The following is a 118,673-nucleotide window of genomic DNA, read 5'->3' as shown; positions in this document are numbered from 1 at the left end:
ACCAAAATTGAGCTCTTTGGCATCAACTCGACTCGTCGTGTTTGGAGGAAGAGAAATGCTGACTATCACCCCAAGAACACCATCCCTACAGTCAAGCATGGAGGTGGAAACATCATGCTTTGAGGCTGTTTTTCTGCTAAGGGTACAGGACAACTTTACCACACTGAGGAGCAAAAGGACGGGGCCATGTACTGTCAAATCTTGGACGAGAACTTCAGCCAGAACACTGAAGATGGGTCATGGATGGGTCTTCCAGCATGACAGTGACCCCAAACATACCGCCAAGGCAACAAAGGAGTGGCTCAAGAAGCACATTAAGGTCCTGGAGTGGCCTAGCCAGTCTCCAGACCTTCATCCCATAGAAAATCTGTGGAGGGAGCGGAAACTTCGAGTTTCCAAGAGACAGCTAAGAAACCTTAATGATTTAGAGAGGATCTGTAAAGAGGAGTGAACCAAAATCCCTCCCGAGATGTGTGCAAACCTGGTGACCAGCTACAAGAAATGTCTGACCTCTGTGATTGCCAACAAGCGTTTCTGCACCAAGTACCAAGTCATGTTTTGCTTGGGGATTAAATACTTATTTGACTTACTAAAATGTAAATCTTTTTTTAACATTTGTATGCTGCTTTTTTCTGGATTTTTAAGTGGGAAAACTTACAAAATCAGCAGAGGATCAAATAATTATTTTCTCCACTGTATACATAAATAGACCAAAAAGATCCGCACTCATCCAAACAGCCCAAAAAGGCTTAACATTTATTGTACCTTCACTGTATACACACACACAGACACGCACAATATATATATATAATACATATATTGTGTGTGTGTGTGTGTGTGTGTGTGTGTGTGTGTTTAGGAGGTTGGGTGGTTTCTGATGACTATCAAAATAGCTGTTTTTGCATGTGTATATTATTTTTTGATTAGATGTTAATGACTACATTTAGAAAGTAAATGCATTTTGTTGTCTAACACATGTGGGACCATCCTAAACTACAAAAGTGCCAAAATGTAAACATTTATTAATTATATAAAGATGCTTAATAAAACATGGGTTATAAGTTACTCACTTTTACAGTGTTTTATACAGGGTTTGTCAAAACCATAAAAAAAATAATAATAATTTTTTTTGATAACAGAGTTCCTATATTTCTAAAAACCCTTTGGACTGTGACTGATTTGGGCACTTTGGACTTTAATTTAGATATCTTGAGTGCAACTGTTTCGTGCACATTAGATCAACAAAATATATTTAAAATAAATAAAAATAATAAACATTTTTGGGCACAAAAAAATGTTCCTTGTGTTATTTTAAACTCTCATTGATCTGACACAATCGAATCATCTGAAATGAGCGATTTTAATAATGGAATACAATCCTCGTGTGTATAATGCTTGTATAGTGATGCTGCTAAAACATTGTGGAACTGTCATTAGAGGGCGGTAGTGTGTAGCTTTTGTCACCACAGACCTTGAGCCAACTGTATTATAATTGAGAAAAACTGTTAATCAGTGTGAAAGACTGGAATTGCCAATGTTCTGAACTGTTGATGATTTTTAAATTGCTAGATGTGCTTATAAAGGCAGCTTCTGTGTGTGAACATTATAGAATAGTTATGTAAGAAAATTAAGTGCAAAATTGTCACTAGGTGGTACCCTTTCAAAACTACTAATATGTACACTTGGGTACAAATATGTAGCCTACTTTTAAAGTAGCCTTCTAATATGTATCTTTAGGGGTGAATAAGGTACAAATAAGTACTTTTTAGCTTTTGTACCAGTAACAGCTTTGTAACTTTATGTTGTTGTTTTTTTTTTTTCTGAGAGTGTAAGATCATTGACAATCTATTTGATAAAGATTACAGTTGTCTTGGTGGAAATGTACAGCTCTAGAACTAGCTTTAATGTAGCATCCCCTAACTAAACACTATAAAAAAAAAAATATAATAATAATAACAGTGACACATTCATAAGCACCACAGAAAAAAGGTATGAAATTTATGTCAAAGAGATTACACCTTTAACTTTCCTTCTTTTTTTCTGTGCCCTCCCGGGTCAAACCTGCTCTGGTATGTGAAACAAATAGTTGTAGGTGAAGCAAATTGATCTCAAACATGAATCTTGAAAGTGCACATAACTGAACACAGGAAAAGCTTTGTAGTAAATTGTGTGTGAAGAATTGTAGCTCTTCTTTGAAGGGACTGCCATAAATGTACTTTATTTAGCCCATGTTTTATAGGGATCACCTGGTAAATGTTAAAAGATTATTAACATTCTAAAATTATCTTTGAAAACAGAAACGCATTGTATTGACGAGATTCGGTTATCTTTCTTCCTTCCTTCATCCTTTCGAGTATTCAGTTATACATTCGTTTCTCTTCATATCCACATATGCTGCCATAATGCCACCACTGCATTTAGCCTCTGTATTTTGCCTGCAGGCACCATAAATGTAGAGAAGCGTCTGTTTCTTTGATTTTGTCACATTACTGCCTCATGAATAGCGACTCACTTGTGCAGGATTTCTTTCACTACAATAGCACGAGCATGCAGAGTAACACCAAAGTTCAACATGACAACAAAAGTCATAGCAATGGGAAAGAGACCGAGGAAACCTCGAATTTATGACAAATTTAAGTCACCGACAGCCTAAGTTCTGTTTAGAAGGAAGTTATCAGAGGAATGAGGAAAGGTTAGATGTTGATTCTTAATAATGGTCTTTATGCCTCGTGCTTTAAAGAATTAGGCATGTCATTTATTGTGCGATATGATGGCGTTATCTAAACTACAAAATTATTATTAGGCTACTGAAAACGGTCCATTATGAACAATTTGAGTTTCACTGCGTTCATTCATTCATCAAAACGATTGATTTTCTAAGATACATTATTCATTATGCATTATTAATATTTAGAGCAGGCGTTTGATTGACTCAGATTCGATTTGACTTTGGTCTTTCGTTATAGCAAGCTGTTTATTTAATTCATACAATTATTACAAAATGCTAAACATCTTGGTTGTTGTAAAAGATTGACTTTGCACCATTAAAACATGTTAATAACTCGTTATATACGCACATCACAGTTAAACGATTTGATTGGTCTTGTTTAAGGTTTAGGTTGGTATAATCTAATGTAACTTTTATTTAACTTGCAATTTATATCATTTAGTGTGCCATTTTAGTAGTTTTTAGGCTTTGTTACTTGTTTTCTTTACACGTGCTGGAAGTAAATAACAATCTTTGCAACTGGTAAAAGATTCACAAGCTAATGTGTTGCCGTGCTGGGAAATGATATACGAATTAAGCACACAACGTTAACACAATATTTCGCTTTATTTTGTAGAGTTGTTTCCAGTTTTGTCGCGTTGAAATTCTCTAGAAATGTAGGCTATTGAAAATCTTTAAAGCTAATGTCGTTGTCAGTTGGCATTGGTGCACTTGCAAAATAAATCAAATCAATGCAGCCTACACGAACTTTGAGTATCAGTCATGTGTAACTCTGTTGCAACATATCTGTCACATCCAAGTGACATATTATGAATGAAACGTCTGGTAAACAACACAGTTTTATATCCCACGTGACATCAATCTGGCAGAAACTTCAAGTAAACGAAATTCATTATGGTTGGTAACCTAGGACCTATGCGATCTTTATCAGTCTTTATGGAATTTGCCCCCACAATATAATGAAAATACCACTATGTTCGCTTGAAATCTGATATTAGATCTTATTTGTCTCTTGAATTAATTCAGTTAACGGAGCTTCATATGGTATATGCAATCAATGCAAGAAATAAATGACATAATATGCACTTAAAATGAACTTAAAGTGAACAAACAGTTCTCAGTTCCTCGGAACATGCATTATCTCAAAATGCCCGCTTGGTGGAAGCAGCCACGTGCAAGTCATTGCCTAGTGGGCATAATATACTTAAAACACCAACATCTTATAGCTGTCGGTCTCTTGATCTCGTTTTGAGCGTTACATATAGTTTGTAGTTTGCAGAATTGATAGGGAGAGCTGTTGATGCAACTGTCGATAAGTTAGATCTGTGATATGAGAGTCAAGCTTGTTTCCCAAAGCTCTCTCTCTCTTTCTCTCTCTGTCTATGTCTATCAGGCTCGTTTGACACGCTTAAATGCATAAAAATTGCTTATTGTGTTATAGACGCTCAGTAGGTTAATATTACTTAAGATCGGTGAAGAAAAACACATGCTTCGATATACATGAAACTGAAGCATAAGTCGTATATATATACAGTATATGGGCGAGGGAAATGCAATAACTGGTGAGTATAATTGTGTTCACATTGTACGTGCGGGGGTGTGTTATGTGCGTCAGCGGTTTAGAGGCGAAACTCTTCTCTGATTGGACACACCCTCCCCCTCTCCATTTTGTGAAAAACCGCATATTAGCTTCAAGTTGCTGGTCATAAAATATGTTTCTTTGTCGTTCGAAAACCGGACATCGAATATTCAATGTATCACCATCGAGAAGTTTAAAACAGTAGAGGAAGTGATGATATGAATCAGTCAGGTAGTTCAACAACAGCGTGTGCACTGAATGATGATCATTCCCTTCTTTCTTTCTTTTCTTGTTAATTGTTCTTGTCTTGTTTGGTCTTATTGTATGATTGTACGTCAAACATTTTTTAATCTAAGTCACTTTTCTTTCATTTGTTAAAACTTTATTTTTCAAAAAGGCTTGCATGATTAATATTGCAGTAGTATTTTTTGATGTTGCTGATTATTTGTTTTGTGCGTGCTTGTATTGTGCGTTTAAATTGCATACTTAAAATAATAAAATTTGCTTGTGTGTTGTGCTGTTAACTATTTAGTTTTTGTTGGAAATGTCTTCCTAAAAGCTTCAAATATGTTGTACACTTAACTTGTATACTATGTAGCCTATTTATAAGAGAAAGACACATCTTATTTACTCAAACTTTAGTGGCTTATTTTATTAGGAGATTAGATCATATTTCAGCTTGAGAAACTTTATTGGGAAACCTGAGAAACTTATTTTATTGGGAGAGGCTGGATTATATCAAATATAGGCTACTAATTATTTATCGCTGGAATTGTATGTAAAGTGATGAAACACTGCTTGTAATATAATTTATTTATTTGCACTCAGCATTTAAATCAAACATTTTGATAAACCCAAGTTGTTGTTTTTTGTTGGTTGCATCAACAGGTTTTAAAGAGACATCTGTTTTAAAAAGACATCTAGTTTAGATGTTTTTTTGAACTGGAAATATTTTTAGTTATGTGTTTATACATATTATAGAAATAAAAGAGATGAGAGTTTGAAACGGTTTGTTCAAAACTGTTTGGAAACACTAAATATACTGCTGGGTCTTCATTGTGGTTTACTGATTAGATTATTAAAGCTGGATTTACAGGATTGTACAAACACAGATTATATTGTGTTAATGCTAAGACAGCAGAGAGGGTCTCACATCATTTGTGTGGCATCATGGGAAATGACAGGGAACTGCCAATCATTCTCAACTTCCTCCAACAGGGCAGAAATAACATCACTCTTTGCCAGTATTTAAATAGTCCAAACATGCTTTTGAACAGATGCTGTGTGAGACAAATGTAACAAGTTGTCAAAATAAATAAAATGTTGCATAAAACTATTTGCATGGTTGCATGGGTTTATGCTGGAATTGTAATGTTCCTTGTTCCAAGGTATTTAAAGAGGAAAAAATAAAAAAATTTGAAAACTTTAAATCAGATTTGGTTCTGCTGTTATTTTTGTTCTTGCAAACGTATGCACATAACTGCTCAAACTAAGACTGAAATCAACGCGTTTGGATGACTTTTTTTATTTGTACATGCATGAAAATAACCAAAGTTACTCATTTTAAAAGGGATTAAATTCTCTGTTAACTGTTTAATTTAAAGAAGTTAAGCACTACTTAGATATTCAATATCTAAAAATGATCAGACACTTGTATTTTTATTTCAAAGTTTATTTCATGTAATTGTTCTTAGTCAGATTTAATTAATGATTAATTATCAAAATGATTTGTTTTCAGATTCAGTCAATTTATTACATTTAATTTAGAATTGATTAAAAACAATGAAAGGTTAATAAACATTGTAAAGATCTATCAGTTCCTTCCATGATGAGAATTACCTATAGATGCATGAAGATACAAAAGAAGCAAGAAAACAAATACGGAAGCATTCAAGGGAAACATAAGTAATGAAGTCTTTACCTCTTGCACTCTTAGACCTTCTGAAAAAGCCTTTAGGTGATCATGTGGGTTGCACAAATATGCATACTAATCTGCCTTTCTTGTGATGGAAAAAAAATCTATTTTGGGTTATATATAAAAAATGAAAAAGAAAAAAAAAACTTTTGGTCTAATTTTGTATAATAATACTCATACAATAAAAAGTAATTTACATGCAATAATGTTGTATTCCTGTCCCTAGAGTGCATTTCCACAATGACACAGAGTCTTGTTGTGGCTATAGGTTTTTATAGTTATGCAACATTTCTCAATTTCTTTCTATGTAAAGAGTCTGATTAAAAATGCATATCCACCAATTACATAAAAAATGATTAACTGTCTATGTTTCTTTCAGCTACGGTCTTCCATTTCCATGTTTAAGACTGACCTTGCCTCTGGTCTCCAATATGCAAATGTTGCTTTCCAAATATTAACTGTTTGAAAAGATCCTAAGAATTAAAGCACAAACTTGCCTTACAATTACATATGTAGGTAAGTCAATCAGACTACGCTGAACTATATGGGGCCAGACCAAAAATAACTTCAGCTTTGTTTATCAGGTTTAATTGTTACTTTGTGTCTTCCTGATTTTTTTCGTTACACCATTCATTATTTTCTCCAAAAAGTAACCTCAAGTTACTGAAATCAACTGAAAAGCATGTAGACTGTTGATAAACATTTTGTCACTATTCTTAGAGTCATTCTTGCTTCTTTTCAGAACTTCCTTCCCACCACACTTTGTTCCTCTGAGTAAGATCCAGAGAATAATTGCTAAATGCAACATGACGCAAAAGAAAACAAATCTAATTCTGCTGTTATCAATCAAATAATTATTTAGTGTAATAAGCATAACACTTTGTAAGGAATAGCAATAAACATTTTTCACTGATGCACCATCAAACTCCTAAATGCCTTGTTGTCCTGGATGAGCTCCATGCCTGTGGTCCCCCTCACCCAGAAAAGAGATGCCCTACCCCCACACCAGTTATTCCTCATCCCCCTCACAGTGTGTGGTCAGGTCACAATCTCAAATCTCAGAGTCCCTCTTAAGCTCACAGGGGGTTGTATTGACATGCCAATTCCTTCACAGGACCACAAAGTGCACCCCCTTGCAACAGTTACTGAGTGTAACAGGACTATGAAAAGAAATTAATATCTCATGCAACGCAAGAGATGACGACTTTCTGCGGTTTTGCACGTTTATTGTTGCTTTTAATAGAATATAGGCTACACATGCATTTGACCTAGTAACTAACTCTGTACAACCACTCACAAAAATAACAAAACAACAGTGTTTAGACAGAGGCCATCAGATCAGTGACCCCTTTAGTTCTTGGTAGATCTATACCCTGCATGTCAGCTGGTTGCAGCAGAGATGTGCATCTGAATCTATAAAAATTAATATACACCTAACAGAGTGAATCACCTGCGAATGGCCTTGAGGCTCGACAAAGAGCACACGTTTATGCATAGTGGTGAATGAACGTAAAAATAAGAAGTGCAATCCTCAATGCAGCCTTTATTTACATTGTAGTAGTAAGCCTCGGCGAGAGACCCTCGAGATGCGTACGTGCGTGAGGGAATAGCCTACTCTATATTTATCCAGACATTAAAAAGACAAGGTGATTAATCAGATGTGTTACACAATTCGGATATGCACACAACTACGCCTCTTTAGTCAACTCATCGTAATCATTCTTGAATGAAGACATTCTCGCGAAGTTGTGCTTCGTTACTGAAGGAGCCCGTCGTGTGTGATTTAAACACGAGGGAAGCTCAAGGAATCAATGAAACGGGATCTGTGCTTGTTTCATTAAGCACCTTGGTCAAAATACACTTCATTACGCATCACTGCGGACCATCGCTATGGAGTTCTTGCGAGATGTGAATCATTTCTCACTCTTGCTGTAATGGACTGGAAGCCATTTTCTCACAGAGAGCCGGTGTACTGCCGCCACGTGTACAATTTGAGAGCCACGTTAACAAAAGTAACCGCTTGAAATTCCCATCTGATTTGCGTTTAACTCATTTGAATGGGGATTTGAGGTCGGATTTTTCAGACCTGAGTATACCGCTGAAAAAATCCTCGCAATGAAACATATCATATACAGCGTGCGCACACAATAGGCAATGCAACAGTTGCTCACTTCCTGTTGGTAGGCGGTATCCCCTACACTAGGCCCTGCTTTCTCAACACCCCCCCCATTTTGAATCAGTTGTTGGACCTTCTCGTGTCTCGGTTTGGCGCGACATGGAGGTGAGCACGAGAACTTTGGAGATCTGTGGAAATCTGCCTCGCTGCTGGAGCTGACCTGTTAAAGTTAAACTGGATTCTGCGTTCCCCGCGCAGCCAAGTTCCCAAGAGCCGAATTAAAAAGGATACAGTGTTTCAATAAAACCATGCATTGAATATGTGTGTCACTGCTTAGTATTTACTCCACCTCAAAAATGTTTGCCATAAACTTTGGTTGTAAAACGACTCTTAATTAAATATTTTACTTCACCGCCCTAGTTGTGACCCACAGCTAACAATGTCATAAGGCTATTGGTTCGAAATACGCGTTTCGTGATCAACTTTAGCCACTTGCGTAAGGCAAGGATAAGGAAAAGCAGCCGAGCAACAATCGCAGAGGGGTTGCATTTACACGTAGAATCTCTTAACATTGAAAATGCTAATAAATGGCCTTTTGTCCTGTAAATTGTGTCTCGTTGGAATCCGAGAAACTCTTGCAAATGCAGAAACACAAGGTTAAAATAAAACAGGAAACGTGACGTTGAGCGCACAAGTAAAACTGGAGCATGTGTGGGCTAGTATGCATCTGTATGTCTGTGTGCATGGCAGAACATATACGGTGCAATGTACAGAAAATGTTCCTGTCTTTCCAAGCACAGCTTGAGAGAGAGAGAGAGAGAGCGCGCGCGCACGAGAGAGAGCGGAGGACCGGCCCCTTCTCTAGCTACTCTGAGACCACGTGGTTTCTTCTTTGCAAACAAAAAAAATTAGTAAATTCGACTCGGTTTTAGAGGCGGTGCCATCGCCAAGCGGTAGGATCTGTGTGACAGTGCAGGGTACAGTTTTAGGTTGAGGGGCAGCGAGAGGAAAGAATTTCTCCCGATCCCGCTATATAGGTACTCGCCACTATTCCATCGTAACAAACATCAGCTTAATTCAAACTGATATCATTTCTACACCGCGCTGGGAATTCGCGAAGGTTGCTACAGTGAAGAATATTTACCACTCGCCTGCAGGACTTAATCAGACTACAACGTTACTGTTAGTCGAACTTTCCCCTTTTTATTTTGGATTGTCTTGCAGTTTGGTTTTTTTTTTCCTCCCCGTTTTTAATTCCAACCGGCTGACATCTACATGATTTTGTAATCTGCGGGTGTCTTAGTCCCTTTTTCCAAAATTAAGAGCGTTTTGCCGAAAAGTTTTATTTTCATTTCTGTTTTTTTGGGGGGGGAGCGTTACAGTTTTTCACGATGAACAAGCTATATATTGGAAATCTCAATGAAAACGTGACCGCAGAGGACTTGGTTAAAACCTTTGAAGATTACAAGATCCCTTACTCTGGACAGTTTCTCATGAAAACTGGCTATGCGTTTGTTGATTGCCCAGACGACCAATGGGCAATGAAAGCGATTGAAACATTTTCTGGTGAGTAAATTGATTTTAATGGGCCTTTCTTTACCGGTTTGCCTCTTCGCCGGTTTTCTTTCGTAACTTACCCTGGTTAACCTCCCATAAGTGTTTTGCTTGTTAATAATTCAAATTCTACTGTAATCTCGGGTTAATTGTGAAAATGAATCAATGTTTCTACTTTTTGCCATTGAAGTCAGGGCAATGCAAGGCTCTATAGTGCAAAGGTGCCTGAGATCGTGAACTTTTAAGAGCTGAGGGGTTTGCAGACACTAAAAGCATTCATGCACGCATCAACCACGACTTTACTTTCTTTGCTCTGACAGGTTTAAAACGTGCAGTGTATTCCACTTTAGCAAATAACTATGCGTTTAGCCTACTGTAGGACGTGGTTCTCCTAAGCTCAGTCTTTAGGTTTAGTCCAGCCTACCCCGGCACAGCTATAGAATCAGGTCTCACCCCTCCCCCTTTTGGCTAATAGGCCAGTGGAGCTAAAATGAAACATGTTTCGTGAAGCCCCTATTGAGTTAACAGGCACAATGCTGAGGGATACCTTCTTGTCTTAAACACATCCGACCATGTAGCCTTCCCATATGCTGACTTAAACAATGCAGTTTCAATGCATCTGTCCCACTGACCACAAAATATGTCTCTCCTCGGTTCTCCACATATGTAGCATGTGACGTGTGCTCTATATAGCACGAAGGTCGCCATGCCGCTAAGGATCCAGTTAAAACTATCCACCACATGAAGTCACAGTCAACATTAATTCTTCTTCAGCTGTTCTTTTTATCGCTATTTGCCTTTTAGGTCTCAACTAGACACGAACAACAAATAATAGCCTACACATATGGATTCTGTCATACAGTTGAAGCAAATAGCCTGTGTAGCCCTGAGCAGTGAACCTTGAAAGCGTCCTAAGAATTATGTCTTTTTTTTTATTATTATTATTTTTTTTAGTATAGTTTAATTACTTTTTATGAACACCCACCCTTGCGAACCCAACACCTCAAAAGCTCGTTTAGGCTCGTTTAGTAAAAATACCGTTTCTCTTCACACAGGGAAATGCATATAGAAATATTTGAGGCACACATTTATTATGTTTTAGTTTTAAAGTTGGCTTGGATTATGAGGGCCATTTAAGTAAACTGTGGTCTCATTTTGTCAGTGGGGTAAAAAAAAAAAAAATAATAATTTTTAAAAAATAGAAAAAATAAATAATTTCTTTCCTTTTTCCAGGTAAAGTGGAACTTCACGGCAAACGAATTGAGGTCGAACATTCTGTCCCTAAGAAGCAGAGGTATTTGCTTTCTCTTGAATAGTTCGACAATTGTTTGCTTACTGTACTATATAAAAGATGAATGCATATATCTCGTGGCGGTGGTACAAATATGTGTAGCCTACTGTGTAAGCAGGATCTCGCTGTGTGCTTAAATTGCTGATCTGTTTGGTTGTAACAGTTAAGTAGTTGATACTTTTTAAGAGTCTAGCTCTCTGTATGAGCATATTCTTTGTTTCTCTTCACGTGACGGATGGTATAGTGCTTGGATGTTCAAAGTGGCATATGCTCGTAGCATTACACCACGTGCTGTTACATTCATAGTTACTACAGCGCTATATGGGAGTCGTCTCCACGTTAGCGTGCATATTTGTCAAACATGTAACAGTGCTGGTCTCCGTGTCATTTCAATCACTTGTTCCCTGTTGATTAGGCCTTGGCCTACTGCAAGGCCTAGGCCTCGGTGCTTGATTCGTTTAAACAATTCATGCAACACAGATTTAGTTTTCTAGCCCGCTGTGGTTTTAAAAGCTGCTATTACTTTGGAACACCATCGTTGTTCGTACTTTTGTGCGGATATTTAAAGGGTAGCCTTTGTAGGGAACGCTGCTTCAGGTCAGCGCTGGAGAAACAAAGCGTAGCCATATACATGGCTATGTTCCACAAACTGTACAGTTTGAAAGATTTGTTGTCTAAATGATCATTTATCCGTATTTCTGCCGATAGTTTTGAGTAAATGTGGATATGAGCGTGTAACTTTTGCGGTTTAAAATTGAAATGATCTTCAGAAATGTATTTATTTGTTCTGTGGAGTTTGCATGGCGCGCAGAAGACTGTTTATGTGGAACAAAAAGGTCTCCCTCTTCGTCCCCACCCAGCTCAACTCTCCTTCTTACCTCTTTACACCCTAAACGCATTTTTTTTCACAACCATTCGAGCTACACCTGTTAACCTGGTCTATAACTCGATGGTATATTGTTTTAAAACATTGCATCATGTGGAGAATCTATGTAGTAAAGATAGTGTGTGCTAAATAATACAAATAAATAATTTGCAGTAAATATTCTAAATTCTGCTGCTCATCTACGCTTCAATAATGCTGTGGTAGGTACAGCTGATACATTTACGTTGTTTTGATGGCCGCTTTCTAACCAGTTGAACCAGCGCTTTATCTGTGTTAGTCTGGTTTACGCGCTTTAGCCATAAATCTGTTTACTGCTGACAGACGTGTTGTGTGAATGTATGCTTTGCATATATAATATTACACTGCACATATGATATAGCTGTTTTTTTGTTGTTGTTGTTTTATATATTTGTGATGCAGAGGCTTAACGTGTCTCTAAATGTATAGCCTGATAAAGCGGATTTCTTATAAGATTATCACGAATTAATTTGTAACATATATACGTTTTTAATAGACCTCAATGGCACACGTTGTGATCAGTGTTGGGAGGCCAACGGTACACTGATAGTATGACACGTGGTCGCCATCAGTGTGAAGAGTAACCAACGTCAGCAATTGAGAAAATGGCGTACAATGTAGCCCTCTGTCGAAGCCTCCATTTGAAAGCACTGGGGCATTAACATGAATGGGTGCAAATGCATATTTACAAATTCATTTGATAGCGCCATATAAACAGTTTACTAATCCGTGAACTAATCCTTAATAGAATTGCCAGGTGAGGTATTTTAGCTAAAAATACGTTTTGCTCTTAAACACACATATTTTGCCATTTACGTTTATACTTAAGGGACTTTTTTCCCTGTCTGTGTGCATATGATAATTTTAGAATTCTCATAGTCTGCTCTGGTGAGACGCTGTGTGGTTCTTTTGAGTTGAAAATTCCAAGTGACCAGAACGCACGCGCACACACACACATACATACACACACAAAACACAACCAGAGTTGTGGAAAATGCATTAGAAATGTTAATTAGGGTGGAACTGTTACTCGTCGCCATTTTGATAAACGTCTTTGTGGGGCTGGCCTCTGAGGTGCGGGACTTTAAAAAGCAGTGTACACCCCCCAGGTCAGCGTATAGGTTGATTTGACCCTTTGTTGTGTTGTATGCGTATGTGCTGGTGGAATTGTGACTCTGTCCCATTCAGATAGATATATTTTTGCTTAATTTGTGCTTGATTCAGTTGCTTCAGGTTTCATGTGTTGCTTTGAAGTATTGTGAATGTAGGATGAAGAATGTAACTAGGTTTGGTTTGGGGTGGGGTGGAGGGGTCAGAGCTGCTTCTTTCCTATTGTGCACACCCCTTACGTTTGGTAACATTGGGTCTGTCTTAATATGCAATGCTCATAAGTAAAATTAGAAAGCCGTCTTATTGTTGAAAATAAACAAATAATTAAAACTTGTCAAAACATCAAGAGCATTTTTATTCAGTTGTTTAAAGTAATACGCATGTAAAGTAGTTGTTGGTAAAGCTGACGTTAAATGTGTGCAAAGAATACAGTGAAGACCATAGAGGGTGTAGTGAGTAAGCCATAATGTTTTGTGCATAGAGCTGTGTGGGCGGCTCCATGTCTCACGCCTTGACTTTCTCCCTGCTTTATGTAATGTTGCATTGGTGTGACGGGGCCATTTGCAATGGCTTGATGGGCCACTTTTGAAGTCCTTCGGTAGGAGAGATTTAGAGACAAGGGGAAGAGCCACACCTTTATGACAATACTGGGTGTTAAAAGTGTAACAATGGCCCTTCCCCCTTCTTCCAGATGCTACTCTGCGTGCTCCCTTCCCCTTGTAAGCACCTATCAAGGTCCAGAAAGCAACATGTTTTTTTTTGCTGCAACATTTTGTTTCTCTCTCTCTCTCTCTCAAACAAAAAAAAAAAGAATTTTAACAGTAGGGATGAATATTGACAAATTGTGGCAGAGGCTAATTCTTTGTGAAATGAATAATGCAGTAGAAAAGTAGTGCAAGAGGTCAATGTGGTGCAAGCCATCGGTATAGAATTGAATAGAAATATATATATTTTTAAAAATTTAAATTAGGAAGTACTTTGGGAAACGTGAACTGGAATGTATTTCCAAAATGGCAGTCTAAAGTAATGTAGCCGCTCATCTGACTGTATGTATGTATGTATTTGTGAGTGGTAGGGAAAAATTGTGTTACTGAAGTGAAAACTGACTTCAGGTTTATTGCTAAATAGTGAAGGGGAAGACCTGTTGAGGGTGTGTGTGTGTGTGTGTGTGTGTGTGTGTGTGTAGTAGTAGTTTCTCCCTGTTGAGCTGTGTTTCTCATGATATTCTGTATTGAGACCGTACGCTGTTGATATTTCTTTCAAGTGTTCAATTTTGTTGAAAGCTAGAGTTCGTCATTTACCATGGCCCGTGTTTGCTGTCAAATCCATAGTGATTAAAATAATAAATCAAAAATATAATTTTAAGGAGCAACAAAAAATGAATTGTCTGCTGTCTTGCGATTAGAGAGTGCCTGTTTCTAAATAGCCTGTTTTTTTAAAAATACAAAATAATACACCCAATAATCTAACAAATGCTTTGGTTGCTTTGACTGAAGGAAAACCCTACAGGCTTACAGCAGGGCTGAAATAACAGCAGTTTTGTACAATTAACTCCTAAGTAAAGATTTGTGCATTTAAAGTAGCTACGTCCCACCAGATCTTTGCAAAGTGGATTCAGAGAAAAAAAGGGGGGAAAAAGAAAGCTTCAGCTTTGAATCGAATCGCGGCGTTTCGCCGGGTAAATAAACGAGCGTGTTGCGATTGCATGCTCAGGCAGTCTGAAGCCACACTTGCCTGCTCTGTCCTCTCTCGTTCCCTCCCTCCTTTTCTCTCTGTCCTTTTCTCTCCATCTCCGCTTGTGATTGTAGTACTACAGAAGGCAGGGGGAGGGGTTTTTACGAAGAAGGAGGTGCGACCAATCGGGGGCCAGGAACACCTGTGTGCAGTTTCTCAGAAGCCGTTGACGGTGCTGCACGCGGGGCAACCTCGTTCTCATTCTTCCTCTCTCTTTCTCCCAGCAGCGTGCTTGCTTGAGTGCAGTTTTTTCCCTTTTCTGTTCCTGGCTTGCACTTTTGCTCTCTTCCTCTCTTTGTCCCTCTGTATTGCATAGGCTGTCTTTCCTTCTGCTGCGAGACATGCATTTTTGATTGATTCCCACATTTGCAGGATTGGAGAACGTGCAGGCAGTCTTGTCAGTTCGGTCATATGACGTGCTACTCGCAGGGCTTGCCTGAGCAGGAAGAGGGAGGAGAGGAGGAAAGAAGAGAGGAGATAAGAGGAGAAGAGGAGAGGAGGGGTGGGGATTGAGGAGGGAATGCACAGCAGCACTTCCTTGTGGGCTTCCCTTTTTCTGCTATTACCGAGAGCGATTCTCTCAAAACGACCGTTGTTTTGAACAGGGGAAATAGGAGGACGAGGGACAAAGGGAAGAATGCTCATAGCATGTAGACATGCTGAAAATGTGAAAGTTAAGTGTGCGTTGTGCCTTTAAGAGCACCCCTCCCATTTTAACCCCTTACCAATGTGTCCTCTTCTCTCCCCCTTTCCCTATTTTGAACCATCTGTGCTGTTTTTTTAAAGGATCGAAGTCCCTTTACCTCAGCTTTGGACTAGCATTCAGTACCACAAGCACGTTCACACCCTCAAGGGCTTTTACACAAAAAATGGGCTACAATACGTGATAAAAGTGAGTGTTTGTATGTTTATTAGAGAGATGTCTCCAAATAAACATTTTTGGTGTTCGTTGAGAGTTGGATCAATAGTGTTGGTAAGATCTAATTCTTGTTCTGGTCAAGGAAATGGTAATAATGGAGAATAAGAACATTCTTTCTCTCGTTGTCCATTGATAATATTTGTGACACGAGGCATCAGAAACCCTCTCTCAAAGATGAATATATTAACCGCAGAGGCTTGCTGTCACAAGGCAGCGTGAACAGGTGGATGGGACTTGGCTTGAAGTTCAAATCATTGGTTGGCCAAGTTGTTGTGGGACGGGTTTCAGGGTCTCGCCTGATTCAGATTTCTTCATTTTTTTTGCAGCATATCTAAAATGTAAAATTATTACATTTTGGCACTGATTTAGAACATTTACATATTTATTTAAACTGACTTCTGTTGTGGCAAATGAAATAAGTTCACGTTGTGTTGACTTTTCTCCAAAAAATGGTGCCATTCTCTGACAGGCTTGACGTCCTGGACGAGAATTACTTGTGAATTCCCAAGCGTAGATTTTTAACCTAACCTTGTTGTTTTCTTTTGAATGTTCAGATAGGATTGTGGGTATTTCTACAGAATGCAGTGTAGTGTGACAGTCTAGATATGCGTGTAGGTCTGTGTTTTTGTTTTTTAGTGTCTGTGTGTGGGAGGGGATGTGAGACTAGGGGTGTTTCCCAAGGGGGAAAAAAAGTTCATGGTGGTTTACCCCTCTGAAGTATGGGCCCCCTGTTTGCCCCATCCCCCCCCCCAGTGACTCTTTATTTCTCTGGTGAACAGGCCGTTCTGAAGGCGTCGCCATCATAAACACTGGTGAACGGGGGTGCCCCTTGAACCCAAAATTCTTTACATTTTTCTTTCTCCCTTTTTTTCCCCCAAATGGACCAATGAACATGTATCGAGTGCCTGGGTCATAGTATATATGATGTCGACCAAATGTTGACACAAGCGACTTGAACTGATTAATATTCATTCAAGTTCTCATTGCATATTTGAATGGCTGCTCTGCTTGTTTAGGAGTGAAATAAATGAGTGTGTTCCAAATTGGTTTTGTTGCACTGTAAATAATGAAGCTATTTTGCACATTGTTCTTCCGCAGGATGTGTGTGTTAAAATGCTGCTGGCTTAAATTCCTGCGCTATTTGTGCTCCTGATCCTGCTTGGACAAATCAAGCTCATGCACAACAAGCACAGCAATTGAAATGTTTATTATTCTACATATTGGCATTATTTTATATTTACCCTGTTATATATTTGAATGAATATTGTTAAAACTGAAATGAAGTTAATTAAAGATAACGGCTAGCTAGATGTTGGCTTGCATTTTTGTATTAGTGTTAGTTGAACAGCATGTTCAAGAAATGTCTTTCAAATCACATGCTTTTTGATTGCCGTCTCTCTTTAGTTACTCGTTCATACTTTGCCTTTGCAATTATATTACGGTATACAGGTCCCTCAAGTCAATACTTTTTTCCTGAGTATTTCCTGACTCGCACCTCATTTCTGTGGAATTGGGTTGGTTATAATAGAAGAAAACTGTCCAGAATCATAGGATGGTGAAAATTAGGCTTGTGACATTTTTATGTGGTTCATAATGATTTCTTGTGATGCCTGCTTGGTGTCATCTTCCAGCACCAAAAAAAAAAAAAAAAACTTTTCTACCATACAAGCTGCTATTAATAGCTGTACACTTTTAGTGAATTGATTGAGCATATAATTGTTCCTTGCACCTACAAATAATCAGAAACGAAATTAATATCCAATTAGGTTCGTACATTGCAACGTAACAGAAACGGAGAATTATTTAAAAGCTCTTTCTCTCTCTGTTACATTAATAATTTAAAAGGAGAAAAATCCCGGAAAATTTAAAAATGAGGATATGACTCAAGTCCTACAGAATCACATTACTGTTGTATTAATCATCACAAGAATGTTACACCACGTATTAGAACAGGGAAGATGTAGCTTATTTTCTCTTTAGTGACATCTCCCCTCTGTCTTTGTATGTATAAATAATGTATGCATGTATGTAATGTATGTTTTAGAGAGCTGTGTGCCAGCAAATTATTAATTGGATGCTGACCCGCTGTTGCTGGCTGTTCACACCGAATAAACAGAACATTTTGTAAGTGTAAAACTCTACTCTCGAAGTCAGAATTAAATTTAAATTCACTATCTATTTTGTAAGTGCATGTTATTAATCTTATGATTCATCCATGCATGTTTCATAAAAAAAAAAAAAAAAATTTTACCTGCAATTTTTTTAAATATTTTTTTTAATAAATTATCATAACTGGGTTTTCCGGTGAAATGTCATATTTACTTCTCTGGTGATGTTTCCAGACGTTTAATCTACTTACACCCTGCAGATGAGTTCAGCGCTTTTTTTACTTTCTGATAAATCATTCCATTGAATGTACGACATAGGGACGAAAACATTGATCAATACTTCAGTCACATCTCAACTTTAATGTTTGTTTGCATGAAGAATTAGTTTAGTTTTGGTTCTTATTTTGATTTGTTTGTAACGTTCAATCTGTTCCTTCATATTAGGGAGGCTCACATATTTCTTTAAGTTCTTTTAGCAGTATTACAGCTAGCATTTAACTCTCAATATAATTGAACAAAAACTGAAGTTTGCAGTTGCTTAACTGCTTAATTTTGTTGAAAATGCACCATAGGTGTAGAAGCATGAACGTACATGGCTTGTTCACGTCTTTACCCCTTTCTCCTTCGTGAGGCCATAGAGATCAGTCAACACTGTTCTTCTCTTTTTATGCTATTTTCTCTCTGTAGCCCTCTTCCTCCCCCTCCCTCTCTTCCTCCACATTGCAATTCCCTCCTTACCGAGTCCAAATCACTTAAAATGGAGCCTCTAGATCACATGGCGTCGTAACAGGAATGTGCTGGTATGGTCATGCTATCCCCCTTTACACACACACACACACACACATGCATTTTAAAAGCATAGAAAGGGGGGAGGGGCTGGCAACACCCCCTTCAGACATACATGGAGTCATACCTTCCTCTTGCAGTGTAGAGCGAAGGCCTTCTCAGAGCCGCCATGTGTGTATACATTACATACACATAAATATATTACTATCCATGATATTTTCAGAGTGCATGCAATTAGATGCGATGGCATTCAGAGCAACATTTCAGTGGACTTTATGCTCCTGATAATTTCTGTGCAATTAAACAGTGCATTCAGATATTGATATAACATGGTACAAAGGGTGTCGTGAAATAGAGCTGACCAGGAGAATTGATTTTGAAAAAATTGTAAAGTCTCCTGCAAAAAATGGTGTTTGCTTTGTCTTGTTTGTGGATGATTTGCTATGCTATTTCTATACAGCCAGGAGAGAGTTGTTTAAAAAAAAATAGCTGTTCAAGTTTCTAGATTTTTTTTTTTTTTAATTCAGTAGTATTAAGTATTTAGGAAAATAAATTATTCACATTTTGAATTTGTTACTTTGTGTAGCTTTACTCGTGAGGCTGTTCTGTGGACTATTTTTAACTTAATTTTTAACCCTTTTGGATTGCCCTCCAAAGAAACCACAGTCTAAGACAAACTGCAATTTCTAATCGTCGTTATTTTAAGTACATTGAAGAGAGGAGAGATAATGAAGACAGGTAAGAGGAGAGTGTTGTCTACTTTCAGAGTGAGGAGATTAAAAAAATAACATCAGGGCTTGACGTCACACTTTGGAAGGAAGAAGGTCTTTCTTGTGTAACAAAAGAAGAAACTGGCTTTGAAAGAAAAGTTTTAGTGGTTCAAGACACATTTGCTAGATTTACTTAAATTTCAGATGGATGACAAAGTGTTTGGAAAAATAAGGAACCAATTTATTAGATATTCAAGAAGTAATTTACTGAAAATTACTTTTTAGTGTAGAATATTGTTTTCAAACCTTATTTTTTCCATTTAAAATGGTAGTATTTGTTTTCAAACTTTGTTTGAAACATAACTACTAAGTAAAAATATTGAGAAATGTATTCAGTGAGAAATTTGGATTTTTAGCTTTTAGATATTTATATAAACTGCATTAAAAAAACACTGTACAACGACATTTCAGAGTCCTTCGTTTTTTGTCTGAAATTAATTTGTTTTAATGAATTTTATTTTGCTTAAATTTAATGTTTACTTGTTTGTTTTAATTTAAAACAATTGTGAAATGTGCTTAAAGGAAAAGCAAAACTTGTGAAGCCTTAAGTATACTTGCTGCATTTAAAGTTTTGTCTCTAACAATGCAATTAAATATGAGCAATAAATATTTTGTGAATGAAAATATTTAATTTGTTGGATGTTATGTTGTAAATTTTTTGATAATTCAAAGTTTTGAAAAAAAAAAAAAAACAACTTGTGGAAGGGTCAACAAAATTAACAATTTGTAATTAATAATCCAATAACTGCCTTAAAAGAAACATCCTGTTTGTCTAAATGTCCGAGTTTTTTTTCTTCTTCTTTTGTTTCTTTTAGTTAAAAAAAAAAAAAAAAAAAAGCCTGAGACTTTGAATCAAGTTAGGCTACTTTAAATTGCTAAAAATGTGAAAACAGTAGAAATCTCAGTGTGTAGTAATTGATAGTTATTTGTTTCTTCAGTTTTGTTAAGATAGAAAGTGGGAAATGTTTTTATTTATTTTAGACTATACATGCAAAGATTCAGTTTTAGCCAAACTAAATAAATAAATAATTAAATAAAAAAACCTGAAATTTAATTTGATGGCCTCATAAACTGCTAATGTTTCATTCATTTATATAATATCAAATGGAAACAAGGCAAACTACTTGAAATGTGACAGTGCTTATTTGACTTGAACTAGGCTATCCTTTTACGAAAATGATGATTTATTTGAGAGAAACTATGTAAACTATGCTTTATGCGGGTCGAAAATGAGCTGGCCTTGCGAAATATATATAAAACGTATGCACGAGATAATATCAGACTTTTCCCTGGCATGTTCATTCACATTTGCAGAGTTTAAGACACGTAGACTTGACTTCTCCAACGAGTCAGTTCTTAAAAAGTGACTTTTCCCAACAATCTTATGATATAGATTGCAACTGTAACTAGATGTGCTGCTTTGGGTATGAAAGAATAAATTATTTACATCCGTAGATGAGCTAATCATATTCATGATCAGTTCCGAATGGAACGAAATAATTTATTTGAAATTATTCCCGGGCTTTTATTGCGCGCTTTATTACCAGAACATGATGGAAACTATTCACGTGCTGATCTTTACGGCAGAACGCGGAAAATCCATAGGCTGCAAGCTGTGCTCTTCAAGAGGACAGCACTGGAAGCAGTGCGAAATCGTTATTAAACCGTGCTGAGTCAGGTGCACTGCATTGTGGCACATATAGCCTGGACGCTCGGTTCTGTACGAGACAGTTTCTGTTCCGTTCCACTCCCCCTATTTCCTCGTCAACGTGCAGCTCTCCTCCTTCTCTACCAACCCCCTCCGTTCCTCGGCGGTGGGCGGTACAGTGACTGTGCGCACCGCCTCTTTACGGCGCTGTAGTACTCTCGAGTAGCCCGGTGACTTTATGAATGAAGGCAGGTCTCCCCCTCACTGCCTGCGAGAAGCTGAAGCCACAGCGCGGCGTGCCGCGTGCGTAAAGGGGAGTGATCCAGAGAAGCGCGAGCGTTTGCGCCTGCTGCACTGCAGGCAGTCAGTCAGTCATCTAAAGGCAAATCCTCACATTATTTCGATGTGGCTCAAATAAAGGCGCTGGTAAATGGAGTTTCATGCGGAATACAGTAGCCTAGCTACTTTATTGCTGGATTAACTCGTTGATTCCTACGTAACAGCAGACACCAATGATAGTGTATAACAGCAATGCATTATAATGTAGTTTAAAAGGGGAGGATGAAATTAGAGTTAGAATCCATCAAATAAAATAGCAACCTTAGAGCTAGCCTATTCATGATTGCTTTTTGTAAGGTCATATGTAAGCTACAACTAACGCAATTTTCACACGCGCGTTCTTTTGTTTTACGCATTTTGCAATAGCAGCCTTACGACACACCACATTTCGCTCTGTGCTGACATGGATGCTTATTCGGCTCCTATATGTTACCTATAGTTTTCTAGCACATTCTGCGCCTGCTCATGTGACCGAGATTCATTGTGGTAATTGGGCGTTGTCAGTGGAAGATGGCTGAAAGCACGCTGGCCCACATGGTTGAGTTGTATCCAGGCCTATATGTTGCTCACTCTGAACAAGAATTTCCGGCTGGTTTTGTTGTGGAATGAGAACCAAATTGTAGGAGTTGGCTTCACGTAAACATCCTCGCGTGGGCCTACCTGTGCGCATGGGATATAATGGAAAAAAATCAAATAAAATAGAGTAGAACGAAGCTTAAACACACAACAAAAGACGCAGCCTAAATAATATGTGCGTTTTAGTGCCCATATTTATTGCGTGCTTCGTGATTCACTGTATATTTAAATAATTTGGTAACTTTTACAGATAAGGTTATTTATGTTTTTTTTTTGTCTTTGCTTGTTTTCTTTTCTTTCTTTTTTTAAAATGACTGTATTTTCATTTTATTATTTAAATCTAATGAAGCTAATTGTTAAATTGGGTATGATCTTTTTTTCTTTTTTAACGCGCTCTTCATGCAAAATGCCTAACTAGTAGATATCAACTGAAATAAAGCTGTTTAACTGTTGTAGTTTTGTCAGTCTTATTTGTCAGCATTATAATTGTGCAGAATTAATAAAAAAAAAAAAGATTTTTACTACTTTTAAAATGTAAACTAAATATGAGCAATTAGAATAAAAAGATGTAAGTGTGTTTTTTTTCTTCCGCCACTGCGAGTGTCAGTAAATGAAACTGCGCCAGACAGAGAAACTTAAAAAAAAAAAATCAATTAACACATGTGATTTATCTGATTAAATCGTGAGCATGTGCTTTTTTTTATCCAAAAGCAGCTCAAAGGTGATTTCGTGACTTTTGCAGCTGAACAAGTGTTTTGAAGTGCAACCTGCCATTTCATTTCTTCCTGAACACTTGGCTTTCATGAAATGGCGAGACATACGAGACGGGAGGAGTATTTGCATACATATTTATTAAAAACTCATAAGAATTTATATCGTTGATGAGCTTAGAAACTTGATTGACGCACAAAAGCCTTCGGGACACTTATTTACAGCCTTTTACGATGCTTGTTAGTTTATGCCTCGGTTAGTTAAGCGTCAGTCCTCCCAATTTATTCTTAAATCGTGTTATTGTTGTTTGTAAAGCAACTTTGCGTGTGAATGAATCGTAATGCAAATGTATTTGCTCGTTTTGAGCTCACTTTCTGTCTCTTCACTCAGTTTGTAGTCAGTCAAGCTGTCTGTCCCGTGTTCTGCTCCTGAGTCACAAAATGGAGGCGCACGAGCGCTTCCATCTTCTCCAAGCTGAGTAGGGCACAGCAGAGCGAAGCATGAACTTTGACCCAAACTATAAGGGCATATCGCCTTTGTAAACTAAATGGATCGCGGAGTTGTTACTCTCTACAGTTGTTTCTCACACACCACCCACCAAACCAACCCCACCCGAGGGGGAAATGCCTATACATATGGAATTTTTAGAAAGAGGCAAACGCGCCTTTTCTCTGTGTAGGCTATAGAAAGGCGACGCAATGTTTACGTGAATATCGTACAAGAAGAGAAGAGATTAGTTGCTACAATTATGTCAGTGTGTGTGCAACTAATGAAACATTTAGACAGTTCCTTGTGTTATTGCTGATGAATTATGATTCAGACAACGCCCCTTTTTCAACAAGCCTCTTTACTTGCCTGGGGGCATGTTCAGCAGAAAGTGATATTTGTTTTTGGAGCATTTTCAATTGTTTTTTGTAGTGCACCACAAATTTAATAAAGACTTTCATATTTGCTGTTTTATGTCCTGCAATCCCTTCCCCCTTTTTAACAGAGCCACCATACCTCAGCATAATCTGCGGCCTCTTTGAAAAGTTCAATTGTTTGCTAGTAACCCCAGTCCCCTGCCCTGCCCTACGGCTCTTTTTAAAGTCCCGGTCAAAGTGTTCCCCATCCACATTGGGGTCAAAGGTTGAGATGCAAAGTTGAGAACTACTTGCAGACAAAACTCTTTGTCGATAAGATGAAATCTCTCTCTGTCTTTCTCTCGCTCTCCATTCCCCATGGCTCTCTGTCTCAGTCAAATGGCCAAGGGAGAGAGAGAGAAAGAGAAGATGACGGATGAGAGGGAGGGGTGTTTCACATGATAATGTGCAGGAAAGGACCTCAGGTTCTCTTCGCTTCACCCCCACCGGCTGCCGTTTCAGAGGCCGTTTGCATTCCTCAGCTGAGCATGTCGCTCCCTGCACACTTTGACATGCTTAAAATGTTGCAGTCAAAGGCAGAGTGGTTTCCCTGTGCTGTTGGGCCCATGCAAGTCAATAACAATTTTAGTTCTAAACTCTAAAAAACATTTTGAAATAATTTGGAATTTACTTTCAGTGGTTTACTAGCCTAATGGTTCTAAACTTGGACTGTGTAGATTTAAAATCATTGCTAAGCGGTTTGGTATATCAAGATCACTGATAGAAAGAGAATGTGAAGATTAATTGTTGATCTTGTAATTCATGTATTTTTACTAGCATTAACTAGCATTCATATGCTTTTTTGTTTTTTTGACAGTGAGGGAATACTTTTCCTGATTAAACAATTTTTATTGCAGTTCTCTGTGAGAGAACTGAATTTAGGCAAAAATAATAAAAATGCTCCTATAGGCACTAGGCAAAAAAAAAAAAGCATAAACTGTGAATCTTCTGTTTTAATTAATTAGAGAAGCCTAAGCTTCGGACTAAACATTACAAAAGGATCATACTGTTTATCCGCAATCACAAAACGGTTTCTCTCTCTCGCTCTCTCTGTCTTTTTTAAATCAGTGTGTGATGTTACTTTATGTGAAGAATGACATAACTGCTTTGTATTACAAGCTACACCACAAGATTCTTTTTTGTTGTCTTTCTTACTTCATCCATCTTTTGGAATTCTTTGGTTTGATAATATTCGTTTTGATTTATTTTAATATATCTAATGTCAAAACATCTGGCTTATCTGATTCTGTGAAGGTTTGACCTTGCTCCTCTAATCTTTGTGTTTGTCAAATCCATTTTAGAAAGACACTTTCAGTCACTGGTCACTTTTGCATGGACTATGAAATATTTACTCAGATTTTTCTGCTTGCCAGTTGCATAAAAAATTTACTGTCACTGCTCTATAGCAACCTATGCGAAGCTACAGTTTGTCTCATGATGCAACTTCCTTTTCTCTTCTGTTACATTTGAATGCTTGAATGGCAGCAGATACATTTCTACTTCTTGGATAGCATAGCTTATATTTGTGTGTGTATGTATATGTGTGTGTATATATATATATATATATATATATATATTAGCCTGTGTGTGTGCGTGCGCGTACCTAATTATAAATAATATATATGAATTTATCTGTTTATAACAATGCACTTGTTGAATGCATCATTACACTTTTTTCCTGCAGTTGCTTATTGATATTCAGCTGCATTTCCTGGATTCATATTCTGCTAATAATTTCCTAATTTTAAAGACAAAAAAAGTTTTAGAAGACATTTTTATTCTTTATAAGCCGTTATTTAATTCAGAAAATACAAAAATGATTAGCAACTTAACTCTAAGCGCCCGAGACCCAAGTCCCAGATTTAACGGTTTAATACAGACAGTGTCCACTACTGCCATGCTATTGGCCAGCAGCACCAGTGTTCAACGGCAAGAGGCACCTTTTAGCGGCGGGAGATTTATTTTTATTGGTTTCATTGTTATACGACTGTATTGCTGGGGCCGGCAGTAAGCAGTATATTGCCCCTCACTCTCTTCTTCTGGTATGTTACGGGTTGCATCAGCATGTGTTGATTGCTAAGCTTGGGGAGTGACCTTTCACCTCTCAGAGGAATAGGGCAAGGGGAAAAAAGCGGAGCGGTGAGGGCAAGGGAAGGCCTATCAGGTAATGCAGAGCAGAAAGCTCCACAGGGAGGAGTGTAGAAAGAGGGAACAAGAAACAGTGAGAAGAAAGCAGGAAAAAGGGGGGATGGGACGTCTGTTATTTCTGGTGAAGTTGTCTCACCATCGCTGCTACTCTCTACACCACTTTGATTTATGGCTTAACCCTTGCTGTTCCATTCAGTGCCTGGAACCACCGCGTCTGGTCCCCCTGGCTGAGAGAGTATCTCCGACGGCACCCATAGCTTTCCACACGGCCACCAAGCTGAACTCCTTAACTTTGTTACCAGGACGTTTTCATTGACTTGAGGAACCTCCACGTCCATCTAGACCTTAAGCAGCTTACTCCGTCCCTCGGTGGACTCGCTGTTACGCAAAGAGCGGGAAAGGGAGGTGTGTGGAAGTTAGGATCCGCCCCTTCCCCTCCCACACTTACCCGCCATTTTCAGTGTTGGCTGCAGAGGCCTTGCTGTATACGAAGCTCCTCTAGCAGTTTACTGACTGAAGTTCTGTCTCATGTCGTTCCTCTGCCTAGCACTGTCACAGTGCGTCATGGTAAAAAAGGTGGTTTAGCTTTGTATCATTTTGGTTTGGGCTGTGTATACATTTTGCACTTTTGTGATTGACTTCGCTGGTGTGGAATATTATTTCTGGAGACTGATTTAAATTTGGATTTTTAGATGTGAGTTAATACAATAATTATATAGTGTAAAATAAGATTTGCTTATGAATGGCTTTTCAAAAAAGTAGATGGAAAAAGGATTGTTTATTCATCTCAATTTGTTTAGGAGTATTTTACTTTATTATGTGTGACTTTATTTATTTTATCAGTTTAATTAGCCTAGTAAAAATGACACTTCAGTGGGTTTTTTAAGCATTATGTCTAGCAAACTCTTCTTGGTGTGAAATATTTCTGCAGAGCTATAAATATAAACTTTGCTGTGCTGAGCAATCCCAGTCTGCTTCTCTTTTTTTCCTAGTTGATTTTTACTAAATAAATACTATGTACGTTTGTATAGGTCTAATTATTATTATTATTATTATTATTATTTTAAAGTAAATGGTTAAAACGTTTGATTCAAAAATGTGGTTTAGCTTATTTATTCATTTGCCTTCAGGAATGTTTACCTTGTTTACCAAACAAAAATGTAGCTAGGAATATGTCAAATCCAGCGCAGTGTGATTTTGTGAACCAACCTGGCTGTTTAGTAAATCATAGCTTATTTTATTTTTTAAAATGTATTATTAGTAGTAGTATTCAAACCAACAGTCTTTGTAGCCCAAATTATAGGTTTCGCCAGATTCTTGCTTTTATATTTAATACAATTCATTTTGGAGAAATTTTGAAAATAACTGGTTGAACTGACACCATTATCTGCATGAGCAAATGCATGATGAGTTACGCTTGGTTCATTTGTTGCCTCTCCTAAATGTTTTAGAAAGTATCTGGGATGCAGTTTGTTTCAGATCCCTCTAATACCCAAATGCGATTGAATTACTGTGCAAGAACAAGCTGATATTTTGCTACTTTAATATGTGAGCTAGGTTGATTTATTGGTCAACAATGTATATTATGTGTATCTTATCCTGCACTCGTTGTGTAGCTCCAAAAATGTCTATTTTGTAGTCTTGTAATTCAGGCATCCACAATCAGCTGCTTTGCAAAGAGGTCCACTCCAGCCCATACTATACATAAAGAGGTAAAGCAGTGAAAGTGTGTGTGTGTGTGTGTGTGTGTGTGTGTGTGTGAGTGTGTGAGGTGAATGAATGTATAAGTCATGGAGGAGGGGTTAAAGATGCAAGTGAATGCTCTTTTCTTGCTGGCATATTGTTTCTCCTCTTCTTCCCCTCTCTCTCTTTCTGCTTATCTGCCCTTCCCCCGTTTTTAAATCAACTTCACCTCTGATTGGCTGAGGTGGCAATGGCTCAAAGCAAGACAGGAAGTTGCTCGATGAGGGTTGTGACTTCTAAGGGGTGATTTTTTTGACTTCCTGTGTACTGGGTTTCCTGATGGACCTCTTGCACGGTGGGCCTTGAATGGTTAATTAGTGTTAGATCACTACATTTTGTAGTTTTACGTCCCATAATTAAATGCCACTTAGGACTTCGTTCTTGCCCTTTGACGTTGACCTAAATGTACACTAATGTAAACTACAAATCACATTAACCTTTTGATTTTATCTCCACTATTGTTCGTCAAACTATTGTAGCTCCCTGTATTTACTTCTTCAAACCGTCTTCAATGATTTCTTCATTTCTCCCAGCTCCTTTCTCCAACAAAGAAAAAGAACCCCCCACATACACAGTTGACAGAAAAGAATTCCCAGTGTCTAAAACTTTTAAGATGATGGCATGGTAAAACTTGTAGAACAGACACAGTTCACTTTTTTAATACAGTGTATCCGTTGAGACTAAATGGAGAGCGATGTTTTGGGAAGCACGTTTATTATCCTCGACAACACACATTTGTCTTCCAGATTTGTGTCTTTTCTTCTGTCTTGACAAGCCGACGCTCATCAGAAGTGGTTTGGTGGATTTTAGCACGTTTGTACAGACTTAGGTTGGCATGCACCTGTGTAGTGCTGACGGTGTAGGAATCTGCCTGTGTGTTTAATGTCAGTATGACACATTTGTACCCTGCACTGTGGGGTTGTTTGTTTGAATGCTTAGATTGTGAGTGCGTGTTGTGTACGAGCATAGGAGTAGCATTTTAGCTTATTGCTCGATAATTTCTGTAATCCTTTTAAAGACATTTTAGATGCCACTGTCAATTCTTAGATTTGAGTTAATACTTAATAATTATTAATTTTCTTGTTTTATCGCAAACTAGCATGTAAGATAGTCAGCGGGCAACATCCTTGAGTTTAGTGTTGTTTAGTTTTTGATATGCCAGTGTTTGTGAATATAAGATATGGAATATGTCTAGATCTGATTAAGAGAGCCTTGCTGATTCCTCCAAGCCAGCTGAGACTGGCCCATCATGCATCTGGATAAGCTTGCTAATGTTTAGCAAAGGGAGTGGTGGTGCACCTGCTTTATATGTGTGCGTTTTAGAAAATATAACTCATTTTAATTTATTATTAGTTATTAAATCACATTTATTTAATGTAAATTATTTAATTGTGTATATGAAATATAAAAAAATAATAATATTTACAAATTAAAATATATAAAATACATTCAAATGTAATAAAATATTAAAATAGGCCTAAATTCTGATTTGTTTACACAATATACATTCACTACTGTTCAAAAGTGTGTATGTTTTTGGGGAAAAGTCTGTTATGATTACCAAGGCTGCATATTTTCTAAAAAAAAAAAAAATACCGTAAAACAGTAATATTGTGAAATAATATTACAATTTAAAATAACTTTTCTGTTTAAAGTAGTGCTGTCAAGCGATTAATTGCATCAAAATAAAAGTTTTTGTTTACATAATATATGTGTGTATACTGTGTATATTTATTCTGTATATATAAATACACACACATACAGTATATATTTTGAAAATATTTCCATGTATATATTTATATTCATATAATTGATATATATAAATATTTTAAATATATAAACATAACATATTTCTTAAATATATACGTGTGTGTGTGTTTATATATACATAATAAATATACACAGTATACATACACATTATGTAAACAAAAACATTTATTTTGGATGCAATTAATCGCGATTAATCGTTTGACAGCAGTAGTTTAAAGATATTTTAAAATGTTATTCCTTTTAGAAGTTGCTCCAACCTTCAGTGTCACACACTGTTAAAAATAACATCCTGGCAGCTGTGGTTGCCTGAATAATTCTGTAAAAAATATACAATTAAAAATGTTAACATTTACAGAACAAGCTGTAAATTTTACAGTATAAAAATCCAATAAGGCTCACTGCTATTAAAATCTGTTTTGTAACTTTAACATACACTGATAATTAAAAAAAGAGGAAGCTACATGAAGAATCATGAAAAAGTTAATCAGAATTATACAGAAGGTGCAGTCATTCACACAAACACAAAACACTATCATGGTAACGCACACAACACTAAAATAATGCAATAAACATTCATTAAACAACAGATGATGTAGCATAAAACCCAAATGTACAGAGCTGATAATAAAAGCTATTAAGAAACATGATTATTTAAATGAAATACTTTCAAATGTGAAGTGGGAATTCTAGGACTATCAGATTACAGTTTTTCACTGTAAATTATAATTTGATTTGCTTTTTTACTTACAAAAAACTGTACATTTAACAGTATTTACTGTTAAAAAAAAGCATTTACTGTCCAGTTACTAGATGTTTTACAGATTTTCCCTGCATGTAGCATGTAGTATAACCTATTACCATTTTTCTCCCATAGTGTTTTTGCAGTATTTTCCATAAAATTACATGCCTTTTTTTTTTTTTTTACAGTGCATGATCTTTCAGAAATCATTCTATTATGCTGATTTGCTGCTCAAGAAAAATTTCTTACTATTATCAGTGTTGATAACATTTATGCTGTGATTTTAATGCATCCTTGCAAAATAAAATTTCTTTACAAGAAAAAAAAGTTCTCACTGACCCCAAACGTTTGATTGGTAGTTTGATGTATGCCCTCATTTAGATAGCAAAGTAAATGTGTTTGTTTAAGCATGTCTGTGTGGTGTGTGTGGAGGAACTGAATGTGCTTAACTGTGTCAAGACATATAGCTCTTTCCCTTCAATGTTGTTGTTTTTTTTTTTTTTTGGCTCATGTGATGCTGTGTGTGCAGAGCAGGGTTTTGCCAGCTAGATGCTCAAGCTAGTATATGATTCTCTTTACTAAAAGAGTTTGCTTTATGGATTATTTTATGATGATGATGATGATTATTATTATGATTATTAAAAGCACATTGCAAACTCCTGCTAATAGTCCATATAGTCATCTCCACTGTTTTTTTCACGTTCATAAGTTCAAGAATCAATAATGCACCGCTGACCCACACCTCTCCTGTAGAACAATACTACATACCAACCCTCACCCTAACATACACACACCCTCCCCCTAATGCTATTCGCTAGCCTGTAGAGTCCTCACCTTTGACCCTTATAGGGGGTGAATCGCTCTCTTCTTTTTTTTTCTTCTTTCAGTCTTTTCTGTTCTCATTCTTTTCTGTTCTTGTTGTTTGGTCTTTTTATTAGCATTTTTTATTGTCTTTTTAGTGCTGTGTGATTGAACTTTCTATGTTTCAGCGTGTCTTGAGATTCCCGTTTTAACTAAAGCCAAATCTAAACATAGATTTTATTTGCCACACCATAAAATACAGAGAAATCCCATGCAATTCTTTCTGGAGAATGTGAGCATGTTAACAGTTTTGGTTCTGTGGTTGGTGTCCCATCATCCACTGCTCCACGGCTGGACGTAAGGCCTGCTGCACAACAGGTAAATTGAGTAACGCAAAGTTGAAGCATGTTCTCTAAACAATGGGAAAAGAGACCAAAAGTTCACCTCTTTCATCTGGACGTGATTTCCACACTGCAAAAAATGCTTTTCTTGCTTAGATATTTTGGTCTTGTTTCTAGCCAAAATATCTAAAAATTCTTAAATCAAGAAGGATTTTCTACTCAGGTAAAAATTGTTGTCTTGTTTTCAGAAAATGAAGTGAGCTTTTGCTTAGAACAAGCAAAATAATCTTATTTCAAACTTATTATTTTGCTTACCCCATTGGCAGATTATTTTGCTTGTTTCAAGCAAAAACTCACTTAATTTTCTGAAAACAAGACAATAATTTTAACTTGTCTAGAAAATCCTTCTTGATTTAAGAATTTTTAGATATTTTGGCTGGAAACAAGATGACAAATCTAAGTAAGAAAAGCATTTTTTGCAGTGCACGCCGTTGACAAATCAAAGTGGTCAGAGACTTGGTGGGACGTGACATGATGGGTTTAAATGGGTTCAAAGGTGCCAAACAAGAGGCACGTTTTTGTAGTAGTGGGGGTGGGATGTGGAAGTGTCAGGTTGGGGGATGGGTTTGGGAACGAGGTGATTGATCAGTGGGAGAGCGAACAGATTGGTGGTCTCGCCCACCGTGTTTGTGTGGCCTTTGCCTGTTTGTGTACCTTTTGGTGCTTTCCTACTCTTAATTTGCTTCAGAGTCAAGTTTTGCATTTCTCCTGATTTGAGCATAATCTTGGAAGCCAATAAAAAAGGAAAGTACATACTCTAATAAGTGCTTCAAGGCCTCCGAATCAGCATGGCCATTTTCAAGATTGTGCAATGCATGATTTCAATTGGTTTCATTTGGCCTAGGCATGCTCTCAATGCTGATCTTTGTGGTGTGAAACACCCTTGCAGGATTCTTTGTTCCCTGATTGGCTGTTTTGCCCGCCATTTGCATGAAGGGAGCTTGAAAGCGGGCAAACGGCGCCATTTTCTCTGCTTGTCAACCGGTGGGCGTCAACCTTCTGGAGTTCAGAGGTCTTTAGGGTTTCTGCTCTCAGTCACCAGAAAAGGGTTGTCCCTCCCACATGACCCCTGGCACCCATTTCCCTCCTTGATCCTAAACACATGCATTGCTTCAGAAGTTTGCTGCTACGCCCTCTAGAGGTTCCAGAGTGCTACGGCTTTGTGTAGGTTATCTGGTCTCCCTATAATTGTGTCATTGTTATGGTTGTGGAGCAATGCCATGCTGCGGTTCTCTATTGGACTTTATAGTTGATTCACTCATTTTTCCTTTTTTTTTTCCTTTTTCCTAGACTTGCATTGCTTGGACATTGCTGTAGTTACTTGCATTTCTTTCTTTTCTCTCTCTCTCTTTCTCGGGCGATGAGTTTGGATGCTTCCGGGGCAGCTGGCATTGAACTACATCAGTGTCTAGTTTCAATATACCCATTCAGTCTCTTCTCTCTCTCTCTCTCTCTCTCTTTCTCCTCTGCCCATTCCGCCTCGCTTCCACGAGCGACGAGCAGGACGGATGCGCCCAAGCATCTTCACAATGTTTAATCTACCTATAAATAATACCTCCTTCCAGATCATTTTGAGAGATTTTCTCGAACCTCACAGGTCCTGTCCTCGATTTTGAAATGATACATGGTGTTAATTCATGAACATAAATCATGTCGTACTACAGTTATGTGAATGATAGTCAACACATTCTTGTTCTGGACTGATCCACATCTAATGTTCATTTACATTTCAACTTTTATCCAGAGTATATATTTTATCAGTCTTTTATATTTTATTTTATTTTATAATATTTTATTTTTTTTGTGAGTTTCATTAAACATAGATCATGAATGTTAAATGCAATGACTTGAATACACTCTTTTTACACACCTTTTTAATTCCTCAATTCATTTCAATTTATTTAATTTATTAAATAAACTTTAGTATAGTATAACACTTTAGTATAGGGACCAGTTCTTACTATGAACTAGTTGCTTATTAGCATGCATATTGGCTGTTTATTAATACTTATAAAGCACTTATTCTGCATGACCATATTCTAAGTCTATAATCCTACCCAATACCTAAACCTAACAACTACTACCTAATTACTAAGCAGTAATTAGGAGTTTATTGAGGCAGACATCATAGTTAATAGATAATTAATGAGAATTGGACCTTAAAATAAAGTGTGACCCATTTTTTTTAACAAGGTATATGGTGCAACTCTCAAAAACATTTGTTTAAAAAAAAAAGAAAAAGAAAAGGAAATTTACCTTGGGGAAAAAACTATTTACAAACCATTTTGGAAAAGATGATGAGATCCTTGTTTTGCTGTCATATTCAAAGTTTAAGGAAAACATGTTATTTTTACATCAAAAATGTCATTGCAATTCTTTTCAAATTTATATGAAACCAAGATGAATGCAAAGATTACATTAATAAAGGCTTGATATGTTTAAAACTAGATTTTTTGCCTTTCCTTAATATGGACGCTGTCCATAGGCTGTTGATCAATACACAATAGTAGTTGTTGTTGTTGTTTTTTTCAGCACAAAAGTGCAATGTTAAAATTTTCCTCAAGAGCTTGTTTTATATCTGTTCACTCTTATGGCATGTGACAGGATGAATGTTTTAATATCAGAGCTAGAATTAAGTACCATTTATGATGGAAGTTACCGTTGTGGTGGATTTATCCCTGTTCTGACTTTGACTTTCACCTTTCCATGCATCTCTTTCCACGTCATTTAGATATAGATACCTTTCTGAACACTAGCTGTCAGCGTAAATCAGCATTTGGATGATGCTGGATGTCATTAGTGTAATTAGTTTTTATGTGATTGTGGGTGTAAACTTGAGAGCAGTTTTTGTTGAAGATGTCTGCGGCTGTAACCGCTACTCTCATTAGTTTTATATTGGATATATTGAGGGCTCTTGTTTCATGAAGCAAAGTGTTGGTGAGGGAGCCTTCTCTAAATCTCATTTCTCTTTCCCCCCTCTACAGGACCAGAAAACTCCAGATCAGAAACATTCCACCACACCTACAGTGGGAGGTGAGTCTGGGTGTGTCCATGTCTGTTTTGACAGTAAGACTCCGTCAACACGATGATGCTCTTCACCCATGTATGGGTGGCTCTTAAGAATGTTTTTTCAGACAGATTAAAGCATAATCTTAGAATAAATGATTGTGTACTTGATGATTCTTCTCCATTCATAGATTCAGACGTCGTTTTAAGTTTGACATAGAAAACATCCCGTATGTAATGTTCATGCATCACCAAAGAGAAATTGCAATCATTTTGCATTGGTCGAACAAACGGATAATCCCAACGAAAAACAAAAAGATGTGTTTTAATAGTGCCACTGAGGCACTAATCTTGCTCTTCTTTTGGAAAGTGAAGCTACATATAACATATAACATACATATCTCTTTGCATATTTGGTTGGACGAGGAGTATTTTAACATCAACAAAATTATTTTTGAAAATCAGTATTAAGTATTAAAGTAAGTAAAAATGTAAAATATTTTTCAACCTCTTGCAAAAAGATGTAATGTAAAAATGTAAATTTTCAAATATTTTTGTGGACAAAAAACTGCAGTGTAATAACTGTATAATTAGTTCTCTCAGTTTAGTGCAAATTTCTGCAATGCACCTGCATTTCATCTGCCTCTGAATAGCAAAGACTGAACTTTTTCCAACTTACATGTTCTGGCAAGGGAAGTATCTTAGATTTTACCTAGAAAACAGCCTGAATGTAGGGTTTTAGTATCACCAAAACAGAAATTGCAAAATTTCATTTTACATTGGTTAGACAGACGTATTATCCCGCTGCAAACCAATGCTGCTGTCTTGTTAAAATTTCTTTTAAAAAATTTTAGTTGAAAATGAAATTTCTGCAACGTGTCTGTTTAATGTGACTCTGAATAGCAAAGTTTCAACTTTCCGTACGTGTTCTGGCAAGGGCAGTGCCCTGTGTTGGTTTAAACTCCAAGTTTTATCCATGTCATTCAGGTTAGGTGATCGGTGTGTGATTATGAGATTACACCATCAACATACAGCGTCTGGGTATGTGTGTGTGTGTGTGTGTGTGTGTGTGTGCGCGCGGGCGTGGCACAGTGTGTGTGTGTGTTTTCTCGGATGGTTGTTGTACTGGCTGACTGTTGTTCTTGCGGGGCGGGGTCTCTCTTGGCACCTCTCCAGCAGGCCCCACTTCTGCCAGCCACTTGTGCCAATATCAACCACTAGGAGGCGACACCTTGGTGGCAAAACCAATCAGATGCCAACCAGGTTTTAATGGGTGAAACATGTAGTTGATGTAGTCTGAGTTTTTTAGGTTTTTTTTTCACATTACAGAAAAATCCTATGTTCATTTTTGACCAAATTTGTAAGTTCCTAAGTGAAATTAGTTTGGTTACTAAACAGATAGGATTCTGAGTTAGGATGTATCTGTAATACAGAATAAAATTAATTAAAATATTTAAACTTGTCATTTTTTGATGAGAGCATCCTGGGTAACTACATTAAATAAAGTATACACTCATGGCCCTTAATTTTCCCCCTTTCATTCATTCTTTTATCCATTGTAGGTTCTTGATGGTCTGCTTGCTCAGTATGGAACTGTTGAGAACTGCGAGCAAGGTAAATTGTTTCATTTATGTTTTGAATTATGTGTTACTGATTAAAAATAGTACAAAAAAATTTGAATTACTTATGTTCTAAAGATACATCAAAAGCATGCTGAACACCTGGAAATGTTGTGTGTGCTTTGTTGCATCAAAAGAAATCAAAAAGATTGAAAAATTGTAGTTATTTACACTCTCTTTCTCTGTTCTTATTTTTTCCACAGTGAATACAGACAGTGAGACTGCAGTTGTGAATGTCACATATGGGACACGGGAGCAGGCTAGACAGTGAGTGAACTTTGCCCTGAAACCTTCATTTTCATTTTCTTTTTTTCTTTTTTTTCACGAGTTTCACCAAATGCAATTGCAAAAATACTGACTTTTGTCAGATGGGCTTCCTTTTGTCTTCCATTGTTTGGACAAACTGATTCTCTCCTCAAAGTCGCACCATGTCGCAGTGCTGGGTTTGTGTGGATTCTCAGTGTTTTGAAAATACTATGTTATAAACAACAACAAAAAATCTACAAATGACTGTATGTGCATATTGTGCTGTAATAAAATTAAAAAGTGCACATTTCAGCTTTAAAATCCCTTGTCTTTCTGCAATATCACATTAAACCTTCACCACAAAGCATGCATCCTCTCATTACGGGTTTTCCTTGTTTGCGGCTGACACCTACTGGAGATTCAGCCGCTTTGCAAGCTTTTATTCAGGTTAGCTAACTATGAGACCTGTCAGCCTGGATTCTTCATCGGATTAATTCATAATGTTGCTTAATAATCATTTAGGCAAATCTCTTCTCTTGAACTGTGAAATTATTCGGACGATTTAATCTTTGTACATTTAATCAGTCAGCATTCAAGATACTGTCAGTTACTGTAAACCCTCTCGCATTCATGTATATCATTCATGCTTCTCGTCTCAAAGAGCAATCCAGAAGCTCAATGGTTACCAGTTTGAGAACAACGCCCTGCGTGTGTCATACATCCCTGACGAAAACTCTGACGTCGACTCTCAACGAGGCCCAGACAACGGCAGACGTCCCGGATACGGTCCACGAGGAAACTCCCGTCAGATGTCGCCTGGCTCTGGGATCCCCACCAAACATCAGCACGCTGACATCCCTCTCAGGCTGCTGGTCCCCACACAATATGTGGGTGCCATTATCGGCAAGGAGGGCGCCACCATCCGTAACATCACCAAGCAAACTCAGAGCAAGTGAGTAAATGACTCTAAGTGTGATTGAATGGAAAAAGTGGAGGAATGGCACAGAAACTAATTTAATTTAAAAGAGTAGTTCACACTCACTTCAAACCTGTATGATTTTTTTTTTTTTTGACTGATTGTTTGAATTTTCTTTGTGCCTTTTGTATATTTTGTATATACACTGTTCATTGCATAACCTTTACGATGCCGCCCTCTCTTCTCTTCTCCTCTCTTCTTTTCTCCTCTCTTCTCATCTCTCAGGATTGATGTGCATCGTAAAGAGAACGCAGGTGCCGCTGAAAAGCCCATAAGTATCCATTCTACCCCAGAGGGCTGTTCAGCTGCCTGCCGCATGATCCTGGAAATCATGAACCAGGAGGCCAAGGACACCAAAACGTGAGTGTCAACGACAGGCAGAAGCAGAACAGTCGCCCCTCACACTATTTGATTCTTCTTCAAAATATGCAAAAACGGATAACTCCGTTTTTAACAATTTTCAAAATTCATGTTTTTTTCTCAATCAATCTGCAGTTGGGTTATTTTGATTAGGTTAAAAAATTTTTAAATACAACTAGCTAACACAATAAAAACATGATTTTTGAAAATGTAAAAAAACGGAGTTATCTGTTTTTGCAAATAAACTCTTCATATATACGTATTAAAGTAATAATGTCCTCTGTATATGTTCAAAAGTTTGGGGTCAGTAAGTTTTTGTTTTTAAAAAAAAATAAATTAGTACTTTATTCATTAATAATCAAAATGCACCAGTGTTGGAAATGTAATAGGTTACAGATTACAAGTTACCCTGAATGTTTTAAACGATTAATCATTTTGAAACATTTCAAGCGGGCAGGGTTAACTTTGCAGCAGTATTCAACACTGATTACTGTCAGACTTTCAAAATCCTTCATCACTTGAATTAAGATTGTAATAATTACATTTTAAAGCACAGCCACCACAAAATCAGAATTCAGCACCTCTTTTTACTTTGAATTTGTTCTGGGGTTAAATATATTGCAATCTGGGAAAGAAATCAATTTAATCTGTGAGTGTGTGTGTGTGTGTGTGTGTGTGTGTGTGTGTGTGAAAATATTCAGATGTAACCCCCTTTGTGATCATTAACATTTTCACAAGTAACTAATTTAATTACACAATTTTTTCTGGTAATACTTTGTTCATGTGTCCTTGTTACACGTATTACATGCACTTACTATTATAATAACAATAAATTATGCATAATTACATGCAAGTAACCCTAATCCTAAGCATATAGTAAGTATGTGTAGTTAATTAATATTACTCAGTACTTAAATGTATAATTACACTATAACAAGGACACCTTAAAATAAAGTGTATCCTTTTTTCTCAGTAACTGTAACGGACAATTACATATAATTTATTGGGTCATGTTCTCAGATCAGTATTAACAAATACTGTTCATTTCTGGTAGTGCTGATGAGGTGCCTCTGAAGGTTCTTGCTCACAACAACTTTGTTGGCCGTTTGATTGGCAAAGAGGGACGCAACCTGAAGAAAGTGGAACAAGACACTGATACCAAGATCACAATTTCACCGTAAGCATTGAACGGACACAATCACAAAACCAGTGGCCTGTTGTTTTCTACTGAGTGTTCTTAACATGATTTTCTTCTTAATGTCTCCTAATGCAGACTGCAGGATCTGACTCTTTATAACCCAGAGAGGACGATTACAGTGAAGGGCTCGATCGAAGCGTGTTGCCTGGCAGAACAGGAAATCATGAAGAAAGTGCGGGAGGCATATGACAATGATATCGCTGCCATGAATGTGAGTTTGTGTGAGAGAGACACAAAAAGAGAGAAGTGTGGCGTGAGTTTTAACCCTAATCTGAAAATCTATTCCGCCTTCATCCAGCAACAGACTCACCTGATCCCTGGACTAAACCTGGGAGCAATCGGCCTCTTCCCGCCATCCTCTGCCATGCCTCCTCCTGCCCTTGGAAACTCCGTGCCTGGACCCCCCTATGGCCCTATTGGGGTATGACCAATTTTGTCACTATTCATTATTTTTAAAAGTCATAGATACCGATGTCACATAAACCAGGCCTCTGTGGCATCTCTAGCTTATTATAGTCAGTTAACGCAATTCTCTTTTGTGGCGTTCACCATATGTTGCGGTGTGGCGGTTATTCATTTTTTGTGTCTCCCTACAGGCCGCTGAACAGGAGACCGTCCACGTGTACATCCCAGCCCAAGCCGTAGGAGCCCTTATTGGCAAGAAAGGACAGCATATCAAGCAGCTAAGCCGTTTTGCTGGAGCTTCTATTAAGGTAGCCTTTATGAAAATGCATTGTGGGTAATCTCTTTGGTTTCCAATGCTTAAAAAAAAGAAAAGCTTTGAAGAGTTCAGATGCAAAAGCATCTAAACGGCACTTTAAATTTTCTTCTAAAATGAACATTTTTATCAGGCTCCTATATTTATGTTCAGTTATTTCACATAGAAAATAACCTATACATTGCCAATAGAGTAAAATTACGGAACCTAAAAATGCTCATTTTAGATGAAAATTTCACATGGCGCTTAGAGCCTTTTGCATTACTTTTAAAAGGAATAGTTCACCCAAAAATGAAAATTATTTTCCTTTTATTTACTCACCATCAGTTTTCCCCAAACGTGATGCAGTGTCTTCAATTTGTAAACAGATCATTATTTTTATTCTTGTGAACAATTCTAAAATACAAAAATTGTAATTTATTCCCGTGATTGTAAAGCTGAATTCTCAGCATAATTTCTCCACTCTTCAGTGTCACATGTTCCTTCAGAAATCATTTAATTCTAATTTGGTGCTCAAATTATTCTTATCAGTGTTCAAAACAGTTATTCTGTTTAATATTTTTGTGGAGACTGTTTTTTTTTTTGAAGAAAAAATTCATTTTTGATGAATTATTATTATTATAGTATAGTAATATTAATATTATAAATGTCTTTACTGTCACTTTTGATCAGTTTGATCAATGCTGAATAAAAGTATTAATACAAATATATATACTGTGTGTATATATATATAATATTCCACGAATGAAAGTAAATCTTACAGGTTTAGAACAACATGAAGTTGAGTAAATGATACAAAATTTTAATCTTTGGGTGACATTTTTTATTAAAATGATCACTTAGGTCATCTCGGATCAAATATTGTGTTCATATGTCATTTAAAATATTGAGGTGCATGTTCTGTTTTTCTGAAGTACATAGCTGTGTCAAGATGACTTCAGCTCTCAAATGCATTTTTCCTCAGATTGCGCCAGCAGAGGCTCCAGACTCAAAAATGCGAATGGTCATTGTTACAGGACCACCTGAGGCCCAGTTCAAGGTTAGCATGTTTTTCAAACTAATTTCAGAAAATATTTGTGAATATTTAAGAACCAAGTCACTTATGAAGCGCTGTGTGTTTTAGGCTCAAGGCAGAATATACGGTAAGCTGAAGGAGGAGAACTTCTTTGGCCCCAAAGAGGAAGTGAAGTTGGAGACACACATCAAAGTTGCAGCTGCAGCAGCAGGAAGGGTCATCGGAAAGGGCGGGAAAACTGTAAGTCGTACATCATTAACATATGGCTGAAAAATGATAGATGACAACAAAGAGTTTCTTTGAAGTTACCTCATGAAATTACGTTGAAGAGATTATCAGAGAGAGAGGTTTTTATGGCTTTAAAATATTTGATTTTATTTTTTATATAATACACATTTTCTACACCAATTGGTATAATACACATTTTATTATATTGTTTTTTTCCCTAATATTGAAAGCAGCAAATGGTACATTTTATTCACTTTAGTATGGAATCATTTAAGTTATCTTTTCAAGTCATGTATGTCATCCATGTTGAAATGTTTATATGCGTGATTATTAATCTAAAGCCATAAAAAATGGTACTTGAGTTAAAATAACAATTAACTGAAATACAATTTTAAAGATGCATTTTATTTGAGTTAGTTGTAAAGTCAACAGTTCTCATTTTCGCTTAGTTTAACTTGAAGTACTAAAATAACTAAAGCTAAAACTAATGAATAAAAATTAAGAGACTATATAGAAATTTAAATAAATAAAATCGAAAAAAAGAATAGAATACGTAAAAAACAGGTCTCTTCCATCTTTATTTGACTCTCTAACTCTAGCAGTCTTTTCTAATTCTATTCTTAAAAAAACTTGCCCCTTTTAGACTTGCATTTACTAACTGCTTGTTTTCTTTAAAAAAAAAATTTTTTAAAGCTAACACTAGCTTCTCTATTCTTTTTGTTTTCTATCTAATTTGTTTCTTTTTATTTATTATACAATTAACAAAAAGCAAAAAAGACCTCTTACACTAGCTTGCTCTATTCTTATTCTATTCTATCTGTTTTCTTTTTATTATACAATTTAAAAAAAAATTAATGTAAAACTTTCAAATACAAACGCACAACAGAAAAAAACATTAATTAAAACATTAACTAAGATTAAATTGAAAACAGAGAATATAAAAAACCTAATCTAAAAAAATCTGAAACTATAATAGTGTATCCATGGATTTGGATTTGGAGTCAGTCAAATTTGTAAAACTAAGAGTCCTGTAGATTTGATAAAGGATCCTTAGAAAGAATAAAATGGAAATGTTCCTTGAAACATAAAAATCTCTTGTAACATTATAAATGTCTTCACTGTCACTTTTAATCAGTTTCTTTGCCAAAGAAGATCTTTAAAAAGAACTCTTAATATGTTGTGGTCAAACTCTCAACCCCATAAAATCAAGCATAAATGTACATATGATAACTTGATTAATAAAACAAATTGATGAAATGTGCTGATCAAGACTCTGCTGCTGATTTAATTGATCCTCTGTGCCTAAACGACCCATCCTAGGTAAACGAACTGCAGAACCTCACCGCTGCTGAAGTAGTGGTTCCCCGAGAGCAGACCCCTGATGAACACGACCAGGTCATCGTCAAAATCATCGGCCACTTCTACGCAAGTCAGGTCAGTTGCTAATCTTTCTGCATTCCCTGCACAAATGTAACCCTGGACCACAAAACCAGTCATAAGGGTCAATTTTTGGAAATTGAGATTTATGCATCATTTAATAAATAATAAATAAGCTGAGTAAATTGATGTATGGTTTGTTAGGATCGGACAATATTTGACCGAGATACAACTATTTGAAAATCTGGAATCTGAGGGTGCAAAAAAATCTAAATATTGAGAAAATCGCCTTTAAAGTTGTCCAAATGAAGTCCTTAGTAATGCATATTACCGATCAAAAATGAAATTTTGATACATTTGCTAAATATCTTCATGGAACATGATCTTATTTTAAAGGGTTACTCCACCCCAAAATGAAAATTTTGTCATTTTGTCGTTCCAAACCTGTAAAAGCTTCGTTCGTCTTTGGAACACAATTTAAGATATTTTGGATGTATTTTTGGCTATTGCTACAAATATACCCGTGCTATTTATGGCTGGTTTTGTGCTCCAGGGTCACATGTATATCTTGCTTAGTTAGGAGTGGACACCCAAAGAGTTTGGTTAAAATGCTGTTTGTTTTCTTCTCTGTAGTTGGCGCAGAGGAAGATCAGGGACATTTTGACACAAGTCAAGCAGCAGCAGAAAGGAGGTACAGGAGGTACAGCAGGTACAGGAGGTACAGGAGGTCCACAGGGACCCAATCCGCAGGGCATGTCTGAGCTGGGGACCCCTCAGGGACAGGCACAAGAACCCAGGAGGAAGTGAGAGGCCGGGGCCGGGGCCGCTGCCCAGTCAGACGGACAGACAAATGGGAGGACAAACGAGCGGACTGACTGAGAGAGAGAGTGACACACAGACCCAGCGGTAGACAGGGAGAAATGAGCAGCAAATTGAGAGGGAATTAAAAAGAGAAGAAAAAAGACAAAAAAAATGCCTGAGAGAGGGCGAAGAAGAAAGTTTAGTGAAAATGAACAAGAAAAAAAGTGTTGTTTTTTTTTAAAAAGAGAGATAACTAGAAAACAGAGACCAGATGCCAGGCCAGGTGGAGTGACTGAGGATGGCGAGGAGGTCCGTCAAAGCGGAGCGCCCTCTGGTGAGAGCTTTTTACATAGCTGCTCATTAGGAATCGGGCGTAATGAAGGTCCCTCAAAAGTGTGTTCGAGCTACTCGGGACCCTCAGCCATCAGCAGTCACTTCAAAATTTTAACTGTGTTTTTTTTAAAGATAGAGATATATGTATAGAAATGTTTATTCAGAGGTATTATTAATGAAATGCAGTGAGGTAGAGATGGGAAAGAGAGAGCAGAGGATCAGTCACAATTTTTGGAGGGCGGGGTCACCAATCAGGTGACTTCTCCCTGCCTATCAGAGATGAGGGGAGGGGCCAAAGTTGTTAACACTGCTCTTGAAGTCCCTCACACTAAACTGTGGGGGTGACGAGATGAAAAAAAAAGAAAAAAATGAGGTTGTAAATATAATCTTCATGACTTTGTGTTGAGATGCTGCACGTTTAACCGTCGGCAATCGCGTACCTGGCTTAAGAGGGTTGCTGTGTATTTCCAAGGCTTCCCTTTTAGGCTGCGTGCCGTTTGGCCGGCGGGACGTGCGGTGAGAGTTCAGTAAGCGTGTGGGCTAAAGGTGACCTCTGCAGTTGTATTGCAGTGGCTCAGCTTTGATGCGCGGAAACCCATCAGTTCCGCCCTAAACCACGCCGGCGATGATCGCTGCAGCGCCGCTCACACCCAAACGGCATATTTTATATATATTATATATATATGATATGTGAGTTAACCTGGCCCCTCGTTGCAGTGGAGCAGGCAGACGATGAAAACGAGCGTACCGCAATTTCTTTTTGAAACGTTTTCTCTTTGAGGATTGTGTGATTTTTGCAGATTCACAAGTTTTTAAAAAGCAATCGTAAAACCTGGCCTTCAGACGCATTGTTCTGTGTTTTTCCTGAGAGTAAATATGCAGAGACAGAATCAAGTGAGGACAGTCGGCTGGGAGGCCAGGTTTGAAATGTCTGCCTTTAGGTCAAAGGTCAAGAACAGGTGACCGCAAAATGGTTTCTGTGCTCTCTCTCGCCCACTTTGTTCGACATTTGCCGATGAGGTTGCCAGAGTCCTGGCCTTTCTCACTGAACCTAGAACAGATTAGATAAAATGAAATTAAGAAAAAACAAAAAACCTACCTCAGGGTATTGTTACCTCAGTATTCCTAATTTCTTGTTTCTTTTCTTTATTTTTTCCTTTTTTGCTTGCTTGCTGGTGTTTTTATATAAAAGCTGATAGTCTTGAATATTTTATTTTTTTAAGGAAGAAGTATTTTCCTTTTTTTTTTTTCCTTTTCCTTTTTCTTTTTTGGTATGACTGTATGCGTGAGTGTAATTGAGGTTTTTTTTCCTCACCTGAGCTCAGAAGGACTCCCTGGAAAAATTATGAATTGTTTAGGTGGTCTCTCAGCCTGGGGGTCCTTGGAGAGTCGCACTTGAAATCACTGTTCAATGGGACGTAGGACGGATCATACCATCTTTTACTGGTGCATAATGAACGTTGCTAGACCACAGGATTTTAAGTTTGACGCATATGCGTGTGTTTGTCATACAAGCTGACCGTAGAATCTAAAAATGGCTTCTTTTTCTACCGTGTGCCATTGTTTTTGCACCTGTGGTGTGATCTTGATCATTCTGCACTGATGGATTTGGATGACTTACTTGAAAGGGCTTGACTTAACTCGCCATGCTTGAAAAACGACAGCATGTCGACAGTCTTTGTCCCCAAGACACTGAATGTGAACCATTCAACGTCTCTCTCCATTTTTTTTTGGATTGAGTCTCGTCCTTCCCCATTGTCCTGTGCAAGTGTGCGCGAGTGTGTTTTCTAATTGAGTTGAAGTGTTAAATCTTTTTGTTGGGGAAGTGGTTTGGGTGTTTTAAAAAGGCAGGAACATAGAAAAACACTCTATGGCCTCGGTCATACTCATTTTTTTAAACTGACTGAGAACATATCTACAAGGTATCTACGAAAAACGGAAGCCGAAAAAATGTAGCGTAAAAGAATCAAATAAAAACATTCACATCTCTCCAATTGAAACCTGTAAATAATTTGTTCACCGGAACAATCGGATAAAAAAAAAAAAGTTTGTATTTTTTTTAAATAAAATACTAATTGGATAAAGGATGGAAAGACTTTTAACCGTTAAAGATGGATGGACACTGCCAGACCACATCCTTTTCAGGTTCCATTCAGACGAAGGGTTTGCGAGCATGTTCATGTGCTTTAACCGGTCAAGGTCTTTTATTTTGTTTTATTTTAATTTTTTTTTAAGCTTCCCTTTTTCACACTAGATGGCAGTCTTCTGTTTTCTGCTTGAGGGTTGATCTTGTCAATGACTCATCTCCATGGAGACACAGTACTGTTCCAGCCCATAGATTTCTGTCGAGACACACTCACACACTTCTGCTCTGTTCAGACTGCAGCAGCCTTTTTGTTTTTACCTTTTTGTTTTTATTTTTTTGACAGCAAGCATTATTTGGACATGACATCTGGTTGCGAACTGTTTCATCAATAAAAGACAAAAAAATTTGTGAGCGAGAAATATTAACATAACAGCAGATCTCCAAGAACTAACATAGTTGTGACAAAAAAACGAAGAAAAAAAAAGAAACGGAAATAGTAGGTATATTATTGTAATTGCATTTTTTGTTATTTTGTCTCTTATTATTATTATTATTATTATTATTCTTTGGGTGAAAGGTATAAGCGATGAGAGGGAGATGCCCTGGACAGTTTCAATGGACAGGTGGGCATTTTGTAAAGATTTCAAAAGCCACATTTGTCCCCTTCCTCTTTTCCCCCCCACGTGTTCTCACCTTTCATCCCCTTCCACCACTCGCTACCTTCATCCGCTCATTTTAGTTTTGCGTTATTATCCGATTCAAAAGAGACTTGGCGAGCGACGTGTCGTTTCATTTCTGGAGTTGAACGCCCTCTCTCACGCTGGCCTCGTTTGTGACCGTTTTCTCTGTTCAGTTCAGTCGTTTGATGTTGAATTTCTTTGCGATTTTTATTTTTCCTCATTCGTCGTTGTTTTGTTTTTTTTTAGTTTTTTTCTCAAATTGTCTCCATTTAGTTTGGATTATAGCTAGGTTTCTCCTCGATCAGAGTTCTTTATGCACAGACACCTCTTACACTGCTACTAGTTCATTTGAAATACTAACAAATGATTCATTCTTCACGTAATACCTGTGCCAAACTGGGGTTCGCTTTGTGTTTTGTCGTCGTACTCCAGGAAAAAGGAACTGATTTAAGACTGTTCGCAGTCACGAACGGATGCAGTGCTCATATAATTAGACGGTTCCCCGAGTACTGCGAGTCGGCCTCCTGTTTGGCATTCCGGAAGTGTTTTCTTCTCTTCTTTTTATTTCAGTGTCCTCCACACGTTGTCGGTGGCGAGGGCTTGAACAAACCGTAGAACCGTTTAGCATACTTGAGCTTCGAACAGAGATAGTATGTTGTTTACTTATGCAATTCTGTGACGAGTCAAATGGATGGCTGTCGTTTGTCACACGGACTGTTAAGCGTCCACTGGGAAAAGTTGCATTGCAGTGCATAGATTTACATGTAGACCACAGGTTGAAGCGCAGCTTAGTTGGGTGTGATCATCATATCGACGTTGCATGCCACTGTTGTATCTCACCGTGCTAGTTTCTGGCCTCTCCTTAAGGAAATCATTTGGGTGCTACAAATGACGACTCAAACCTCACATAACTAGGAACGCTACCTCAAGACTTAGCCATAAGATTGTTTTTATCAAGCAGATGAGAGCGAAAGTGCATGTTACATTTTACTTTTGAGTTTTAATTTATTTTTAGCTCTTCATTTCTGTAGACATTTGGATAGAATACTACTCCAGCTTAGAGCTGGGACTCTTTCGGGCGAGGTGGCAGGACAGGAAACGGATGTGTTGTGTGACCGTTTGCACGGGACGAGGAACGTGGAAAAACCTGTGAAATTCTGTTCGTGCACAATTAAGCTAAACTTCTCGTTGTGACTTGTGGTGCATTCAAATCACGTCGGAGGAAAGGTCGTATTTATTGTAGTTTACTCACTCTCAAGCCATCCGAGATTTAGATGAGCTTTGGAGAAATTTAGCATCACTTGCTCACCAATAGATCCTCTGCAGTGAATGGGTGCCGTCAGAATGAGAGTCCAAACAGCTGATAAAAACATCATGGTAATCCACACAACTTTAAACAGCATGCGACTTGAAATGCTGTGTGTTTGTAAGAATCCATCATTAAGATGTTTATAACTTCAAATACGAGTCCTCTATCTATAGTATTGCTTTACTTTGTGGATAACCTGTTGTTATTGTGATGTTTTTAATTCTGACGGCACCCATTCACTGCAGAGGATCCGTTGGTGAGCAAGTGATGATAAATTCCTCCAAATCTGTTGAGATGAAGAAACCAACTATATCTCGGCTGGCCTGAGGGTGAATACATTTTAAGCGAATTTTCATGTAAGCCCTTCATTTTCAAGTCGGGGGCGTGTCGGGAAGGAAATATAGCAGGCGCAATAGATCGCATGTTCAAAATAAAGTAGTATTGTACAATTACAGCACCTTTATAAATTGGATAAAAACACAAAGATCTGAACACATCTGATGTGCAAGCTAAAACAAATCTCTGTTTTTCATAGAAAAGCTACATCGCCATCTTGCACCCGCCAAAGTGACTTGAACGCACCTGACGTGGTAATTACGGCGTCCCAGCTCATAAATACAGGACTTGAGCGCACCATAAACCCTGATTATTATGAAACTAATGGCACAAACGTTAACTAGGCCAGCATTCGTAGAGTGACTAACGATACCTCTGTAGACGAAACACACAACTGTGCCTGTTGCGCTATTTCCTCTGTGTCCTTTCCCACTTCGATGGCACCACACTACCTCCACGCCATGCAGCCTTGACCCCAAATACATCCCTCCCCGTTTAGAAGCCCTTTTCTCGCCGATCTTGAAAACCGTTTCACCTTCTTTCCTTTTTTGGTGAAACTAGATTTAAATCGGCAATAAAGTGGCACATCCTGCCCACATTCTGTCCTCCACCCGTAGTCCCATTTTTGACTTCACGGCCTGAATCGAAAGGCATGACACCTGTAACCATGTGTTTTTAATTTTTTCTTTTTCTTTTTTTTTTGTTGATCTACCTCTTAGAATAAAGACAAAAGGATAGAACAGATCAAAAAACTAAAAAAGGACACAAAAAGTAAATTTTGAAAATGTTAAGCTTAATGAATCAATAATAATAATAATACACGACTTAAGCAACTGGGTAGCAGCATCTCCATACTGTAGTGCATAGGAGTCTTTTACTTCCAAAGATGATTTTTCTTCAGTTGTTTTTGAAGTTGTTTAGGATGAATTTGGAAATATGGGCGGGGAAATAAACATGTCAGTTTCACTATCCGATCTCTTTTTTTTTTTTCATTATTATTAAACTGACTTTATTTTTAACTTACAAATTCTTCATCTTTCTATTTGATTTGTATTTCTGATGGCTTTTTAAAAATGACATAGGATTGTATCTCTTATGTTTGCAATAGAATCAGCTCTCTTTCTCTGTGAACCGCAACATAATAGTATCTTTTCAGGCCGCACAGAGCAGCATGATGTTGAAATTGTTTTCATTTTTATTGTTTCATTTCACCTGTAATGATGCAACAGGAGAGTGAAGGTCTGTTGAATTAAATGGGGCATATTTTAGGAGGATGAGAGAGGAAGGAGACTACCTTTACCTGACTACCTTTATCCTTTCACCCTTCTTACAGCAGGTGCCACAGACATTATCAGGACTTTCAGCCTCTGCCTGCCTGATTTTCTTTGATTCTCATCCACAATTGTTTTGAACTCCTTGTAAAGAATACAGAGCATAGATATGAATGTGACAATAAAAGATGAGTAAACCGGTGTCGTCTTGTGTCTGGACTGTATTTGTGTGTTCTTGTCTCTGCTTAGGCACATCTAGTGTTTAGATTATCTTCCTAATTTAAAAGGCTTTATATTACAGTGTGCTATATGTTATCTTGACTACTTGTGTTCTTCAGTAAATTTAATCATTAGATACTCGATATAATTTTAATGCAGATATTGTCATAAAAATTGACATAAATACAGATGTGTATTTTTTGTGATTTAATAATCAATGTAAACTAATTTGACCATGTTTTGTTGTCACTAATCTATATAAGGCTTTGAGTCAAAAGTCCAGTAAATATGTTTCTGAAAATAGTTTTATATTTTAACACGGTGGAACTACAGTGAAGGCACATTTAAATAGGCCAATGTTCTCAAAATAATGATAGTTCTCACAATGCAAGTTGTTTAAATGACCTTATAATTAAGTAATTTACATATTAAATAATTAACAATAAATTTCGATCGCATTATTGATATTGAATATTGAACTAAGTTGAAATATTGTTTTGTGTATCATATTGTTTGCTGTATAAATTTAGCTGACAAGCCTATAGCTATATATATCGCCTGTAATGGTCAGTCTGACAATTATAGGTCTGCCCTATAATCTGAAAAACGAGAAAGCGTTGACATTAGAAAGCTAATGTAATTTCTTATATTAGGACAAAAAAAGTTTCAAATGTTCTGCGAGTCTTTTTCAGGAAGCAACGAAATTTTGCTTCTCTCCGGTTTAATCGCTTAAAAATATTGAAAGTCATTACAGCAGGAACGATAAACGAGTAGGCTATAATTATTATTTTGTATTATATTTATGTTATGTGTGTATTTGTTTGGTTGTCAACTAGCTTATTTGGACTGTTGCTTCATAATTATTTTTGCACCGCATGTAGCTATGTAGACTATATGCATTTTATTAATTCTGTTAATCGTACGACATACAACTGCTAAACTTTAATAACGCTTTTGATGTACGCTAAACATTGAAGTACGCATAAAAATTGTATTTCCTGTAAAAGTCTACTTTTAAATAGATTAATATAAAAGAGGTAACTCACAAACTATAAACTATATATTGTTATTGATTTGGTTACGCACTATTTATAAACAGTATACTAATACAAAAGTATATATGTAATGTTATTAATATATTTTAAATAATGTGTTTGTTATTTCGCGGTACATCTAAAGCTTTCATTCATCGATAAATGATTGGTGGACATCTGTGACGTAGCGTCAGGGTTCTGACCAATCAGCATTAGGCGGTAAGTTTCAAAACACAAATGGCGGCGGAGAGAACTGAGGCGTGAGTATTGTCTATCAATTTATAAAGCCATATGCGGAATTAATAAACTATTTGAATTATTTTTATAGTGCTTTATACGTTTAAAAATGCTCTGTCACTGTTAGAATCAAGTTAGTTCGCTGGCACGCCATTGTTTGGATGGCGATAGCTGAACTACCTCAAGTCACTGTTGTAACGGTAGTTTTCGCTTAAATACCATCAATACAGTTATTGTTATTAGAGTAAAAAGGCGGCCACTCCGTGTTCAGTCATTACATTACCCCTCTGATGCATCTTTAAATCATTAGGGTTTGCTGTTACACCCGTTCTCATAACTCTGTATGACTGTCATCTTTATATTTGTGGCAGCGTAAGTTACATTCAACATGCTGCGACACTATTTGAAATACTCCACCGATGAACTTTCACAAGGACATTTTAATTAAATAGTTAAAGACATTTATCTTTAATGCTTATATTTTGTAGATTTTAATACAAATACTGACGTGGACGTGAGTGTGACAACCCAAAATAAACTGCAGCTGATATTGTATAAACGGGCATAGTTTTCTTTTTGTATTAAAGTTTTTTTTGTTGTTGTTTTTTTTTAAAAAAAAAGATATTTTTCCTTTGTGATCAACTTATTGATTTACATCAAAGGATTAAACAAAATGACCCGAGATACTGAAAGCCTCAAATATTCTCAGGCTGACTGTTGTTTTGCTATGGTCCTTGTTTTTAAGGACATGAAATATGGACAAATAAGATTTAATAAGTAAACAATATTCTCTGATTTCAGGTTTCTGGAAAGGACTGACCCTTCCTTCCTGAAATCATGCAACACCACCGAACTGCAGGAAACAGGAGAGGGAGAAATTATGGCTCCTTATCTGATGGTAAGTTTGTGTTTTGTTATGTGTAACTGCAGTTTATGCCCATAGCTAACTTACCAAAATTCACCATTATTTAACAATAAATTGGAATTTCCCTCAAATGATGTAAGAACCATTTAGAATCTTTCTGTTTTTTTAAATTTAATTTTATTTAACAGGGACAGTGCTCATTAATCAAAAGTAAAATACTGTAAATAAGCCAGAGTTAGCCTCAATGGCTAATTTTCATCTGTTGCCCCTTGCCAGATTTTAAAAACCTAGAATACAGTAAATTATCACACATACACATACAATAGCATTTACAATTACATACTATAACACTAATGATTACAAATATGACTTGCTTTTAACAATTTCTTTAATTTATATTTAAATGTTGAATAATTTGTACTACTCCTTAATTCAGTTGATATTCCAATACCGTATTGTCCCGAATATAAGACGACCCTGATTATAAGACAACCCCCCTTTTTCCAGATGTACCTGTTGGAAAAAGGCTTTTTGAAAACCAAATCTTGTTTTATTTTTTTATTTTTTTTATTTTTTTCTCTCTGTAAAACACATTTATTCTTAAATTATTTTCATATTGCATATTTTTCCAATTCTAATTTTTGTTTTGAAAGTATGGTAAATACTGGTCAAATGTACCAACAATGACATTGGAAAATTTTGATATACCATTGAAATAACAGGTAGCCCATCTGAATTATATAACAATTAGGCTATCCAACTCATAGCCTACCAAAATGTTATTATCAGTGGACATGAAATCTTATTGTAGTCTTCAAATCTTGGTACTGTCTTATGCTTTAAAATCACTTACAGAGGAAGTTTGGTCCCATCAGGCTAACATGACAGTCACGATCATGCTGCTGTAAGCTTTTCTTTTTCATTTGTTTTCATTCGCGATCTTTACAACACAAATTACATTACATATTTCATGGCACACTCGTTTTATGCGTTTTTGGCGCCACCTATTGTTGTGGGTGTATTATTGACATGTCAAAGTCTAGACCCTGAATATAAGACGACCGCGTTTTTTCAGATGTATTTCCAAGGAAAAAACATCGTCTTATATTCGGGTCAATACGGTAATTAATGGCTCTAATTGAAAAGACTGACCATCCAAATATTGTACGCCTAAACTGTACAGCACAGTCTCCTCTAGTAATTGCTCTTGTTACTCTGCCATTATTATCCTTCCGCATTATAAACTGGCATAGTGGGTAGGTGCATAACCATTTAAAGTCTTAAAAGTCAAGCAAGCATCAACCAAATGTTTAACATTATCAAAACTCATTAAATTATGTTTTTTAACTATAATGCAATAATGATAATTATTAGTCCTCCTATCAGATATTTTAAGCGTCTGTTTATAAAGAGATTCAGTTGATTTTAAAACGATTGTGCTTGCTTGTGACCAACTAGTAAAACAATATGTAATATGATAAAAAATCATCAAGTGCATGAAAAGTTTTGCTTCTTCTATTGTTAAGTATGGTCTTATATGCCTGAAGTTTGCCAAATTAAATTTAATCATTTTTGCTACCTTTTTGGCATGCTTTTGAAATGTCAGTTGGGAATCTAAAATTACTCCTAAATATTTAAAATCAGAAACAACCTTGAGCTTTTCTCCTTTAACAAATACATCAGGATGAGGAATCACTGTCAGTTTTTGTGAGAAATACATACAAACAGTTTTACTTATATTCAAATGTAAATATGAGTTACTCAGCCAATCTGAAACATGGACCAATACCTCAGTTAAAATGTTAAAATACCTCAGTTTTAGCATGCACATATAGAACTGTGTCATCAGCAAACAATTTAATACTAACAGGTGAACAGACTAGCGGCAAATCATTAATATACAAACTAAACAGGATAGGGCCCAGAATTGATCCCTGGGGAACTCCAATATTACTCCAATATTTATTTTATTTTTAAAGTAGTATTACTTTTGATGACACTGGTGGCTAATACCCAGTTGCCATGGTTTTATTGTAGCAACATTAACTGTAGTACTACGGTATAAAGTGTTTTACATTAAACCGATATATTATTAATGAAATATTGATGCCTTTGTTTGTTTGTGTAGGACTGCAGGCGAAAACAGAAGCATATATTCAGGCAGCTGTGTGTGGTGGTTGACATGATCCAGCTGCTGGCAGGTCTAGAGTCAGTGGATCAGCTGCTGAATGAGCCATGTCCCCAAAACCCAGGTAACACATATGTCATGGATTATTCTATATGACGACTGTTCATTGCTGCATTTGCTAAACAGTGAAATGGTGCCTTGTTTCGTGTGTGTTGGCACACAGGTAATGAAGCTCGTTCTGCATGGAAGGCTTTAAAAGCTGAATATCAGGAGAGAGTTCAGGAGGTGGAGGGGATGATCAGCACTCTCCAGGATCGCATGGAGGAGCTTCAGGGGAAACGGAAAACGCTGGAGACTCTACTGTCTGCTCTGCAGATAAAAGTAATCAGACTTTTCTTTTATCTGTCTGCCTTTCTTTTATCAATAAATTCAGGGAAAAAAATGGCTTTTTATCTGATTTAGCAAACGTTTTGGAGTCATCTGATAAAAGGCTATTGTTTCAGGTTATTGTGTGGCCTTATACTCATGAATTCAAACAATGGCTACTTATATGATGCAGTTTTATCTAACTAAACATGTAGCTTCACACTTGCATATTCTTACTGTTGTATTGTATAACCTGAATTCCGGAAATGTTGGGATGTTTTATAAATTTGAATAAAATGAAAACTAAGGCTTTCAAATCACATGAGTCAATATTTTGGATAACATAAATGTTTAAACTGAAAAATTTTACAATTTTACAATTTTATGCACAAAATGAGCTCATTTCAAATTTGATGCCTGCTACAGGTCTCAAAATAGTTGGGACGGGGGCATGTTTACCATGGTGTAGCATCTCCTCAAAACAGTTTGAAGGCGGATTGTGTTTACCGACAGTGGATTCTGGAAGTATTCCTGGGCCCATTTATTAATGTCAATGACAGAATCATGCCGATGAGTGATGCAGTGTCGTCTGAGGGCCCGAAGACCACGGGCATCATCCAACAAAGGTCTTCGGCCTTGTCCCTTACGCACAGAGATTTCTCTCAGTTTCTCTGAATCTTTTGCTGATGTTATGCACTGTAGATGATGAGGTTTGCAAAGCCTTTGCATTTTGACGTTGAGGAACGTTGTTTTTAAAGTATTCCACAATCTTTTTACGCACTCTTTCACAGATTGGAGAGCCTCTGCCCATCTTTACTTCTGAGAGACTCTGCCTCTCTAAGACATCCCTTTATAGCTAATCATGTTACAGACCTGATGTCAATTAACTTAATTAGTTTCTAGATGTTCTCCCAGCTGAATCTTTTCAAAATGTTTTGCTTTTTCAGCCCTTTGTTGCCCCTGTGCCAACTTTTTTGAGACCTGTAGCAGGCGTCAAATTTGAAATGAGCTCATTAATGGATAAAAGTGTAAAATTTCTGTTTAAACATTTTTGTTCTATTGTGAATAAAATATTGTGATTTGAAAGTCTTAGTTTTCATTTTATTAAAATTTAAAAAACGTCCCAACATTTCCGGAATTCGGAGTTGTACATGAAATCTCATTTTTGTTCAGAAAGAGGAGTGCAAAGAGAAGGAGAGAATCACAGCTAAACTAAATCAGAGAGCTGAGGTAAGACATCCGCTCACTTTAGACTTCCTGGTCTGGCTACTTAGCTCCAATAATATCCACTATTCTTCACCAAAAACAGCTGTGGGACAAACGGGTTGAATCAAATTGGTTGAATTCTTACTCCTTTCTCTCACACACAGAAACAAATCAGCTTTCAGTTGGAAGACTCCATCCAGGCAGCCCAAAACTCGATGAATGCGTGTGATTTGCGGTTTTCTAAGCTCAAGGATGAGGTTGAAAAGCAGCAGGCTCGAATTAGTGACTGGACAATATTAAGAGATGGGTGAGTCTGTACATACACTACTCTTGAAAGGTTTTGGGTTGGTACGACTTATCAAATAATTAAGAAAAAAAATGTATCATAATTTCCACAAAAATATTAGGCAGCACAACTGTTTTGAACAGTGATAAGAATATGAAAACAATTTCTTGAGCACAGGGTTCCCACGGGTCCTTGAAATCCTTGAAAGTTTGTGAATCTGATTAAAAATTTTCAAGGCCCTGGAAAGTTTTTGAAAATAAACAAACATAGATACAGGTCCTTGAAAATTCCTTGAAAAAGGGGATCGGGCCTTTTCGATTGCCGGTCCTCGGCTATGGAATAATCTACCTCTAGACATTTGGGATGCCCCCTCAGTGTTCGCTTTTAAAGCGGGTTTGAAGAAGCATTTTTATTTTATGGTGTTTGAATCTGACTTAGGAGAGATGTAATGTATGTTTTCTTTTTTAAGATGTTGTGTTTGTCATTGTTATGTGTTTGGTTTTTCTGGAATGCATTGTACAGCACTTTGGGCTGCTCTGAAGGCAGTAGAAATGTGCTATATAAGAAAATAAACTAAACTAAACTACTAGCTTGCTTGATTTGCGTTGCACATTAATGCGTTACGTTAAGTGTTTCCCATGTGAGGTACTTTGTGTTGTTTGTTGCCATGACGTTCACACGCACACGAAACTACTAAGATGGTACCTCAACGTTTCACAGACACACCGTGAAACACTGCAAAAATAGGCTGAAACCGCTGAAACATGATGCAAGTTTCAAGATATTTGGCTCACCAAAGAAGATTACAAAGAATGGCTTGCCAGAGATCCAAAGGATGTAATATTGAATTGCTTTGCTTGTTAAGATCATGTAAAGCCATGAGGCAAGAAAAACTTAAAAGCATATTCATATATCTTAAAACTTCTGGTTACATGAGCCTAAGCTCTTTTCAATAAAATCCATGCAAAAGTTAATATCAGATTATTTTAGAATACAGTATGGTATGTACCAAATATTATTCAATTTTATGCAAAACAGAAATACGACAAATATCAGATTTCTGTCATATGCCCAAAAATAAATGCAAAAACAAAAAAATTGCTTTTTTGCATAGTTGTGTTTGACACATGCAAACTGTAACAATGTATCTTACAAGCTGACGTGATGTAACCTTTGCTCTCACTTGAAATGTGTCCCCACATTAAGTCCTTGAATTTGAGGGTATTGGACCTGAAAGTCCTTGAAAGGTCCTTGAATTAGAAGTTAACCAAGGTGTGGGAACCCTGTGAGCAGCAATTCGTCATTTTAGAATGATTTCTGAAGGATCATGTGACGCTAAAGCCTGGAGAAATAGATTTTAGTCAGTTTAGAAGCCATAATAACTATAACGTGGATTTTGCACTCTTTAAATAATTCACGTAATAATAAATCACATAATTTTGACGTTTTACAGAGTTCTTGTGTACTGAATGTTATTTTTTATTTTTATTTTTTTGTGGAAAGACCTCATCAGCAACAACAAAACAATTAATTGAACAAACTGTACTGTTGTTATGACTAAATACGCTGAAGATGTTTTTTTTTTTCATATTCAGATAATTTTTGCTACAAAAATATTTAAACGCAATAAACTCCCCTTTTTCTTCCTCTTATTTTCTTTGACTCTCAGGCTGCAGACCTTGGTCAACGTGACTCACAGAAACATGGCGTACAGGCTGCTGTCAGTCAGTTCATCTGAGCTGTGCCTTGAGCTCTTGCCTCGTGCTGCCGAAAAATCACTTGAACCCCTGCGTGTCTCCGTCACCATGACAACCAACGATGAATTTCATCTTCAGGTACGGTGTCTCAGCATATATTTCCCAATAGAGATGGTGAGAGCTGTGTTTTATGAAGTGAGGGATGAATTGCCAAAGAAGGAACATGCTTGTAAATGATTAAATTGTAAATTATATTTTGTACATGCGTGCACGTATACACACTTTCATTATGATGAGACTATAATTTTTAATGCTGTATTAAATAGGACGAGAATTCAAAAAAACATTATCTGCAGCACTATTCAAACTACATAAGTTCAAACATGTTTAACCACTTTAAAGTAGTATTTAATTATTTAAAAAAAATCAACAATCAAGAAAGACTTTATTAATGTGAACAATTATTACTATCTGATATTTAAAAAACTTTTGAATGGTACTGTACAACTAAATGTTCTTGTTTTTGTGAGTGGTAATATTCCTCTAGAAGTATATTTCTTTTTAGCCTTATCTGGTTCTCATTTTCTTTTACTACATTATTGTAAATATCTCTCTCTTTCCTGTGTTTCAGGTGTTTCAGGGAACTGCTGGCCTTGTAGAGGAGGCAGTGAATGGGCGTCTTAGGCAAGTGAGCGCCGCCCTTGTGGAGGTGCTGGAGCGGTACATAAGTCAAGGAGAGATGCTGTCTGAGATTCAGGCTCTGCACTACAGGTACATTTTATTAAAGTATATACATTAATTTTTCATAAATCTTACCATTTCTATATTATTTTATGACTGTAAAGGTCGGATTCATCACAAGTCGCTGATAAAGAAAAAGGTTCATCAACCCAAAGACACCATACAACTCAGGTCTTCAAATTGAAAATCTTTTCTTCTTTAACCTGTGAAGTGTTGTGTTAGCCACAAAAAATGTTCAGCTTACATTAAAGGATTATTTCACTTCCAGAATAAAAATTTCCTAATAATTTACTCACCCCCATGTCATCCAAGATATAAATTTTCTTTATTTCTTTTTTTAGTCGAAAAGAAAACATTGCAGGATTTTTCCTCATGTAGTGGACTTCAATGGGGAGCAACAGGTTTAAGGTCCAAATTGCAGTTTCAGTGCAGCTTCAAAGGGCTCTACACGATCCCAGCCGAGGAATAAGGGTCTTATCTAGTGAAACGATCAGTCATTTAAAAAAATATATATATATGTATACACTTTTTACCACAAATGCTATAACTAACCATGCATGACCCTTCCAACGCGATTACGTAATGCATAAAGTCACAGACTTGGCACTGGAAGTGAACTAATTTAATTATTTTTATTACTACACCATGCAATCTTGCAATAATATATATCATTAAAGTAACTCGTTCACCACCGTCTTTTATGGTTTTATTGGATCTCGGTTGCTGAAAAATGTTCTTATTTAGAAAAAGAATAGAAATTAAAATTTAAGTTAACAGCACTGGATCTCAACATTATGTTCTTTACAGCAAAAATGGGAAACTTGTTTTACTCTATGAAGAAATGTACTAACTATACCTCATATACAGTTTTTGGTTTGTTTCGACAGGTTTGCGATTGATTGGTGTCCTGCTGAAAAGCTTCTGATCTTTCTCAAGACTGCGACCACCGTATGTCACCTGAGGGTTGAGGAGGGATATCCATCACACGGCCGAGCTACTGTCCTGTCTGTGAGGAAAGACGGCAATCTGCTTGATATCACTGATCTAAAGGTGAGGAACAGTGAAAAGGTTTCATTTCTATTCGCTCATTTATATTACTTTTTTACTAATCATGATGCAAAGCATCAAAATATGCAAATATCCATGTTGTTGCTGATTTATTTTTATTTTTTTCACCAAATTTGTGCTGTATTCAAGCTTCATAAACATTATTCCAAATTCTTATAAATTGTAGTCTTTGTTTTCATGTTGGGCTGATTTGAATTTTATTTATTTATTTATTTAATCACCACATGATTAAATGTTTACCTTACATGTTTAATGTATGCTAGTGTTTAATTTCAAAAACATTTTCAAGTTTGTTTTTTCAAGGTATTATGATTTTTAAAAAATTAATTGTCAGGAATAATTCATTCATAGATATCAATATACTTTTGGGGAGCTGCCCCTCATGACATTTCACATTCTGAACTCAGGGTTCCCACGCTTCTTGAAAATATTTGAAAGTACTTGAATTTCAGACATATGGATTCAAGGCCTGGAAAGTACTTGAAAACAAACATAGGTCCTTGAAAGTGTTTGAATTAAATTTAGTTTATGGTGCTGTTTCAAAAATTGTCCTATATGTGCTGTCAAAGACCAGAAGGAAGCGGCACTAATGATTGGGGGTGGGGTAGCGCGGAAAAAAACTTAGTGTTGATGCGCAGCCTAGAGCCCTGCGCGGGACCGATTTCTTAAGCCGCTCCCGCTGAGTTTCTGACCATTACCACCCACTCCCGCAACGTGTGTGTCCTGCTCCTGCAAACATTCTAATATTGTATTTAATTTTCGCACATCAGGGAGCCGCTATATGCAGGGTTTTGAAATCACATTTGAATGAGCTCTTGCTGTTCACTTTCACGATCACGCTCACTCTGTGTAAAGTGAGCACATCTTACAGTGCGTGCAGAATTATTAGGCAATTATTATATTCTGATTATATATACTTTTTTCCAAGCACATTTGACCAATTCCAAACCACGTAAATCTTAATAACTACTATTAATTTTGTATTTAATCATTTATAAGTGATATATAATTGTCCACGAAGATGGAAGTGAAAAAACCCTTATATTCAGGTGTGCAGAATTATTAAGGCAGGTTTTCTTTTACAGATGAAATGAGCAAAAAATAGATTTAACTCTCCATGAGAAATATTCAAAACTAATGCAATACAGAAACTGCAAAGTTAAGACATGACCACTGGACAGCAAAATGCTCACTGGGACAGCGGGGTCAGAAAAAACAGATGGAAAAGAAAAGATACATGTTAACTGCAAAATAATTAATGTGAAGAATTAGGTGTAAAACCATCAGGAACCATTTAGTCTCCAGCACCAACATTTTCCAGAACTGCAACCTTCCTGGAGTCTCCAGAATTACAAGGTGCCAGGTTCTCAGAGACTTTTCTTGGGTAAAAAATCCTTAAAAATGACCCTCACTTAATAAGAATAACATGCTGAAGTGATGTGAAATACATGATTAATTTTTTATCGGCTTTATAGACAGATAAGTAGAGAGTGACTCTTGAAGGACCAGCACCACATCCTCTTGTAACACGGTTTGAAGAATTTATCTTCCAGAGTCTGGCAGTAAGTTTTAGGAGCTCATTTTTAGTCAATCTCTGCAAGACAGACTTTTCAAGATAGGAGATGGTCTAAAAATGAACTCCCAAAACTTACTGCCACCTGGAGCTAAGGAGAAAATGTAGAACTTGAAAAATTGGAAAAAACAACTTAGTGAAAATCCTTTACCGTTTAAAAGCAAATAGAAAGTCCTATTTTTTTTTTGTTTGTTTCTTTTCTTTATAATTTTTGCAGATTTGCACATGTACAAGGTTTAAAATGTTCATGAAATATTTTCAAAGAAATATTGAAGTTTTGAGCAGCTGCATGTTTGAGCACAGCTGCATTCCTCTAGGTCAAAGATAAAATGGGATTTGCAATAAAAAGTGATTTACAAAATAATTTTGACTTTATTAATGAGTAATGTCTCTATTGAGAGAGTGTGCAAATTTTTAACGTTAACACGTTTTACCGTGTTATTACAACATTTAACCACTTTTTATTAATTTAAAAAATTGGGAAATTCTTTCAAATTTAAATCAAGTTTTATGCATATTTTATCAATATTTTAGAAATTGTATTTGAATATCACCAGTACTGACTTCAATGGATTTCATTAAATTCCTTTGAACATGACTGCTCAAAACAGTCTAAATTATTAAACCTACACATTCAAAGCGAAATGTTAAGTACTGTGAGGTCTTTCATGACACTACATATGCTGGGGTGTGAATTTGATAGGTGCTTGATATAAAATAAAGGGTGCTTTAAAAAAATCCTTGAAAGTCCTTGAATCTGGTGTTCATGAAAGAGTGGGAACCCTGTTAGCCATGTTATAAGTCCCCCCCCCACAACCCTAAATTTAGTATTTTAGTTAATTTAGTTATGCCAAACTCTTTAATAATTTTCTTTTTATGAATTTCAGTCATTTAATCATGTTGTATTATTTTTTTTTTTATTGTGATATCGGAGCAATTGTATAATTTTTGTAATTAATTCTCCCCCAAAAATATCAAAATAAATATTAATCCATCATTTACTCCTCATAGAGGAGCTGCATTTAAATCATTGAATATATAAATTGCATTTTAATGCATGTTTATTAGATTGGGTCTTTTTGTATGTGAAGTAAGTGTAGTTGAGAGACTGCCATGCTGCATTGTGACCCAGCATTTATTGAAAATGTTCCCAAATAATTGGTATAATGTTCCCAAGCCAAGTGAATGGAAGATTCTCTTTTATAGGAGGTCAAGATGTTACCAGCTCAGATCCTTGCAACATTGTTTTCTGTCTTTTCTGAATTCAGTTTGTTCATTTATAAATCACTGTTTTCAGCCCCCAGTGCAACATCCTGTTCTGACAGAATGGCTTGAGTTTCTCTCCTCCAATCCGAACATCTGACATCACAAAATTTACCCCAGGCCAGATCCTCCGGTTAGACTTCATCATGTGTGTCATGTCCTGAGCCGGAGTCTATTATATGAGACACTATCCATTTGCATTGTACAGTTCTAGTTGTATTGTTGATGCATACAAATTAATGTTTGTGTTGTGTCTGCATTGTGAGTCAAAAAGTACTTTCAGACTTTATCTAACCAACCCAAACTGTCATTATTATTATAATTGTCATTATTATTTGCATAATTCATTGCTTCATTCCTGTCAACAGATTGGGAGAGCCAGCAATTCAGTTTGAGACTCGTGTTCAAGAGCATTGTTCACTCAGTAAATGCAGGTCACGTGACAGCTCTCAGCAGTATAGTTTAAATGTTATGTCTGTGTCTATTATATAACAAAAAGATAAATAAAATGGATCTAAACTGTATAAAATGGCATGCAGTTTTCACTTCCCTCTTTTACAGTTACAGTCAGCTCTTGTTTTTCCACACTAGAGGGCAGCACTTCCTGTGAAGAGCACCACATGCATATTGTTCCATCCTCTGTGGTCTGACATAACAGGTTAGGTAACGATTTAGACTGTATCTGGAGACTCAAGCTTGTTCTGCTGCTGCCTGTATATTTAATCCCCTTTTTACTACACAACAGTTGTGTAGAATCACTTTTCATTTTTGAAGGGTCGTATATATTTCCTTGTCAGACACGAAAAGCTCCTATCACGTTGGCTTCTGGCCACCCCCGACTCCGAGCTTGTTATGAAACAAGAGATCAACTTCACAGTCATTTAGTCTTTTCTTTCCATGGTTGTTCTGACATACTCCACTTGGCACTTAGAGCATGACTTCACTTTCTGTACCAGTTATCCGCCCTCGAGCGCTGCACAACAGGAGCTGCTCTCATTGGCCACATAAGTTGTGAGGTTTGCTCTGGATTTGGCCAATAGGGAGCTGTGAAACTGATTACGAGGGCACAATGACCCAGTTCTGGGTCCATGTGTGTGGAGAACACTCCACATATTCTCTGTTTGTTCTGGTGTCTGTAATGAGAAAGGGCCTGGACTACATGATGTGCTTTGACAACAGTTTTTGTAGATCAGATTCCACATCCGTTGGGGAAAATTAAGACAGAGCTTGACATATAATGACTTATGACCTTTTGAGTAATCACTTCAGTAAACTATTGATTCTGTTCCTCTGTTTATCCTGAATAAAATCTGGTTTTGTATATATAATAAATGCCTTAAAGGCTCTTATACAGAATTTGTATCATCTTGTTGCATAGCTAATTAAACATACTTTCCTTTATTCTTTCCACATTGCTTTGTCTTTTTTTTTCTTTAAGTGCCAAATTTATTTATTGGTAGTATTTACTCAGGTCAGTGTAATGAGGTGATTTATAATGAATGAGGTATAGATATTGTGTTTTTTGCCCCCGTTTTTTTCCACTTACTCATTTTCTGATTACTCACGTCTACTGTTATTGAATGTTTTTACTTTTTGCAATAACTTTTTAATGTTTCCTGTGTTAGGTATATTGATTCTATTCTTTGTTAGGAATTCAGTATTATTGAATGTCATATGTAAATTTCCAGTATTTAATATTTTCAGTATTCCTCCATGTTTTCCTTTATTTTTATTTGAATATATATATTTTCAAATGAAATATTCCTGTGATGGCAAAGTTGAATTTTCAGCAGCATTATTGTTGTCTTTAGTCATCTTAATGTCTTTAGAAATCATAATAATATGATTATTTGCTGCTCAAGAAACATTTCTTCTTATCATTGTTGAAAATAGTTGTGCTCCTTAATAGAAATCTTTTAATTATGTCTTCAGTCATCTTTGATCACTTATATTTCTTTTTGCTAAATGAAGTAGTAGTATTATTAAATTGTACTAAACCCAAACTTTTAAACATACATAATGTACTAGTTTACTTCCTAGTCCTGTTCAGTGTCAGAGCTTATGGAACTGAATTGGCATACATGTCATCTCCCGCTAGAGAACACAGCCTTAACTTTACTATCGAGGACAGCAATGATATATTTTCCCTGGTGCTCTCTTGACACTGAAAAGCAACTTTTTTAGTATATCTAGTACATTATACATAGTACTTTTATATAGTTTTTTTTTTTTTGTCTTTCAGTTAGTATTTTATACATTTTTACTTTATTTACCGTGAACATGTTCAGTACACAGATAAACAAAAATGTATTCAAGATGCAAAAGTTAAAAACATTACATAGAGATATATTTTTTTCAAAAAACGACACATTAAACTTTTGTTTCATAAAATGCCTTTATGAAGAAGACAACTAAAATACATGTCTTGATGTCTATAATATGCATACACTCTACTTATATGTCTGTGCTTGAATAGATTTATCATTTGCGTTGAGCATGTGAACTTTACAAAAAAATATATATTATACATTTTAAAACATTTAAAGTATGTATATCATATTTACACATATTTTACAAAGTCACAGGGATGTGATTATGTGTGAAGGTTCATACCACGTATAGCTTGTCATTTGCATTATAGTTAAAAAGATCATAACTTTCTCTGAGTGTGGGTGTAGCAGGAACCCAGGCCGGACTGGGCACGAGGAGACGCTTGACATTTTTCTGCCGTTGTCCCGTTTGGAAGTGGCCTGGAGATCCTTCTGGCCTGGCTGTGGCTCCTTACAAGAGGCATTTTGCACTTGTTCCCCATGCAGTCCAAATGTGAGTGTTTTTTGTCTGCTTTATTGTTAGCTTAATCTTACCACCCATTTCAGGTAAGTACTGAAAGTGGCTCAGGGACCCTTTATGGTTATCAAGCCATAAAGGCTATTGACCGACCATTAGACACCAAAGTGTCCCTTTAAATCTGTCCTCAAGTGCTTTTTAGTGCCAAAGCCACGAGTTTGCTTTCTGGTGGGTTCTCTTGGAAAGAGTTCTAATGTTTGTACCCATTCTGTCTTTCAGTCAACCAGCGGTGACCCACTTTCACCAGCTTCTTGAAACCTCAGGCGTCAATGCGGAAAGAGAGCAGCTTCTCTGAGTGCATGTTATTCAGCGTGCGCAGGTCAGGAAGTTTGAGCAGCAGCTTGGTGAATCGGGAGGCGTCATTAGGGGCGTTCTTGCTGACGAGGGATCGGAGAGCCCGGATTAAACTTTCCTGAAGCATCTCCACTGAATTCACGTTTTCAATGCCAGAACGGTCTGTACAAAAGAAACAATGAGAGACCAAATTAATTAGTGGGTCAAATAATTTTGCATAGAAAAAATACAGTCTTGAAGGTTTGGAATGACATGATTTGATTTACCAACCCTCGTGTTGTTTCAAAAAACCAATAAAGCTTTGGTTGATCTTCACAAATTAAGATACTTTTTATGAAACCTGAGAGGTTTCTATCCTTCCATTGAAGTTCCAGGTAACCAAAATGGTCATAAATCATCATATAGAGCGATAGTATCTCTTCACAAAACTTGGATTTTTGGATCTTCCAAGTTTTGGTTACTTCGACTTTCAATGGAGGAACAGAAACCTCTCAGGTTTCATTAAAAATATCTGAATTTGTGTTTGAAGATCAACCAAAGTCTTACAGGTTTGGAACAATATGAGGGTGAGTAGATGACGAGTAGAATTTTCTGTTTAAGACTAATATGCAACTGACCTGCAGACACCAGCACGACTGCAGTGAAGAGTCCGAGTTCTTCTGCTGAGAGCTCTAATGCGTTGAGTTTTTCACTGAAGTCGAACATGGTTCCCAGCAGATCACCCATGCCCATGCTTTTCAGGGCCTCCACGCTGTAGGTGGTGCCCGAGATGAACGTTACAGACCTCTCTTTTACGTTAAACAGAGAGGAGAAGCGCACCATGAGGACCTGCAGGAGATATAATAAACACGCACTTAGTAAAACCATCAAGGCGTGATTGGCACTGTGGCATTTGATGCAAGTCAGATGTTGTAAATAAAACACCAATAGCTTACCTCAAACGTTCCGGCCTTCAGCAAAGTGACCTGGTCGTTCTGGGATAGCGTGCTAAACCCTGGGATGTGTTTGGCGAACTCCACCACCTCTCTGACCGCTGGGGTGAAGCTAAGAGAGAAGTCTTCCCAGATTTCCTGTGGTGTTTTGTTAGGGTCTGAGTAAGGATGCATGTTCATTGGACAAGCCTGGGGGAAATAAAAAGGAATCATCATCATCACTTCCAAGTCCTCTTTACTTGGTAATTACCTATAGAGTAGTTTAAATATCAAAGATCATACCAGCAGAATCTCCTTGTGTTTTTTCCACGGACAGTTCTGACCCTGGGAGCTGCTGTTCATCTCCTGACTGTGGTGGATGCCAAAGAGGTTACTGTTTGGAGTTTGCTGACCGTTGTTATTGTGCTGCTGATGTTGTCCAGGCGCTTGAAAATGGAGGCCATTTTCTGGTGGCATCTCAAAGTTGCTGCAATGATGAGCGATATTATTATCATGGTGGTAGATGGTGTTGTGGCCATTGAGGTGATATCCAGCCATGCAGCGGTTGCTGCTCTGGTTGTCCAGTTCACCGTTGTGAGGCAGAAGTGCTGGACCTAACTTATCATGGGCATAGATGAAAGTCTCGCGGTGTGCTCTGGTTATGGCGGCGATGGTTTTGTCTACCCCTGGACTGGAGCACGGTGGTGGAGAAGAAGTCAGAGCCGAGGGACTCTGAGCAGGCTGCACCGAAGGGGAGGTTGGGGCCGGAGGGGAAGGGGACGATGCTATGGGCACTGCGGGGGGCTGGGGTTGCGGTCCCAGTGTAAGCCCCGGGCACGGAGATGAGGATGGGGATGAAGACGAAGAGCAGGGGGTGTTGGATGTGATGCTCGCCAGCTGGAATTCATTCTGAAGCTGGTTGTTCACCATGTTGTTCATGGCGTTCTGCATCTCGGCCAGCATACGCTGTTTCTCGCGTTTCGGGATACGGCCGAAACGAACAGCTAGGGGTTAAAGAAAGGATAGAATATGTCACAAATTCATCATATTTATGCTGTATGTCAATGTTCTGTTTATAAACGTTTCAAGGGATGTAAGATATAATTGTACCATATCAGATATTGGGTGATATAAAATCTGTTTCAGCTGATACTGGATAGGTAGTTGTGTGTGCTCATTTTCCCCTATTTTTACATTAATTAAGTCATAATCTTTTGCCTTAAAGTTAATCTTATAAACACAAATAATTTAAAAACATATTTTACTTTTAATATTAACATTAAGTCTTAAAGTTAATATTTATACTGTTTTCACTGCCTTTACTCACTTGAAATTTTTTAAAATAAATGTTAGGGTTTTTAAATAGTATAAATAAAGTAAATAAATTGTATTAATTTTAATATTGGTATTTATTATTTATCTTTTTTTTTTTTTTTTTTAATATCGGTATATCAGCATCATTCAGAATTTTAATATCAGTGCATCCCCAAACTTTTCTGTAACTGTTTCTCTAAGTTTAGTTGTATAGATATTTACCATCCCGGGACATTCCCACAGACAGACACTTTTTGAAACGGCACTGCTGGCACCGGTTCCGGTTGATCCTCATAATGGTACAGGTTTCGTTCTTAAGGCACTTTTTGTACTGGATGTTCTGCTGGATGCTGCGTCGAAAGAAACCCTGCGGACAAAGCAGATAACGTAAATGTTAATTTTTTTAAATGCAAAATTTACAATTATTAAACTTTTTTTTTTTTAATGCAACAATATTTTAATGGTGCATGAGCATGTAAATCGAAGCTACTGTCTTACCTTGCAGCCCTCACAGGCATGGACACCATAGTGAAATCCTGAAGCCACGTCGCCACACACTTTGCACAGCAACACCATTCCATTCAGCTCTGGATGAAAAAAGTCAGATGTTAAAATCCTTCTCTTGGATACCATACTATACATTAATCAGGTAAAATATGGTTCTTATTGCTTACTAGTAAGGGTGGCGACTGATTTGTTGGGTGAATTGCGTGCACTTCCAACATCATCGCGGCCTCTTGGGGATCCACCAGAGCACGATGAGCTTCCTTCCTCTCCTGATCCTGAACTCGAGCTGCTGCTGCTGGTGTACATCCGTGAGGAATCGTGGGATCCATTGGGGGAAGGTGGGAATGAAGAGCCAAAGCAGGGTTGTGTATAGGACTGCAGGCTGCTGTTGGAATTCTCACTGTACATGGACACAGGGCTGGTGCGGTTGGGAGACCCTCCACACGATCCGATGTATGATATTACCCCACCTAGCGATGGAAAAGAAAGCCACATTTACTCCACTGTGGGATCACAAAAAGTGAGAGAAGCCCACTGAGAGGGGGCTGAAAATGTTCTCAGGTATTTGTTCTGCTCCCTAAAACAGTCCGTCCTCGTTAAAATGTTCCCATAAATACTTCTCTCTACTACACAAGCTATGGAAACAAGGAAGCCGAGGGAGCAAGTAAATCTGTTTTCGTGGAAAATACAGATACTTTCTAGGAACTGTTATTGTAAACTGCATGGGGACATCCAAAAAAATAATAATTACGGCGACCACTCCTTTCTTCCGGAGTTTGTGCCTCAGAGGGCTTGTGGTTTATAGTTTCACTGGCACCAGTATGCCATGTGAGCAAGCCACATGTTATTTCCGTTTATAAAATACACAGCTTTGCATGTGTCAGTAGCACATGCCTAACCATGTGAATTTATATGACATTTACAACTTTGTTTTGTTTGAGTTACATCCTGCTCATTACCGTCCATCAGCTCAAATCAGATAAGACAAGTCAACTTTGCTCTTGAGGAACAGCACAGTGTTTACACCTTGGCATTGACTCTAGCATGTAACCTATTCCTTAGTGTCTGATACTTCCTCCTGCCTTTCCTAACCTTTGGTCCCCTGAAGTTAAACACTGTATCCTTCCTTCTCGTTTTACAGTTTCCTCCAGCACACTGCATCAATGCACTTGATGGAAACCATGAAACCATGTTTTGGAGAGACTTGTGCTAATGCTGTAGACCAAAGTTTATACAGTAAATAGACTTGACTGGTCAATTTCAAGAATTATTCTTCAAAGTGTTTGTGAGTATAATCTTTACAGCACTTTAAATGTCAAAGGTGAGCTGGTGTAAAGGTTACATAACAAATGTACACTTGCACAAAAGGTCAAAAAGTCACTGTGTCAGGTGGAGCCACATGCTGTAGCTTTGACTCCCCAGTGGTTTGCCTCAAAAACTCCTGAAAAACACTTGTCCCTGTCCACTAGCCTGCAGTTAGTGAGTTCACTGCGGTTGTTTCTGGTATAGTTACATGGCAGCAGTGGTTTGAGATCTTCTCCCTGCTTATGCTCAAAAACGTGCTTTCTCCAGCTCCTAATTGTTTTTCAGTCCAAACACTTGGATGTTCCTAAACAGTCTGTCAAAGGAAATACTCGTGTAAGCACAACACGGGCGCGTGTGAGCTGTTGAAGCGTGTCATTGGGGAAGCACGCCTCCCTTCCACGTGCGCCACACAAGGACAGCCTTTCAACGAGACTCGCTTCATTAGGCACGCCTCTCAAAACACACCCGCTTTTTTAAAAACCTGCACCATTCATTTACGCCTACAGGCAATGAGTGAGCCTTTTACACTCTACATTAATAAATGCTGTCAGTTTTACGTTGGGTTCATTATATTTCTCTCTTCACAAGTGTGTTCTAAAAACACGACGCGAAACGGAAAACCCCTCCTTCGTGATTTTAAAAATTAAAACCTTAAAAGGTAAAACAGTCACTCAATAATTGTAAGCATTATAAAAAATATTCTACATTTTAACATTTTCCCACTACGTTAGCTATATAGTTTGGGTTGACTGTATATTGTTAACAGGTGCCAAGCATCACAGCGTTGAATATAAACATATTTTTATACCGGGGAGTGTAGGATATACAAAATATTTAAAATATTTGACTTCTGTATAAACAAGGGATCATTCACAAGCGCGCATTCCAGCCGCGTAATTAGTAGCATATTCTGAATTTACACAGTCATAATGTTTATTAGCATTTTATCAAATAGTTTCGAACGCGATTCATCCAATCAGAATTGAGTCGAAAACATTCCATATATCAGGTATTCGATATACCATCGGCTAATTAACCCATTCTAAAAATATTTTCAAAACATTTTCCTCTCTTAGTTGCATCATAAACTGAAATTAACCACCATAATCCGCGCATTATCAGTGTTTTTGAACACTACGTTAAATCAAGAAATAACCTATTAAAGGCAGGGACGGGGATATTTTGTGACGATGTATTCATGTCATGAGAGGGGAAAAAAACTGTTACGTTAAAACTGGATCAATTTCATGTCCCACTTTTGAAGCGAACACGGGTTAACGTGATGCCCAGCCCAGCCCCGCGCCTCGCTCTTCGGTCCAATCGCAGCGCGCACATGGCTCAGACTGCGGCGTCACACACGGGTTCGCGCTGGGAGGGCAAACGCGGCGTGAGGCGGAATTATGTAATGAGCGCCTGCGCTTACCAATAGCTGTAGGCGGAGAGCAGAGAATGAAAACAAAAAGCACATGGCTAGGCACGGCGGTACATGTGAATCGAGCGAGTATCGTCGACGCTCGCCTGCATCACAGGGATGTCCGTACACCTGACTTTTCAGTTATGACCCAGTTCCGCGAATTTCACGAGAACACTGTGCCTTAACCCGTGATGTCCTTGCCCTCGTTGGGTATTTACATTCTGTGTATATACAGAACGTTTATCACGCCAAATACAATATAAACATTGAAAGTATGCATACTTGAACAGAATTTTTCAGTTCGCACATAATTAAGTTTTACGAAGGCACAATGAAGTATTTACACATGCTAAAAGATATTATTTAGGTAGATATTACATATATTTAAATTTGTTTTTCTTTCAGAATAATGCGTCGTTAAATAGGCTATTACAAAATGTCGAGGTAATTCGGCGAACCTTATCGATTTATTATAATTATAATAAGATAGCTATCCGTGCCGTTCCACTTAACCAAGCTATACTTATAAATGTACTTTGTGGATCCGTGGCACAACATTCAGTAGTGCGTAATAGAAACTTACAAACATGCAATTTGACAGTGATTGGAAACAGAATGATAAACGAGGCTGTTTCTAAAAGCATCCAGAAATAAGTCTTACCTGTGTTGTTTGTGTCTACTGCTGTCGTCATGTTGAGCCCCAGTAAAGTCATGCAGGTTTATGACAGAATCTCCAATGCAACACCCAGAGACAAGATGCACTCTCTCCAGATGCACTTCTGTTTTTCTTACAGATCGGTTCTTCTTTACGATAAAGTCATAACTGCCACGAAACGACCGTTCTAAAACCGCATAAAATACCCGCGCATTTGCTAGATGCTAAGAAAAGATGTTAAATGCTGCGCAAAGACGTCAGGGAAATGTGGTTCATTCAGTAAAAGTGTATCATAGACAAGCGCGTCTGTCACTCGTCCGATCTGTGTCGCTCTGAACTGTTCTGTCAAGTCGGCCCGGTTTTGCTTTTTGCCTCGTTCCAAGGAGCATGGATGAGATGAGCGCAGGCGCGCAGCTGCACGAGGCTGGAAATGTGTCCATGTGACCCCGTGAGCCTCGTGGCCCAGTGACACAGTTTCTCCAGAACACATTTCAGTGCGTATTTTAAAAATCCCCGCGCACGTGGCTGCCTCGGTGTTGGGAAATGTAGTCTGAATCGAAGAGTTTGAAATCGCCTGGAATAGTTTGTATGACTGAACCTGTTTCTGTGCTTGCGTTTCACACGTAAAAAAATGTTTTTGAGCGAGGGAAAGTTTTCAGTGAGTGTTCAGCGCGAGGGATGTAGATTTCTCGGTAAATGTATGAAACTCGTTTATAAAGATCTTTGCTCACGGTACAAAAATAGTGCAACAATGCATGAAAAAAAAGTGTAAACGTGAACATTACAGATAATATCTAATGTGCCATTACTAACATGTTTAATATCTGATATGTTATCTGGAAAAAGAGAATTCTTCTGTATATCACCTAAAGTGTATTAATTATTCCATAGAAAAGCAACGAATATAGGGTGAATTATATCTGAGATATCACATATGGCAGAGTAATAATAAATAAATAGGGCATATACTAGTTTATTTATATGCTCATTATTTATAGGGTCGTCACTTTTATCATGCACAAAATATAAAATGTCAAGTTATGTTAATGTAAAGTAAGTTGTGTTTTAGAGAGTTCATTTGTAACTTATAAAAGTATGTGTACACTGCAGACTAAGGGTAGAATCATTAACTTTGATCTGAGGAAATATATGTTGTACCTTCGGGGTAAAATATTGTAAAAGGCCCCCGGGGACATCTTGCCCCCAAATAATAGGTTGCTTGAAAATGTTAAACATAAACAATTGGAATTCATTGATATTTAATAATTCCACAGCCTAAGAACAATTCTGTTTACCCCAAAAGATCCTCTATGCTAAACTCGTGTATATCAGCCTTACACTGTTCTTAAGGGGGACTTCTTCCCCCATCTTACCTTAGGCTATATGGGCTATATGTGTGTGTGTGTGTGTGTGTGGTTATAGTATGTAGCCTAGTTACAGGCTTTTAGGATGCACAAAATCCTAATGTCTAAAGTCGTGTGTTTTGGAAGGTTATTTTGGCTTCTCTCTTTTTATTTTTTTGTGCCTTTTCAGCTTTTGAAGCTATATTAAGGTTATTTTCAAAACAGCAATTCACCCCCGAAAATAAGTTTCCACTGTGCCCCAGATAGAGCGCCTCCCTTAGAGAACAGCTCACCAGCTTTTTGGAAGACCATTATCCTCTTTTGGGGCTCCAGCATGCACGTGCCTGAGAACAAAACCGTGCTACTTAAAAAAAAAAAAAAATAGAGCATCTCACAGCAGTAAAAGGAGTCACATCCGTAGCATCAATTATACTGGCCATGGCACTGCATGAGCCACTCGTTGCATTCACGTGAATCACTCTGGCGCCTTACTGCAGGTATGATTAATCGTTCTCACCTGTAAAAACAGTGCGTGACGCTACACGTGACAAGCGGGTGGAGAACATAAACGTAGATGATTCACTGTGTGGCTCATGATGTGAACTGACCACGCCTGTTGCTTCTATTTTCGGACTGTATCTTTATGGCAAGTGTCTGAATTTTTTGTGCTGGTTGTTTTGACTATCGCGGACAAGGATAATAACATTGCCTCTGCATAAGCGAGATGGCAAAGTTTTCGTCACGTTTGCACATCACGTTACCTGGACCAAACACCATGAGACCGGGCGCGCGCAACATGTAATCGCTTGAGTGGACTTATAGCTGCGCACGCATCGACTCCCGCGACTTGTAGCAAAGGCACGACTGCGTTTGACACATCGCTGAGTTGTCACATGCAAAAACACTCCGTACGCGTTACACGCACCATGCGCGCGCGCACACACACACACCTCACCTCACATGGAGCGCACCGGTGAACCATAATCTAACTAGCACGGTCTTTGTTTATATTGTTACCAGACGCACGGTATCTTGGTCAGTGCTAGGTTTCAAAGACGAAACTAATCTGGTAATCAGAAACCCAACTGAAATAAAAAAATTCAATATAAATCAATTATCTATCTATCTATCTATCTCAATTATTTTGAAATAGGCCTGTTTTTTTTTTTTACCCCAGAAAGTTATTTGACAAGTTTTAAGTTATGTATTAGTTTTGAAGTTATACAAGGCCCCTCTGACACACCCTAGTAAAATATTTAAAGCAATTGTTGACTCAGCATGGGCTTAAAATGCGCTTGTATACAGTAGAATTAAATATTTGGTTGTAATAGTAAATTCTAAAGTTTAAAATGTTTTAAAAGTCATTACATCCATCAGAGATATGATGAGCATTGTAAATTTATGAATTGAGCTTAAATATATGTAGGTTGCATATTTAGGCCTACTGCCCTTACAAAAAAAAAAAGTTTTTATAAGGTTCTTTATGGTCATTGGGAACCTTAGTTGTGGTATAATGTTCAAATGGTAGTAACTTTTTTTTTTTTTTTGTACGGGTGATATTTAGTTTTCGTGCTACTATAGCCTACTTAAAAGCATATAACATTTAATATCCAAACCCTATTAGCCTAAATGGTGCATGCACCTTGCGGAAAACTATTGGTACTAGTAGTAATCTCATATATGTATGCTTAATTGTGACTTTATTACGTGTTGTTTGTTTCAAAACGGAGGTGACACATCAAACCTTACAAGTTCTTTAAATAACCTTAATAGCTGATGATCTCTCCAGAAATCACCACACCTTGTCAGCCGTGCATATTTTTAGTAACGATGATACATTTACAAGGCACAGCTATAATACATGATAATCAGCACTGGATTCACAGGGCAAAGCTCTGCATATCTCAACTATCCTGCTGTAGTTTTATCCCTGTGTTCTTTTGTCCTCTCTGTGTTGTCTGGCGCAACAGCGCCCGTGCTCGACAACGTGAGGAAGTCTTTGCATGGACAACACTCATTAGCCTCTCATCATTGCGGTTTTCCTCCCTCTGGGAACACCAAAGGCGGCAGGACAGCCAAGACCATATAAACGTGTTGGTAAAATATTGACGCATTCCTTAAGGATGAGCAAAGCAAGAGTATTAGTGCATTTACAGGATTCTGACATTATTGCACATGGTGTTTTATTACTGACATACACAATACAAATCAGCCACACAACAACGGATTCATTCAGTGCTAGGCTATTTAGAACTATAGGATTCTATTTAGAATCCCTCTGATTAATCAATAGACTATCTATTCTAAAAATAACAACATGGTACAGATAGGGGTGTAGATGTATAGGGAGGGAGGTCTGACCCTCAAAAGTAACAGTACTTTTTAACAGGGGGTTTAAACGCTTAAGCAACCACAAAAGTTACCAAAGTGGCGTGTATTTTCATCTAGCGGCAAACAAAAGATTCGCGAAAGGGTTAATACTAGGAGGTAACCATAGCAACAGTGAGCTGCTAGTGCGCTTCTCAGCATCGGACTAAAATATAACAAAATGCTGTCATTATCACTATTAGGCTATAGACGTTATTTGGCATCATTATTGTATAAACAAATATAGGCTATATTAAAAATAATTCGGCTTGCTCGAACGAGATGCATCTAAACAGATGATCGCTTTAAATTAAATTCTATAAATTCCAAAAACAAACAGACGGTAACTGGAAACAAACGCGCTATGTTGCTATAACAAGGCTCTATCATAATTAAAATAAAGTTTTAAAATGCGAAGACTGAACTGCAGCGTGATGAATCTAGGTCACTTGAGCCGCCTCCTAACCTACTGTCCGCGTGACTCAATAAGCTTCAGCGACTGCGCTTTCTTACTTTCTCACCGTTGCTTTATTCACATTTTCTTAAATAATCTCTTCATTTCGAGCTATCTGGTGGTCGAGACAATCCTTTCTCACGAGGCTCATTTTAAGGCTGATGTTTATCACATTTTTGTAGCACAAAACGCTCCAAGTTCCGCCATTCCTATTTTTAAGCGTATTTTTTTAATATCCTTTAAGTAGTTTAATAGCAGCCGCTGCACGTCTTTTAACAACAAAGGTAGGCTGTGTCTCTTAATTCAAACAGCGACAGGTTATTGCTTCTCTTGGACACGCCTTAGCTTTATTAAGCCTTTGTTCAGTCCTCAAGCAAATATAATAAGCGCCATGCGAGACCTCTTTAATGCATAGATGCGGCACAGAGAGACATGCTTCGCTGTCTGTGTGTTCGCTGCAGTCTCAGGGTCCCGTGTGCCATGTGAGTCGTCCCGCACAGGACAGGGCGGCGCTCACAGGAGCGTGATGGGGGTGTGTCGTCACAGAAAGCGGTCACCAGGCTGGTCCACGTGCGGGGGTGCTGTTACGACTTCAGCAGCCCTGAAGTGGAGCAGTAAAGTGGGCGTCGACCCGGCGAGCTCTATTTTCGTGGAAAGCGGGTAGCCTCGGTCGTGCACTAATGTAAACATCTCAGCGGTCTGACTGAGGGAAACCAAAGCCGTGTAATTGGGTTGTCGCTCTATTTAAATGTGAATTCATACAGACACACACGTTCCATGTTCCCTTACGAAAATTAACCATGGTTTTTACTACAAAACAACAACAACACAAAAACATGGTTTACTATAGCCTAGTTAAACCATGGTACCCACAAATTAACCATGGTCTTGCTACACTAACCATAGTTTAACAATGGTATTTGTAGTAAAACGGTAATCAATGAGCAAAAAACCATGGTTACTACACTTTTACTATAATAAAACTACCATGGTTATTTTTCGTAAGGGTTATTCCTATGTATGTCTGACTCTGCACTATCATCAGGCTATGTTGCACTATATGTCCGTACTTTCTTCTACACTGGAAGCTCCTGTCGTCAAGTCAAATCTTTTGTGTGTGTAAACAGACTTAGTAATAAAGCTTTCTGATGTATATGGTGCTGTATTCGGGCTATAGACCAGATTAGACGACTTGTTGTTTATAACTTACTACTGTTCTTAAATGATTTCCATCTAACATTTTTCTTCTGTGGTGGACTCGTAGAACAGTCCATTTTATTGTCAATGAGTAGCCTATTGTTGCTCATGTATACAACTGATAGAATCATTTGCTCAGGAACGTCATTGTCCTCACATGTTCTGCTTACTATGTGGTTTGGGTATCCGGTGACTGTCAAAGCATATAGGCTATGTGGTTATAAACATGTTCTTGTTCTTCTCATTCAAGTGGCTTCTTAGAAGCACTGATGTGCCTTCTTTACAAGACTAAGATCCCAGAGGAGCTTTAGATGGCCAGCTAACCCACTAGTGTGATCATCACAGAAAAAGAGTGGAAGCGATTGGGCCTGAAAGCATTAAAAGTTTCAGTTTCAGATTTTTTTTAAATATTTCACAAACTAAAGGAAGTGGAACTCAGACCATAGGTAGTTCTGGTTTTGACCGGTTCTCTCAGTGCTTTAAAGCTGGGAAATAGACAAGAGAGCGAGGAATGAGAATAGATCATTTTTTACTTGTATGAATCAAACATTAAGAAATCAAATTATGAATAGTAATCTATATAAATCCACGTTTCAGTTCGTAGACCTCATTTATATCACATGGGCTTAACTGAACTCCTACTAGCCTTCACCTTGCATGTTTTGCATGATATAGCAGTATAAAATTGATAAGTCTTATCGTGATATACTATATGGCATAGCTGCTATATTCCTGGAATCTTTCATCCACTCCCATGTTTACTTAACTACCTTGTGGATAGTTACAAATTAACATTGTTCAAAAACAGATAAATTATTAACTTTGCTACCATATCTTAAAAATAATGAATCAAAATCTTACTGTTCACATGTTATCAATTAGAGCCCTACTTGAGAACAGTGTTCAGTATTAACCTGCAAAAGAGTGCACTCTAGCGGAGAAGAATGATAATTACAGTTCTGTTTTTGCACTCAGGGTCTCAAACTCCCAGCTCCCCTTCTAAAAATAAATTAATAAATTAATTAAACCAAACTAAAGTGGTCTGTTGGTTTAAGATGTTCACCTTCCAAAAATTTAAATCCATCTTCCAAGGTTCCACTTTCAGTTTTGGCGCTCTTGATTGGCGCCTCCTAGTGGCCGCAGACACGCGTTTAAACCACACCTCCCGTGAATGTAACCTCGCGCACAACAATGAGGAAGTGTTAGAATGGGAAGGTGCTGAATCACTACATAGATTTACTCGAATATTGTCATGCTGGGACTTAAAATAGATACTATGACTAATGTTTCTCATTTTGCAATGAAAAAACCTTTAACCTTTTCTAACACCTTGTAAAAGGCATGTTTTATTTAATCTTTGTAGTGTACATATTGTCAGCCACACATACTGTGTTTTCTGAATCAGGTAAGCAAGAACTAGTTTTATAGCACTAAGCACATATTTTGCTATTCTTGCTCATTATATTGTCGAATTATGAAGTTAAAAAACTTCTGATCTCTCACAGGGTCGCACTCGCTATGGGTCTTTGCTACATTTTTGACTGGAGAAAGTTCAGCGCCGTTCTCAGAGTTCACTGCTGTTATTATGCTGGATGATATTGTCATCGGTCACTATAACGCAGATGAGAGAAGTTTTGTCCCGGCGACGGTGCAAGAATCCGTTAATGTCACGGAGCAAATGACTATATCAACAGTCTGTAAAGGCATACACGAGGGCATGAAAACCAAAGCATACTACTTAATTGATTACCTAAATTATACAAAAGGTAATTATTCTCTAACGGTCTTGTTTTACTCTCTTGATAGTGCATGAAAAAGTAGCCTATTTTCATTCAGATCGGTTCATTGTGTAGGCTACATGCAGTCTACACTATCAAATCAAAAATTCGAATTCACTAGGATTTAAAAAAAAAAAACTTTTTAATTCTAAAAGAATTGCTGTTCTTTATAAATTTCTATTCATCAAATAATCCTGAAAAAATGTATCACAGTTTTCATAAAAAAGACATGTTTCTTAAGCAGCAAATCAGAATATTAGAATGATTTTGAAGGATCATGTGACACTGAAGACTGGATTAATGATGCTGAAAATTCAGTTTTGCCATCACAGGAATAAATTACATGTTTAAATATTCAAACAGAAAACAGTTACTTTAAATTGTAAAAAACATATTTCACAATATTACTATTTTTATTGTAATTTTCGATCAAACAAATGCAGCCTTAGTGAGCATAAAAGACTTATTTTAAAGGGGTCATATGATATTTCTAAAAAGAACATTAGTTTGTGTATTTGGTGTAATGCAATGTGTTTATGTGGTTAAAAAAACACACACATTATTTTCCACATACTGTACATTATTGTTGCTCCTCTATGCCCCGCCTTTCTGAAACCCATGGATTTTTACAAAGCTCATGGTTCTGAGATGCGAGGCTTGCTCTGATTGGCCAGCTATCCAGTGCGTTGTGATTGGCCGAATACCTCAAACGTGTAATGGAAATGTTACGCCCCTTCCCATATTGTGATGCTGTGTCCCGGTGCGACGAAACTAAAACAATAAAACCCATTATAAACGAGGCATTTGTTGCATCCAGTGGGGACATAATTACTGATTATAATGACTTATACTGTCTTTTAACGCATTGCGTTGCGCCGTGCTGCGTAAACATTACCATGTCTGTATTTGTGCTCAGAGAAACGACAAACAACAAGCACTACTCTACACAGCTCAAAACTCGCGTTTGAATAGTCAGTGCAGTCAGGGCAAATTCTTTAAATAAGAAAACATACTTACAGGCTGTGAGTCATAAGCGCCAGACTGTCCTTACAAAGTTGGAATTGCCCCACTTTATAGAAACAGATGGCATTGTAGGCTACTCTCCCAGGTTCAGGAAACAGTCCTCCGTAAAATGTGCTGCACACTCTAATATTTAGGTTGAACTGTTCTGGAACAGTGTTGTAAATGCAACTTAACCACTGATTTCTAGTTGTGCCCTCTTTTGGAAGCAAAAACAAAGTACGTTCGCTTTCACAACGAAACACAGCGTCTCCAGGACATGGGGCCGGCGGCAGCAACAATACTACAGTGAGAATAAAAGTCCTGCCTTCTTTCATTGCGTATACGTTTGGGCGGTGTTTTGCAAATCTCCCCACACCGTGACGTAGACATGTTGGGGCGTGTTTAAATGAGCCATTTTAGGTGGGCGTGGACGAGTCTTAACTTTTATAAAGATATCTCTTTGGGTTTGAGACATTAGTATTTGTAACTTTAGGGGTGTTATCTATGCACGAACAGCTTGTAACACTCCAAAGAGAAATAAAAACTTGAAATCGCATCATATGACCCCTTTAAAAAATAAATAAATCATACCCAAACCATTTAAATGGCTGATAACCTAATTGTTAGTGAACTGTTGTGACAGTGTCAGTAATTCTAGATGTCAGCAAAATTAAGTTCTGCTTTTTTAGCACTCTGTGAACTGTGTGTGTTAATGTCATAACCAGAATTGTGAATTCCATCCTTACATATGTGCATCTGAGACTCTGTATTTCTTGCCAAGGCCTTCATGTGCAGCAGAGGCTGGTTGGATGTGAACTTCTCCGTGATGAGGCTGGCCGAATGATGACGCTGGAGGCCTTTAATGGCGAGAGTGGCTTTGAACGACGCTATAACGTTCAAGGAGACCAGCACACTGACTGGAAATGGCCTGTCATAAAGAGTAGGGCACAGCTGGAGTACGACGCGTGGCTCTATGCCCACTTCTACCGCCCCTTGTGCATTAGTCAGCTTAGGAAATATCTAAAAAAGGAGCAGAAGCGTGTGATGGCAAAAGGTCAGTTAATGTAACCTCCAAAAATGCACTCCATTTGGTTTGGAAAACATTAATGATGTGTTTCCTGCTCAATGTGCTCACTTTTCCTTGACAGTAAAGCCCAGAGTGAGAGTGATTAAACGCTATTGTAGGGAGGCAGGTGCAGTTCAGATGACCTGCCTGGCAACTGGTTTTTACCCACGTCACATTAATCTGACCCTGCTTCAAGATGGCCAGCCAGTTAATGAAGAGAAGATCACAGTAGGTGAACTGCTGCCCAACCCTGATGGAACCTATCAGATGAGGAAGAGTGTGGAACTCAGCGCCGAGGAACAAAGAGAAAAACACACCTACACTTGTACTGTAACTCACCTTAGCCTGGATAACAAGCTTGACATCAGTATAGGTATCTCAAATCGAAATGGCAATCTAATTTATATTTTATATATATATATATATATAATATTTGTATATATTTTGTAGAACCTGGTCCTGATCCTGTTATTATAGTTCCCTCTGTACTTCTATTGCTGTGTGTTTTTGGATTTCTGGCTGCCTTTAAAATATGGAGGAGGAGATATGCACAGCCTGAGCAGGTACACATACGCTCACTGTTTCACTAATACACTGTTAATACCAGATTCAAGTTATAAGACATAAGCTCTGCTGGCTAGGCTTCATAATTGTATTTGTCTTCATATTGCAGATCATCTACATACCTGCCTCAGGTTTGTCCTGTAATCTGCTCAGATATATTTATGCATTTGTTGTTAAGAAAGTTAAACGTGCCTTTATTAATGTGGGTTTGTTTTATTTTATTTATTTTTTCCTCAGCAGCTGATGACCAAACAACAGAACAACTGCAGATGTGACATGTAAAGTGGCACCAAATTATCTGTTCGCATTTACAGACGGGAAGCATTTTGTAGTATTTATAAACTGACTGAACTGAAAAAGCTTAATCAGTATTTAAAAATAAATAAATAAAAATCTTAACATCCTGTGAAATGATCAAGTATTATTTAAATAAATTATATATATATATATATATATATATATATATATATATATATATATATATATATATATATATATAAACATATCCTTTCAAAAGAATGTGATAATTAAATTTTTATTTTGACATTTATTTGACAGGTTGGCATGTTGTTGTTTTTTTCTTTTTTTTTCTTTTAAGAAAACAAATCACTGGTTTATCAGACAGATTTGGTCTGTCATAATATTGAATATTTCAGTATTTTTACAATATTTGTAAGTTTTACAAAAGTATGTTTTGGGTTTAAATAGTAGGCTAATTACTGCATGTATCTAACAGGTTCCCTTTAACACCGAGTTTGTCTGAGCACAGCTGTGGCTGTTTGTCAGATTGCATTGCCAGCAAATCAGCCTCCAGAACTCCTCAGTATTTATTTATGTAGCCTGTTTGTAAAACTGTTAGAACTTTCAGTAGTGTACTAATAAACAAACATCTGTTACATTCGTCAGTGAATTCTTTATAAGTTCACGGTTCAGTGACCTATATTTGCAGTAATGTTGCAATGCTTTTAAAACCTGAATGTTAACCTTCAGTCCATCCCTGCATGATGTCATAATGCAACCCTCAACGCGCGCGCCACGAAATGTTGTTCCGCAAGAGTCCAATCAGACTCCGAGCTCGCCGCGCGTGCGCTGTGTGCGCAGATTCGAACAAAATCAGAAAGCGGACCGAAGGAAGGCGATAGGTGAGTTCGGACGGGGGGTCAGGGAAATTTAAATCACATGTCGATGCAAAAATGATGAAGAACAAGTTCGTGGGTGGTTGCGATTTGTTTCATTCAGATTTTATATAAACAGCATGATTGCATGACTTAAAATGGCGTCATCGTCCCTCAAGAGCAGATGAAGGGAACTGCTAAAATGATTGTCATTGTTTTTGCTGTATATCTAAAATGGTGGACGCTGCCTTTGCTCAGATCGAGTATGACTCTGGAGTTTCACTGTAGATAAAAAAAAAAAAAAATCCTCCCAGTTGCATGCATGAAAACAGTGATCGGACGATGTCCTTCCTAAAACAGTAAACACAGTGCATGCAATGCATCTATAGATACCAGTGCACACTCAACAGATGGGAAGGGCACTTAAAGTGAGCTTAGCGTTGCCATATACATTATTTTGGAAATCCGTTTATACATAATGTTTCTATAATTTACATTTTTGCTCTTGGATTCATGTGCTTTCAAGTCTCCGAACACAATGAAAGCATCAGATATCAGACATATCAGTATGCCTACCTTTTAATTTAGCTGTACAACCAATTTCTCTTGTTAAGATTTCTTGCCTTACTAAGAATTCCAATTCATGGCCAAATTGTACAATACAATTCAAGTTTTTTGTTCTGTTCCCCCAGAATGGCTGTAGAAAAGGGGCCTCAAGGACACACATTCAGCCTGTCACAAATCCTCCTCATCTATAGAGGCGGGTGTTGGTAAAACATCTCCAACTAGCGCGAGTCGCAATGACTATGCGATCCACTGTGTTCACGAGTGGAGGACACAGACTGGACACGAGCCTCAGCAGGAAGCCAGCAGGAGCCCATGAATCCCTGAAGAAGGAAAGCCGCGACTTTGCCACCCATGTGCTGAGCACGATCCACAACAGCGTAAATCAAAAGCATCACCTGCACAGCAAAGCAAATATCAGCCGCCGGAACGCGTTGAGCTGCCCTGACCAATCTCCAGCAGGGAACCTCGGGCAGGAGGAGAACTGGGAGACGCTGGGGGCCTTGACACTCCCGTCAACCAAGCAGATGGGGGCCGAAGGTTCCCCAGTCAAGAGCAAATCACTGTTTTGTCAGGCCAGTCACAACCACGTGGGGAAAATGGATCCCATGGTATCAAATGGCAGCAATCAGCGGAGAGAAGTTGGGGCGGTCGTGGGGGTCCCTTCGCCGGAGAACAGTCCCGATGGGAAGCGTCGCAATGTGAGGAAAGGCTCCGGCCTCGTGGACACGCAGACCAGCTGCATCCGACAGATCCTGCTGCTGCAACTGGAACTGATTGAACAGCAGCAGAAGCAACTGCACAACAAGAGCAAAGAGATCGATGACCTCAAAGCTGAAAAAGAGATGGTATGCTGACAGTTTTGCACTTTTTTTCCCCCCTCCTTTTATGAAATGAATTGTAAAATGATGGGCCAGTTTGATGTTAAACTGGGCGCATTCAGAGTTTCCCACTTGTTGTTTTGTAACACTTGTTTCTTGTTTCACTTATTCGTCTGAACCCGATGTTTAATACACAGCCTAACACAGGTGTGTGTTTGTAGCTAATGGCCCGAATTGAACGCATGGAGCGTCGGCTGCAGATGGTGAAAAAAGAGGGTACAGGACGCCATCCTTCTCGGACTCCTCGCCGTAAGGAACCTGAGGCTGAGGCTGAGGCTGCTGCCACAGATGACGTCCAGCAATCTGAGGAGCGGGTCCAAACCCCAAAGCAAATGCACTTTGGAAGAGGAGGAAAAAGCCTGAGAAGGTATGATCATGGCTTTTTCTCTAATTACATAATTAAGATTTATTACAAAGATAGTTCTCATCATCAAAAATTCATCATCAATTACTTGCCCTCATGCCGTTCCAAACCTCAATGATTGACTTTCTTCTGGGGAACCCAAAAGACATGAGGGTATGTAAAGGACGACAGAATTTTCATTTGTGGGCGAGCTATCCACATTATTTCCAACTAATGAGCTGTAGGGCTGTCAAAATGGCTGAAAAACTAAATTTGAATGTTGTACTTAAATATGATCAATATTCAAATTCGAATTAAAAGGTATATTTTCACTTATGGGAAAAAAGATTTTGGCTTCTCCTCTGATGCCACAAGAGGGCGCATGGAGCAGAATATCACCAATGCACTTTTATTCAAAGCAATAAAATAATATGACTATCTTTGGAAAAAAGTGCATAATGTTTAAAATAATGTTTATAAAGCAAGTATAATTAATTAAGTTGCTTAAACAATTAGGAACAAAACAGCATCATGTATGTATGCAGAGTTTAGCACAAAGGACCAAAAAACAAAGAGTACTTTTTTCATTTAAAAACATTAAAATGAAGTGGGATGGGGAAAAACCACCATACGCCATGTTTTTTTTAAAAAGTGGAACTTGTATTCATTTTGAATGGCTTTCTAAACATGAGGCTCTCCTGTGCGAGTGCAAAGGTGATAGATGTCCCTACAGAAAATGCAATGAATAAGTGTTCTGTGTGAATGGCTTCAGTTTTGCTTTAAACAAGATCTTCTCCGGGCTGAGCATTTAAATGCATCGACGCTATATTGTCATCGCATCTCGTGTGCCACTGATAAGGCTGCCTGATGCACACCTAAAATTTCAATGCAGCGTTTTTGCATTCAAATGTGGATTTTTATTTTAAATTCGGCAAATATTCGAAATTCAAATTTTTATTTGACAGCCCTAATGTGCTGTAGCTAATGAAATGAGAGTTGATTAAACTAAATATGTTTTATTTTTTCACTCTCTCAAAGGAGGTTTCTTTTCCAGGACTCGCGGATGAGTAGGTCACGACGTGGGCAGCCCAGGTCACCACCACCACCACAGGATAGCCCAACTGTGAAGGAGGAACCCCAGGAAGAGACAGAGCTTGAATTGCAGTCTCAGTCGGAGGAACTGCCCTACCTGACTACCACAGAGATGTACCTCTGCCGCTGGCATCAGCCGCCTCCGTCACCTTGGCGAGACCCCTCCCCTGTGCATGAAGACACAGTTGCAGGTTGGGAGAAATTCATGTAATTTGTCTGTTAAAGAAATATTTCACCCAAAAATGAAATTTTTTCATCATCATTTACTCAACCTCATGTCGTTCCAAACCTGTTTAAGTTTTAACTTATGTTGAACACAAAAGAAGATATTTTGAAGAAAATGGTTCCCATTGACTTCCATAATAGGAAAAATACTATGGAAGTCAATGGGGACCGTCAACTGTTTGATTAACAGCATTCTTCCAAATGTATTCTTTTATGTTCAACTTGAGAAAGAAACTCATACAGGTTTGGAACGACATGAGGGTGAGTAAACGATGACACAATCTTTGGGTGAACTATTCCTTTAATGACTCTAATCACATATATTGATTATGAAAAAATTTTAAGATCTTCAAATTTATCATTATTCACCCGTATGTAGTTCCTTCTTGGCGGGAGAGTATCTTAGAGCCTTTGGGGCAGAAAGAGGTGTCGGACATCCCTGAGGTTAGTAAGACCTGTAAGCATCCCAAGTGGCAAAGTTCATGCGGAGCTGTATTTTCTGTGAACCGAGATGCTGCTTCACTCTGAAACACGCAGCGCGCATATATTTATTGAAAGGGGTAGTTCACCCAAAAATGAAAATTCGGTTTATTAATTACTCACCTTCATGTTGTTGCAAACCCGTAAGACCTTTGTTTTTAAGTAAGACCTTATTTTTGATGAAATCCGAGAGCTCTCTGATAGACAGCAATGCAACTGACACCTTCAAGACCCAGAAAGGTAGTCAGGACATTATTAAAATAGTTAAAATTGTTAAAATATAGAAAACAAAAATAACTTTATTCAACAATTTCTTTGATGCATGTTTGTTGAATAAAGTTGTTATTTTTGTTTTCTTTGCACACAAAAAGCAATCTCGTAGCTTCATAACATTATGGTTGGACCACTGTTGTCACATGGACTATTTTAATGATGTCCTTACTGCCTTTCTGGGTCTTGAAGGTGTCAGTTGCATTGCTGTCTATGGAGGATCAGAAAGCTCTCGGATTTCATCATAAATATCTTAATTTGTGTTATGAAGATGAATGAAGGTCTTACGGGTTTGGAACGACATGAGGGTGAGTAACTAATGACACAATTTTCATTTTTGGGTGAACTATCTCTTTAATTAAATCTCAGCCTTTGCAATTTCATACTCTTATCACAATTTTGGTTGTTTAACATTCATTTAAATGTTCCACCTTGATGCATTTAAATGCTCAAACTTTCTTCTGTGCAGTGTCTAGATGATAATGTCTTTCTGAAGAGGCATTCAAAACTTGAGCTGGATGAAAAGAGGAGGAAGAGGTGATGCTTGTTTTATTTTTCTTCTATATAGCATCAAATAGATTAGAGCATTTGCAAATCTATCCCGTGATCTCGTTTCTCTTTTTCAGGTGGGATATCCAGCGTATTCGTGAGCAGAGGATGTTTCAGCGCCTGCAGCAGAGGATGAACAGGAGGAAGGTCATTCAGGAGAGCGAACCAGAGCTGCTCTCTTTCTATCCAGACCCCGAAGATGGTATGTCAGCAGATGGCTTTTTTCCAGCATGCGTTAAAAGTATTTGGTGTGCTCATTTAAAGTGCTTGTTTCTGTGTTTGTCCTCAGTGGAGTCTATTATGGTGACACCCTTCCTGCCAGTGGTGGCTTTTGGAAGACCTCTTCCCAACCTGAAACAGCAGTAAGTTCAATATATGTTTTTTTGCATGTTGCTAATAATGTTGACATCTTGTTTCGATTGCATACATATTTATTTATATTTAAACAGAAACTTTGACCTGCCCTGGCTGGATGAGCATAGTCGTTGTCGAGCGGAGGCGACTAAGAAACGGACGCCTCATCGGACATGTCGCAAATGAAACCGTCACAAGGAAGCTCCTTCCAAAGTCTTAGCCTTGTGGTCTCATCTCTCGTACACACCTATATTGCACTTTGGATCTTCAGAAGCAGATTGAAGGGTGAATTTTGGATCTCCCATAAGCCCCCTGCTTGGTCTCCATGAGAAACTGTGTTTTGCTCTGTAATGTCTGAGAAACAAGCTCTCCCAACAACACACCCATGATCACAGTGCCGAGTGTGACGCTTCAGTGTTCACGTTTGCGTCATGCTTTGCAGGTTAGCTTGATCAGTATGGACCAAAGCTTCTACCATAACACATTGAGAGCTGCCGTAAAAGATAAAAACTGTACATGCTGCGCTTTTTGGTGTGTGAGTTCTCTCAGTCACATAAAGGGAAGAATTATGAAAACCGGTTACAGAAGCAGTTGTTGTAACATAACGCTTTGTTCAAAGGAAATGTGTAAGATACTTGTAACTAAAGAAATTATTTCAAATATTAAAACCAGTCATATTATGAATATACTGTGTTTTCATGTCTTTTAGTGAATAATTGTTTTGAAAGCTAAATCACAGAATTCTTCTTGACTTTTACGTTTGGCTAAAAACAATGTGTGACGTGGGGGCTCTTTTCATTCTTGAAGTTCAAGACCCTTTGTTTTTCTGGTAATAAATTATGCAGAATGAAATATGTTTTTACAAATGAATACGCTCAGCTGCAGTGTCTTGGTTCAAAATGCTGCATCATGCCAAAAGTATTTTAATTGAAATATAAGTACTGTGACAAGTCCTAAAAATGTCCAAAAAACATTATACCACCAAGTTACATATAAAACGCATATCCCATATCCCTGCTGGAAAAAAAACAATAGAAACCATCACAGAATTTGTAATGTTTTTACTGGTTATAATGGGAATTGTACTGTAATCGTGCCGTCTCTGCTGGTAATTGGTCACCTTCTAATTGGTGGCTTGTTAAAACCACTAAATCCTAATGCAATATGTCCCAAAACTATTTTTTCATTTTTAAAAGTTTTTTTGATCAGGGATCATTTTTGTTGGTGCTATTATGGCCCTACATTTAAAAAAGGCAAATACACCAAATTGCAATGCAAATTGGTATTTTTTGTGCTTCAAAGTATTTTAAATAAGTGGTAATACCACTGTATTTTGTTGTACTTGCCTCAAAAATAATGGAAATACAATGGTACTGAAAATTGCTACTATTACTTTCCTGGTGCTACATGTCAACAGCCCAAATTATGCCAGTGCCGTGGCACATTTTGTTACCGTTTTCATTTATTAACCTCAAAAAAGGTGCTGAATTATTACAATATTCGTGTACGTGGTACTCCAAATAATTCGTAGTAATACCATGGTAGTTTACTGTTGTCATGCACTTGCCTCAAAAAAGCGGAATGAATGGGTATATATTTAACAATGAATGGAAAACAGTAATGTAACGTGGTTTTAGAGAGCTGTATTGTTTGTTTTTTATTAAACAGTAGGCCTACAAACAATAAAACCTTAAGGCAATACAATTACAATTATACACAAAAGACAAAGTAAAAGAAAAAAAAATACAAGAATACACATAGACTTGTTGCCAAGGTAATATAATTTAAATGTTAGCTTTAGGAAGACACAAAGGATGAATACAGAAATACAGTTTTCATAGCTTTCAAATTAGCAGAACTTGGGACAGTTTCCACATACTTATCTAAATCAACTTCGAAACCAGTAAACTTTTGTTTGTGAGTGTGAAATTTGGCTAACAGAAACATAAATTAATTATGTAATATTTCCTGTATTCTCTTGTGAGTATTCAAATAAAGAAAGCATCTTTAAAACAAAAAGAAAAGTCACTTACAAAATAAGATTGAATAAACATTGAAAAATCTGACCAACATTTTTCTGTGTAGGTGCATTGCCAAAACAAACGAATGAAGACTCCTTCTGAGGAATGACAGAAACAGCAGTTCACTTCAAGCTCGTGCACAGAAATGAAACTTTTTTATTATTATTATGCAATTATGTACATATTAATACAAACATATACATCTCACAACAGTAGTAGAAAAATGTAAAAAAACAAGTGTATGTACATGGGTACAAAAAAATAAAAACAATTTGATCTTTGCCAGGGGGAAAAAATAAAAATATTTAATTAACGTGACATAGTGCTTCATAGGTCTTTTTAGCTTTTCTGTTTCTAATATTGTGCAAAGTAGTACCATATTGTTTAATTTATTTTATAAAATGCTCACAAGCTGGCTTAGCTTTAGCCCATTTCTTTACATGAATATGATACTTTCCAAGTAAAATAATTAGTTGTGTAAGAAAATAAATTTTACTTTTAGAATCAAAGGTATCTTGTTTAAAAACAAATAAGACATCATACATTTCTATTTGTATTAATGTTCCAAACATCCTAGAAATGAAGTTAGAGACATCTATAATCTTGAGTATACACATTGAAAGAAAAGATGAGTTACAGATTCACCACAAAAATCACAAGAGTTTTCCAAATCCAGTTTGAGGGTGATTTTTAGACTATGGGCACTTTTATGTTCTTTGGTCATATTTTTAAAAATACATATAATTTTGGACAAATTCCTCTTTCTTTGTCAAACTAACAATAAAACCACCTTTAAAACTTTTTACTACCTTTCTATTATGATTTTTTCATACTTTTCAACCTCCTTATAGGTGTCAAAATCACTGTTTTCTCCTTGTCGCACACCCAGACTTTTAAACTTCAACAATGAAAATACAGTTTAAAAATGTGACTTATCTGGTAACTATTAATGTACCTGAATTAAGCACTAGTAAAAGAATTAAAATACATTATAGTATTTAATGTGAGACCACTATCAATATTACTTTTTATACAAAATATAGCTGTCGCACAGTATTGGTGTCATTTCCACCACAACACTGTAATGTCCCTTTAAAACGTTCCTGTGAAAGATTGTTTAGGTGGTTTCTATGGAAATGTTCAGTGACATCAGAGCACATGTTGGACTTGGAGGGAATTAAAATTTTCATCAACAACATATGGAAGAAAAATCCAGGTAAATATTGCTTGATCAGTTAATATATTTATTCTACGTCATTTCCAAGCATACTGTACCTTCAAGGGTGTTTTTAAAAAGCTAAAAATTGTAAGTTAAATAAGAGTATTTTGCATACATGAAATGCTAAGTTTTAATTCAAAGCTAATCAGTGAAGCTATCTTCCATTTTTCACAAAAAACTACAGAAATGTAATTTCCACCACACTGCCTCTGTGGTGGAAATGACATTTATGGTTACAAAGTACAATTGATATGTTTAATGGCTTTGTGAATTGAGTTTAATGAGTGTGATGAGTTTAAGACTTTTTCTAATACATATCTCTGCTGTTTCTCTACATTCATGTTAATTCATTGTCATTTCCACAACACCCTGTCATTTCCATCACCACACACATTTTTTTTAAATATTGAAAAAGTTCTCATCACACGTTAAAAATGTATCCACAATGTATGAGATCATGCTCTACTTAATATAAAAATTCAAGTTATTTATTTTCTAATAAGCTCTTAGTTAATTTATTTCACTGACAAATGTATAATTATTGGACATTGTGGAAAAACTGGTAAAACTAGTTAGAAAAATGATCTTAGACAATTTTTGAGTGGCATAAGTTATTCTATTTTTAAATAACAGCTGTATAGTGAGATGCGGAAATTACATTTGTTCATTGCAGGTTGGAAAAATGTAAAATATTAACAATTTCTCTTGAAATCTAAGCTTGTCCTCTTACAGACCTTAAAACTAGACAAATTATTTAAACTTATGAGAATGTTACGTGACTTTTTTTATTCAACTTTACAAGGCTAAATGTGCCCCTATTTGAAGAAATGCCCTTGAACCGTTCAAATAATTCTTTAACAGGGTAAATTCTGTGTAATATTTTAAAAGACACCTCTTTTACCTTATTACTGATGAAAAGCTTATTTGTTATTGACCATACTTTCTTCCACTCGATGTTTTCATATTTAGATGAACACAGAAACGAAACCGCGCAGATTAATTAATCTCTCGCACATCACCGTCGAGCTTTTTTATTTATTTATTTATTATTATTATTGAATGCTTGAAAAAACCAATAACAATTGTCATCACTGTCAAATCACAACAATACAACAACAGGGTCAATCAGTCTTTCAGTCCAGAAGAAGTGCCAAGTCCTTTAACAAAGCCATTGCTTTTAAATTCGCAGAGAACTCAATAGATTCAAAATACATTTTAATTAAAAAAAAAAGTTTAATTAAACGTTAAGTTAAGGCTAGAAGGGATACTTACGGCGCTACTGCGCATGCGCACATCAACGCACACTACTCACTCGCGCGCGCCTCCTCTGACTCAGAAGGGAACAAGAGGATATGACGATCGCACGAGCCCCCACAATTCCGCGCGCAGATCCGCTTTCCCTTCCTTGAGAGTTAAGATGGCGGACCGGCGGCGACGGAGACGGCGCGCCTCTCAGGACAGCGAGGAGGAGGACGAGTCCGCCTCGGGCTCCGAGAGCGGGAGGTCGGCGTCTGGCGGCCGGAAGCCTCGCGCAGTTGAGCCCGAGCCGTTGGAGTCGCCCGTGGAGCGCGTCTGCGCCAAGAGCAAAGATGAGTCGGAGTGTGTGAGTGTGTGGCTATAAATCTGCTTTTATAATCAGGGCCGATCTGACTGTGTGCGCGTTAGTGTTTCACACGGTCTAAACGCGGAGTTAGTGTCATTTAAAGATGTGATAAAACAGTAGGCGTGTTTTTTGTCTGTAACGTTAGCCCTTGAGATTAATGTTCAAGTATGTAACAGGCGCCTAGTTCTTAACAGCGATATACAGTTCCTGCTGTGTCTGTGGTTCTTCTTCCATGTAAATGTGGTGTTGACTTCATTTGACCTTAAAATGTCTTGCTTTTCGATCATCTAACGTAACCCAGTGGTTCTCCATCGTGGTCCTGGAGGCTCCCCGCGTCCTGCGCGTTTTGGATGCCTCCTTTATCTTCCACACCCATGATTCAGCTCATCAGCTCAGCCTGTGTCCTAAACAGCCATCCTAAACTGAATTGTGTGTGTGTCAGATTAACGAGACCCCTAAAATACATTGGTGGACCTCTAGAAACAGGGTTGAGACACATTGATACTTGGATGAAGGTGAATTAGTTATTAGTTTGTATCTGGTTGGTGTAAAGATGCTGTCAGATATTTAGGCTATTGATAAGCAAACTGGATGACATTTGAGGTTCCTAGGTGTTTGTTATCTGATCTGTCGTTCTGTAATGGGAAGAGAAAGAACTGCTGACCGTGAAGAGGAAGTTCAGCGTTGTTTTAAACTGGATGCACCATATGTTAACAATTTTGCTTTTCTTGATTTGTTCCTTATGAGTCTTTAATTCTTAGTTTGAACATCTAGATGATTTTTTTTTTTTAAATTAAGGCTTCTTGTTTATTAAGTGTGCTTGTTTGTCTGAATGTTTGATTCTGTTCTGTTTAGGAAAGTGAAGATGGTGATGGTGTTGGTGAAGGTGAGTGTATTTTGTCTTTTTGCTGCTGTCTGTCTTTGTGACTTGAGTTTTAACATCAAGCTTTACTCTCAAAAGAGACCGAAATTATTGTTATGGTTTATAAGCTACACCAGTTTTAGTGCAGATGTGTGTGTGTGCAGATGATTGCTAACAGGTGAAATATTTATGAACCGTCACTGTTGATGAGCAGTTCTATAGCCTATGTTATATTTGCTCTCAGAAACGTGAACAGACCTGCTAAAATGGCTGGTTTCTTTTCTTCAGCAGTCTTATCGGACTATGACAGTGCTGATCTGGAGGAGAATGGCTCGCACACTGAGGTAAGTCTCTATGGCAACGCCGTTTATGGGGAAATCAATCAGTTTTTTTAAAGACAATGCTGTGATAAATCTGTACAGAAGCAGCCTGGGCTGTGTAGAGGAGACCGAATGTCTCCATTGCAGCAGAACTGTGTTTTGCTCAGTCATTGTGAGAGTGCTGCCTTTTCTTTATGGAGATTGTGAATCTGTGAGCATGTTTATTGTTTAACGTAGTAGTTTTAAATCTAAAGCTCAATATGGGCCTCCCGAAGTACTGATTTAGAAAAAGCTGAATTAAACGAGACTCCGCTTGGGGAGGTTTTTGTTGAAATTGTCTCAAGAATATTTTTGCTCCTCTCTCGTGGCATTATGAGTACTGCCAATGCCGAGCCCCATGCTGTTAGTGCATCTGTAGTCCGCATCTAATTTTAGTAGACATGACGCACTATCCACACTTTTTGCTGCTCTTCCTTCCTCATGCAAGTAGCGTTTTGGTGATTGCGGGCTCATCAGGTAATTTAGGCGTATTGGAGAGCACTGGGGCTCATTGCTGGTGAGGTGGTGGTGCCTGCGGGTGGAGTTGAATGGGGTTGTTGTAGTTCTCAGCTCATCGGGTTCAGTCTGGGCTGCTGATGTTCCACTTTGTTTGGTGTCCTAGCAACTAGGGCTGCACGATAAATCAAAATGAAATCACGATTAGACAGAAGCTGCGATTGTCATGCGTATCTTTCAGTGAAGCACGGTTCTGTGATCGGCAGTAAATCTCCATCCGAAGGCCAGAGGGCGTTCTCGTGCGGAAACTCCAAATACGCCCCACAGAAGAAACCTAGGAAATCCCTATACCATTTGCTGAATAAACAGAAGATTTAACTGTTTTCATTGATTCAACGTGACAATATATGGTTTATCTGAGTTCTTATTATAATTTTTATTATAATAAAGTATATTTATAATGCAATGCCTTTATCACTGCTTAGAATACTATGAAATATGTTGCGTGCCTTATTCTGTGTAAAGCCACATCTCACAGAAGGATTTATTTCTAACACTCTGCTGACGTTATGAAGTGAGTTTGGAGTAAAAACATGTTATTAAATGTGGTATTTTCACATGCTTTCAGATAGAGCAGCATTTACTACACAGAGCCATAGTTCACTGAGAAGCTGCATGAACAGCTGTCATTATCGCGAACGATTTCGCGATAATATTAATATCATCTGCGATTTATTTTTTTCTTTTCGTGCGTGTAACCTGTCAGAGAACTACAACTCTGTAGTAAATTCTGCTCCATCTGAGAGCAGGTGATGGAGATTTACTGCGGATTACAGAACCGGCTTTACTGACAATGTGCATGGAAATTGCATTCGATTTAATCGAGCAGCCCTACTTGCAACCTATTCTACACAATCCTTACTCTTCAGACCTACGTAAAGCTGGCTTTAATTCACTGCAGACAAGCACAGTCTCCTCACTGTTTCAAAATGCTGGAGATTTCCTAACAGGAACAACCAGGATAAGATTTATCTTTTTATATTCTTTTTGAGTTGGACATGTTTTTGTTTTGTAATGTCATATTTATTTTGTCTTGCTGAGCCGATAATATGTAAATGGTGAAAATTAACCAAATGATTCTTGGGAAAAAATAGTGTATACTGTCCACTTCTATGTAGTGAAATCAGTTGACACCAGTCTTTCTCATGAAATATTTATATTTTGCTGCTATATTGTTTAATTCTTATATACTCTCTGATAGGGCTGTGCAATTAATCGCGTGCGATTTGTCATGCGCATCTTGTCAGTAAAGCAGTTTCTGTGATTAGTAGTAAATCTCCATCACGTGCTTTTAAATGGAGTGGCATTTAGTACACAGAGCCGTAGTTCACTGACGAGCTACGAAAAACCACATTCATAATTGCAGGTGAATCTTCCCAAAAGTCCTACTGTCTTAGCATGTTACTAATGTTTTGAATTGGCTTTTATTTTGGTTTATTGCGTTTTTCACTTTAATTTTAGTAGGCTAATTTGCACATTTTGTCAATTATTTGTATCTTAGCGTTTTTTTTTTTCCAGCATTAGTCATTTCAGTACAGTTTATTTCAGTCAGCTTCCAAGGCAACATTTCTATTTAAGTATAACTTTTTATGTTTTTATTTTTTTTATTTTAATAGTTAACAATAACTCTTGCTGATGTTAAAAAGCTTGTTGTTTTGCTTATTCTGGTTCAAATGCGCTGATATTTTTTTTTGCTGTGCTTGCCACGGAGCAATTATGCAAATAAGTACGGAGTAATATTATGTCTGTTTAAGGTTAGTTGCTTGTAGCTGTGCATAACTTACTGTTTTTACTAGAGCTGGGCGATATGGCCAAAAAATGATCACTTTGATAATTGATTTAAATGTTTTTTTTTTTTTTTAATCAGTCTATCAAGTTTTCGCTCCTAAGTGAAAGTTGTAGACACCTGACCCTTAATTGTGGTTTTAAACTACTCTATGGTCATAACATGACAAACACATTTTTACAAACACTTCACGGTTTCAGAATCAGAACGAGCTTTATTGCCAGGTATGTTTACACGTACGAGGAATTTGTTTTCATGACAGAAGCTTCCACAGTGCAACAGAATGACAGCGACAGAACAAAAAACACAGATAATAAAAAGAAGAATTAAAAATAGAACAAGTTAATAAGGAATAAGAATATACAAATTGACTATTGTATGTACAGGTATATTATGTGCAATTTGAAGTGTAGACTTAAGTATGTGTGTTAGCTAAATAAGTGTATAATAGTGTTGTGTGTTCCACAATTGTCAAGTGTTCGACCAGACGCCAACAGTTCAAAGAGGGAGTGTGCTGGATGTGAGGGGTCCAGAGTGATTTTGTCAGCCCTTTTGTTCACTCTGGATGAGTACAGTTCTTGGAGAGTGGGGAGGGTTGTACCAATGATTCGCTCAGCAGTCCGGACTACCCTCTGTAGTCTTCTGAGGTCAGATTTGGTAGCTGAGCTGAACCAGACAAGTTATTGAGGTGCAGAGGACGGATTCAATGATGGCGGAGAAGAACTGTTTCAGCAGCTCCTGTGGCAGGTTGAACTTCCTCAGCTGGCGAAGGAAGTACAGCCTCTGCTGGGCCTTTTTAACAATGGAGTCTATGTGAATGTCCCACTTCAGGTCCTGGGAGATGGTGCTGCCCAGGAACCTGAATGACTCCACTGTCGTTACAGTGCAGGGGGTTTTCCCCTGAAGTCCACGATCATCTCCACAGTTTTGAGCATGTTGAGCTCCGGGTTAAGTCTGCACCAGACAGCCAGCTCCTTAACCTCTTGTCTGTAGGCAGACTCGTCACTGTCCTGAATGAGGCCGATGAGTGTGGTGTCGTCTGTAAACTTCAGGAGCTTCTTTTAATTCTTTACACGTTTCCAGTCATTTATCCTTAACAAAATCAATATCTTAATAGAAAAATTAGTTTCTTAGTTTTCTGCATGTTCTTATGAGTGATATTGTTTGAAATCATAAAAAAAAAAAAAACTTTTAAGCCTCTCTTCAGCTTGTTTGCAGTGAAGGCTGCAATGTTAATAATATTACTTTTTATATGTAGTTAAATTTAATTCAATTATTCTAATTGTTTGGGTTTTATTAATATTAATCATTGGTCTTCCATGGTAGCATTTAGATCATAACTACAGTTAAAACCACACATATGGCACCTCAATACCATGGCAAAAATGTACCTATATGCTTTCTAAGTATGTGTATGAAAAACAGTAGTCTAAATACATTAAGCATAAACGCTTAAATGCTATAGTTTTATAGTAATTACTTGTTTAAAACATGTCTACATTAATAATATAATATTTTATACGAATACCCACATTTCTGACACAATACCATGGTGCTGTTAGTGTTACTACTGTAAATCCATGGTAAATGTTGACTATTTGTAGTTTAAAGCCTTCTGACTGTCGTTGCACAGTGCTTCTCCTGTTTGTCAGTGCTGTTTCATCAGTCATTTGTGTTTTTCGCTGAATTCAAGTGCTTCACACTGGATCTCACAGCGATGTTTAGTGGTCACGTGATTTATCAGCGAGTAAACGCATCTGCTCTAGTAAGTTTGCACTGTGCTGCCGTTTGAACTTTGATTCGAGTGGATAAATGGTCCGTGTGGCGCTCTTCAAATGAGTCGTGCTGTTTCACTCCGCTTTTGGTGCATAAATATTTATTGAACTTTTGATTATCATTTTATCAAGAAATTATACTACCGCTCAAAAGTTTGGGATCAGAACAATTTTTAATGTTTTTAAGGAGTTTGTTACGCTCATCAAGACTGCATTTATTTGATTAAAAATACAGGAAAAAATTGTGAAATATTATTCCGATGTATATTAAAATAGAAAAATGTTTTTACATTAAAATCTAATTTATTCCTGTGATGCAAAGCTGAATTTTCAGCATCATTAATCCAGTCTTCAGTGTCGCATGATTCTTCAGAAATTATTCTAATACGCTGATTTATTATCAGTGCTGGAAATTGTTGTGCTGCTCTATTTATTTTGGAACCTGTGATACTTTTTTCAGGATTCTTTGAATAAAAAGTTAAAAAGAGCTTTTATTTAAAATAAAAATCTTTTCTAACAATGTACATTACAGTTCAAAAGTTCGGGGTCAGTACATTTTTATTCTCTTTTTTTTCCTCAGCAAGGATGTTAAATTGATAAGTGATAGCAAAGATTTATATTGTTAGAAAAGATTTATATTTTGAATAAATGCCAAAAAAATATTTGGCAGCACAACTGTTGAAGGATCATGTAACACTTTAGACTGGTAATAGCTGATGGAAATTCAGCTTTGCATCACAGAAATAAATTATAATTTAAAGTATATTAAAATAGAAACCATTATTTTATATTGTAATAACATTTTGCAAGATTACTGTTTTTCTTTTTTTCTTTTGTATTTAATCAAATAAATGCAGCCTTGATGAGCGGAAGAGACTTCTTTAAAAAACATTACAAGTCTTACTGATCCCAAACCTTTGAACGGTAGTGTATGTCGTGATAATTATCGTTTTAGCACCCATCCCTAGATTACTTTAGTAAGTACATGTAATATGTAACAAAGACACTGTAAAGTAATGTTACAGTTTGTTCTTGTGATCTTTAGAGCTTCAGTGAAGCTACGTTCCTCTGTGTTATTAAAATTTGTTTAAATGTACTTTATAGGAATAAAGTTTGATGTGATGTGACCAGTTTTGGTTTGTTTTCTGACCTGAGAATTGGTTATTTGGCACTGCTTGTTTCAGGGAGGAGAGGATGAGGAGGAGGGAGAGCATTTCAGTGATGAAGAGGCCTCACGACCTGCTGCGGAACCGAAGCCCGCTGCAGATGCCCCAACAGAGGAGCTTGTTGAAGAGGAGGAGAAAGATGGAGGGGGCAAGGAAGTTAAATCGGATGAGAAGGGCGATCTAGCTGGGGAGCGACAGAGTGGGGATGGACAGGTATGGAGGAACAGAACAGTGCTTCTTTTACTACTCTAAATTTCTGGAAGGGCTCCGGTTCAGTTTGTGTGGAAGGACTGACATTTTAAACAATTTGTTTTGGTCTAATTAAAACAATCCCAAATAATTAAAACAATCCTTTGACAGATTTAAAGCAGTAGGCCAAACTGAAGCTGAGACCTCTAAATGTTTACAGGAGAGCACAGAGGACCCTGAGAATAAATTAGGCAGCAAAGGCCAGAAGCTTGACGATGATGAGGACAGGAAGAATCCAGCCTACATCCCCCGAAAAGGCCTTTTCTTTGAGCATGACGTTAGAGGCCAGGCTACAGAGGAGGAGAGGTGAGAGACATGAGGGGTTTTCTTTCAGGGAAAACTCCCTTTCCAAGTATCAAATCAAATTTTAATTAATGTAAGTTAGTTGACGAGGAGTTTCAGGTGTTGAATTTGTCACAAAGCCACGTGGTTCATAGTTTTATTTTGTGCCGTCTCTTCCTCCCCCTGTTTGTCCATCTGTCATCAGGCCTAAAGGCAGGCACAGGAAGTTGTGGAAGGACGAGGGCCGATGGGAACACGACAAGTTCCGTGAAGAGGAGCAGGCGCCAAAATCACGCGAAGAGCTAATTGCTCTCTATGGTTATGACATCCGCAATGGCGCAGGGCTGAATGACGGACGATCGTACCGCTCCCGAAAACCCAGGTGAACCCCGTGTTTATTTCTATGTAGTTTGGAATTGAGTTGCTATTGGTAAAATATCATTTTAGTTGTTGAACTTATAGTTTTAGTATGCGTATGCACTAGTGATGGACTGATAAATTATCCAGGTTGATTATTTGGCTATATTTAGCCACTTTAAAAATGTTACCTCCTGATTAAAAAATAAACCATTTCAGTTTCTGCATTCATCAAATTTGATTAAAAAAAAATTATGTAAATTATATTTTATTATATATATTTGTGTGTGTATGTGTATATATAATATTAGGGCTGTCAAACGATTAATCGTGATTAATCTCATCCAAAATAAGTTCTTGTTTGCATAATATTTGAGTGTGTACAGTGTATATTTATGTATATATAAATACGCACATGCATGTATATATTTAAGAAAAATGTTGTTTATATAATAAATCTATTTATATATAAAATATAATATAAATATATAAATGTGTATATACATATGTATATACTGTATGTGTTTTTATTAATATATACAAACACGGTACACTTACATATATTATGTAAACAAACTTATGTATAAAAATACAGTACCATTTTAGAAGTTGGTTATATTTTAATTTAATTTCTGCACTTATTTTGATTTAATATGCATAAAATTTATCAGTGACAGTAAAGACATCAGATCAAGCATCACATACAGTATCTCACAAAAATGAGTACACACCTCAGATTTCAGCAACCATTTTAGTATATCTTCTCAAGGGACAATACTATAGACCTTTTTTCTGTTAGTAAACATTGTGATGCGTTTCTGTGGGCGGGGCTTAGCTGGAGGCAGAAAGATTCCACTGACCGCTTCACTAACGCTAGCTATGAAGTTTGTTTACCTTGTTTTTTTAACAATTGCTGGAGAAAATCCGATTTTACCTGCATATGTAGGGTCACTCACTGTGCAGGACCATTATTGTTATTTAAATAAGTTAACTTTAACGGACAAAGTCAGATTGGCCGACCCTATGCTCATGGATGGACGATCTGACAGGATTACCTCCGATTGAGTGACTCGAGTCGCATATAACGTTAGAGAAACCTAACGAGTAGTAAAGAGAAACTCACCTGTGTCTATCTAGTCATGAAGATGTATATTTCAACTTCAGCAGGCTATTTTTACAGCTAACGTTATGTGAGAGTGAACTGGGCCAAAATACAAAAAGTTAAACATTCAGTGTGATGATATATTATTTGAAGATGTATATATCATGGCCAAATAGTTATTTTAAATTATATACATCCTGTAAATTATGTAAGTTAAGTTTACAATACTTTACATACAGTACATTTAAAGGAAGATGTGAATAGTTTCTAGAAATTTGAACTTTCTGTATTTGATTATTCTTTCTTACTAAGTCCTTAGAAAGTCCAGCCACTATCAATCACAACATTGTATATTACAGATGATTAAGCATAAATTGTCAGTTTGTTGTTTTACACACATGCACACAGACATTATTTCATAGTTGTAAGATGTGTAAGAAATCTTTAGACACGTCTAACAAACCATAATCCATCACAACAAAAGGCAATACTTTATTTAACCTTTTCTGATGAGAAGTGAGGGCTGCAAACGCAAGCATTTTTGACGATCGTTTATGTCCAGTCCGCTCATTTTATCTTGTTTAACCACAGCTGTCGTCGGTTTTTTTGTCTGGCAGAGGTAGCAGGTATGCGATTAAAATTTCAAATTGGAGCCTGTACTACATAGATTCTTGCATCCAATGTCACAACAAGATGATATTTTAAGCTCATGTAGCCGAATCTGCACTGGTTTGAATGGGCCGCCTCCAGTTTTCCCTGTGTTTTGCCTCCAGCTAGTGTGGTGACGTAATCATGACGTCAGCGCAAAAAGGGTCTATAGAAATGAAACTTGTATATATTTTAGAGTAGTCAATGTGCAGCTTGTTTTAGCAGTATGAATTTACTGTCCTCTAAAAATAACTCAAAGCCATTATTGTCTAAATAACTGGCAACAAAAATGAGTACACCCTGAGTGATAAGTTATACGTCATTTAACCATGCAAAGCCACATGTCCTAATCATCATGTTCATGTTTTTGTCTGCTTGACAGGACCATACAAATTTGTGTATCTTGTTTTAGAGCAGTTAAAATTTGGTGCTTTGAGTACAATTCTCATACTGTCCACTGGATGTTCAACATGGCACCTCATGGCAAAGAAATCTCTGAGGATTTGAGAATCAGAATTGTTGCTCTCCTCAGAGATGGCCGAGGCTATAAGAAGTTCGGTAACACCCTGAAACTGAGTTACAGTACAGTGGCATACAGAGGTTTTTCAAGACGGGTTTCACTCGGAACAGGCCTCTCAAGGGTCGATCAAAGAAGTTGAGACCTCGTGCTGTGCTTCAGGTGCAGAAACTGGCTTCCAAAAACAGATGCATGAGTGCTGCCAGCATTGCTTTAGAGGTTGCAGAAGTGGAAGGTCAGATTGTCAGTGCTCAGACCATACGCCGCACACTGCAACAAGTCAGTTTGCATGGCCGCCATCCCAGAAGGAATCCTCTTCTGAAGCTGGCTCACAAGAAAGCCTGCAAACAGTTTGCTCAAGACAATCTGTCCAAGAGCATGAATTACTGGAACCATGTCCTGTGGTCTGATGAGACTAAGATAAACTTGTTTGGCTCAGATGGTGTCCAGCATGTGTGGTGATGCCCTGGTGAGGAGTACCAAGAGCATTGTCTTACCTACAGCCAAGCATGGTGGTGGTAGCAACATGGCCTGGGGCTGCATGAGTGCTGCTGGTTCTGGGGAGCTGAGGTTCATTGAGGGAAACATGGATTCCAACATGCACTGATACATTCTGAAGCAGAAGATGATGCCCTCCCTTCAGAAACTGAGCCGAACGGCAGCTTTCCAACATAACAACCCCAAACACACCGCCAAAATGACAACTGCCTTGCTGATGAAGCTGAAGGTGATGGAGTGGCCAAATGTGTCTCCAGACCTGAACCCTATTGAACATCTGTGGGGCATCCTCAAGCTGAAGGTGGAGAAGCGTCATGTGTCTAACATCCAGCAGCTCTGTGATGTCATTATGGAGGAGTGGAAGAGGATGCCAGCAACAACCTGTGCAGCTCTGGTGAAGTCCATGCCCAGGAGGATTAAGGCAGTGCTAGATGACAGTGGTGCCCCTATAAAATATTAACACTTTGGAAACGGTTTTGACATGTTCACTCAGGGTGTACTCATTTTTGTTGCCAGTTATTTAGACAATAATGGCTATATGTTATATTTAGAGGACAGTAAATTCATACTGCTATACAAGCTGCACATTGACTACTCTAAAATATATCCAAGTTTCATTTCTAGAGTATTGTCTCTTGAGAAGATATACTAAAATGTTTGCTGAAATGTGAGGGGTGTACTCACTTTTGTGAGATACTGTAAATGCTGTTCTTTTGAACTTTTAAATTCAGTCCTTTTATGTATTGTTTCCACAAAATTAAGGAGTACAACTGTTTTAGATAATAATAATAATAATAATAATAATAATAATAATAATAAATTATTATTATTATTATTTTAGCACCAATTCAGCATATTAGAATGATTTCTGACGGGTCAAGTGACACTGAAGACTGGAGTAATGACAGGAATACTTTTTTTTTTTTAATAAATAGAAAAGTTATTTTAAATTATAGTAATTAAGTAGTTTTACTCTTTGTACTGTATATGATCAAATCAAGCATATTAGTGACGATAAAAGACTTTCATAAACATTGAACTCACTAAAGAGTTTAACATATGATAATTCTAAAACTTTTTCTGGCAAAATTGTACTAATGTAAAAATAACTTGTTTGTTTGCTGGTTTTTATTGTTTGTTATACTTGTATTTTTTTAAATAGTTTTTGCCATGAAAATAGCCTATGATGCGGACATGGCATTAAATAAATATATACTACAACTATTACTACTTTCATAACATAAAAAAAAAAATCTTACTGAGCACAACGTCTTGGCCACATTTTTATTAATCATAATTATTTCCAAGATATTTGTAACGGCCAGATATGCAATGAGTTGCCCACTAATATCTCCATATTTCTTTGCAGACATGCTGGTTCACCCAGTCGGGAGCCGAGGCGTCATCGTGACAGTGAAAAGTCAGTTCGTACAACATGGCAGGCAACTCCACCTGGCCACCGCAATACCCCTCAGTCTGTTACCCTACATTCAGGCCCACCTTCTGCTCCCCCTGCAGCACCCAAATCCTCCAGCCGACCCTCGACTCAGCCTCCCCAGCGCAGCTTCCAAAGCAGTCGAGCCCTGTCGGCCCCCCACAGGACGGAAGGTCAAAGACACTCAAAGCCCAGTCTAGACGGTCCGCCACCTCGAGGAGTGCGTCCACAGCCTGTAGAGGGAGAGAGGGGCCCAAGGCTCAGGGGCCGAGGCTCACATGCTGTTCATGCTGAGCGTAGCCCGGTCATGGTGGTGGAGGACATCCGCAGCGAGGAAGATGAGGAGGAGGGTGAGATTCCAACAGTGACTACTACATATACCGCTCACCACAACAAGACAGAGAGAGAGAGGGTTCTGTCTCCACGGAAACAAGAGTCGGGCCCCGCTACGGAAGCGGGCAGTGCAGCCGGTAAGGCGCGAGAATCGTCTCCTCCTCAAGAGAGGCCGGTGGAAAAGAAATCGTACTCTCTTGCGCGGAGGGCAACGCGAACGCGACCGTCTGATCTCGGTAAGCAGGCGTCGTTAGAGGAGTCTTCGCCCGCGGTCCAGCAAGCCCCGACGGCAGCAAAGAGCGAGTCGTGGCAAGAGCAGAGTGATGCTGGAACACAAGGTGGACTGACAGGGCTCGACCAGGACCTGGCCCGACTCAGCCTGGCGGGGCAGAACTGGGCCCAAAGCCCACCCTCCTACCTGCAGGCCGAGATGAGAGGTAATACTTCATCTTTGTCTTAGGTGGTTTTACAGCCACTCTTTCTTTTCTTCTTTTTTTTTTTTTTTTTTTAAAGCTGGTTCACATTTTCTGCATTTTTGTTCCCAACAGGCATTCGTAGCTCCATACACATGGCAGGAGGCCCTCCACAATATGGAAACATGGAGGATATGGTGAGTCAACCCGGTCCATCAATAATTGCCTGTATAGATCAGAAAAATCCCAAATACTGAGTGATAAAAATGAAAAATCACTATCTATTTTCCAGATGCAAGTTTAGATGTTATTTTTAATTTATTCATGTACTGTATTTTCTGAAATCATCTGAAATGTGGAGTAATGTGTGTATTGCATAGCAACTTGTATAATGCAGGTAACATTAAATATATAATTTTTACTGAGAAAAGTTATATTAGTTTGTAAAATGCATTTCCCTCATGCAGGTAGTTTCAGTTTCGCTTAAATTCATTAAGTGTAGTTAAAAAACTACACTTTTTGCCTGGAAAGGCCTATCGTTTCATACCGTCATGTAACCACGATGATATCGAGACAGTTTTGCTATCGTGATACCACAATATTGATAATAAATCCCTACTAAATGCTGTTTAATTTATAGGATTTAACATGTGGAGTGCGGGGAACTACAATCAATATTTGTAGTGTTTATAATGTTTGTATGTTTCATTGTATTTACAGTTATTTATTTCTGAATATAGTGAAATGTGACTTGCACACTGCAACGTATCTTTTATATTGTCCTCTTATTTATTTACAACTCATTTTCTGGAAATACATTATGTAACAGATTTGACCTCCATAATTTAATCAAAATGTCTCTGGTCATTTGATCATTTAATTAACTTAAATCTGTCCCTGCAAGCTCACATTCATCTGCCTCTGATTTTGAGTGCAGCACCCACATCTCAAAAGCTAATCATCAATGGATGCACAAAACTCCCCAGCATTTTTATTTTTTTATTTTTTTTTACCTTTCGAAAATCCATTACACTCAGATGTATGTAACAGTATGGATGAAAAGATCTGTCACTACCGCAGTTTCATCATGACTTTAACACTAGTCTTAAAAGTATTTTCATTAAAGATCAGTTCAGTTTACTTGCTGATGAAAGTTGTAAGCTACAACCTTGTTTCCTCTGTTATTTCTTGTTATCAGGGTGTTGGTGGTGGCCGGGCTAAGCGGTATTCATCACAGCGCCAGAGGGCAGTTCCCGAGCCTGCACCCATGCACATTGGAGTCATGGAGGGTCATTATTATGAACCCAGTGAGTGCAGTACTGCTCTTGGCCCAAAGAGGGCAGTTTTAAGTTAAATGGGTCATGGGAACGTGTCCTAAAATCACCTACTGAGTAGTTAAACTTATAGCTAGTCCTTTATTTGAAAATTCAAGTGCTGTTAATTTAGGGAATGTCATATTATTTTCATATATTTGTGTGGCTGAACATCAAAGATAATAACTTGCATTTCCACATGCAGTGTCTTTCCAGGGACCAATCTACACGCACGGGGACAGCCCAGCAGCACTGCCCCCTCAAGGCATGCTAGTTCAGCCTGAGATGCACCTGCCACACCCCACCCACCCAGGACACCCAGGTGAGAGTTGTGAACATCTGCAGACTTCTGGTTGAAATTAGTTAATGGCTGCATAAAAAAATCGTAAATACTATTGGGAACTACTGATGTTTTTTTTTTTCTTTCTTCCTCCCTAAAATTCTAATAATAAACTCATGTTATGTTTAAAAATGAGTGGGGGTGCAAGAACGATTTTTTTCAAGAACTGATAAAATTAGAATAATAAATTGGCATTAAATAAAAATAGAATGGACAAGCATCTCTGACGCATTAAAAATACAAACAAATATTTTAATTTAACGTGCAAACAGCAGCATACAGAGCAACGGCAAAACCTGGATTCACACATCCTCAAATTATCACGCACCAACGGAACTTCTGAGAACATGAGAAAAACAGAATAAAATAATATAAAGAATAAAATAAATAGGTCTACGCTAAATGTATATCAAAATTAACAGACACTGAATCCTTCTATGCACTTTGAAGGACGGCATAGTTGTTTTCCCAACAGACAAAAAAAAAAAAAAAAAAAAAATATATATATATATATATATATATAGCAGGCCTACCTCAGTGTACGTGTGTGTTTTACCATGTCGACATGCCTGTTAACTGTTAGACCCGTGGCAAAAACACCATCACAAAAATCCCATCAATTTGCGGTGCGGGACTTTTCATCCACTGGTCATGTTTCTGTTCACGCCATATTTGCAGCAGCGTTGAGCAACATAGCCTATCACAGACACATCTGTTGATTTCATGAACAAAGAAACTGTAGAAATGTAAATTAGAGATTAATTGTGCAGTGTATAGCTTTTATTTTTAATTCTTACTGTAGATCATCACATCACACATCTTGATCAAAGTTGAGTGACAGCTTTCCAGTGATTTGAGGGAAGTGCCCTATAGGCTATAATCCATTCAGTATTTACATACGTTCACTCACGGATTCACTCTCTGATAACCATTTATCCAATATTGCCACCTGCCATTGTGTTACGTATACATTAGTTAACTAAGTGAAGGTGAAGCTGGTGCTTGCTCAGCGAAACATGTCTGTATGCACGCTGTCGACGCACGCCCATGAGTAAACAAATAGGCTACTGTTTGTATAGAATAATTTTTTTTCTTTAACCATGCAGCAAACTTTAAAAAAAAATTGTGTACAAAAAAAAAAAACGTTTAACTGATAGTATTAATCGGTTAAAATTCTTACTTTCGGTTAATGGTTAAATGGTCAATATGTGCATCCCTAAATCATACTTTTTATGGTCAGTTTACAGTTTAGGTTTCACCATAGACATTGGTGTTGTTTTAAAAGAATGTTGCCAAATAAACATGTTCTATTCTTACGTCATAATTTCTGACACTATTTCAACTGCTATTAACAAGATTTTCTTTTAATTAAAAATTGTAATTTCAAGAACTCATTGCCTTTTCCCTGGTCTGAAGATTGTACTTAAAGTCAGTATGAACTGAATTCACCCGATCTATTTTCTAAAGGCATGTAATTGATTTTATTGGGGTTCGATTCAGCCATGCATGTTGCGTTTATAAAAAAAGAAAATTAAAAATATTATGATTTTGATTTTGAATACAGGACTCTTGCCTGCAATTGACTACAAGCCTGCATTCAGATCTTCCTCCATCTAACAACCAATGGATAAAACAAAGTTCCCACTGTTTTTCTTTTTTTGATAATCCATTGCATTCAGAAGTACGTTGCAGTACAGAAGAAAATATCTCTTGCAACTTCAGTTTTCTTGATTTTAATCACTCCAGATGTTGCATCAACATTAACCTGTTAAGTGTTTTGTGGCATTTTGTTTCAGGCTTGCACCCGCATCAGTCAGGAGGGCCCATGCCCAATCCGGCTCTCTACGCGGCCCCACCCGTTTCTTTGTCACCTGGGCAACCGCCTCCACAGCAGCTGCTACCCCCACCCTTCTACCCCCCGCCAGGTGTGATGACCTTCGGGAACACCAACTACCCGTACCCTACCGGAGCTACGCTACCTCCAATGTACCCCAACCCCCAGGTGAGCCTGTTAAATCTAAATAAGCATTATCTGTATCCTGTGACACAGTACAGTAGTGAGTCTGACAGGGTTTTTGTGCATCTGTGCACGCGTCTCTCTCCAGGCACAGTCACAGGTCTACGGTGGGGTGACGTACTACGACACGGTACAGCAGCAAGCTCTGCCCAAACGCTCCCCGCCCCGACGCTCCTCTCATCCCGTTACAGTCAGACCTCCCCCTCCTGAGGTAACGGCATATTAAACATTACATCATTCATTAATTTCATCCAGGAGAGATCAGTCAGGTTGTGTGAATAGTGAGGATTCAATGCCGTATTGGTTACCTGCTGATATTAGAATTTGTTTTCATTTTCTCTTATGTTTAGATTTAGCTTTGCAGTGATCCAACAATCTCTTCATCTTTAAAAACACTTATTTAATGTTCTACTGATAGGTGAAGCTCCTCTGTCAAGTGGTTCTGCAAGACCAATTTAACATTTTTTCATGCTAACAGAGATAAAGTGCATATTTATGTGCATACACACTATATATACCCATTTTAACCCAAGTTACATTTGTGTATATATAATATACACAAATTACAGCAATAATTAAAACGATACTGAGGAGGGGGGAAAAGAACTTTATTTATTAATAAGGTTAGGGGATGGTAACACACAGAAGAAATGACTAATCTATTTGTTTTTACCTTTTTAAAGTATGACGGATGATATTTATAGAGATTAACGGTTTGATCTTTTCCCGTCTGTCAGGACCAGAGCAGAAAGCCCGCTGAGGAGATTCGCTCCTAGCTGACAGAGGACGAGGAGGCCGCCGCCGCCGTGTGTCAGGACCAGCACCGCTTTTGTATAAATTGAATTCACCATTTTGGTTTTAACTTTAGTTTTGTTTTGTTTAATACTGTTTGTGTATTCATTACGCCTTGCTTAGGTTCACTGTCTTCGTTCAAGGTTCTCTTTGCGGGTTTTTACGTATCTGTTATATTTCCAGTAATAACCAGCGAAGTGTTTACCGTTATCTGCTGTTCGGCTAGGAATTAAATGTGCAGTCTTGCACAGCGAGATGTTTTGGTTTTCACTAAGCAACTCCTGCGTCTCTGTCTCTAACAGATGAGAAATCAAATTGTACGAGGCTGCTGAACTTTTGAATAGAGTTTGTTTCGAATCTCCTTTTACTCTGTTGGGCAAATAAATGTTTTTATTGAAAAGGAGAAAAGCACTAAGACAAACTATAGTGTGTGAAAGATGGACCTGCATTATTAATTCTGGACTTAAAGTCCCGGTTTCAAAAGATAAAATATAGTCCCAAATCAGTGTCTTGCTTGAAATGGAGCTGTCAAGATAGCAGATGGTAATGACGTACATGGTAATGACCTTCAAATGCACAAATTCAAGACCTTTGTTGGGCCAAATTAAGGCTTTTTTAGCACGTTTTTTCTTTTCCGTTTAAGAGAGCTGTACCATTCTGACTGCTTAACCTGCCGTGATGGTGCTAGTCCCATTTCAGACTGATCAATCCTCCTTCCTCCATCTGTCCCTTGTAACTTTTGACATTGTACTGTGTTGAATTCAATACTGTAATTCTATCGAAGCGAACCGTTAACCTTGCCGGATACTGACCTACTTGACAGTGTAACTCGCTTGATTAGCTTTCTATTGTAAGTGTACATATTAAAGTATATTGAAGCCAGTGGTTTAACGAATAATACTAAGAACTCTAGTCATTTATGAAGTGCTGTCAGTATGAACAAAGTCAGCAGGGAACCTAGCCTAGGCCTGTCTTTCATTTTAAATTTCATTTCTAAAATTAATTTGCAATTATTCAATGTTTTTCTTTTTATAAATAGTTATGGTTGCAAATGTTTTCTTTCAGGCACACTGTACAGGCATGCATGGGTTTTATAGGTATATTTCTTTGTGAAAGCAATTCTAGATGGCAGATTTGACTGTGAGCTGTTATTCTTTGCCCCACTGTGGGAGTGCTATGGATGCATCTTTTTCAATTCTTCCCTTTATCATTGTTTCCGATGAAAGAAAAAAAAAAACCTAACAGTATAACTGAGATGTTGTCGTTCCCAGCGTTGTTTAGACATGGCTCATAAAGACTATTAGAATATGTTGTATTACTTTCTATGCCTTAAAGCGTTAATTGGTTTGATATATCTGTTTTTGTTTGATTAGACCTGACAACACTGTGAGGGCTTGTATGTTTCATAGTTGTTTGAATAATATTAAAAGTGTTTCACTTTTGCGATTTTATTTTGTGGAGCAATGTCAGGAGATGAAATTAAACAAAATGAATATAACATCTGACTTGTCCTATTTTTTTGTTTTTGTTTATTTAAACATGTTCACATAGTTTCCATAATTATCAGTATTGACAAATACAAATACTTAAATTAGTGCTGTCAAACAATTAATAACGATTAATACGTTTTTGTTTACATATGTATGTGTACTGTGTATATTTTTATGTATATATAAATACACATGCATGTATATCAGCAAAATGTTTATTAAATTTATTTATAATATAAATTACATGAATATAAATAAAGACGTAAATATTTTCCAAAAATATACTGCATTTGTGTATTTATATATACTGTACATAATACATATACACAGAATACACAGCCTATATTATGCAAACAAAAGCTTATTTTGAATGCGTTTGACATGGCACTAGTTTAAATATGAATGCTTATTTCCTTGCATTTAGATTACCTTCGTCATAATTTAATTATATTATTAGGATGTCATCTTTAGCTAACATTAATTTATTCTGTATATTAAAGTGTTGTAATGCCTAAATTTACTAGTAGCTTTTTTTTTTTTTTTTAAATGATTGTAAAGTTATTCACTTAAATAATAAAATTCAATTTAGTTTTATTTCTTAAACTTTTTAGACAATGACTTTAGACTTCTAATGTTATCCATAACGATTATCAATATACGTGTACTGTTAGGCTATTTAAGCTGTAGGCTAAATAAAGATTACTTCAAGTGGCCTATGTTTTAGAAGAAAATACCATTTCAGTTTTTCCACTTAAAAATCCTCATTTAATTCAGTGTTACTTGTTTCTTTGTAACTCTGAAATTTACTATCAATTTTTACCAGCAAGCATTTATTTGTTTGCTTGTTTAGACCCTGTTCCTTCACGAGCTTTGTCTTTTATTCAGCTCTACCATCTGATAAAAATGTCTCCACTTTGCTTCATCTTTCAAAGATGTCTTCATTTTTCAAAGAGATGAAATATGAGCGCTATTAGTAAAAAGCATTCTAGTCTGTAAACACAGAGAATGGTCGACCGTCCCTGCGTTTTTCTGCGTTGCCGCCTGTGGTTGTGTGCTAAACTCTGACTTTGCCAAAAGCGAAGCGTCGCCTTCTGCCGCATCCAACCCTGCCAAGAGGGAGTGACTGATGCGGCGGAACGCGCCGCTGCTGCCGCCTCAGCTCGAAATTACACCGCAGCCGCTGTGAGAGCCATAGTCAGGCGCGCTGCCTGCAGCCGTAATTTTGGTGTTCTTTGAGTTTATTTGACATTTCGCTTTGGATTTATTGTCGTTAACGAGACATTGCCGCGTTTGCATCTGTTATTTAGAGGAATAAAAAATACAACTTTTATTCCAGAGGCCATGCATAACGTGCATGCAAATTCAGGCGGCTGAAATTGCTTATGTTCACCACTAAACATGCGTAGCCGGTTTTAAAATGTACGGGAAAGACTAAATTATAGATTATTTCAGCAGTGAAATGTGAAACCAAACCAATAGGCTTCTGTGGAGGTAAAATTAGGTCAGGTTTAACTGTCACTGTCAGTGCTTCAAAATGTCCACTTGGGGGAACTAATGTCTTTATTCTTGTCACAAATCTCTTACAGGGACTCCACGCTACAACTTTGATCTCGGCAGTGTTCATACCAAACTATAAATATTGCAGTAGCTGATTTTTTCCCCCTATAAATCTTCATTTTTATATATTTACCCTCTTCAGCTATAATTGAGCTTGCTTGATCTATTTATAATGTAAATGTTCTCAAATGTGACCCAGTCTTAAGTATCAATTATTTTTTGAAATTGAGATTTATACATCTATACAAGCTTATATTTATACAAGCTGAATAAATAAGCTTTCCATTGATGTATGGTTTGTTAGAATCAGACAATATTTGGCTGAGATACAACTATTTGAAAATCAGGAATCTGAGGGTGCAAAAAAATCTAAATATTGAGAAAATCGCCTTTAAAGTTGTCCAAATGAAGTCCATAGCAATGCATGTTACTAATCAAAAATGAAGTTTTGGTATATTTACGGTAAGAAATTTACAAAATTTCTTCATGGAACATGATCTTTGCTTAATATCCTAATGATTTTTGGCATAAAAGAAAAATTAATATTTTTGACCCATACAATGTATATTTGGCTATTGCTTCAAATATACCCCAGCGACTTAAGACGGGTTTTGTGGTCCAGGGTCACAAATGAGTTCAAAATTTTTGACCTGGTCAATCAGTGTTGTGGTTGTAACTTAAAAGTTTAATTGAGCTAAAATAAAATATTATAAAATAACTTAAAATGCTTAAAGAAATGAGAAATGTTGCATTGGTAACTAACTGAAATAAAAAAGAAAAGAAAAGAAGAAAACTTGAAAAGCTTAAATGACAGTTATGAATTAAAAATGTAAAAATATATCTAAATAGAAAAAAAAAAAAATGTTATGAATACTTGAATTTAAATGAAAATATAAAAATGAAAGTTAATTCAAAATATTAATAAATAGGCTACTATAAAAATGTACAGACTAATAATAAAATCACACTGCTGTTCAGATCTGAACAATCTTTTAATCTAAAACAGGGTCTTAAGCCCTTAGGTTATGTTTCATATACTGAGTGTTGCATTTGTTGTCATCTGGCCTATAATAACATCCGTGTACTACCATATTCATGTATTTACAGTTTATGATGCTTTTGTGAAATCATTAAAATAATCACTATTTAGAGTCATATTCTTGCTGATGTTTGCATTACATTTACATTTTACATTTTAACTATTAAATTTAATGCTTTACTCTTTTTTTTTTAACACAAGACATTTTGTTTACTATGTAATTATCATAATTCTCTTTGTGTTATTTCATAGGTTTGATGATATTACTATTATTCTAAGCTGTGGAAAACCATGACAAAAGCATGAGAAAGAATGAGCTAAAGTGTGTCTAACCCTTTGACTTGAGCTGCACATGAAAGTTATCAACTTGAAAGGATTCGTCTTCTCTAGAAGACTATAAATAGTCTCAGTTCAGAGTAACCCATGAGTGTGAACCTCACTGGGTGCTTCTGTATTCATACTCGGCTTCTTAAGGCCATCAGCTGCTTCACCACACCAATCACACGTGCAAAGTGACTCAGTTTGGGGAACCAATTATATTATAAGCGATCAAATTATGAAGTGATGATCCTACTGCAAACAATGGCTGCTGCATGCGTCTTCTTGACTACAGCCTACCAAAAAACACCCTCTTCTGCCTCTTGAATCATCATAATGTGATTGTTATGCACAGCAGTTGAAAGGAACAGTGAAACCGCTCATAGTCTCACTGACCTACTTATAGAAGTATTTAGTATGCATTCACTCTTTTGTGAAGCACGCTGGGTAGAGCATACCTACGCTATTGTTTATGGGTTCGTGTTACAAAACGTGAACTGGTGAGTAACAGTCCTGTGTCACTGCTGAAAGGGTTTTGTATTATCAGATTTCTTATTTCATTCCCAGGGTGAATGTAGAATAAAGCTTGCTAAGGCAATCATAGCCTAACCAGTATTTCTCATATTAATGAATGGGGATTTGTTTAAACTTAAACTGAATGATACCTCAAATTGTGTGGCATGTTAAAGAAAAATGCTCCTGTGTGATTTTTACCCAGCAGATAGATAACAAAAAAGCTATAGAAAATCCTAGATTTGTATTGAAGGAGGGACCTGACACATAAAAAGTCTTTTCTCTCTTGAAATAGTTCACTCTTGGTCAATCTAAACCCAGGATAAAAAAGAATCATGTTTTTTGGGGGTTTTTTTTGTTTCACATTTCACACTATTCATACTTATAGGGTTAACAATTAATCTTGGGTATGTATAATCCGATGTTTCACATGGCACATTCCTAAATGCTGAGTTAATGTTCTTATTAGCATATTAGTAGTGTCAGTATCATTGATTGGATGAATGCAGCACACGACCTGCTTACATAAAGGTTCTAGTATTGCACATCCTCATATAATATTGTTGACTGTACTGTCAAGTTTCTTTCCTAAATGGACTTTTTGTACTATAAAGGTAAGAATGTATGGAAGGCTGATGGGGCCAAAAGTCTATAAATGTGAAATCTGACCATGTCAGCACGCACTGTTTGTCCGTGTTAACGCAAACAACATGCATAACTGAGTTAATGTTCTTATTTGCATATTTGCATTGTCAGTGTTATTGATTGGATGAACGCAGCCCGCGACTTGTTTACATAAAGGTTCTAGCATTGAACATCTTCATATAATATTGCTACTGTACTGTAAGTTTTTTTTTTTCCTGAATGGACTTTTCAAAGTATAAAGTTAAGAATGTATGGAAGGCTGAAAAGGCCAAAAGTCTTTAAAAGGAACTTGTGAAAATCTGACCATGTCAGCACACACTGTTTGTCTTGCGTTCACTCAACAACACACAGCAACCAGTGAGGTTACTGTATTTGAGACTATATTTGCATGTCTAGATGGCACGTTGGTATACAACACATCAGGCCTCATGTTTATTCATGAAGGATGTTACAAAGGTACACTTGAATGCACGTATGCAAACGTCAGTCTTGGTTTGACATGTCCTTTTTAGTCATTTAGTTCAACGTTCTTTCTCAGGTAGAAAACCCTCAATTTACATTGTAACATTAATTAATTTATTCTAGCAGAGTTGATATCAGTTGAACAATGTTGCAATAAGCTAAAAGAAAGAATTAATATGTGGGTAAATTTGCCTTAAAGGGGTCATGAACTGTGAAACCAAAATTCCCTCGATCTTTTGCTACGTAAGAGGTCACTGTACTATAAAAACATCCTGTAAGTTTCAGAAAACAAATCTTTCTCATTAGTCTGAAAACAGCATATATTGAAGCCAATCTGCCAAAACGACAGCTTGTGGAATGTCTGGCTCTATTATGTAATAGTGTGGATAAACTCCACCTACGCAGATGAAGATCAACGCCTGCTTCTACATCACTGCCTGTTTAGCCCCTCCCACTGATTCGCACATGTAGTGTTTATGAGAGAGGCAAATGCAGATCTATGCAGAAACCAAACAATAAAGATAGCTCTGAAGACAACAAGACGCTGCGCAGTGCCAAGTTTTGGGAAAAACTGTCTTTGCATTGCCTTCCTTCTGATCCCAACGTTAGGAAAGAGTGGATTAACTTTATTTTTCCTTACCACATCAGTAAGAACTCGGTCCTTTGTTCACTTCATTTTACCGTGAATTCATTTACAAACAAGGCACAATTCGAAAACTACAAGACAATGCTGTGTGACTATATTGGATTGGAGACTCGGTAAAACTCTGATTCTTAACACGTACTGCAGGAACATGGTGAAAACTGATGCCTTAACACGGCCAGTATGTGCATGTCTACACATACAAAAGAGTCATGTTCAAAACTGACAAACAGTGCGTGGTGACATAGTGAAATTTCTAGCGCACCGTTTAAACACTTTTGGCCCTATCTGCCTTCCATAAGAGTGAAACACTATCCTCTTCAATTCATTTGAATCATTTTCTGTCACCATTTGGCCATTTCCCACTCAAATACTAAAACTACTGTTTATAAAATGTGTGGTGTGTCTGTGACTGTCCAACACATGTGAATATGAGGCAAGCAACTGGGTGTGTGTTGCTAATCATCTAGCTGTTGTATTCTTGCATTGCATCATTTCACACTGCACACTCGTGCAGTTTCACACTGCACAAGTGCTTCTGAGCAGGGTTTCATAACCCTGGCTCTAGGTAAAACCCTGCTTCTAAATAACAAGCATGACATGTCCCTCTATCTTGGGCTGAAAGCAGGATTTAGAATGATGAAAGGGTTAAGCGCAGTTTAAAAAGCCATATAGAGGCCAAAATATTAAAGAGACTTTGCAGTTTTTTTACTGCGTGCAGCCTTCGGAACAACCTAAAAATCGCTTCAGTAACCACTTAGCAACACCTTGCTATCATTTAGCACAGGAAAGCACAATCCATATTTTCAAACCATTTAAAAATCAAGATTATTATTATTAAAATTGTTTTTTCAGCCCTGTCCTCTTGTTTTATCTAGCCACTCCAACTCTTCCACTGACAGCAACCCACATGCATAAAGCAAACCCTCTTCCCTCTTTTCCAGCTGACCTCTTCTCTATTCATCTGTTATGTATGGAATCTCTCTCATTCTGTCTCTCTGGAGCAGCGGTGACTTGCACAGACTAGCCAAATGTGAGTGGGCCTCAGGTTCTGAAGGGTCCCTTTTTAATTTTTTTTGGCTAGACAATAAGCCTTGATATTTTTTCCAGCCAGACTGATGCAGTGTTTACAAACACACCCGCAGCAATGCTTTCCCACAGCACATGAAGGATGCTGATCACGTGGCTGAATTTGTTTGTACGCTGCATCTGAGTTCACTGAAACGTGACCTGATTTATGGCTTCAGGCCGCAGATGACCTGCACAAACCTGACACACGTCACAGATTCTTTTAGAGTCACAAGCCCAAACTCATTCCAAGATGTTATGTAGTAAACACTATGTAGGACCTCATTGCTTAAAGATTCTTATTCTTTTTCTGATCAACATCCAGTTCCTTTTTGTTCAAATTAAAGATTTGTGCAAATTTTTAGTAAATTCTATTAAAATTATTAAAAGGATCTATTAAAAGGATCATGTGAAAAATCGTACCAACCACAACACACATATATTCTCCACACTTCTCAGTTTTGTATTTCATTGAAAAAAAAAAAAAACATTTCCGACATTTCCTTGAACGATAGTTCACAAAAGAATTTAGCTATGGATGAATCTTTGTAAACTATAGAAAAAGTGACCCTAAATTGAACCCAAACTTTGGATCCAGAAAGACTGAAGAACCCAGAAAAAAGCCTTAAAAGTTCTGCTGCCCTAAATTTGACACACATTTAAAACTCATGAAGTCTGCACAATTAGCGAGCCTACTTTAAAAGCTTTTGTCACCCATGCATTTTTAATGTTTAAGTTGGCGGCCTCTGCATATTTAACAGTGTCTCTTCTCTCATCCTTTGTTTTGTATTAGAGATGCACATGGGAGAGGTGGGGCCTCCCTCTCTGGTGTCTTTGTGGAGTGACAGTAACCAAACAAAGCCCCCTGTCTCTCAGGGTGATGTCATTTTGGGTCCCCATCCCCCAGCATGAGCCAGGAGTGTGTGTTTATGTGGGTGTCATTAAACTTTCGCATGATTCATGGGAGCTGTTTGGAAGCATCCATGCATTGAGACAAATGATATGTGTGTATAATGAGAAGTGTGTGCGTGTATCATGCTCAAGTAAAGATGCTCGTTCATACAAACTCATCAGAAGTGACTCAGACGCCTGAGACCCATATATGCTGTCATTTCTTTTGATTGATTTTCTCTCTTTTCTTTTCCTCACTTTCTTTGTTCATGGTGTATTTTTCTCACATTCTCTTCACAGCTGAGAGCAGCACTGAGGTGTGATATCACAGCCAAGGAAATTGCTTTAACCTGCATGCATCCCTAGGTGAATGCAAGAGAGACTTTGTCTAATGTGCTGTTATTCTCCGCAAAAGAGTCTCACTCTTTCTGTCTGGTCTCTTCTGTCTCTTTACTTTATTTATTATATTAAAGGTCTTACATTAAAATATTTTCGTATTTAGTCAGTGTTTACTGAATGAATAGTTCACCCAAAAATAAAACCTATTATGATTATAGTGCTGGGAACTGGATAAGCATTTTAAAAAATACAGGACCTAAATGATTTCATGACGTTAGATTCCACTTTACCCATGTGGAAAAACATTGAAATACTCAAAAGTGTTTCCTGCATTGATTAGAACAAATCATATGGTAAAGTCTCCCTTACGAAAAAGAAGTTTATTCAAGTGTGCTATTAGTATACTTCTTTTAAACAAAAAAAAAATACTTTTATGTACTTCTCAGAAATATACTTAAAATGTCATTTAAGTATACATGAATTATACTTAGAAAAAGTCAATATATTTGAGCTAAACTGGTGCTCCTAGAATCCGTGTTTTCATTGTTATACGGTAGGGGGCGCTAGTACACATCTTTTGTACAGAATTTCCCCAAAAAAAACACAAGTGAAGAAGAAACCGAAACAACAGATGCTTCCACATGTAATCTAACACGATCATCAGACATAAAACAGCATCAAAACGTGTAACATAATGGAATAAAATGTCGACCAATGAAGAGGTAATAATGACTGTCAAGCTTTGGGGTGTTGATCGACTCCATCTACGTTTTGATTATTGTTCTGAATCCAATTCAGTCTTTTTTCAGCTTTTTGTTCAAATTGTTGTTTATTTCTTTATTTTTTATTCATGAAACTTACCCACATTCAAGTGTTTAAAAAATAATGCATGAAGCTAGAATAAAATGTTTTTGTTTACAAGCATATACTGTCTTATACAGATACTTTCTTTTGATGTTTTATATGTTCAGATATTCATATAACAAAATATATACAAATTAATACCTAAATAGGGACATAGTAGTATACTTAAAGTATGATGTAAAGCTCACTTAAAGAAAACTTACGAGTATACTTGCAATATAAAACTACTAAACTAGTAGTTTACTGAGACTATACTTCAAAGTGTACTAAAAATGTTACTACAAGTATTTAATTAGTAAACTATCAGTATACCTGTAAGTTCACTTTTAGTATGGTTACAGTACAAGCTAAAAACATTGTTGGAAACTAGTTTGAAAGTTTACTACTGTTATACTTATAGTATGCTAAAATGTATACTTTTATATAATAGAAAGTGGGCCAATTTAGTCCCAAGGAGTATTGAAATAGTACACTTACAAGTATACTACTAGTATATTTGTATACTTACTATAAAGTATACTTAAAAATATACTTGAACTTTACTTAAAGGGATAGTTCACCCAAAAATGAAAATTCTGTCATCATTTACTCATCCTCAAGTAATTCTAAACCTGTATGAATGTCTTTGTTCTGCCGAACACAAAGGAAGATATTTTGAAGAAAGTTTGTAACCAGGCTGTTTTGGGGCACCATTGACTTCCATAGTAGGAAAAAGAAATACTATGGAAGTCAATGGTGCCCCAGAACCGCTCTGTTTCCCACATTCTTCAGAATATCCTCCTTTATGTTCTGCAGAACAAAGACATTCATACAGGT

At 37.3% G+C, this 118,673-nt stretch overlaps 6 protein-coding genes across 15 annotated transcripts; 5 read left to right on the top strand and 1 right to left on the bottom strand.

Annotated features, from left to right (window-relative positions):
- Positions 1-9,254: 9,254 nt before the first annotated feature.
- Positions 9,255-49,047, top strand: igf2bp1 (insulin-like growth factor 2 mRNA binding protein 1). 3 transcript variants are annotated; one of them, XM_058771058.1, is made up of 15 exons: positions 9,255-9,904; positions 11,126-11,186; positions 34,277-34,325; positions 35,861-35,912; positions 36,121-36,184; positions 36,825-37,115; positions 37,365-37,499; positions 38,554-38,676; positions 38,773-38,908; positions 39,002-39,118; positions 39,294-39,410; positions 40,380-40,454; positions 40,539-40,670; positions 41,979-42,092; positions 42,669-49,047. In XM_058771058.1, the coding sequence occupies exons 1-15, from the start codon at positions 9,730-9,732 to the stop codon at positions 42,840-42,842; spliced, it is 1,815 nt and encodes a 604-aa protein (XP_058627041.1). In that variant the 5' UTR covers positions 9,255-9,729; the 3' UTR covers positions 42,843-49,047. The 3 variants fall into 3 exon arrangements, with proteins under 3 accessions (XP_058627041.1, XP_058627040.1, XP_058627042.1); XM_058771057.1 differs by having other exon boundaries at positions 38,996-39,118; XM_058771059.1 differs by lacking the exons at positions 9,255-9,904; positions 11,126-11,186 and adding an exon at positions 12,207-12,269 and having other exon boundaries at positions 38,996-39,118.
- A 1,252-nt stretch (positions 49,048-50,299) lies between these two features.
- On the top strand, positions 50,300-63,117 carry si:dkey-225f5.4 (ZW10 interactor). 3 transcript variants are annotated; one of them, XM_058770300.1, is made up of 10 exons: positions 50,300-50,364; positions 51,143-51,239; positions 53,335-53,458; positions 53,558-53,715; positions 54,874-54,930; positions 55,071-55,213; positions 56,862-57,027; positions 57,521-57,660; positions 58,518-58,680; positions 61,569-63,116. In XM_058770300.1, exons 1-10 carry the CDS (start codon positions 50,342-50,344, stop codon positions 61,632-61,634), a joined length of 1,137 nt encoding a protein of 378 aa, XP_058626283.1. In that variant the 5' UTR covers positions 50,300-50,341; the 3' UTR covers positions 61,635-63,116. The 3 variants fall into 3 exon arrangements, with proteins under 3 accessions (XP_058626283.1, XP_058626284.1, XP_058626282.1); XM_058770301.1 differs by lacking the exons at positions 50,300-50,364; positions 61,569-63,116 and adding exons at positions 50,388-50,713; positions 57,735-57,801 and having other exon boundaries at positions 58,518-58,666; XM_058770299.1 differs by lacking the exon at positions 50,300-50,364 and adding an exon at positions 50,396-50,713 and having other exon boundaries at positions 61,569-63,117.
- Positions 63,118-64,424: 1,307 nt separating this feature from the next.
- nr1d1 (nuclear receptor subfamily 1, group d, member 1) lies at positions 64,425-71,206 on the bottom strand. The gene is made up of 8 exons (XM_058770297.1): positions 70,788-71,206; positions 67,575-67,877; positions 67,399-67,487; positions 67,123-67,267; positions 65,890-66,590; positions 65,611-65,796; positions 65,293-65,503; positions 64,425-64,837 (listed from the first exon to the last, which is right to left on the bottom strand). The coding sequence occupies exons 1-8, from the start codon at positions 70,837-70,839 to the stop codon at positions 64,641-64,643; spliced, it is 1,884 nt and encodes a 627-aa protein (XP_058626280.1). The 5' UTR covers positions 70,840-71,206; the 3' UTR covers positions 64,425-64,640.
- A 6,098-nt stretch (positions 71,207-77,304) lies between these two features.
- LOC131537842 (major histocompatibility complex class I-related gene protein) lies at positions 77,305-81,392 on the top strand. Of its 3 annotated transcripts, XM_058771520.1 has the most exons (8): positions 77,305-77,547; positions 77,648-77,908; positions 79,704-79,976; positions 80,071-80,361; positions 80,439-80,551; positions 80,662-80,683; positions 80,793-80,830; positions 81,289-81,392. In XM_058771520.1, the coding sequence occupies exons 1-7, from the start codon at positions 77,484-77,486 to the stop codon at positions 80,825-80,827; spliced, it is 1,059 nt and encodes a 352-aa protein (XP_058627503.1). In that variant the 5' UTR covers positions 77,305-77,483; the 3' UTR covers positions 80,828-80,830; positions 81,289-81,392. The 3 variants fall into 3 exon arrangements, with proteins under 3 accessions (XP_058627503.1, XP_058627501.1, XP_058627502.1); XM_058771518.1 differs by lacking the exon at positions 81,289-81,392 and having other exon boundaries at positions 80,790-80,959; XM_058771519.1 differs by lacking the exon at positions 81,289-81,392 and having other exon boundaries at positions 77,307-77,547; positions 80,793-80,959.
- A 156-nt stretch (positions 81,393-81,548) lies between these two features.
- On the top strand, positions 81,549-87,109 carry msl1a (MSL complex subunit 1a). 3 transcript variants are annotated; one of them, XM_058771516.1, is made up of 9 exons: positions 81,552-81,694; positions 82,360-83,079; positions 83,274-83,479; positions 84,494-84,738; positions 85,152-85,216; positions 85,992-86,059; positions 86,149-86,273; positions 86,361-86,433; positions 86,521-87,109. In XM_058771516.1, the coding sequence occupies exons 2-9, from the start codon at positions 82,468-82,470 to the stop codon at positions 86,609-86,611; spliced, it is 1,485 nt and encodes a 494-aa protein (XP_058627499.1). In that variant the 5' UTR covers positions 81,552-81,694; positions 82,360-82,467; the 3' UTR covers positions 86,612-87,109. The 3 variants fall into 3 exon arrangements, 2 of the variants coding, with proteins under 2 accessions (XP_058627499.1, XP_058627500.1); XM_058771517.1 differs by lacking the exon at positions 81,552-81,694 and adding an exon at positions 81,727-82,233; XR_009270405.1 differs by lacking the exons at positions 86,361-86,433; positions 86,521-87,109 and adding an exon at positions 85,715-85,830 and having other exon boundaries at positions 81,549-81,694; positions 85,152-85,229; positions 86,149-86,220.
- A 2,470-nt stretch (positions 87,110-89,579) lies between these two features.
- casc3 (casc3 exon junction complex subunit) lies at positions 89,580-109,578 on the top strand. 2 transcript variants are annotated; one of them, XM_058770142.1, is made up of 14 exons: positions 89,580-89,662; positions 91,002-91,268; positions 92,124-92,154; positions 92,422-92,474; positions 97,751-97,945; positions 98,142-98,287; positions 98,469-98,645; positions 102,755-103,590; positions 103,702-103,763; positions 104,765-104,873; positions 105,085-105,201; positions 107,016-107,221; positions 107,325-107,447; positions 107,974-109,578. In XM_058770142.1, the coding sequence occupies exons 2-14, from the start codon at positions 91,083-91,085 to the stop codon at positions 108,010-108,012; spliced, it is 2,280 nt and encodes a 759-aa protein (XP_058626125.1). In that variant the 5' UTR covers positions 89,580-89,662; positions 91,002-91,082; the 3' UTR covers positions 108,013-109,578. The 2 variants fall into 2 exon arrangements, with proteins under 2 accessions (XP_058626125.1, XP_058626124.1); XM_058770141.1 differs by having other exon boundaries at positions 92,419-92,474; positions 107,974-109,560.
- The last annotated feature ends 9,095 nt before the right edge of the window (positions 109,579-118,673 follow it).

Source organism: Onychostoma macrolepis, chromosome 03 (assembly GCF_012432095.1).
Source record: "Onychostoma macrolepis isolate SWU-2019 chromosome 03, ASM1243209v1, whole genome shotgun sequence".
Lineage (NCBI taxonomy): Eukaryota > Metazoa > Chordata > Actinopteri > Cypriniformes > Cyprinidae > Onychostoma > Onychostoma macrolepis.
This window is presented reverse-complemented; position numbering and strand designations above follow the sequence as displayed.

Coding starts and splice junctions, on each gene's coding strand:
- nr1d1 (XM_058770297.1), bottom strand. CDS start 70,839: ATGACTTTACTGGGGCTCAACATGACGACAGCAGTAGACACAAACAAC. Junction 67,878..70,787: donor AGTAGACACAAACAACACAG/GTAAGACTTATT, acceptor TTCCATCGCTAG/GTGGGGTAATATCATACATC. Junction 65,504..65,610: donor TGAAGGCCGGAACGTTTGAG/GTAAGCTATTGG, acceptor TATCTCCTGCAG/GTCCTCATGGTGCGCTTCTC.
- casc3 (XM_058770141.1), top strand. CDS start 91,083: ATGGCGGACCGGCGGCGACGGAGACGGCGCGCCTCTCAGGACAGCGAG. Junction 92,155..92,418: donor TGGTGATGGTGTTGGTGAAG/GTGAGTGTATTT, acceptor TCTTTTCTTCAG/CAGTCTTATCGGACTATGAC. Junction 103,591..103,701: donor CCTGCAGGCCGAGATGAGAG/GTAATACTTCAT, acceptor TGTTCCCAACAG/GCATTCGTAGCTCCATACAC.
- LOC131537842 (XM_058771518.1), top strand. CDS start 77,484: ATGTTTTATTTAATCTTTGTAGTGTACATATTGTCAGCCACACATACT. Junction 77,909..79,703: donor TTACCTAAATTATACAAAAG/GTAATTATTCTC, acceptor TTTCTTGCCAAG/GCCTTCATGTGCAGCAGAGG. Junction 80,552..80,661: donor GATATGCACAGCCTGAGCAG/GTACACATACGC, acceptor TTCATATTGCAG/ATCATCTACATACCTGCCTC.
- si:dkey-225f5.4 (XM_058770299.1), top strand. CDS start 50,685: ATGACTGTCATCTTTATATTTGTGGCAGC. Junction 53,716..54,873: donor TGTCTGCTCTGCAGATAAAA/GTAATCAGACTT, acceptor ATTTTTGTTCAG/AAAGAGGAGTGCAAAGAGAA. Junction 57,028..57,520: donor ACGATGAATTTCATCTTCAG/GTACGGTGTCTC, acceptor CCTGTGTTTCAG/GTGTTTCAGGGAACTGCTGG.
- igf2bp1 (XM_058771057.1), top strand. CDS start 9,730: ATGAACAAGCTATATATTGGAAATCTCAATGAAAACGTGACCGCAGAG. Junction 11,187..34,276: donor TCTGTCCCTAAGAAGCAGAG/GTATTTGCTTTC, acceptor CCCCCTCTACAG/GACCAGAAAACTCCAGATCA. Junction 37,116..37,364: donor ACCAAGCAAACTCAGAGCAA/GTGAGTAAATGA, acceptor CTCATCTCTCAG/GATTGATGTGCATCGTAAAG.
- msl1a (XM_058771516.1), top strand. CDS start 82,468: ATGACTATGCGATCCACTGTGTTCACGAGTGGAGGACACAGACTGGAC. Junction 84,739..85,151: donor GCATGAAGACACAGTTGCAG/GTTGGGAGAAAT, acceptor ACCCGTATGTAG/TTCCTTCTTGGCGGGAGAGT. Junction 86,434..86,520: donor CTTCCCAACCTGAAACAGCA/GTAAGTTCAATA, acceptor ATATTTAAACAG/AAACTTTGACCTGCCCTGGC.